Source organism: Mastigoproctus giganteus, chromosome 1 (genome assembly GCF_048544385.1).
Source record: "Mastigoproctus giganteus isolate SK-2022 chromosome 1, ASM4854438v1, whole genome shotgun sequence".
Taxonomy (NCBI): Eukaryota; Metazoa; Arthropoda; class Arachnida; order Uropygi; family Thelyphonidae; genus Mastigoproctus; species Mastigoproctus giganteus.
Genome location: NC_143575.1, coordinates 50,054,981 through 50,199,159, shown reverse-complemented (window position 1 = coordinate 50,199,159; position 144,179 = coordinate 50,054,981). Strand labels below are relative to the sequence as shown.

The following is a 144,179-nucleotide window of genomic DNA, read 5'->3' as shown; positions in this document are numbered from 1 at the left end:
TTATCTAAAATGCATAGGTTACTGGTTACTGTTTTTTATTATCTAAAATGCATAGGTTACTGGTTACTGTTTTTTATTATCTAAAATGCATAGGTTACTGGTTACTGTTTTTTATTATCTAAAATGCATAGGTTACTGGTTACTGTTTTTTATTATCTAAAATAATTTTATTATCTAACATTATTATCTATAGCTCTAACAGGTGGTAGATGACTCTCTTCAACCGGTGCAATAACACCACTTTGCTTATTGGAGGCTTGAAGTGGTGGTACCCATGTTTAAGTCCCAAGAGCAAAGTTCCGGTCAACCCTCCCCCATCTCTTCCATCATGCAGTATGAGTGATGTCCTTTGAAGTTATGATGAACACCATGACGAGATCCAAACTTCCTTACATTTCGAAGGTACAGCTCTAAAACGGTGTTAGTTAGTCCACCGGATCGAACCTATTGGTAACTCTCTAGGAGGCTTCCGGATCAGTTAGTGTATAATCTTGATGCCTCTACTCTGCCAGATAGTGATTGGAGGGAGTACGAGTAGTGTGTATGCGGGGGCATTGTCGAGGCCACGTTATGTTAAGGATCTGGGTATATTCTTACCATGTGTACGCCATATCCAAAAATTTCATTACTTCATACAGCATGTCGCCCCTACTTTTTTTTACAACTGACTGCCCATGAATTGTCAAACTAATAGAGCAAACTTATCTGCGAAAAGATCTAAACCTCCTAAACACTTTCGAGTTCATTTCACAAATACACGCGGTCTCAGTTCTAATCTCAACGATGTCCATTTTCACTTGCAGTCTGCCAAACCCCATGTACTTTTTCTGACAGAATCTCAGTTATCGGTTGATTCAACCACTGCTCATCTCAGTTGCCCAGATTTTTTGCTGTATAATTTATTTCGCCTCAAAGGTGGTACTTTTGCATGTCCATTCCGATATACCCTGTCAGAGACTTGGTAATTTGGAATCTCCTCTTTTCGATATTCTCTGGCTTAAAATCTCTCTACCTCATTCTGTCAAATTCATCTGTTGTCTCTACCGTTCTCCCAACTCCACTAATCACTCGGAACTCTTTGACTTCCTCCCTTTGCAACTTGACTTTCTCCAGTCCAACTTTCTTAACAGTGAGATAATTTTCCTTGGTGATTTTAATGTTCACAATTCCAGCTGGCTTCCGTTTTCTAGTCACACAGACTCAGCTGGTTGTGATGCCCTGAGGCTTTTGCAATTATTAATGACCCTGTTCATTTACCTACCAGAATACCGGACAGTCCTAACCATACAGCCAACACCCTTGATCTTTTTCTCACAAACGACCCTTCTAAGTATACTGTCGAAGTGAGTGATCCTTTAGGCACCTCAGATCACAACTTGATGATTGTCTCTTCTCCAATGAAGCCTTTATCTCATGGCTATTCCTAACCTCGTGTTGTTTGCCATTACAAGAATGTAAAATGGGATGACCTGCGAGATTTTTTTTCTTCTTTTCCTTGGTCGGATTACTGTTTCAAAACTCCTAAGGTCAACGTTTGCTCAGTTCGTGTCAGTGAAATTATTCTTGCAGGAATGGAATCCTTTATTCCGCACTCCACCTAAAAATCTCGTCCTTTAACTAAACCTTGGTTTTACAACAAATGTGCTGAAGCTGTTCAAGAAAAGAATGTTGCATATCCTAATTGGCTTGTTTCCAATTCTTCAGTTTCATTTTCTATCTACACCAGAGCTCGCAACAATTGTAAAGGCAGTTAATAATCAGTCCAAACTAGAGTTTGAACAGGCTAAGAGTAGAAAACTTGCTTCTTTCCCTAATGATAGCCGTGCATTCTGGTCTCTTGCCAAAGCTATTGGCCGCAACTTTTGCCCATCTCTGCTCCCACCTCTGTCCAAACCAGATGGTTCTGTTGTCACTTCAGCCGAGGATAAAGCTGACCTGCTAACATCCCATTTTTCTTCCAACTCATGTATTAATAATCTTGATAAAACACCTCCCATTCCCAATACGCTCCATTCAATGCCTTCTATGGTCTTCTCTCAAAAGGATGTCAGAAGGATTTTGACGAATCTTGATGCTAAGAAAGCTCCAGGTCCCGATGGTATTTTTCCACCTGTTCTCAAAACCTGTGCTCCTGAACTTACTTCTATTCTTTTCCGCCTTTTTTCGCTTTCTTATTCCAAAGGTGTTTTTCCTTCTGCTTGGAAATTTGCTTATATCCAGCCAGTTCCTAAAAAGGATGACAAATCCTTTCCATCCAATTATCGTCCCATTGCAATTACTTCTACTCTTTCTAAAGTAATGGAGAAATCAATTAACCGCCAACTCTTAAAACTATCTAGAAACCTTCCGTCTGATCAAAGATCGCCAGTATGGATTCCGTCAATGTCGATCCACTGGTGATATTCTGGCTTATGTTGCCCATTTATGGACAAATTCAATGAAAAAGTTCGGTGAAACACAAGCAGTTGCTCTTAACAAACATCTCAAAGGCTTTCGATCGTGTTTAGCATGAAGGTCTTCTAAACAAGATCCATCTTATGGTATTTCCAACTGTTTTTTGTAATTGGTTATCCAGTTTTATCTCTGACCGCTCACTGTGGGTGAAGGTAGATGGCTCTCTATATCTTCTAACTTCTCCACTAATGTTGGTGTCCCCCACTCTTTTCCTCTTGTATATTAATGACTTTTTCCATTGACCGGAAATGTTATCCATAGTTTTGCTGATGTTAGCGCATTGCATTCCACTTTCCAGTTTGAGAAACTGGGCCCTGCTAAATCAACTTCAACTTCTCGAATATCCGCTACCAATTTCTTAAATGCCGCTCTCCAGGTAATTCTCCAGTGGGGCAAAGACAACTTAGTCGATTTCAATCCTTCTAAAACTCAGTTTTGTGTTATATCTCTCAAAAAAGGATTCTTCTGCTCCTATGCTTATCCTTGGTGACACTCCGATTTCTAGGCAAGTTGATATATCTCTTTTGGGAATTACCCTGTCTTCTAATCTCTCTTGGCACAAGCACATTGCAAATATTGCTTCCTCTGTATCTAAAAAAACTTGGTTTTCTCTTTCGCTCTCGGCGTCACTTTTCTTCCAAACAGCTGTTCACTCTGTTAAAATCACAAATCCTCCCTACCATGGAATATTGTTCCCACAACTGGGGCGGTGCCCCCAAAACCTCTCTGAGGCTTCTAGATTCCATTCAGAAGAGGGCAGTTAGTTTAATTAATGACTCATCTCTAACAGAGTCAATCCACTCTCTTCACTCCGTGGCTGAGTTAGTCGGTCTAAGCCGTAGATAGCAAAGGTTTTTCCCCAGAAACTGGGGATTTTTCGTCCAGCAAAACAGGCAAATCGACCAGAGAACACACGCAATTTACAGACAAAATAAATATACGAGTAGATGTATTCAATTACGGGAGACCCTAATATCATAAATTTTTTTTTTTAATCCACTCTCTGTCTCATAGACGTTCTGTTTCTGCTGCATGCTTTTCTACAAATACTTCGACGGGTACTGTTCTTCTGAATTGGCTTCTATAATTCCCGCTCTCTCTCTTTCAAAACAGTCCGAACAAGTGCTGCCACCAGCCAACATCCATTTACTGTCCAACTTCAAACTCACAGAACTAACTTTTTATCTTCCTTTATTCATTCAACTGCCGTTTTCTGGAACAACCTTCCTTCATACGTATTTCCTGAAAATTAGTCTACGGAAGTTCAAGTCTAATGTCAATAAATATCTTCTTTCGTCTTCTCAACCTCCAACCCATGCAGGGTACTAAGTACTATAGGTTCTAATACCTCTCGTGTTTGGGATTTTCATTAAAAAAAAAAAAAAAAAAACAATAAAAAAGACATTTCTTATTCGCATGTACCATTTGTTATAAGACTCACTGCACATCGAAAGGGTAAAGGCTTATCCGCCTACACCCTTTCGGGTAGCACGATTGATTAATCACCGCCCTTCCCATACCGGGCGGAAAATACCTGAGTTTGAATGACGCAAGAAATTTTTATTGACCTTTTTCACATTGTGGCTGAGTTAGGTGCCTCAGAAGAGGGTAGCAAGGTTTTTGAATCCCGGAAACTATGGTTTTTCATCCATAAACAGGCAATCAATCAGAGAATATATGCAATTTACAGACATAATATAAATGGCGCCATACGGTCTAAATTGCTGATGCACCTCAACAACAATAACAAAAAAAAAAAAAAAAAAAAAAAAAATTGACCCGCCTCTACTTTCTCCAACAGAAACTGCCAATATAGTGATCTTGCTTCTCAGTCACTAAGTGGCCATATGAACAACACAAACCACAGACTAACAAAACCAACACTCATCTGACTCTTCAGTCTTGCATCTTCCCAGTGTAACCAATTGTGGTTTTGTGGGAACCACTGGCACAACCCAAAAAATCACACTATGTCCAAATACTTTATGTCGATATAATTGCCTCATCTCATTCTGAATTTCTGACCGTTTCCCAATATATTCTGTATGTGAAGCGCAACACTTCATACAAAACAAGCTAAATGATTTGATGAGAGATTTGAGTCAGCTCTTTAAAGCCCTCGTGGGTAGCACACTTCGTATAATTATCGTCCTCCTCACAAACGATGGAAAAAGACCCGAGTTTGTATTCCCGTCGGTGACTCGAGGAATATTTATAGGTATTTTTTACAACATAGTTGAGTTATTCGGTCTCAGGCGAGGACAGCAAGGTTCCCCCTCCGGGAAACTTGGGTTTTTCGTCCAGCAAACAGCAAATCGGCCACAGAACGCACTCAATTTACAGATATTCTATACCGCGGAATATGGCGTAAGTTGTTTCTGATGCGCCGAAACCCCAACAATATTCAGAAAACCTCTTTAAAAATAATTTGTATAGGTACTCCTGGGATTAAGACCTAGCGAGAATGATTTCATTCTATACTCTCTCTCTCTCTCTCTCTCTCTCTCTCTCTCTCTCTCTCTCTCTCTCTCTCTCTCTCTTTTCGTTTGGTCAGCAATCAGGTTACCCTAAAATGTTATGTTTTATATGTGAATGAGACAGCAGAGCAAGAAGTTAGCAAATGGAAAGAAATGATGACAACGCAGGCAACCCTGAATCGGATTGAAATACACTGAACACGAAAGACTGGTGGATCTAATGCTCTATTACTTTTTTCCTTTCTTAGGACACTTTCAAAAAGGTCGATGTCTTTTTTTTTTTTAGGTGCTGTTTTCATACTTCAAAACCGTATTCCGATTCCAGTCTTACAGTTGCCTTCTGCAGTGGGATGATGTTCCCCTTATCTCTACAAGCATATGATCGATAAATAAACGATAGGACATCAAGGGCCTGTCTCTTGTCTATACTGCTAGTCAATGGCGTAGCAGATAGATTCTCATGCAGGGAATCCCGTATATCGTGGGGCTCCTTGATACTTTCATAAATATCATCAGCTTTGCTATAATAGGTTTTGTGGGGACTGGTATATTCAATTTCTTTTTGCAGCAGATTGTGAAGAACAGTTATTTTTTAATTCCAAGGTAAAAAGCATGTATTTCGGATAGCCCAGTAGTTACAATCACTGTTCTTCCACACTGTGTGGAAAAGCTTGGATTCAAATTCCGTCAAAACGGGAGGAATTTTTCTTCATACTATGGTCAAATTAATCGGTCTCGGTTACACAGTCTTTTTCCACTTCAGAAACTTAAGTTTTTCATCTAGCAGAACAGACTTTTTTTAAGACTTTTTCTTAAAGAAATCATAAAATTGTGACAAAGCTTTTCCTCCTAACGATTTAAGGTCATTCATACGTGAATGACCTTAAATCAAAATTAGTGTTACATCAAGCTGTCTTTAGGAAATCAATAGATAAATAAAAAAATCCGACTAATGCATTATATAAAATTTCTCGCATATTATCAAAGTATTAAAAACCTTTTAGTGATATTAAACGGTAAAAGGAACAATGATAACTGCCGCTGAATTTCTTTTTTTATAACAAACTGAAATCCATTCATCAGTTAAAAACATCAGTGCTCACATCAAAAAATTAGAGCCAGAGGAGTGAAAACGCTTATTTTCAAATGTTTGGAATCATTGATAATTTAATGATTGATATACAAGTAAAAATATGTGAATTATATTGGAATTAGATAAATCACATAGACTGAGTGGCCACTTTATTGGGTACTCCTATTTGAGGTCTCTTTAACCTTCAGAATAGCCTGGATTCGTTCTGGCATTGACTTAACGGGGAGTCGAAAGCGTGCCATAGGATGTTGCGGATGTCCACTCTGAAGAACTCGTTCCATTTCATCTCACATGTGCTGAATTGGCTTGAGATCTGGTAACTAGGGAAGCTACCGCAGCAGGCTGAATTCACTCTCGTATTCCTGGAACCGGTTCTGTACAAATGTGACATGGAACATTATCCACTTGGAAGCCATTCGCAGATGGATACACTGCAGCCAGGAAAGATGCGCCTGGTCGGAAACAATTTACAGATAATCTATGGCATTCATATATTGCTCCACTGGTATCAAGGGGGCCGATATGTAAAGTGCAAAGTGTTCATTGTCTAACGGCCCCAGAGGTTTCCCCCATCTCCGTGTTGTGTACTCTGTTTGTGAAACACAGAACACTGTGAAGGCCAGAGATTTTAAAAAGTGTAAGGTACATGTTTATAAATAAAATAATAAATTTTCTGTTTATACTCCGGGACGACCAAACGGTCAGAGGAGTTCGCATGATAGATTGAACACAAGAAACAGTACCGTATTCAGTAGTCACGGGCTTGAACCCCGGTCGTGTACTCAGGCACCCGCGCGCCTGACCACTAGGCTACGGCGGCCTATAAAAGTTTTGTTTATACTCCGGCACGACAACCATGTCAGTAGATTTTACAATAAATCGTCAACACAAATATTTATCGTATTTAGTAGTCACGGGCTTGAACCCCGGTCCACTCAAGGAACGCGTGCTATGCACTCTCGCTCCTGACCACTATGTTGTGTTGTTCTTCTGACCTTTTAGCCTTTGTGCCCCTAGTGTAACCCCTCCCCGTTGCCCACACATAGCCCCGAGGAGGCAGGTCAGGCATAGAGGGATCGCATTAGAAGTAAGTACTCTGGCAGGCCCTGCCACCTAATTTCCTAATATTTCAGTGGTGGGGACTGGCGCCACCAGGAGAAAAATGAGGTGGCAGGGAGGGGGAGGAGACAGAAACCCGTCCCCTCCCTCTCTCTACCAGGAGAGGGGGGCTTAAAGTGAACCGAGTTAGGATACCCGGTTCAGAATGCTAGTTGGCCAAGAAAAGCAGTTGACATCTAGTGGCACGCCAGTGGCGTTGTCAGTCTTCATCTAGGAGATTGTCTTATTGGTCACATCCGTGAGAGTCAAGTCTAGTAGTATACGAACCTTTTGTCTTTCGTAGATTGTCTTAATTTGTGGATTGTCTCTATTCAAAGGTTCTTCACTTGGTAGTTATCTTTGGTGGATGACATCTTTGGAGAATGTATGGTAGTTCACACCAATGATGGTAATGCTGATCAAGTTTTGCTGCCTTGTTCCAGTACCATCAGGGTCCCTGGGTTCATTTAGGATTATCACGTTGCTGCGATTAGTTGTCTTCTCCCCAAGAAAAGCCGTTGTGAGAGCTTGATATCCTTAGTATCCAGTAGGTGGTTTTCTTTGCCTTTTGGTATATAAGTCAGCTTTGTGATAAGCTGGCAGTGGAGGTCATCGTAGAGGGGGCACTCGTGCATGAGGTGATCCCAGTCCTCATTTCCTCCACATGAGCACGTTGGGTGTTAGTTTTGCCTTTATTGCACCATGGCCAGTAAGCAAATACGTGGTGTACAGGCCTGAAGAAAACCATGTTGGGGATTTTAGATAGACTTTGCTAATATCTGGGATGAATCTCCTGGTGATTTCCCCCTTGGTTGAATTTGTCCAGCGGTCCTGCCACACCCGATATGTACCAAGAAAACTTCATACGGTTACACCAATCACCAGTCTGCATTGTTGATACCCATCAGGATGGATTCGTGATTTGTGCTGTTTTCGCCATATTCTGATTCTCCTACCAGCGTGAAATAGGGGAAAGCGAGATTCGTCAGACTGGCAACGTTTTTTCAAACCTCCACTGTCCGGCGTAGGTATTCCTGCACCCACTGTAATCGTACCTTGTCTGCGCGGGTAGCAGAGTGGTATTGTCACCGTCCTCCCCACACCGGGTGGAAAAGGCCTGGGTTCGAATCCCGTCGATGACGCGAGGATCTTCAGTGGGCTTTTTTCACTCTGTGGCTTAGTTAGTCAGTCTCAGGAGTAGATAGCAAGCTTTTTCCCCCGGCAACTCGGGTTTTTCGTCCAGCAAACAGGCAAATCGACCATAGAACACACGCAATTTACAGACAAATAAATATGTGGGTAGATGTAATCATTTACGGGGGACCCTAACATCATAATTTTTGTAACCTTCTTGTTTTTTGCTTATAGGAGTGGAACCTGGTTATTTAGTCAGGTGCGACACCACGGGGTAAGAGAGTTGTGTCGTCTGAAATTTTTCTTTTGGTTACCGCTTTTTTTTTTTTTTTTTTTCATATTCAGTTGTTATTTGGTTGACTATAGCCATTTTGCTATTCTGCACAAGTCTTGTCAGCCTCCGTTAGAATCAACAAGCTGTTTCCGACCACAGGATTGCTCGTTCGCTGGATATTATTTGGTTATTGAACCAATCTCGATACATCCAACACACGTTCATATATGAAACCCAGCAGGGGTGCAGTTTCCGAGATACTCATAACAGCGCGTCTGGTGCCGATTACCAATGCTGCTTTCAAAATCTCTTAAATCTTTCGTATTGGCCATTCTCTCACTGAACTGCGCACATACAGCATCCTTAGTATCTGCACATCAGCTTTATATCGCATGGTAAGAACACGTGATCATATTACGGAAGGAGTGCCCCATTTCATGAAAAATGTAGGTATATCTAATAAAGTGGCTATTCAGTGTATGTATGTTCTGTAAGCATTTTTAATTGTCTAAAAGAGGTACGATACATAATTTTCCGTTTTATTAGAAGTTAAATGAAATGAAAAGACGCTGTTACATCACATGAGAATTTGTTTTAAGATGTTTATTGACGTGCTATCTCATCAACTAGACTTAATGCAGGTTGGCTACGTTTTAAGGTTCTGCTGAACCAGGCCTTTAGGGTGCTAACAGATATGGGCTGCTGGGACTGGAACTAACAACCTTTTCCAGTACTAGCAGCTCATATTTGTTTAGCAGCCTGAAGATGGGATTCAGCAGAACCCAGAAACGGAGCCAACCGATAGCAAGTGTAGATTGATGTAATATTTCAGTGAGCATTTTAAAACAAATTCTCACTCTGGTATAATAATGCTTTTTTTATTTTATTTTCGCTTCTAATAGTAAAAAAAAAAAATTTTTATTATAACTTTCGTAATTAAAATTTTAATTTTTTGTATTGGGATTTGTATCATAATATTAAAATTAAAACAGGGGAACTGTCCTAGTCTTTGTAGCTATGCTGGTTTTTTTTTTTAATTCGTCAAACACAAAAATAAATTTATTATCAAAATAAAGAGCTATCTTAAAGTTTTTTATAATTCGAAAGAGTCACATAAATGTCATCTTTACCGGGTAGCCAAAATGCAAGTCAGCACTGATCATACCCTTAACCAAGAGGCTTTGGTGAAGGATACAATATTGTATATTAAAATTTCAATAAATAATTAGTTTCAATAAAATTTCAATAAATAACTACCTCCATAAGATCCTCTTCTACCGGATAGCATAGAGAAGTCGTGGATGCCAAAATGGAAATACCGTATGTTGTTGCACGCTCATGTTAGGTGGCTGAGTCAAATCAAAACACTGGAGAGGTTCTTCGACCTTTTGAAAAAAAATTAAAGAAACCCCTCAGTAATTAAGATTCTAAGAGGAACTGGATAATGACAAGTGGTACGCCGTTTATGTGTTCTTGACAGATATCACTGTTAAGCTAGATTGTTAAGCTATATCACTAATATTGCTATAGCTTAATGTTTATGTTCCCAAGATATTTGTGGCATGGCTTCCTTCCATACACTGAAATTCTAAATAGGGTTTTTATGTTGGAGTAAGGTAAAATAAAGCGCGTGAATTACTTAAAAGTAATTCTCTGGTTTATTAGTGTATCTTCGTATTAACGATATTTCTAAATTAGTTTAATTTAGAACTGTAGGACAAAAATCGCAAAATCTCCAACACAACGAGTTTAATGATTTTTTCAAAGACTTGCTGATATTATGGATCACGTATTTGACCAAATTGTCTTTGTCATATTTCCCTTACCCTGAATTGATGGCGGAAAGTACTAGTGCAGGTACATCTGATGATTGTTCTTTCTTTCTCTAAATACCCTCAACACCTTTTGAGAGAATTAAAGGATATCAATCAATTTTTTGCTACTCAACCTGTGATGACAATTACATCTAATTCATTCATTTCAAATGCGAGAGATGTTCGTAAAATCACTGGTTCAATTGGAACAAAATAATTTTCCAAGTTAAAGTGCTCGAATTAGAAATTATAAATATCCAAGATGTTACAATTTGAAATAGTGTTTTTAAAAATAACTAACCAAATTGTGAAAACTTGTAGAAAAAAAAACTATTAGTATTTGATTCTGAGAAGTGTAACTAACTAAAAGCAACTCTTTCTTCGAATTAATTCACAAGTATTTATGCGAAGCACTTTTCTCGGCGATTAAACATTTGAAATTTAAGAAACAAATAAGAAATATAAGATAGATATTTTGCCGATAGAAGAAATATACGATACGTATTTTGCCGATAGAAGAAATATAATATACGTAATTTGTATTTATTAGAAGTTAAATGAAATGAAAAGATGCTGTTACACCACGTGAGAATTTGTTTTAAGATGGTTATTGACGTGTTACCTCATTAATCCAGGCTTATTTCAGGCTGACTAAACCTGCATTAAGCCTAGATTGAAGGCAATTTTCTTGAAGCCAATTTAGAATTTAGAATTAGAATATAGCATTTTGAACTCACTCAACTTGTTGATGACATGTAATGTTAGCTTTCTCATTGACAGAACATTTATAACAACTCGACTCCCAGTGGTAGAATTTTCATGAAACATATTTGGACCTGTTAAAAAGATTTGTCGAGCTAGACGTTTCAGTAAAATCTAAAATTAAACCAACAGAAATCAAGCAATCATTCTTTTTTTATTATTTCGTCCTCGTGTAATACTCAACACGCAGTAGATGGTTTTTCACTTGGTGATGGTCTCTTCTCCAATGGAGCCTTTCTCTCATGGTCATTCAAAATGAGAAAAGAAATCTGTGAGATTTCTTTTCGCCTTTTCCTTGATCAGATTACTGTTTAAAATCTTCTAATGTCAATGTTTGCTCAGTGTCCGTGAAATTATTCTTTATTCTACACTCCACCTTATAATCTCGTCCTTTTGTTTTCCAATAAATGTGCTAAGCCTGTTCAAGATAAGAATGTTTTATATCGAAATTGGCTTGTATCCAAATCTCCAGCTTCATTTTCTGCCTACACCAAAGCTCGCAACAATTGTAAAGCAGTTATCAACCAGTCCAAACTAGATTTCGAGCAGGGTAAGCGTAGAAAACTTGCTTCTTTTCCAAATAGTAGTCGAGCATTCTGGTCTCTTGCCAAAGCTATTGGCCGCAACGTTTGCAGATCTCTGCTCCCACCTCTGCCAAAACCAGAAGGCTCTATTGCCCCTTCACCGAAAGATAAAGCTGACCTGCTAGCATTCTATTTTTCTTCTAACTCACGTATTGGTGATATTGGTAAATCACCTCCTACCATTGCCAGTACACTATATTCAATGCCTCCTGTAGTCTTCTGTCAAAAAGATGTCAAAAGAATTTTGAACAGTCTCGATGCCAAGAAAGTGCGAGCTCTTGATGGTATTTCTCCACTTGTTCTGAAAACCTGTGCTCCTGAGCTTACTTTTGTTCGATGTCCCCTCTTTACACTTTCTTATTCCGCCGGTGTTTTCCCTTTTTCTTCTTGGAAATTTGCTCATATCTAGCCATTCCTTAAAAAGATGAGAAATCCCTCCCATAGAATTATCGTCCCATTGGACTTACTTCTACTTTTTCTAAAGTAATGGACAAATCAGTAAACCGCCAACTCTTAAACTACCCAAAAACCTTTCGTCTGATCAATGATCGCTAGTATGGATTCCATCAGTGTCGATCCACTGGTGATAATCTAGCTTATATTACCCATCTACGGACAAATTCAACAGAAAAGTCTGGTGAAACTCAAGCAATTGCTCTTGACGTTTCAACGCGTTTCGCATAAAGGTCTTCTAAATAAGTTTCCATCTTACGGCTTGCCAACTGTTTTTGTAATTGGGTATCCAGTTTTCTCTCTAACCACTCACTGCGGGTAATGATAGATAGTTCTCTGTCTTCTAACTTAAAACCATTAATGCTGGCGTTCCCCGAAGTTCAGTTCTTCCTCCCACTCTTTTCCTCTTATATATTAATGACCTTCTTCTTTTGACTAGAAATCCTATCCATAATTTTGCTGATGATAGCAGATTGCATCTGCCTTCCAGTTTGAGAAACCTTGCCCTGCACAAACAGCTTCAAGTTCTCGAATATTACCTACCAATGCTTTAAATGCTGATCTTCTGGTAATTCTCCAGTGGGACAAAGATAACTTAGTTGATTTTAAACTTTCTAAAACTCAGTCCTGTCTTATGTCTCGCAAAAAGGATTCTTCTGCTCCTAATCTTCGATGACACTCTGATTTCTAGGTAAGTTCATATATCGCTATTTGGGATTACCCTGACTTGTAATCTCTCTTTTGGCATAAGCACAAATATTGCTTCCTCTGCATTTAAAAAACTGAGTTTTCTCTTTCGCTCTGGGCGTTACTTTTCTTACAAACAGCTGTTCACTCTGTACAAATCGTAAATCTGCCCCACCATGGAATATTGTTCCCACATCTAGGGTAGTGCCCCCAAAACGTCCTCTCAGGCTTCTAGATTCCATTCAAAAGAGAGCAGTTAGGTTAATTAATGACTCATCTCTAACAAAGTCTCTCCACCCTCTTTCTCATAGACGTTCTGTCTTTGCTGCATGCCTTTTCTATACACGCTTCCATGGACACTGTCCTCAGTTGTTTTCTGTAATTCCAGCTCTCTCTTCCAAACCAGTCCGAACACGTGCCGCAACCAGTCAACATCCTTTTACAGTCCAACTTCAAACTCACAGAACTAACTTTTCTTCTTCCTCATTTATTCATTCAACTTCCATTTTCTGGAACAGCTTCCCTTCATACGTATCTCCCGAAAATTACAATCTACAGAAATTCAAGTCTAATGTTAAAAAGTATCTTCATTCACGTTCTCAACCTTCAACCCACGCACGGTCGTAAGTACGCCGTAGCCGAGTGGTCAGCGCGCGGCTGCAAGAGTACGTGCTTTGAGTGAGCGGGGTTTAACTCCGTGACTGCTAAATACGGTGTTGCTTCTTGTATTCTGTCTATCTTGTGAACTCCTCTGACTGTTTGGTCGTCCCGGAGTATAAACAGAAAATTTATTTTTATTTTTACTATAGATTATAATACCTTTCGTGCTCGAGGTTCACATAAAAAAAACAAAAAAACCTAACTTGTGGTAAGTTAATTTGGTTGTGTTATCTTTCGCCATTATCCAGAGTTTTAACAAATTTTTAAACAATATTGTCAATATTATTTACAAGCAACAGTCTAAAAATTTTAAACATTCAACAAATGGCAAACATGTTTAGTAAATGGTTTTCTCAATCTAATACGCCATATACGAATCTCAGAAAACTAATAAAATTAATAATATATCGCTTTTGACCAATCCGAGATTGGTCATAACCGAATGGACTGATTCGTGGGAGGTTTGTCGCCCATTATCATAAACATAGCCGGAAAATGGGTGGTGCCGGATAATGGATAGTCGGGTTTGGGAGGTTCGCCTGTATACTGAGAAGTAGTTGAAATACAAAGTTGCACTGCAAAGAATATGTTATTTACATTTGCCCTTGCAATAGATACTTATAATATAAGAGAGAGCGATACAGGGTGCGAAAGAAAGAAAGGGAGAGAGATAGTGAAAAAAAAAAAAAAAAAAAAAAAGAGGAAAAGGAGAGAAAGAGATGAGACAGAGTACAACAAACAAACAAACAAAAAAAAAATATATATATAAAAAATAACCAGGACGGAATATTGCTGTATAGCTAACAATCCCGGCGCCTTCATCAAATGTCAATCTCCCGAAATTGCAATCCCCCGAAATTGCAGGAAGTCGCAGTAACAGCAACATCGTGTGTCTATTTCTGATGTAAAATTCGTGCCAATAAGGCTATATAAAACTCTCCTCTGACTAGAAATAATTAAATTACGCAGTGTAACGCGTGTGTATGTGTGTTAACAGGCTGATTTGCAAGTTCTGTGGACTGAAAAGCCGAAATAACTGACAGAACCATACCTTCTCACCTGAAATCAGCTAAGTGCAGCCCTAGTTGGAAAAAAAAAAAAAAAAACCCTTTAGAAATTATTCAGTACATGAAAGGACTCGAATCCAGACTTATTCAAGCATGTGGCAAGCGAATAGATCACTACTGTCATAAAGGATGGTGACTTATTCTGTTTTATGTTTTATAGAAACCATCGGAAAAGCATTATTTCAACAATCTGAGGTGTAAATATTGAATTTTTCTATAATTACTCTTTTCACTATAGTTTTCCTACGTTTTTCTCTTCTTATACTGTTCCTATATTTTGACTCTTTCTCTCTTAAAACCGATAAGGTGTTTTATTAGGTGTTTAGGAAAATGATGCTATATTCAACGCAGAAAACTAAATGCCAAGGATTTTATCTGACTTAAATCATTCTTGAAATTTTCTCTAAGAGGCACCCCATCACCCAACAGAGCCCCCCCCCTCCAATTCCTTTACAAAATTTTTCAATCTGCCTTTGTATGTCCTTGACGAAGTTAGTGGAAGTGTGCACAAGATTTAGTCTAGCGTCAAAACATATCCCATTAGCTGAAGATGACACAAACGTCCATTAGATGTCACAAGAGGCCTCGTAGAAGAATAAAGGATCACGACTCTGTTGTTCTCCAGACGCATCAGTCTTATTTGTTGAGTTTAATTTGCATGCTCAGTATGACCTTGAATTCAGTGACACTTCGATGTTGGCGATTACTCCAATTTCGATTAATCTCAGAGGAATGGATCATGGCCCGCTTTAGTCAAAGCAAGCCGTAGCTTCTGTCACGAAAACATAAACATACACCCTAAAGGCGTCCTTTTAAGAATCGAACTGTCACTACTGACGACAGGGGAATAGTTGAATAGAGATGAACTGATCACGCTATGCGAAAATCATGAGACGAATTACCAATTACGATATCATGGGGTCAAAGTTAGTTTGCCATACTTTGCCAGAGGTTTAGTGAGTAATGTTTATCTTGAACACAAGGACACAAAAACTTTGGAGTGTGTAAATATCCTGAACAATTATGCTCTTGGGTGTAGACCAAGTCACTAGCGTTTATCTGATTGCAACAACCAGAAAGTGTATGGACTCAATTTCATTCTCTACAGAGGTAAGCGATAGTACTGAGTGCTGTAACAATATCAAGTGATCGTTTCGTTGGTTGAAACATTTCTGTTTCAAAATCTATCCGTTTTATTGTATAAAATAAATAAGGCGATATTTAGAATCCAAAGGATCAGATTATCCAAATATCTAAAGGATCAGATTTCTCTTAAGTCTGTGCACATTTTGATCTTTTTGAATACATGATTTTCGCAACGGTAAAACGGTTTTAAAGGTCAAATGAACTAAAAATCACTCCAAATTAATGAAATGCTATCTGTATATTGCCAAATTTATAATTTTAGTGTCAATATATGCCACTATCCTTTCTCGCGTTTGTAATGATTAATAAACGCATTTTCAATGCAATCGGCGGTGAAAAGTAATATTTTATGAATAAAATACACGTAGTTAATATTAATAAACCATTCAAGCCAACTAATCGGACATGAAGATTATTTTTATTATATTTTAATACTTACAAGCTAAAACATCGAAGTTCGATCAATAATGACGACTTATGATGAATATTGCTAACATCATGATAATGTCCATATCATAACGTGACTGACCACATTTTGGATGAGTGCGCATTATAAATAACTCTCAACGCCACATCGTGCTATGATAAATGAAATTGATGCTTATTACGAAATTTCCAGAAACCTTCATTTTGAAATTTTAAAATTCCATTTCTATTTTTACATTTTTATCCCCCTGCAGCTGCTTTACCTAAATTTGTGAAAATGATTCGATCATTTTCTGTTGACTTTAATGAAGGTCTCTGAGCAAAGATTTATCTATAATGGCGGATATCGGCTTAATCTTTTACCCAGAAGAGCGTCGATGCCTCCTATTGATTTTTCAGGTTAGGGGATACTACAAACCTACTGACCTCTGAAGGTGCATGGCGTCGCGTTGCTTGTATGAATAGCCGGAATGGTCCATCACTGCATGTGATACATAGCGAAGGGAGGGAGGGGGTCGTTGCATTTGGGCAGTGGTGATTTTAGATGTATTTTTAGCAAAACTTGTAAATATCGTGCCAGGATGCACGTTTGACGGGGGAAAAAAAAACACCATAAAAATTATTTTAATATTTTCGAAAATTATTTCGAATGTTAAATATTGTAGAATATTTAGAATATTTAACATTATGCAAACAATTGGACTAACATCTTCGGCTCAACCTAATTTTGAGAGCAAACTTACCTACCTGGACCGAATCTATTTTCCTATATTAACATCTAATATAATATTATTTAGTATACACCTCATTGTTTGCAGCAATTTTCACTCTTTTTAATTAGGATACGCTGTTTTCACTCATTTGAAGTCTTCGTTGACATATCAGTATTTCTCATTCCGATTATATTAACATGATTTTTAAAAACTGTTCCACTCCTAATAGGGTACATTGTATTATTCGCAACATATACTATCATTGAAGAGAAATAGATTCACAGAAACTGCTGATCTATATCAAGATATTAAAGCCTCCCCTTAGTTCCGAGTTTGGATAAGATCTGTATATTTACTTAACATATTGATTTCCTTAATTCTGACATAAGAAATATAATCTTTCAGTATAACTTCTGAGAACTCGTTTTCAGAAAGTAGTTCATAGTTTCTTTCCTTTTTTTTTTTTTTTTTTTTTGTTATTAGTATAACTTTCCTTGACCAACTATAGTTTACAAATTATAAATTGGAACTGTGGAACTGTCAGCTACTTGATAACAATCTAACATGACATTGTATATAAAGTATACAGTACCTAAGCATAGGGGTATGTAATTTCATTTTTTTTTTTCATTTCATCCTAGATATAGTCTCTTCCCCCCCCACACCTGTCCAATAACAGAAAAATACTGATATTTTCAAAGAAAATATGAAGTTAACAACAAGGATATACAATCAGTATACAATACAGCAGATAAGTGAGCTACATGAAAATCAATATTTTTCTTATTCAAATCATTCTTCTCGTATTTTGTCATAAGTTATGTGTTATTATAACCAACTGGCAGAGAATTATACTGCAGAGACCTGTTCCATTTTGGTGCGACTCGATAAAAGGCAATTACGGTTCTGATTTGTCCATTTGCCTGATTGAGAACTTCGCGGGGTCCATAATTTGTAGTTCCGCCTCTCTTTTAGCAAAACTGTTTAGCAAAGAAAAACAACATTCATAGGGTAATTAGCATTAACAGAGGCATATGATGCAAGAAAGCAAGTTATACAGCGTCAGCCAAAAAAAAACAAAACAAAAAAACTTCCCATTTCATTAAGCTTTCAACTTCCACAGCGACAGATGGAAGTTTTCCAAGGAATCAACTACCCACCGACTAAAGGCAAATTTCAGCACATCTATTCTACAGCTGTTTTTTCTCAATTTGAGTTTATGTCCCCTCAGGTTTGTAATTCTGGCGAAGAGGAAGAATCCCATCAACATTGAGCCTGCTCAAACCATTCAAGGCCTACCTTATACACCTCAATCAGATCACCTCGCAGGTGCATAATCTCCAGACGCTGTAATTTGCAGAACTTAAAGCCTTTCTTGGTAAGAGCATCCGTTTGTTCCCCTCACCAGTCTTGTTGCCCTTCTATGTACTCGTTTTAGCAACTCTACATCCTTCTTAAAATGAGACCTCCAGACCTATTCGCAGTACTCAATTCCCCTAATGAAATCCCTCTTGGCAGCACACTGGTTATAATCACCGGCCTCCTACAGTGGGTGAAAAAAAGGCATGAGTTTGAATCCCTTTAATGATGCACCGATTTAGGGTTTGATATTTCTTGTTTATACTCCTGACCAGGTCAGTGGAGTTTATAATAAATCAATCAATACAAATTGTTAATCGTATTTAGCAGTCACGGGCTTGAACCCTGGTCCACTCAAAGAGCGTGTGCTACTGCACTCGGCTACGTCAGTTTGTTCGTCTAGCAAACAACAAGCCAACCGAAAAATACACGCTGCAGTTACAGACAAAATACCCATGAGCTTTAGTTGCTTTGTCACCGTCGGCCTAAACTTTTTTTTTTTTTAATAAATTACTTATTTATTACGAATAAAAACTAAAGTACGCGAGATTAGGAACTGCAAACTGTGTTTTGTTCTGGCACAGCTTAGCTATCCTTTGGCTTGAAAAGGAGTTATTTATTTATTAGTGTTACTGAGCCTAAATAAGACTAGCACAAGTTGCCTTTAATTGCTTTAAACGCAACTATGGGAGGCACATTGTAGACAATTGTTTACTTATTTCCAGTACATACAGTATGGTGCATGGTGTGACTTAAGTGCACTGCATCGTGTTTTCACCAGACATTTCGAGCCACATACCTCTTACTTCGGAAATTTCGAATTTCGAGAAATCTCTCGAAATGTATTCTGTAAACGTCATAATCATGACGTTTACAGAATACATTTCCTTTAATGGGACGAAATACATACAAGTACCGATGTATCACCACGTCTTCCTTTTCGTACTTTTTAGAAATACTGTATACTCCGGAGAACTGTTTTTCATTTTTCATTAATATTATCAGAAAACAGGTAGATAACCTTGCTGGAATTATTTAAAATGTATAAAAACGCTCGTCTTGAATCATGACAAGCAACCCATTCTGTGAAATATAAAAATTTTTTTTAAGAGTAAGCATTTGATCTATAAGGCAGCGTGCCGACCGGGCTAGCCGTGTGGGTAAAGTGCCTTCCTAGCAACCCAAAAGTCGCGGGTTCGAATCCCGCCTCGGGCTTGGATCAAAGTACAGTACTGCAAAAACCTTGGAAGGTGCATTATGGCCACAGAAGCCGATGCACCAACAGCTACCAAAAAAAAAAAGTAAGACAGCGTTTTGTTCGCGCTAGCATTGTCTCGCAAACTTTTTGAACAATACATAGCAAATTTTATTTCTGTTTCTCGGGAAAAAAAGTTCTTGATAATTATAAGTAACGAAAATTAATTATGTATCCGGATTCTGATTTCATAAATAAGGTGATTCTGTAATGATAGTTCCTGTTTCAATTCCTCTCTCTCCTTCTTTGCACTGCCTGACACGGGGGTGACTCTGGTATACGAGATAGCCAATCATAGACCATGCGTTGGATGTACAATCTCAGAACGCCTGATAGCGACGAAAGATTCGATACAGTAATGATGAATCAGAGTCACGTGCACTTCGTATCCCTACCCAAGTGCTTTTTTCTAGGTTATCACGTTGTAGTCGACCATTTATTCCCATCTTGCTGGCCGACAGAATTCATCACGTGTTTTATGTTTCTTCTTTATGCACCCCCACAACGCTATCAGCACCACACCGAACATAGCATCAACCTGGATCTCACCATTTTAAGCACACTTTTCAGTCATTTACAGCCTTGGTACAGGGGGAAGAATCCAGCATTATATGATGAATCATCAAAATAAAAAAGGTTTAAAGTGCACTGTGGTTAGGTTTCGCAATCACGTTCTGTTCAATAACAGCAGCTACCCTGTGTGGAAGCTTTCTCGTTCCCCTGGTCTAATGAACATTAGCGTCGTCAGTGTCCTACACTCCTATGTAAATTTTTCATTTTGAGTCAGATTTAGCTTTAGCTGTGGTAATCTTATACAATGCATCGTGCCAAACAAGGAGAAATTAACGAAAGTGATAATTTACATACTCGAAAACGCAGTGGTTTTCGACCTTTTTAACGGCATTCCCTAAGTAATTTATTTTATTTTGTGGCACCCCTACTCAATTTTCTGCCTGTTAAATCCGATTCTTTCTTTCTCTCTCTCTCTCTCTCTCTCTCTCTATATATATATATATATATATATATATATATATATATATATATATACATACATATATATATATATATATATATATATATTCATTTATTGCAAATACAGCAAGCCCAATATAGATATTAACAATGCCTAGGAATTTTAGTTATGAATTTAAAAATTGCAGAACAGTTATGAATTTAAAAAAAATTGCAGAACAGGACATTTGGCTTTCAGTTGCAATTACTGGGTTGGATTATTTTTCTTCATATATATATATATATATATATATATATATATAGATAGATATATATAATTTTATTCTTTATATAGAGGTACTAAATAGACATAAATTATAGATCACCACAAAATTAAAAAGTACCGTACACATTTTTATAATGAAATAAATATATAAATTTAAAAATAATAATAAGTTTAAGTAACTTAAACCCCAATTACAAGGCACCCACCCCGGTTGAAACCACTGCTCTAACGCATTAGGCAAACTGAGAACTGTTGAATACATGTAAGACGAAATCTTTTTTTTTTTTTTTTTTTTGTTTTGTTTTGAGTATGCGTTGTAATAGATATACAGGGTGGTATGTGCGCCATTTTGGCTGCAAGTAGGCGGAAAACTATGACTTGCCCAGACATGAAATTTGAAAAGAACAATGTCTGCGCAACCAAAGGCACGAAAAAAAAAAAAAAAGTTCCAAAAACTGACAACGCGGCAAATAAAAATTCGTGTTTTGTTGGTAAAGTTCTTTTACTAAAATAGCAGCAATGCTTTGGCTGCACTTTTCAGAACCATCGTTTAAAAAATTTAAGAAGAAAACCAATTTCCCAAAATGGATTGAATAAAATTATGAAGAAATTAAAAGAAACAAGTCTGTAGCTCCAAGCAGATTCTGCCAAACTGCGAGGGCTGTTTTTGACGAAATCGCTGTTTCCGTACAAGACTATGTGCTGCTCGAGTTAGTTCCACATAAACCCCTCAACAACACATCGCCTTTGCTGTACGGTTTTTGGTTAGGATGGAGGTGGATGTCATGTGGCCTTGGAACGTCTTATGGGTCGATAAGGCTCATTTACAGCTAAGTGTCGGTGGGAATGCTTACAACGTCGAGTATGGGGAATATCGACTCCACGTGTCTCCTTTCCAATGCTCGCATGTTATGGTGTGGGTTCATTCACAGGAAACTTTAAATTGGACCATTCTTCGAGAAGATTTGAGCACGTGGTTCCGAAGTGTGCCGTTAAGGTACACTTTTCGGGACCACGATAAAGTTCACCCGTTAAGGGTGAAGCGTATTTCGGGGCTCACAATAACGTTTACCCGTTAAGGGTGAAACTTATTGTGAACTTCTCCAACATAACGCACGATTCCTGCCCTTCAAGAGATAGCGAGAGTATGTTCGGGCACGACTGTTTTTATGCAGGATGGGATTTGTGAGGGGATATATTTGAGAATCCTTATTATATCTATTTATATACTTATTTTTATACCTTTGTATAAACATGCAATTCTTTTTTTACTCACACTTTACCTTTGTACTGTATTACTGTATGTAATGTGTACGATACTTTTTTTATTGTTTTTTACAAATACCCCTAGAACAGCATGCAAGCTAGAAGGGTACAAAAAAGGAACCAACATAAAATAATTACAATAAAAAAAAATACAATATTGATCTGTAGAAATAGGTACAATTAATATTTGACATTTACATAAATATAAGGAATTGGACAAACTGGACTTTAGATAGGAGAGTTCACTGATTCCTCGGATCAAGGGAAAAAACACAGTTGGTTCTTTCATACTAGACATCTCCAAGGGGTTAAGGCGTGGCTCATACTGGAAATATATTGTTCAGGAAGGAACCTTAGTATTGTTCATTGACCACTGTCTATCTTTGAGACAACAGCTCACCTCAAAATACTCTGGCCCACACTGAAACCTAACTGCTATATTAATTCTCATTATGATCAGGAGATCCAAGTTCTGAGGGTTATTTTCTTTACAAATATGTATATTGAGCAGAACTGTGTATACCGCACGAGCAATTGAGGTGAGGCTGGCACACAAAATAGAATTAAAAAAAATTATACTTATTACACAAGACTATTTACACTTATACATACATATGTCGCGATAAGGTTCTCCCTTAACGTGGCAAATCTATATACAGTTATAGGGATTGGATTCCAACGAATCCTATCCCTATAAATGTATAACAGAAAATTTGAATAATATAAAATGCTCTAATCGTACTCTCTAATAGAATGTCTTATAAACAAATGCAAATAAATTCATACTACACTTTTTAAATTAATTCTTCTTTCATTTAAGTTCTTACTACACCATATGAAACCATACCTGTTATTCATAAATCTGATATTCACAATACCTAACTTACATAATACTTATTAATCATAAACCTGTCATTCACAAATACTTATCTTAGGAAATAACTACCATTCATAAACATATCATTCATAATACTTATCATGTGTAATGCCTGTAATTACGAATAATTATATATAGACAAATTTTGAGAATGGCACATCTGACATTAAATTCAATTTCACCTCCTTTACTCAATCTTAATAATGAAATTACTTTCCAATTATTCTTGCCTACGTTTATTTTCAACTTATCTTATTTGATAATTATTCTAAATATTTATTTAACTTCATTCATTACCTATTACTTCGTTTAGCCTTTCGCTTTAGTTATCAAACGTATATTTTCCATGTTGACTGCAGTATAAAAGATGCTGCCAACCAATAAATGATGCAATTTACATTAATATTCACTTTCAGATACCTTAATAAACATTAATTATACATTAATATATTTTCTCCTATAATTTTATCACTTCTTTCGAAATGATAAACTCTGTATGATAAACTTCTTTCGAAATGATGAACTCAGAATGTCATTTACAGACTACTCACTCTGTAAATGACATTCTGAGGAATTACATTTTTTTCACTTCGTTTTTCTCTCTGCTGATCCCTTTTCCATGTAATGCAGGAAGGTTGTTTTATCTAGGCGCTCCAGAAGTCTAGTCTAATTGCAGGAATGATTGTATTATCTAAACAATTTTAAAGACGATTTTTTTAACAAGCTAATTTCTGAGTTTAGCACAAGATCCCCCCCACCCCACCTGCTATCGTATGCTCTTGACTGTAATAATATCATTTTTTGATTCTGGAGCATATATCTATACCCACTTCCAGAATGTCACTTCCATTCCTGTTTATGAAGTAGTTTCTGAGAAAGCATCGCCTTGCTGCAATATGACTTCTGAGAGAAAGTGACTGACAAAGCGCACATCTCAGCATGGTATTAGGTGTGCTGAAGTGCCTTAAGCAATGATCAGAGGTGTATGGTTTTTTTTAGGTGATAGCTCCCATATTATCAGTTTCGTTGTCAATACAGTATATCACTGACTATGCAGGTATACGACATTTCTGCCCAGCGCGTCTCCAGATGTGAATAGGTCTGTCGTTAGGTTTCTTCTAAGATAATCGAGACTCATCACCGAAGACCATTCCACGTCATTCCAATCGGTTTTTTCCCTGAAATTGCTGCAAATGCTGAATTCGATAGTATGAGGAATCTATTAATCTGTTAATGGTGCTTGTTGACAGAACGTGCCAGGCCTGGTAAGTAGTCATGGATCTGTGCCTGTAGCCAATCGGTCGTTTCGTGTTGACGTCCGTCTCTGAGTGGTCAAGCGAAAGGTTGCATGAGTGCATGTGCTTTGAGTGGTCGGGGTTAAAACTCGTGGCTGCTAAATATGGTGTTGTTTCTTGTATTCTCTTTATATTGTGAACTCCTCTGGTCGTCCCGGAGTATAAACAGAAAATTGATTTATTTTTTATTTTAATAAAATCTGAGGAAAAGTGTGGTCAGCAATGTTTCTCCAACTTGGGTAATCACTTTCAGAACCAGCGCCTCCTAAATGAGAACTCTGCTTCTGATGCGGTCACAAATATGCATCGAGGTGTACGTACGACGGGCCTGTTTCAGCATCCTTTGATGAAGTCCAGCATTTTTGACCAACTGGAAGACCACTTAATTGCTTCAGTGCGTGTGCACCCTAACTAGCACGAATATTAGGTTTGAAGGTTTGAAACGCGCGAATGCTCAAACATCTGCAAGGGAAATATAATATAATAAGCGGCTGTCATGAAATGCTGATCGTTTATATATTTATACCTGAACAACTTTCAGGCAAATTTTCAAACAGATCGGCCTACTTCTTCTGGGTGAGTTAATTTCAATGAGAAGTACTCTTCACTAAAAGAATGGACAATCTAAATCTGGAAGCAGTCGTATCTGACTCGCGCATCATGGAAGGATCTTATTCCGATTCTCACCTACCACTACGATTTAATCCGTACTGGCGGATTAAAGAACATGTTTTCAGCTAATGCTACAAGTATTTTTAACCCCCTAACGACTGACACAGAGAGATTCAGTAACGAAAAAAGTGTATAGAGCTAAAACGGAAGGACACTTATTTATATACAGGATCCAGCTATTGACCACTAAGCATAAAAACCGCATTACCAGAGGGAACTGAAGTACTGTTATAGCCTTTACAACTACCAACCACTGACCTTCTCTGCAACTGGTCACACATGAAACCTAACTCACCAATAAATCACCAGATGGAGGACAATAACCTGTGTATGTAAACTGGTGTATTTCTCTTATCTCTATAAAAAAAAAAAAAAAAAAAAATTAAAAACCCGCAAACTACTTGTTTTAATACAGTCTTTCCTCCTAAGTCAGCCTAGCACGAGGACGAAGCCCAAGTTTCTGTTTTCGAACCATTTATAAATTAACATCGATTTAAACCTGTTCTGCATTCTGTCAAACATGTTCTAAATAATCTGTCAGCTGTAAACAACGAAGATCTCAAGGCGAGAAGAGGAAGACTGAAATCACCTTTTTGGACAACGAAGTCCCATGCTCCATTGCCTAAGAATACTGACCTCAATTTTTCATAAATACCAATTCAGGACACTCTTATATTTGGATTCTTTCCATTTAGGTTGAAATAAACTAACTACTTTCAGCATCATTATGAAATAATATCTTTCCTTTCAGGAAATATAATTCATAATGATGCCACCTATGTATACAGTTCAGTTTATTTGCTTTAGCTCAATCAGGAATGTATATTTAAAATTATGTAATGTATCCCAATTTGTATCTTTCTCAAGTAGAAACACCTCCTAGCAGATATTTATATAGCGAGGTGAAGTTGTATTTGCCTTAAAAAGGAAATGAATGAATGAATAAATAATAAATATATGGGTTGTTCAATTGAAACGTAAAACTTACGAACACACACACACACACACACACACACACTGTGAGATGCACACGATGAATTTATCCAAATGCGGAATGTAATACTCTGACCTTTCTTTACTAGGATTTTTTAACTCACTGAGTTTCTAGCACCAAATTAAAAACTGAATACAGTAGGTACTAAAAAAATGCTTCCGACGATAAAATGCGTGGGGTGTTCAAACAAAGTTCCTACAGCTCATATCTTTCTCCTTTTTATTACCATATCTTTGGTTCCTTGAACGCATTATAAAACAATTATGTAAACATTGCTATAAAGGTAATTAAAAGAGTAATTGTATGAGTTGTATGAGAGGACCGTCGGTGATTTTGTATAATCTTTTGTAACGCAAAGTAAAATACAGGGTCTGCCATATTAACTTGACGTATTTGAAATCCGAATATCTCCGTAATAGTAGAAGCGAGGTTAACCTCGTCCTCTTCGTTATAGTGAGCTTTTGAGAAACATTTATAATTATGTATCGTTAGCCTGCGGAGCACTGTACCTTTGTTGAAGTGTACTTCAAAAATAACAGATTTTCGGCATCTTAAGCTTTTGCTAACTCTTTTATGGTCAAATAACAGATCTATAATTAATGACATTTAGACGTCATTTTGATATTAATTGTAAGAGACCTGTGCCATCTTGTAACACCATAGACACCTGGGTTTGGAACTTCTAAGAAGAAACCGATGTCTATCAATGAGACAAGTAAATGATCAATCAATTTTTATCCCAACAAATTAGGCAAAAAAAGAAAAAAAAGTTTTAAGCTGTCCATTTGTAAAGTACGTTTTAGTTTTAGTTTCAAAATTCATTTACTTGAAGCATGAAACAGATTTCAAAATAGAAATTACTCGCTCTCAGCCTGCAGAGACTGAGTATGAGCTTTAGAAGTGAAAAGTTAGTACAGTGACTTGTCTTGGATATTAGAGAACCAAGATTCCTAATCCATTTGAAAGAGTACTTTTGTGTTTGTTAAGGAATGTAGAAGGCTCTCGAAACGACATATTACTATTAGCATAGACAAAATGGTGCAAGAAAGCCAGGTTTGGGTAGCATCGGGCTTAAAAAAAACCAAAAATTTCAAACTATACGTCCCTGCCTTCTGATTCCACATATTTTATATTGTTATTTTGATTTTTAGGAGCATTAGCAACTAAGGCCATATTGCTCCGAGAATATGCGGTGGTCATTCCCTGACCTTTCCGCATCCTCCGTATTTGGTGGTGACAGGGCTCGAACGCCGGTCTAATCAAGAAGCGTGTGCTACGCACTGCTGCTCCTTCCCACCTGGATACGGAGGCGCCATATTTTATATAGATATCTGCCTAATCCGTCATTAATTTTACATAAAGAAATGTTCTGTTTACACGCTGGCACGACACACCAATCAGAGAACTTTACAATTAATCGTTTTTTTAATGAAACAATGGTTAACCCTCTAGTTCCATAAGATTAAGTAGTAGTTTGTACCAAACTGGCTACCCTAACTAAAAGAAAAATTCCTCATATATATCTGGTTATTGTTGGTTTTTTTTTTGTTAGTTGTTGGCGCATCGGCTTCTGTGGCCATAATGCATCTCCCAAAGTTTTGCATTTTACTCTAATCCAAGCCCGAGGAGGGATGCGAACCCGCGACCTTTGGGTTGCCAGGCAGGCACTTTACCCACCTGGCTAGACCGGTCGGCGGTTATTGTTGTTGATGGGTTTTAGGAGCATCGGCGACTAATGCCATTTTCTGTAAATTGCGTGTGCTTTGAGGTCGATTTTCTGTTTTCCGAACGGAAAATCCAAGTTTCCGGGAGAAAGAAGAAAAAAAAAAAAAAAAAAACTATGCTACCCTCGCCTGAGACCGACTAACTCATCCACGTTGTGAAAAATACCCATAAAAATTCTTCTCGTCAATGATGGGATTCGAATTCAGGTCTTTTCCACATGTGTGGGAAGGACGGTAATCCTACCAACTGTGCTACCCATGAGGGATAGCACAGTTATACACCTGGTCTGCAACTACCATTTCTTCTTAATTTCAATACATTCCCTTGTATTTTTTTTTTTTTTTTTTTAGAGCGTGGCCGAGTTAGTCAGTTCTGGAAACTGGTTTTTAATACAGTAAAACAAACAAACCGACCGATGAAACAACGCAATTTACAAACCTTATAACCTTAGTTGCTTTGATTCAAAAACAAATAAATAAACACATACTCGCTTCTCTGAAAAAAGGAGATTACATTTAGAGTAACCTCTCGTACAATAACCCCTTGCTAAGTATTTTAAGTATTTTATATTTAATGCTTTCTCAAAGTGTTAATCTAAGTCTTTTCGAAGTATGTACAGTGTATACTCTGATTGCTATTGTTAACTGACCGTTGCCAAACTTGATATCATACTTTCCATCAGCACTGATAATAAATATTATAAACATTAAGGAACCCAGTAGTGAACCTCGTGGGACTCCACTCTTGATCAAGGTCTACCCAGAGCAAAAGTCGTTTGTAACTGGCCTTTTGTTCTCTATCATTTAATGATCCTTTTATCCACTGGAGCAACTTCTCGTGAATGAGGCATTTTGTCAATTTTTAGCAAAGCTGTTAGCGTGTAACAGTCAAGAAGCATTGCTAAAGTTTAAATACACATTTGTAGACTAAGTAAAAAATTATTGTTTGCATCCAGTTGTTTTATAGCAACTTCATAGTCAGGGCTGCGCTAACGTGGAAACCTAGGAGCAGCAGCAGCATCTATACTCCAGTTCTCAGGACGACAAAACGAACATAGCCATGTCATGCTCGAAGGGGCGAAAAAATTAACAGGGAGCTTTGGAGACTCTTCCATGTTTGGAGGGAAGGGCTGCATTTTTCTTGTTTGCATCCCGGTACTCAAAAAGTCTTGACACGACCCTACTTACAGCTTATCAGGTTAGTTATATATGATTTCCTTTTAACCAACTAATGGTGTGTTTCCCGTATAATTCTTTTCCTGTCCAGTTGCTCCTGGACAGGAAAAGAATTATACGGGAAACACACCATTAATCATGTACTAATTAATTAATCCTTAATCATGTACTATATAATTGTTTCTCGCACAGAGTTAACCTTACAAATCTGAAATTATCCAATCTCATCCTTTGTAATTTCGCTTTCTGTAAATTAGGACACCTTTGTAAATTGGAAAGATGTTTGCATATATCCGAGCTTCGCCTCAGTCCAGGAATGTTCTCACCAAAATATATGCGCCTCCGTAGCCAGGTGGGAAGGAGCAGCAGTGCGTAGCACACGCTTCTTGATTAGACCGGGGTTCGAGCCCGTCACCACCAAATATGGAGGATGCGGAAAGGTCAGGGAATGACCACCGCATATCCCGGAGCAATATGGCCTTAGTTGCTAATGCTCCTAAAAACCAAATAACAAACAAACAAACAACCAAAATATATAGAGGTTTAGTGATCTGTCCAGCTTTTCCGTTAGTACGACATGGTGAAGGAACGGCATAACAAATAACGAATCCTCTGTCATAGGGTTATGCTAGTTAGAAATCAAAGTTAGTAATGCTTTCTGTTAGTAGATTCATTATATTCTTACAGTGGCGCGGTAATATTTTCATTCTGAGGTCTGATTAGGAATGCAGAAATGTAAGCCACGCTGCTCTGTAATGAATATCCGTGTAGTTATATACTACACGCACAGTATAGTTCCTGTGTTATTTAAGAAGCAGGGAAAAGGAGGAAGGGAAGGAAGTTGGCAGAAATCACGTGACGCTGTTTCTGAGACACATCCTCATCCAGGCACCAAACAGGATTCGTGCGTTCGGAAGGAGTTCCATTTCCTGATTAAAAGTGTGCCGACTTCCCTTTCAGGCTACTGCTGGACAAGGTCATCGCCGTACGCCGCCTCATTTCCTTACACACGCACGCACGTACAATAAATCTTAAAACTTCGATTGCATCTGTATCCACGGTGTGGGGTCAGTCGAAACAGTACACGGCAAATGACAGACTTATGTGGATCGTCATGTGCCAATTACACCCGAACATTATTTGCGTCATTACCATTCGCCTTTTGTGTGGTGAAGTCGGCAAGGCACAAGTAACTTCGCCGCCCTCGTGTTTAGCGGCAGTGGTACGCTCCCGTTAGCGAGCGGCAGCAGCGCTCCCTCACTTGGGCGGTCATCGACCTTGAACCACTTCACGGCGGCAGACAGCACGTGTCTACTACCAGCCGAGAGACGCGCTGTTGTAAACATCAGCGCAGGACGCGCTCCCTTCCCCACCCCAAGACGCAGTAGCTGTGGCACGGAACACTATCGATTTGACCGGTCTGCAGACGGTATGGAAGGCACATCTTGGCCGGGAACGTTCAACCGCCGCAGTCGGGTGTTTGTAATTTCATTTTTACATGCCTTTCCAATGAGCGCAAGACAGACGCGTGCTTCTTTTTATTTTTGAGGGGGAGTGAAGCGGGTGGTGAACTGGCGCCAGACAATTGACTCTTGGTGACTTTTAGTCTAGTAGCAGACACGAGACTTTAAGCCACATCACAAACGTAATGTAACAAGTTGACGTTATCTCCAACACTTAACTCCTTATCGGGACCAGTAAACAAATCTCTAACGTCTCAATGTAAATGTTTCTTCTAAGAGGTTATAGCAGCTCATCCGGTTTAACCGCATTATGTATACAGTACGTATCCATACTTCTAGACGAAAGAAAAAAAAAAGCTGATTCAGAAACGGGCAATTTTAGAGTACTGTATACACAATGTTTCGACAGCACTACTTGTTTGAAGACTCTTCGGATACGAGATTGCCCAGCATTCTTATATCTGATATATGGTTCTGTGATGTAATCCTCTGACCCTATGTGGAAATCACGGAGTATAAACATAAAGATTTATGTATTTAATGCATATTTGTGCAACGCTTCATGCTGGCGCTACTGCATCACCACTGCCACTGACTGATTTGGTATTCATTCATTGGAGGAACCGATGTGCTATCAGATGAGCTGGTAACAGCAGATGAAACATCTGGATCCTATTGGATGAAGGAAAAAAAAAAAAAAAAAAACGTTTGTTTGGGAGAAAAGGAAGTGAGCCGTGATAGCTCACTGAGGAAGTTCAGAGATGGTAATTCAGTACGAGCAAACTTTATTTTGCTTTATGATCTTATCCATCAGTGTCTGTGGAGTATTGGTTAGCATACCCGTTTGCTGTGAACTGGCTATGATCGAAGCCTTTGATTCTTATCTACCCATTGTCGTTACATTTTCGGATTCAAATTGTAAACATTTCCAGTATACATGCACTAATATTATTAGGCTGCTGATTCCGTGGCGTAACCACGACGGCGTGGTTTTGCCACACGCGACAGGTTTTCCAACTTGCTCAAGGAACCGTATCATGGCGAATCTAATCATGGGGTATTACTAAACTGATACTTTGCAGGCTAAGAGAAGGCAGTTCTTGTCAGGAGGACATCATTTGATTCCCGTTCACTGAATCTGCAATTACGAATTCTTTTCAGTTGAGTGTTTTCAAAATTGATTTTTTTTTTAAATTTAATTTAACTGACCATAGTCCGTGCCCTAACTAACCAATCGAACAATTGGTTTATTTCCAAGAATATACACATTGGCTTATCCTGATACAGTCAATCTGATGGCAAGAACCATCAGCTTGGGATTAAGAAAAAAATATATATATATATAGAACAGAGAATAATTGAGATATATAGTATAATTAATAAAAAAATAAACAAGGTACCATACTAACAAGCAATTTATAAGCAACTTTACAAAACGTCCGGGTTGACAGAAACGGAATTTTGGACCCTTCTGTAAAAACAAATGTTAAAATCGTAAGTTTTTAACGTAAAATCCTAAGCGTTAATTAAGATTGGCTTTTTGAATTAGAAGTTTCTGATTTTTTAAAAGCTGGGTAGAATATTTATCTAGGATATTTATAAGTATTTTATCACCTAGAGTACTGTACTTTATGTCTTTTAACAACCTAAAGGGGGAGTGTAAAGGGGGATTGGTGGTCAACTGTTCACAGTCTATTGCCTAGAGCAGCGGTTCCCAAACTGGGGCACGCGGACCCTTGGGGGTACGTAGACCAGTTCCAGGGGGTCAGCGTAAGGACCATCTGGAACTGGTCAAATTATTCATTCTATGTATATAGCAAATTTATGATAAATAAAGTTATTATTATATATTTATGTAAAAATGAGAAAAGGTTTTGTTTTAAACATAAAACTTTGAATTTTCTTTTCAGTAAACCCAGTGTTCATACATATATATACACACACACAGAAACATATGCATATATATAAGGGGTGTCCGCGAACACCCCCCTATGCATAGGCATATATAGTGTCCGCGAACTTTTTTTCATTTTTGAAGAGTCCGTATATCTCAGTAGTTTGGGAACCACTGGCCTAGAGGGATGAGTGTTGGCTTGAGTTTGTAGGACGTAGAGATCTGCCAACCAATGATTGCCCACAAATAAATGCGGTCTAATACAAAGTCAAAAAGTTTGCAGAATTGTTTGTTTCGGGATTTATTAGGCGCATCGGCAACTATGGCCATAGTGCGCCAGTTTGCAGAATAAGACTAAATTATTTTTAATGCATTGATAGAAGACTATATTTAAGGCTATATTATAAAAGGTCCAGCGAAGGAACCAATATTCAAGTGAAGCTACATGTTTGAAATTGGAATTGGAGATCCAGACTAAATTGGGGGCGCATAGAGTATATTGGGTTTTATGGATTTGCTGAAATATCTAGTGATGATGCTAGTCGAAAGAACGTGTTGAAGCTGTTCTTTAAAACCCAGGTTGCTTTGGTAAATTTGTATCACTGAAAAAAATTAGCCATAGTCTATTCCAGTGTTTCTCAGCCGGGGGTACGCATATCCTTAAGGATAAGCTATAAAAGTCTGGGGTACATCAACATAATTGAATGAAATTTTGAAAAAATTGAATTTTTGTTTTTAGTTTTACAGCGGGTAATTTTTGTACTTCTAAAACACTCATACGATTCATAGGTGGAAATTAGCGAAAAATTTCCTTAGAATTGTGGTAAGTTTTCGGTGTTTAAACTGCATATTACAATACTATCAAGCAAGCAGAAATTTCAGAAAGCAACTTTTTGAACTTCCGACTGATAATGTACTGAAGATGCAAGGCATGGAACCGGCGACGTTTTCGTGTTCTGCCAGAAAACTTGAATAAAAAAAAAAACTGAGTAACATGGCCCTCGCAGAAACCGAAACACCCTACATATTTATATGGAAAAGTTTTTCGACTATGAAGGAATCAAAAGTTAAAAAAATTTTTTTTTTTTAAAATAAAGAAATCGTATTTTTTCAGAAAATGATTTAATGTGATTGCGGTCCTAGGTTTGAAATTTTGAGCTTCATTCAAAGAAGCGAAAATTTCGCATTCAATTTATTATAATTTTTCTTGTAATTTTATTGTTCACTGTTCATTGATGTTTGTATAAAAATATGCACATGTAAACATAAATAAAAAACTTATTTTATGTCCATCTAATAATCATAAGTACGATTGGCAAGTTTGTTGCCTATAGGCAATTCTTTTCAACAAATCAGTTACGATTAAGTTGTGTAAAGTTTAAAAACAAAAAAAAAAAAAAAAAAAGAAAAGAGTAAAGAGATAATATTTATAATATATTTTTTTGAAAAGGGGGTGCTTTACATAAAAAAAAAAAGAAACATTGGTCTATCCAACATATTCAATCTTGTTATCCACAAACAATAAAGTCATATGTAAATATCTCAGGTCGAGCACACATGTACTCTTATACATTGTACATGTGGTTCCTTGCACCTCAGTCTGAAAATTCCACATCCTCCCGGCATATTGCCGTACCGAGGTGACCCACGGTTCCTTGGGTCACCTCGGTACGGTCACCTCGATTAATAATAATAATAATAATAATAATAATAATAATAATAATAATAATAGCAACAGAAGACAGCGATAGTTAACGTGAAGGATTTCTTCCAGAAACACACAGCAGCACTCCATCAGGCCATAAGCATAAGGAAGCTACAAAAGCGGTATACCCCAATCAACCTAAGCGAGGAGTCCCCCCACAACCAGGAGGTACAAACGAAGCTAGAAAGATGGTCAGAGAAGACACTCCATGGCAGACACTACAATGATCTCCATCTGGGTCACATAGATAAAATGGCTTCCAATGCATGGCTCACAAGCAGGACGCTCTTCCCCGAGACTGAAGGATTCATGCTCGCCATCCAAGACCAGGTAATCAACACCAGGAACTATAGAAAATACATCGCCAAAGAGCCCGGAGTATTATATGACATATGACGATGCCACCTGGCCTCAGAAACGATCCAACACATCACCGCGGGATGCAAGGTGATCACCCAGACTGAGTACACTCATAGACACGACCAGGTAGCCAGGATAATACATCAGAAGCTAGCAAGGAAATACCAGTTGATCGAAGAAAGTGTACCGTACTACAAGTAAGAACTCCAGGCAGTACTAGAGATCCCAACCCACAAGCTGTACTGGGACCGCGCAGTAATAACGGATAGGACAATCCCGCACAAGAAACCGGACATAACCCTTGTGGACAAGAAGGAAAAGGTTACCTATCTGATTGACATAGCGGTACCCAACACTGACAACCTGCAGAAAACCCATGGGGAAAAAATTAGGAAGTACATGAACCTAAGACAGGAGATCAAAGAGATGTGGCATATGGAACAAGTAACGACCATCCCGATCATTGTGTCAACCACAGGTTTTTTTTTTTTTTTTGGGTAGTTGTTGGCGCATCGGCTTCTGTGACCATAATGCACCTCCCAAGGTTTTTGCAGTACTTTGATCCAAGCCCGAGGCGGGATTCGAACCCGCGACCTTTGGGTTGCCAGGCAGGCACTTTGCCCACCCGGCTAGCCCGGTCGGCCAACCACAGGTATGGTGCCAAAGACCCTACATAACAGCCTAGCAGCAATAGGTCTCCCACTGAACACCTACAAGGAACTCCAGAAAGTCGCAATCCTGAACACCTGTAGGATTGTCAGAGAGTTCCTCGACCAACAGTAACATCAGACATAACAACAACCACCTTGTGTACTTGGTAGCAATACCCGTCACGAGGTGGAACCCCCAATCAGGGAGAAATAATATAAGAGCAGCAATAATAATAATAGTATATCATTATTGGTTGTTTCAAGGATTATTTGCCGCTTAGGTTAAGTGATATGTGTGCAACTAAGAATTAATAATCTGTAAATATTATTAATGACAAATACTAGAAAAATTATGTCTAAAATGTAATTCTTTTCTAATACAATATCTCAGGCCACAAGTGGAGAAAAACTATGTACTGTACATGTATACATAATTATTCTATACATAAGCGATGTATAGAATAATTATTGTATACATAATAGAAAATAAAAGGTAGTTCGAAACTGAGATGTAGACCTTACAAACAACTGCAAAATATAGATAAAAGTTAAAGTGAGATTTATTGAAGACATAAGTGAAAATAACACTGAGCCTTCAAATCCATGCACCATACTACGTACTATAGGTTCTACTACCTTTAGTGTTTGGGATTTTCATACACAAACAGAAAAAAACATAGAAGAACACACGCAAAAAATAATGAAGCGCATTATGTTAAAATATATTACGCTGATCAACAATGAACCTCCAGAAAGGATACTTCAAGGCTTCTTCAGAATAAATGAGCTTCGCACTGCCACAAATATACAGCACTTTTTCATAATACTGTATTTTAGCAACTTCGGCGACTATATGTATTTTTTTCGAGTTTAACGGACAATTGGATTTAGTGGAAAGCCTTCCTCCCACAGATTCCGTTAAAGCGAGTGTTTACCGCATTTAAAGTTCTTGGGGCCATCATGTGCTTCATGTATTGTACCCCCAAAGATGTTTTGGAGGAAAGGTCATAGTGTTGAGTTGTTTCTTGTGGTTTGGACTCAAAAGTTGGTTGTAATGCCAAACACCACCAATGCCTAGTCGTACACTGAAATCTTGTATAATACTCTGTAAATTCTTTGGGAATGGTCCGTTTATATTTCAGAATGATAATGCTCCATCCCACGAGCTAGAAGTAACAATCAGTCTTTCTGGCTCAGAATTTAGAACGGAATCCGAACGAACACATTTGAAATGAGCTGAAACGACAGATCAAGACTCAGCCAACAAGCATCTTTTCTACAGCTAAACTGGCGAATGCTTTGAAGAAGGATTGAACAAAAATTCCTACCTGGTACTAGAAACTGATCGAAGTGTTTCTCGACAGAGCGATGCTGTCATTTGGGATAAAGATGGAGCTCTGCCACATTAATTTGCTCTTTAAAATTTGTGTTTTTCGAAATTATGGTACCCGAATAGGTAAAGTAGTGTGTATTGGAATTTTAATTATTTTTTGCTAAATGATTTATTGCGTTTTTTTTAAATTCTATGCAATTTAATTCCTGAAAAAACTGTCTGTGCAATCTTTTCAAGTGATTACTAGATAATCAATCGAAAAGATGCAACCTAAGATAAAGTATCTGGTCGTCTTCTATCAATTTCTTCAACTTCCTAGCTACCTTCAAGAATTTTGAGCAGCGGGCGAGAGACCTTTCGAGGCTCTTTTTGCATTCAGTATAGTTGACTAAAGGAACAAAATAATGCCAGATCAAAGAACCTGTTTTTGATACTGATGCGAATCCCCTGATCTTCATTTGCTGTTCTCTGTCATATTATGTATGTAAGCTGTCGTGTGCGGACAATTTATGTCCACCATTTCCTTTCTGTTCGAGATGTGCTAAGTAACCCAGCGCTGTTTTCTCTCAGCGTTGAGCGCCATTTCGGTATTTACGTGGATGACGCTAATATATTCTCCACCATCTCCCATCATTTCTCTTATCTGTTGCGGTTTCGTGAGTTCCGTAGACATAAATCAGTCCGAAGACCGTAAAGATGACTGGGAGACGAATCGGTGTACAGTACTCTCAAATGTGATTACAGAATATATAAGGATTGGGGGTTGCTTCAAGATGGAAACAGCTGCGTGGAGAAAGAGATAATCTGTTTAGATTATAGCTTTTATTATTATTTTTTTCCATTGTTGTAGCTACAATTTGAATAGCTTTCATAAGATTACTCGGAATAGTAAAAAGGTAATTTCAAACTGAGACATTACAAAGATATTTCCAGGCGCGCGCGCACACACACACACACACACACACACACACACACACACACACACACACACACACACACACACACACACACACACACACACACACACACACACACACACGCGCGCGCGCGCACACACACACACACACACACACACACACACACACACACACACACACACACACACACGCACGCGCGCACGCACACACACACACACACACACACAATTGGTGTTAGTATATACGTATTACTTCTTCTGCAATGATTCCTAACCTGTTCAGACATGCTAACCACTAGGGTTACCATTTCATTGGAAGTTAATTCCGGGAGATTTATCTAGATTAAAAAAAATAACTTTATTGTTACAATATTGTAAAAATAATAATATACGTGCGCATGCGGTCAAGTGCGGTGGCGGTGCAAGAATTTGCTCGTGTTAAGTCCTTAGGTTTTTATGGTTAAGTATGAGTAACCCAAAACATGTTATACTCTTGGATTGCCAGAAGGGAGCCCTTTTCAATTGTGATGTCCGTTTCATTTCGCTCTTTCAGGTAAAGCACCTTTTTACATCTTTAGTATTGCATATTTCCTGCCTTTGGCTCGTTGCATATAGCATTTTTTTTTCTTTTTTTTTTTATGAAATCCCCAAACACGAAAGGTATCAAAACCTATAGTACTTAGTACCGTGCATGGATTGAGGGAGAAGTATGGGGGGAGGGGGATGCCGGAAACTTTGCTCTAGAGATTAAACATGTGTTTCACCACTTTAAGCCTCCAATAAGCAAAGTGGTGGTATTGCACCGGTTGATGAGAGTCATCTACCAACTTGAACCACCACTGGTGGCTCAAGTGCTATATAATTCCCGTACAAGGCTAAGGATAGTCCAGGGCAACAGAAAACGCTTTTGTAAATAAAGCAATAATCGACGTCTGTTGCTGTTTACAACTCACCTCCAACAGAGTTAACTAAAGGTGAGCATTGTTTCCTTCTCCCTCATAGTGACAATGCTGAAGCTAGCAGCGCGCCCATTGAAAAAATATGCAGCGTATATATATCTAAAAACTGAGATTCTTACAATTAAATGTATTATTTGCGACCAGTTTTTTGGAGGCTGCTGCACCTCCTTGAATATTAAAAAGCTTAGTAAAGCAAAGAAACAAAATTCTATTTGCCGTTCGTGTGCAAAACAACAAGACAGCTCGAAAGAATCAACTGTTCCGATAAACGCGGTTGAAGCCATTGAAACTACAGAGCAAATTTTTTCTGAAGTAACGGAAATTCCCCTCTCTTTCCGCAAGGTTGCGGACCAAAACAACTCCCTCATACTCAAAGACTCAATTCAAGACATTCGTGGTTGTGATGCTTTCCCAGAAAATTGCGGGCATGGAATACTGACATTTCCCACAAGGCAGCAAGCTGAAACATAATATCACCTCTAGTTACAGTTGCTAAAAATAGGCTTACAAAGATGCTCAGCGAGTCCATGGGACCTATCTTACAGCAATTTAGTGCTGAGATCTCTGCAAACTTCTCTGACCAACTATTTTCCGTCTATAAACTCATATTCGTCCTGCAAGAAGAAGAAGACAACCTGCTTAAAGAGCAAAATCTCAAAATCCTACACAGTGTAAAGCGACTGGTGGAGAAGATGGGTAGCCTGGAAAATCACACCCGCATGAAGAATAAGGACTACAGGTCCCCTTCTTCCCCTCAGTCATCCAGTGATCAACCGGGTGTGAAGATTAGCAAAGCAGTCGATTGCTCTCTGCATCGTGAGGTCAACTACACTCCCGCCATTCATAACAAAGCCAGTTGTGAGCCCAGCGGTTTGGCAAATGCGAGTGCCTCTCTGAATACACAGAAAGATGGAGCGGACAACTGTCAGAACTCTGCTACCTTTGAGGCTCCATCCCTCTCATGTCCGGAGATTCCTCATGTCCTATTATCATAACCTCCTCAACCAGCAGGTTGAGGAGGATATTTATTTCAATTGACTAGCGACCCTGCCGGCCAGTCCCGAAAATTCAGTAGCAACGAGGACTGTCTCATTGGGCACGTGACAATAAATGAGGCGTAAGCAGGATGCCTCGTTTTTAATTGTTTAACTTCAGATAAGTGATTTATTTCAATCACTGCTGAGCAAATCATCAGCGAAAACTTAAGAGAGAAAAACGAGATAGCAGAAGTATCCCACAGCCTACAGGATCCCAGTTCCAATAGTATTTCGCATTCGCCTTTGCCAGAAACAAGTGGCAACACCTCGAATGGGACCCACACTACTGGTAATAATGTCTGGCAGTGTACAGCACCTTGCTTTTCTAATCGCAAGGGTCCTGGTACTGACGTTTGTAGCACAACCAACCGAGATTTGAATAGGTCGGCCAAATATAATATTACAGCCGTTCCTACAAAAGTGAAGATCTTTATCTCCAGATTAGGCCCTGCGACACAGCCCAGTAACATCAAAGGCATGTGTAAAACTGAGTTTGGATTTACGTAGAAGTTAAATAATTAAAAACGAGGCATCCTGCTTACTCCTCATTTGTTGTCACGTGCCCAATGGGGCAGTCCTTGTTGCTACTGAATATTCGGGACTGGCCGGCAGGTTCGCTGGTTAAACCATACAGGGATAGATGGATGATAAAATCAAGATCAAACAGCCCTTCTGAAACATCACAGTAGCAACCAAATCCTCCCCCCTTCTCTGAGACAGGGGATTGGCAGCGTGCGGTGTTTTTTCCAGAACGTTCGAAGCATTTCCAACAAGCTTCCCGCGCTACAAACCTGCATGATGATGGCTGACTTTGACTACATTTACCTTGTTGAAACGTGGTTACGCAATAACAGACAACTAAACATTCTCGCTAATCCACTTAGATACAAATGTGTTGGCACTGGCAGAACTGAACAATGGGGTGGAGGAACCATGATCCTGTATAAAGATGAATATCAGTCTACAAAGGAACACCTCTCCAAATCAGATAATTTTGAAGCCACCTGTGCTGACCACAATCCCATGGCTGTAGAAATTTTCCCTTTTTCAATGGGAAAATAAAATTACAAATCTGTCTTATATACCTGCCCCCCCCCCTGAGCACACCAGGGATTCAAGAAATGAACTCTTTGCATTAATTACCATTAACCTCAGTCCAGCTGTAGATACGATCCTGTTAGGAGACGTTAACATGCCAATTCCAAAAAAAAAACCGACGCAAAAAGAAATCTTGACTCTCTTGCACAACTTAATCTGAAACAGCTGGTTACTCCAGCTGTTTCAGATTAAGAGGGAATCGACAGTTAGATGTCTATTACAATACACTTAGCATTAGATTAGCAGACAACTTGTTTCGCTTTAAGTCAGACCACAATCCCATAGCTGTAGAAACCACGCTCAATGTCTGGAACCAATCAGAGGGACGACGGAAATTTTAACGGCATGCACAGGACGACGTTTTCTTTAAAATATATCAAGCCAAACATCATCCTCAAAGAACTTCGAGAATACAAATGGCAAGAACTAAACACGAAGCCCGCAGATGAAGCTCTTCAGCTACTGGCCCTAAAGCTCACAAAAATTGCCTATGAAGGAGCATCGAGGATAAGGATAACCGAGAAATCTAAAAACTGGTTTAATCCACAGATAAAATATGTCTTTCGTAAAAAGTAAAGACTTTACAGGAAGTGGCTGAAGACAGGACATCCTAATGACTACATTCTGTACAAAAAAGAGAGTGCTCATTTCATAAGCCTGAAAAGACAAGCACATTACGCAGCTGTATTATCAAAGCTCAAACAGGAAAAAAGGATCGTTGGTAATAACAGAAAAAAGGGTCTCATGACTGCCGAGGTCTTTACCAAATGGTCCAAGAAGACATTTGGACAACCTCCCGCGCCCAACCAATTAGCAACCGAAGAAAACAGAAAGAGAATAACTGACCTCCTTCACCGAATCGCAGAAAAAGAAGAATCTATCTCAAACTTGCTAAGAAAGACACCTTTAACAATCATCCCAATTACCAAAGAAAACCTCATGAAAGCCATAAGTGAACTTCCTAATAAAGCAACTGTTGGTCCTGATAACTTCCCTCTTTTCATGGCAAAAATCAGCAGACTTACATTATTGAGGTGTTGCACCACACCTTCAATGAAATCATTCAAAAAGGTACTCTCCCCGGTATATGGAACAGCTACATAGTCCATAGTCAGGCCCATTCCCAAAATAAAGAAACAAAAAAAACAAAAAAAAAAAAAAAAAACAAAAAACGCCAAAGACTATAGACCCATAGCCATAAGTTGCACTATATTGAAAATTTTTGAGAAGACCCTTCTCTCAGCTCTCACCCAACACTGCTTCGGGCATCGTCCTCTGCACCTACACTCCGTCTTATATGGAAGATCAACTGTCACAAATCTCCTTGAGACCCTTTTCCGGATGCAGAAAGCTCTCAACAATAAGGAACAGCTCGATATTATCTTCCTAGACATATCTGCAGCTTTTGACAATATCTCGATAACGGCTCTGGAATAAATTTTATCTTTCTACTTCAAAATACAAGGCAATCTCCTAAAGAATTACGTAACATTGTGAAGAAAAGATGCCTCGTAATCTCTCATGATGATTTTATTGCCCATTACTCCATTTCGCTGGGAGTGCCACAGGGAGGCGTTCTCTCTTTACTTTTATTTGCTGCAGCTGAACCATTTTTTGCATCCCATAAAGACAACTTTATTACATATGTTGATGACCTGAAAATTTTCGTCAAATCTAAAGATCTACAACAAGTTAACCAAACAAATCAACAAGCCAATAACACAATAAATGAACTGGAGCATTGCCCCGACTGTATTGGACTACATTTAAACCCAAGCAAATCTACCCAGATGACAATTACAAAGAAAAAGAGCAGGAACAATATCTCTATGCTGGTAAGCGGATGCGAAGTTCGCACGTAGACCTTGACCTAAAATGGGATGATGGACTAACATTCTCCGAGTACTTTGGTTACATCAAAGCAAAAACACATGCAGCGCTCTGGGCCGCCAAACAGGAGTTAACTTGCATTAGAAACCCAGATCTCGTTAAAAAGTATATCTTGAAATGTATACTTCCCGTCCCACCGTATGCCTCACAGATTTGGCCCTCTGCCCCACCGAGCAACCTGAAAGCTTTCCTACGTATTGAATACTGGCTCTTGAAATGGCTGCACAGGATCTCGAATCACCCATTTACTATCTCTAGAGCCATCCTACTTTCCAATCTCAGCATTCCTCCCTGGAAACACAATTAACACAAGAAACATTTTCACATTAGCCCAACTGCTAACAGGAAGGTTAGACGCTCCCAGTATTGACGGCTTGTTTCACTCTCGTCGAGAAGTCACCAGGATTGCTGAAACAAGACATCCTCTTCAAAGCAACTTAAAAAACCTGGACAGCCTAAGTCGCTTTTTTCCAGCAAACACAATAGAACTCTTCAATCAACTAAGAATTGAACCGAAAAAGCTCTGTAACGAAAAAGCCTACAGATTGAAAGTCTTTGCCGACTCCAATCGTCATGTGCAACTGTAGCGCACAGCCACTTGGCTCAAAAACTGCATTTAATTTTGATTCCTTTTAACTATATACTGTATTCTCATTATTATAGAAGATTTTAAATATTCTATGATGTTCAAAGATGCCAAAAATTTAAATATTCTATTATAAAATCATAATTATTCATGTATTTCAAAATTCTGTATTCAACCTTTCAGGGTGAACGACCCATGGACTTTGTAACCTTTTGTTCATGGGGTCCGCTTTACACCTTAGAATGTAACTCACGCCCTCCTAGCCAATGGTTGTCCCAGGGGCGTCTCTTCAACAGAGAAATAAATTGATAATAATAATAATAACACAAAATAATAAAAATAACAAAATATTCCGAGTAATATTAAAAAAACCCAAAAAAAAAAAACAAAAAAAACCCCGTTAATATTTAACATATTAGCATTCAACTTATTTATACGAGACTCATTCTAAAAGTTGTCCACTTCGATAATAAAGAAACAACGTAGCCTAAGAAGTTTTTGTTCTTTATTTGAAAAAGTCATTTGCAGCTTCCTTGAGATCATCACCGCTTGAAAATCGATCTCAATGCAGGTGTTTCTTCAGATTTATGAACTGTAAATAATCACTGGGGGAGTCAGGTCTGGACTGCAGAGTGGGTGGTTTAACTTATGGAATCTGCACTCTCTCAGAGCAGAAATTGCTTTATGGGACTTGCGTACCGGCGCATTGTCGTGAAGAAACAGATAACCTCGTGTTAATTTTCCTCTTCTCTCTTTCTTTGTGGCCCTTCTTAAATTTTTGAGAACAACATAGGCATTTCCAGTGATTGGTTTATTTTACGATGCCAATCACTATTAAAAGAATTAAAAAAAAATAAAAATAAAAATACGACCTCCTGTCCAAAACGCATTTCCATCACCCTAGGGCAGAGTGGGTTGACGTTTTCTCAATTGGTAGTATCTGATTCGGTTCTAACGTAATACCTTTGCTTCATCAAACCCGCCATTTTCGAAACCAATTCTGTTTCAATTTTAGGGCAGCATGGCCATGTGATGTGGCAAAAAAAAAAAAAAAAAAAAAAAAAAGAATTACGTGTAAAAATCGCTAAATAATAATAACTGGTTGGTTAAACTGCCTATCTACTATGTGAAAGACATTACGTGGATGTCTCAAAATACTCAAAAATTTATTAAAATTTAGACACTTGACTAAATTTTGAAATTTTGAAATGAAAAGGGTACAATTGAAATGGTTTATTGAATCTCCGAATTAAAAATTAAATAAAAAAAATTGAAGCTATTTCCAATCAACTCGTAATATGCTGTACTAAATAATATTGCATTCTTGTTGACTTGCGGATAGAATTTTGTGTATCCGTTACCAAGACAAAGTTGCGTATGTAACAGGTCTCAAACGAAAGAAGAAAACTTAGAGGACCTGTTATCTGCTCAACTTTGTCCCAATAAGGATTACTCAAATCGGACCCGAAACATCGACAAGAATGCAATATTATTTAATAATCAGGGGGGTACCATTTGGTAGGAAATAGGGTTAAGTTTTGTTTTTTTATTATTTTATTTCTACTTCAGGGACTCAATAAATAATTTAAAATTACATAGGTAGCATGGAAACAAGTGTCTAAATTTTTAATACATTTTGACTAACCTTCGTATCGTTTATCTTGTAGATCTCATCTGCAAAGAATCCCACATGGCAAAGTTGCAAATGATGTAAATAAATAAACTATCACTTCACTCAGAACGCCAGCTAGGAATAGAAAACTTCCATTAGAAAACAACCACAATGGCCGGAAACAGAATTCATATTCAGTTTGCTGCAAACAGCGTCGTAAAGAGATGGTCTTGTTTTCTACTCTAGAAGGAAATTTAGAAACAGAAAACCAACCATAAATCAAGTAAACGAAAAAGCTGTTTTTTTTTATTTTATCAGTTCTTTCAAGCATGCAAAATTTTTCGAGTATTATTAAATCATTCATATTAAAGTTCAAATAATACATTTACAAGTCGAATATACAAGTCTAAACCTGAATTTCAGGCATCGTGAAAGCCATTACATTGTTCATTCATCTTAATTTTAGATTCGAGATCGGGACCTTTATTGATTTTACTTTATTAAGTTCCTTAAGAAGTGAATTTCAAGCTCTTTTGCCTGTTGGGAGTATTGCTTACAATTATATGAGAAGTTCTGTTTCTAAGCGGAACTAATTTAATTCCCTGTATTAAGTGATTATTCTGCATCACTTCAGAGCTGAGCAACAAAGTCGAAGGTAGTTTAACCTAAGTAAACGTCGGCAAAATATCTAAAATTTAATAATCTTAATTCCCACTGAGCTTCCTTCGTAAAGAGCTGGTCTGTTCTTTCTTTGGTGCAATGAGAACAAGTTGAGGTAAATTTAACTTTTGTAAGCTAGTCGGCAGATTCTATTGAAAGGATGCGCAAGTAACAGTTTCATGAAAGTGAAGAGAATTTGTCACAGCATGACCGGGCTGTTGACACTAATTTAGAATCGGTATCAATATTAAAATATTTACTGCTCAGTAGTATTCCAGATAATCCATCCTATACTTTGTAACCTAGAGGAATAATAAATAAACTAGAAAGGAAAGCGTAAATCGTGATGGAGTGTGTGCAAAACTTTCTTCTTTCATATTTAAAGATAATATTTCTATATCCTATTTAAAAATTATGCAACAGGCTAGCATTAATGCAATCGTATGACAACCAAAAATATAGAGATAACATTTCTATATCCTATTTAAAAATTATGCAACAGGCTAGCATTAATGCAATCGTATGACAACCAAAAATATAGAGATAACTTATATCTATTTTCTTAATTTTAGCTCCTCTCTATCTATTAGATATATCAATCTAAAAATCGAAAATATGCAAAATATTTTAAATTTTTAGACTCACTTTTTACTCATACCACAATACATAGTTTGCTTTACACTATTATGATATTATATATACTCAGTGATCATTCAAATACGACCACCTACCCAGTGATCTAGCGGAATATCCCGCAGGTCCGCACTGTGGAGTCTCGTATATAGAAGGGGCCCCGCTAGTAGTTTCAGTAAATATCATAGAAAATAAATCATATCAAAAATGCGATGTAACTGAACTGAGTAAGTAGGTTCCATTTATTTACTACTGCACCTACCTAATAACGTATTGAGAATTCTCCTGCAGGTGGATTAAGGGTTAAACACGCAGTAGAATGGAGATTATAAAACACATTTGGAAATACGGACCACCATGCTGTTTGCAGAGCAACTCATGATTGTATCGTGGTCTGTGGTAGATCTACACGTTGCGCAGTCCAATTAAAACCTCAGCCCACAGGCCGTGTAATGTTTAGATCTGAGACTTGGACTGTTCTTTAGAATGTTCTGCAAACCTTATCTACACAGGTCTGACCTGAAAACATGGTGAATTGTCTTGTTAAAATATGCCATCGCCATTCAGCAAAAAAAAAAAAAAAAAAAACAGGGTTTTCTCTAAGAAATTTTTAGTATATTTAGTATATGTAATGAGACCATTTTGGAAATTTTTTTTTTTTTTTGAACTGCGAAAAAAAATCAATAAATAAAAATAAATAAATAAAAAGAAAAAAATATATGAAAAACACAAACACTGATAGGCACACTTGATCCGCAATCATTTTCAGATTATCCACTGCTATCAGATACTTTTTTTTTTTTTTTTTTCACACGTAGCAGTTTACCCGACTACAATGCGTGAGAAAATTGATATAAATACTAATATATGTGAACAAAAATATATAAACTAGTATAGAAATGAAATATATACTGAGTGATCACTGAATTATGACCACCTCTATGAAAACTGAATGCGACTCGTTGACCACGTGAGGTACGAAAGTGCAGAGTTAGTCGACCTACATAGCATAGATAAGGTGTCAGTAGTTAGTAAAATTCCTAGCGTGATGGGTAAAAGGAAGGATTTATCGGACTTTGATAAAGGACAGATTGTGGGTGCTCGACGAGCTGGTACCTCGATTTCCCAAAGCATCACCATAGTTAGGCGCATTAAGGCCTTGCCACCCTTGCGCCATAAACAAACAAACAAACATTTCCCAAACGGCTGAACTGGTGGGATGTTCGAGAGCCGCCGTAGTTAAAGTGTACCAGGACTGGCGTCAAAATGGTCAAACAACGACCTGACGGCAAAACTGCAAACGTCAGTGAAAGGTTGATGCTAGAGGTAAGCGCCGAGTCTGACGACTCGTACTAGCGAACAGGCGCAGCACTGTTGAACAGTTGACTACCAATACAACATAGGCCAACCCGGAACAATATCTGGCATGACCATGCGGCGCACGCTCGCACGTATGGGCTATACCAGCAGACGACACCTATGGCACCCTCTCCTAACCAAGGTTCATCGGCGTAAAAGACTCACCAGCATGCAAATTGGACGTTAGAAAACTGGAAGAAGGTGTGCTGGTCGGATCAGTCACGTTATTTACTCCACACCGTGGATAGTCGTGTACCGATTTGGCGTTAACAATATGAAGCTCTTGATCCATCATGCGTGGTATCAAAAGTGCAAGCCGGTGGAGGTGGTTGTATGGTGTGGGGCATGTTTCACTAACAGGAACTTGGACCCCTGGTGCATGTGGAATAACGTATCAGTGGTCTCCGCTATCTTCAACTGCTTGCTGACTGTGTATGTCCCGCTATGTTACACTTTTCCCCGAATGGCGATGGTATCTTCCAAGATGACAATGCGCCGAGTCATCGGGCACTTGTGCAGGAATGGTTTGAGGAACACAGTTCTGACTTCCAGCATATCGATTGGCCTCCGAACTCCCCCGATATCAATCCCATAGAGCACTTGTGGAACACTATGGAAAGGCATATCAGGCGTCTGGATACACCAATCACCCCCACACCTGCATTGCTGACCACATTACACATAGTTTGGTTGGCCATACCTCCCGAACTCTTCTGTCATCTTATTGAATCAATGCCACGTCGGATAGCTGCTGTACTGAGGGCAAAGGGAGGACCTACGAAGTATTAGGTAGGTGGTCATAATTCAGTGCTCACTCGGTGTAAATACACAATACATTAAGATATATCCAATAACTTTACAAAATATAGGTATTTAAGATTTATAAACTAGCTGATTAAAACTGGAATTTAAACCAACAACTGGTTAAATATTAAATAATATTACTGTTATTGAATCGCAGGTAACTGTGAATGATTAGATTATACACAAGACCGATAAAATTATCATAAATTAACAAAAATTGAGATCTATATAAGTCCAGTGGAAATGGATTTGAAACAAAGTCAAAGTATTTTATTATTTTTTGGCGGGCTCCAGGGTTTCCCCTATTCGCCGCTGAAAGTAATCTATTCATTGTGTACAATTTATAATTATTAATTATATATGAAAAGTACAATGATTAATTATACATGAAAAGTAGAATGATTAATTATACATAAAAAGACTATATACAATGATGGTACATAAAAAGAATATATACAATGATGGTACATAAATAAATGCTGGGCTTCGGAGTCCAGCAGACTGATGAATACATCAGGTAAGAATAATCCAAAGAAACAGTCTAGCATTTTACTGAACCTCAGGAGCAAGAATTCTTTTCCTCCGTTTAAACAATTTCTCTGCATAAGTGGAGAAGGCAGTATAATATTCAGAACAGTTAACCAATCTTGGCAGTTCAGAGCAGTCAAATACATTTGTGAGAAGTTGAAAGTTCAGTCTTAAATCATCGTACAGGGGACAATGAAAGACGAGGTGCTCAACAGTTTCTTGAGCACCACAACTACAGAGAGAAGTGTTACTTAATCCTAGTGAGAACAATTTAAAGTTAAAACTTCCATGACCGGTATATAAAAACGTAACGTATAAACCAGGATTGAACCAGCCCATTTTCTTGTCGTAATCAACAACCTCGGGAAAAAACTTAAAGGTTTCCCTACCCAAGGTAGAGGTAGACCAGGTATTTTGCCACGCTCTACAACATTCATTTCTCATTCTTTTAATGTCTACCTTTTCTTGCAAGTCAGTATTATATGTTATACCATTTACAATCGCAGGAACATTTTTTCTTCTACAATATAAAAGATAATGTAACATTACTTCATATTGGATTGGCAGTCGATCACTGAGGACCTGGAGAGCAGCTGTAGAGACAGTTCGACAAGCTCTACTTACAGCGAGAAGAAAGAATCTTTGTGCTTGGTAAGATATTTTTGAACAAGGGAGTTACCGATTCTGTATCCCCAGGCCCCAGCCGCATAACACACAATTGGTATAAATATACAACTGTAGTATAATTTAATGGAAGATTTCTTTACACCAATTTGAAACAAAAGACTTAAATGCTCCCATCACAATGTTCCAATGTCCACGATACCTGCACCACTCTATGTTGTTTGAACCATACACGTTTTTCGCCATACGTGGATACCCACCGTCTGCATAATGCAAAAGAAACTGTGCTTCATCGTATTGCCACTTTAATCCTGCCATCATCTATTCAATTGCGACATTCTTCAAGTTATATGCGTTTCAGTTGTCAGTGATGTGGGATTAGCCGGGGGTGCCTACCCTTATGTCTGCTGTTATAATACCTCAGGCAGTGAAGGATAGCTGCGTTATTCTACAGGAAATACTTTTTGTATGCTTGGAGTCATATCTAAGGTGAATTTTTCCACTAACTTTGCCCTATTGGTACACGATAAATGTTCCAGTCTACTATAACACCATACATTCTACATTCACGGTTAGCAGCTATCATTGTTGCTTTTCCACACCAAGTGGAAAAGACCTGGTTCCTGATTTGGAAGGGAGGAACTTTTATAAGTTTTTTTCCACGTCACGGCTGAGATGTTTCTTTCTGGGATTGCTTGATTTTTCACCACATAATCTCATGTCTGATTATATTCGTATATACAATGCACTGATGCGATATGCTTACACCGCAGAGCTTTAACTGCCGTAGAGCTTAATCTAAATAATGAAAAAAACCACATCGCTTGTGATGATTGCTTACCTTGCTTTCAGTTTTCTAGTCAAGTATAATTTGTCAACAATAACATTGGAGTGGCCTAGTGAGTCGGTCTCAGGCGAGGATTTCAGGTCATTAAAATTGGCATGTCGAAAAATAGAATACAAGCAATATATAGGCACAATTATAACTGCCTCATTAGCTGCTTTGGTACAAAAGCAGTGGTCCTAATTGGCAGCACAGTTGGTAGAATCGCCATCCTCCACACACCGGGTGGAAAAGACCAGAGTTCGATTCCCGTCGATGACTTGAGGAATTTTTATGGACACTTTTCACAATGTGGCTGAGTTAGACAGTCTCAGGCGAGGGTAGCATGGTTTTTTCCACCAGAAACTCGGGTTTTTCGTCCAACAAACAGAAAATTTCAATAAATACAATAATTTCAATTTCCTCAACAACAAAAACAGTGCTTGGAACAACCTGCTACACATGATGTTTTGAAAACGTCTACTCTCTTAGCATTCTCTTTCAAACTTCGACAGATCGCAGCGTTTTCGCGTGCTTTGTATTAACAGTTCATAAATGGTCCATAAATTTATGCACAAATAAATGGTGTATAAATAGTGCATATAGCGAACAGCGAACACTAAGTACTGGTACTCAGTTCGTCTGTTATTACATTGGAACAGTTTACACTACACCATTGTGTATATGTGGAAGAGAGACGTATTTTAATGGCCATTAACTCTAGACTATAACACATTTAATACATTTGCACTTTAATATTAAATCATTTCATATTCCATAAAAAATTGCAGAGGGTTCCACGAACTACCCTGTAATTACCCAAAGGTATTTTACCATATTTCTGTTCATTCGAACCTAGTTAGTCCGTCTAATTTACTTTAAGAAGCTTGGTTTTGTGCAAATAAAATATGTTTGCATACACCTTCAAGGGGGGGGGGGGAAACAAAACCCTGGAATGAAAACAATATATTGGTGCCACATAGTCTTACTTAACTCAGACCTTACTTTACATGATTCCTCGTTTTCTCTCATTGTTTGCTTGTTTGTTAGAATACACTAGGCCAGTGGTTTCCAAACTTTATGTTACTACGCCCCCCTTTTAAAAAATCTAATCTTGGCGCCTCCCCCCCTTTATTTCATAAAATAATACAGACACATTTTTAAATGGTAAAAAATGTATTACAAAATATTTAAAAAAAAAAACGTAATTGACAGAATAATAACAAGGTTTTACTATATATATATATATATATATATATATATATATATAGTAGTATATATGTATACTACTAAACGGGCTCGATATTTGGATTTCATTGCAGCCAATGCAGAAAATTCCGTTTCGCATAAATATGATGTTACGAATGGCAGCAATACTTGCATCGCTTTGCTTGACCAAGTATTATATTTTTCACTTCGATTCAACCAAAATTGAACTAGGGTTCCACTCTGAAATTTTTGTTTCAATGAAGTATCGCATGACAATTCTATCAATTTTTCCTTTTCAATAGTTGTCAATCCAAATTCATCATCTTGTTCATGGACAAATGGATTCTGTATCCACGCGAACTTTGTAAAATCGAAATCTTCGAAATAATGTGAAAAGTGCATTAGCAAACAATCCAAGTGTTCAGTAAATAGATTTTTGTTTGCTTCAATATTAACTCTGGCGCAGAAATTATTTAAAAGTGGAAACATGTCGAACTTATTTTTTTGTAAGTTTGATTTCCACAGCTCCAATTTTTTTATGAATGCTTTCACTTTGTCTTTTTGAATCAGTGAATGCATTTGTGGTCCTTGCATTGATTTATTCAAAACACTCAATTTTCCAAAAAATTTCAACCAAATAGGCAAATTTAACAATAAAGTTATCATTCCTAAATAAATTTGCCTCTTCATTATGATTTTCATGGAGAAAAATTGCAATCTCTTCTTTGAGTTCAAACACCCTTTGAATCACTTTTGCACGAGATAGCCAGCGCACTTCACAATAGTATAGAAGTGAGGTATAATTAGCTTCCATATCTTCACACAGCTTTGCAAACAACCTAACTTTTAAAGGACTGTTTTTTATGTAGTTTATAACTTTCGTAACTTTTGTAAAAATGTTAAGTTCCTCGCTCATATTTTTTGACACAAGAGCTCCTCTGTGAAGCATGCAGTGCGGCCAGATAACTTCGGGTGCTTTCTTTTTAAGTAATGCTTGAAGACCTGCCTTGTGTCCTGACATTGACTGTGCTCCGTCGGTACAGAGTCCAATGCAGTTATTCCACTTTATGTCGTGCTCATCAAAAAAAGTGTCAATTATATTAAAAATTTCATTAGATGTGGCTTTTCCAGGAATGGGGTTGCAAAATAATATATCTTCCATTATATTAGTTTCTACAACATATCGAATATATGCAATTAAATGAGCATTTTTAGCTACACCAGTTGCCTCATCTACTTGTATGGCGAATTTCGAAGTACGCAGTCGAGAAACTAACTGATCGCAAAGATCTTCAGATATATCATCGATTCTTCTGCCAACTGTATTATTAGCAAGCGGTATTTGTCGCAACTGTTTCGCATATGATTCGCCGAACATTATTTTAACCATATTAATAGCTGCTGGCAAAATTAGAGTTTCTCCTATTGTGTGTGGTTTTTTACATTTCGCGATTCTGTAAGAAACTTGGTACGACGCTAGAATTGCATTTGATGGAACAGAAACTATTTTTTTGAACGTTTGCTTTTGTTCATTTAACTCATCGACTCTTCTTTGAAAAAATTCTATGGGCTTACCAACGTATTCAGAATGCATAGTTTTAAGGTGCCGTTTTAATTTGCCTGGTCTCATACTATCTGCAGCCAAAACTTTCGTACAAAACAAACACATTGGTTTTTCCAAGCCATCTATAATAACACTTGTGAATCCTAATGATAAATAGGATGAATCGTATTTTCTTGTCTTGGGAGTTCTACCTCCTTGTTCCCTGTTGCTTGTATTCCCACTACCTTTACTTGTATCAACATCAGTATCTTCATTATTAGTGGATTTTCTCTTGTAACCAGTCAAAAATTTATTCATTCGTCTAAAAATATTAGAATTAACTTTATATTCTTAAAAAATACAACTTCTAAATTACTAACGATTATTATCAGTAAGTAATCACGCCAAAAACAATAAAAAACACAATCGCACACCGCTGAAACCGTATTTTCAACCATGCAACTAATGCTATACTCTGCAATCTACCTATATATGTCATACATAGTACGCACTAAATTAGTTAGAGTGAGATAGGTGGCGGTAAACTAACCGAAGTTAGAGTGAGATAGGTGGCGGTAAATGCTTTAAAAAATAGGTTATAAAATTTAATGTTATGTTATGAAAGTTTATTTATATGTATATATTTTTTTATTTATATATGTCATGATATGAAAATTACATTTCTGTTAAACTTTTCGCGCCAACTTTTGCACTAGTCCGCGCCTCCCCAGGGAGGCGCGCCTCCCAGTTTGGAAATCGCTGCACTAGGCAATGAATCGTATTTATCACTGTAGGAATTATACACTACGTCCCCAAAAGAAAAACTGGAAAAAAAATCGCTTTGAGAGACAGGCGGGTATATATTCAAAGGTATGAAAATTATTAGAGCTCAGATTTATTGCCAGGTGGAGAACAGGTTTGTTTTTATTTCTTTCACGAAATATCGATTCGTTCATGTATGAGACGTGACATGATGTACCCAGCACCATCGTACACAGGTAACTTCAGTTATAATCGCTAAAACTGCAGACGTATCTTAGTCATCGCAAAACGAAAAGACGAGATGTCTGCCGCCAATTCCCCTCCATTTTAATGATCACAGACGGCAGGTGAAAAGAACCCAGCAACAGTTTCACCTATTAGGCGCCTCTTGAAGAATGAGACTGAAGGGGCGAGTACATTCTAAGTTATATTTTGCATGACCTTCAAAGATCAGGTTCTTACTCCTAGATCGAAATTAACTACAAAACTAACATCGGAGAAGCGTCTGGTATCAATTCCACTATTGATGCTGATAGATTTATATTTATTGCTGCATAAGCCATACAGTTGGATAATATATATTTGGTTTCCTCAACATTTGTAAACAAATTTTCCGATTAGACTCGAAGCATAGCTTTAGCGTAAACATCAAGTTTCTACCTTAATCCAATAATAGTAAGGTCATTTTATGCTGACAGCAGTGATTTTCTTCTTTTTTTATTTTATTTAGAACAATATCTTTCTATACATTAAAATAATTTTCCTCCTAATGATATTTATTCAGCCAATGGGAGAAGAGAGCTGCGTGTTACGTGTAATACGTAACAAATACAAACATACGTAACAGAAATTTGTTTTACTGTGGTAAAACAAGCTTCTCTGGTCACGCGCTACATTTATCTAACACGACAACACGATACCATTCTTGATTTCCATATGAAACGTATTTATTTAAATAAACTAAATGCAACAAGGCATAATATTTCAAGAGTCTATATCCATATAATATCGGTGTAGATACGCCATAGCCAACTCTTAAAGAAAAACTACGATCGTAGTGTGAAATGCACCCACCAATGAAAAGCCAACTAGTGAAACGGTCCGTCTGGGTGGTGGCGCCCACCGAGAATAAATAACAATAGTCTTCTCTATTAGTGAAAGTATTTATTTAAATAAACTAAATGCAACAAGGCATAATATTTTAAAATTCTATATCTATATAATATCGGTGTAGATACACCATAGCCAACTCTTAAAGAAAAACTACGATCGTAGTGTGAAATGCACCCACCAATGAAAAGCCAACTAGCCTTGAAACGGTCCGTCTGGGTGGTGGCGCCCACCGAGAATAAATAACAATAGTCTTCTCTATTAGTGAAGCGTTACTTATTTGGGGTAGTGCAATCCTTGGTAACTCGTTGTGAAGGATGAGCACAATATGAGATACAGATGAAATGATGCCTTTCACACTACGATCGCAGTTTTTCTTTGAGTTGTCTATGGTGTATCTACACCGATAGACAACTCAAACGTAACGTATTTATGTATTCATAGCTGAGGAAGAGACACACACACAGTCTCGAAAGCTTCTGTATTTTATTTTATCAAAAGAAGCCAGGGCAGCGAGCAGGAGGCGAAGCCCCCTAGTTATTATTACCAAAATACAAAGGGTACTAGGAAAGTTTTGCAATACAGCTTTGTTTATTTAATTTTTTCAAAGTAATTTCCTGTACATTCAATACACCTCTCCATCCTCCGAAACCAATCTTTAAATCAGTTCTGCCAAGTTTCACTAGGGAGTAAAGCACACTCGTTGTCCCAAGCCCGTAGAAGGTCCTCATCACTGGAAAACCGCCTCCCTTTTAGCTTCATTTCCACATGCGGGAACAGTGCAAAGTCGCAGGGAGCAAGGTCTGGTCTGTAGGGAGGGTGCTCGAGAAGTTTCAGTCCTGTCGTGGTCAAATATTCAGTGCAGGCTTTGGCGCGGTGAGCTGGAGCATTTTCGTGATGGAGGTACCAGGTGTCCATTCTTGACTTTGGCCGCAGGTTCTTCATAGATCCAATGACTTTAGGCAGGCACTGTTCAGTATACCACTTAGCTGTGACTGTCTTCTGCATGTCCAAAAGACACGTTCCACAATTCCACTCGATTTGAAAAATACAGCTATCATTTTCTTCTTTACAGATCGGGATTTTCTGACAATTACGGGTGTGTCGTCATCATCAAAGACCCAAACTTTGTTTTGAGCCTTGGTCGACAGATCGTAATAGTACAGCCAAGTCTCGTCACCTGTCACGATGTTGTTCACATACCGAGATTATCCCTTATCAAACTTTTTTAACATCTCCCGGCACCAAGTCACACGTCGTGTCATCTGCTCTTCAGTCAGTTGATGCGGCACCCAGAGAGAACAAAGTTTCTTCACGTGCAAATGATCTTGCAGAATCGAACGAATTGCTGGTGCATTTAGGCCCAAAGTATCCTCTATCTGTTGGTAGGTCACTCGCCTGTTTTCGTCAAGCATTTTCCTCACAGCAGTAACGTTTTCCTCCGTAACTGACGTTCGTGGCCTTCCCGGCCTCTCAGAATCCTCCAGAGTGAAATTTCCCCTTTGGAATTCTCTATACCACCTGAATATCGTTGTACGATGTGGACAATCATAATCTAGTGCAAGAGTCATTTCTTCTGAGCATTGGTCTATGGTTAAACCACGCACGAAATTATACCGCAAAACTGTCCTTATCTCATTTCGTGACCACGATGCCATCGCAAGCACTTTACACTCTCACTACTAATGAATAACTGCGCCCATCGACTTGGCGCGGCGGCTACTATGCACGTATGAACATGTCTCAACATGCAGCAACAAGCAGCTTCCTGTGATTCATTGTTGCGTCATATTGCAAAACTTTCCTAGTACCCTTTGTATATAGTTTGCTAAGGTAGAAATTATAAATAGCTTCATAACTGTAAAAACCTGAAGCTGGCTTAGGCACGATAACTAGGCTATTTAAATAATTTTATTCAATTCTAAATTCAACTGAATTCAATTTCATACACGATTTGGCATCACTCATCTGTCTTGTGAGTTAAACTGGCCTTGGGTTGTCATCGGGTACGGGATTAATGGGTTTCTTTCCCACTGATAAGGCAAAATACCGAAATAAAGAAGAAAAAAAAAATAATAATAAAAATAAAAATAACAGAAATAGCAGAAAATTAAACATATTAACAGCCATTTGAAAGAGAATGGTGCTAATTATAAACAAATTGTCTTTTTAAAACTCATTTTATAATTTCTATGTTACTAAAACCGAACAATAAAATAATATGTATGTTGAAAAGTATACTATCCTACGAAAAGTATTCGGACACTTATCCCAATGCAGTGCATAATATAAACGAGATACTTATGCAAAGTAGCAACAGATTTTAAAGTATGCAGACAATAGCAGATATCAAAAACAAGCAGAATGAGGCAAACCGCTTATGGTATTACAAAGAGAGTTAAGAGGGTTAATCGTCGGATATTAGCAATTTGTTACTGAGTGCGATAGCCGCATCTAGGAGCCGCTCAAAGTCAACCGTAGACGATTTAGTGAAATATACTCTTCTGCTACAGCTGAACTGACAACGGCACTGAAGGAGGAATGGACTTAAATTCATGCTACCTATCGCAATATAGGGAATTGGTCGAAGATGTTCCACGACGGATAGATACTGTCATTTGGGTCAAAGGTCTTATTAATTTGTTCACGAAACGTGGTATTTTTCTATACGAGTTGGTCTTCTACTTGATATGTTTTTAACGACATCATGTGGAAACTGGTACAGGACAGTTATCTGACGGTGAGAATTAATTGTTGTACTACTTGTGATTCTTGTAACGTCAGTGTTTTTAATTTATTTGCGTACAATGTAGGTCGACTTTGTTAAAGTTAAATATAGATGGTAATCGGCGCTTCATCAGGTGCCATTTAGATGCCTGCAATTTATACACAAAGTGATCGAAAAAATAATAATAAATAAACAATATCAAAAATTATATAAATGAAACTGGCATTTATTATTGTTTGGATATACACTGAGTGGTTACTATATTATGAACACCCACCCTTTTCGTGAAATAGATTGCTCCTGCAGTAACAGCATCAAGTTTTCGTACCATAATAGCAGATGAACAGATACGTAGGAATATTCATATTAGGCATAAATCTACGCGCACGATCGTTGTAAACTGGGTGTGTTTTCTGGTCGGGTTTTTTTATTATTTTATTTTATTTTTTTAATGAAAATCCCTAACACGAGAGGTATTAGAACATATAGTACTTAGTACCGTGCTTGGGTTGGAGGTTGAGAAGACGAAAGAAGATATTTGTTGACATTAGACTTGAACTTTTGTAGACTGAAATTTTCAGGAAATACCTATGAAGGAAGGTTGTTCCAGAAAACGGCAGTTGAATTAATAAACGAGGAAGATGAAAAGTTGGTTCTGTGAGTTTGAAGTTGAACAGTAAACGGATGTTGGCTGGTGGTGGCACGTGTTCGGACTGTTTTGAAAGAGACAGTGGGAATTATAGAAGCCAATTCAGAAGAACAGTGCCCATGGAAGTATCTGTAGAAAGGGCATGCAGCAGAAACAGTACGTCTATGAGACAGCGAGTAGAGAGATTCTGTTAAGAGTGGAGTCATTAATTAACCTAACTGCCCTCTTCTGAATGGAATCTAGAAGCCTGAGAGAGGTTTTGGGGGCACCGCCCCAGATGTGGGAACAATATTCCCTGGTAGGGCGGATTTACGATTTGTATAGAGTGAATAGCTGTTTGAAAGAAAAGTGACGCCGAGAGCGAAAGAGAAAACCAAGTTTTTTAGATGCAGAGGAAGCAATATTTGTAATTTGCTTGTGCCAAGAGAGATTGGAAGTCAGCGTAATCCCCAAAAGAGATATATCAACTTGCCTAGAAATCGGAGTGTCACCAAAGATAAGATAGGAGCAGAAGAATCCTTTTTTTTAGAGATATAAGACAAGACTGAGTTTTAGAAGGATCGAAATCAACTAAGTTGTCTTTTCCCCACTGGAGATCGGCATTTAAGGAATTGGTAGCGAATATTCGAGAAGTTGAAGCTGATTGAGCAGGGAAAGATTTCTCAAAATGGAAAGTGGAATGCAATGTGCTATCATCGGCAAAACTATGGATAGGATTTCCAGTCAATGGAAAAAGGTCATTAATATACAAGAGGAAAAGAGTGGAGGAAAGAACTGAACCTTTGGGGACACCATCAGTATTAGTGGAGAAGTTAGAAGACAGAGAGCCATCTACCATCACCCTCAACGAGCGATCAGAGAGAAAACTGGATAACCAATTACAAAAAAACAGTTACAAACTATAAGATGCTAGTTTGTTTAGAAGACCTTGATGCCAAACACGATCGAAAGCCTTTGAGATGTCAAGAGCAACTACTTGTGTTTCACCGAACTTTTCCATTGAATTTGTCCATAAATGGGTAACATAAGCCAGAATATCACCAGTGGATCGACACTGACGGAATCCATACTGGCGATCGTTGATCAGACGGAAGGTTTCTGGGTAGTTTAAGAGTTGGCAGTTAATTTATTTCTCCATTACTTTAGAAAGAGTAGAAGTAATTGCAATGGGACGATAATTGGATGGGAAGGATTTGTCATCCTTTTTAGGAACTGGCTGGATATGAGCAAATTTCCAAGCAGAAGGAAAAACACATTTGGAATAAGAAAGTGAAAAAGTCGACAAAGAACAGGAGTAAGTTCAGGAGCACAGGTTTTGAGAACAAGTGGAGAAATACCATCAAGATTCGTCAAAATCCTTCTGACATCCTTTTGACGGAAGACCACACGAGGCATTGAATGGAGCATGTTGGGAATGGTGGGAGGTGTTTTACCAAGATCATTAATAAATACATGAGGTGGAAGAAAAATGGGATGGTAGCAAGTCAGCTTTATCCTTGACTGAAGTGACAACAGAACCATCTGGTTTTGACAGAGGTGGGCAAAAGTTGCGGCCAATAGCTTTGGCAAGGGACCAGAATGTTCTCTTTTAGACAAGAAAAATAAGGTCTCTCCACCTCGCCCCAGAAACTCAGGTTTTTCGTTGAGCAAAACAGGCAAACCATCGGGTAGCCCTAATATGACAATTTTTTTTTTTTTGAAAAAGGAGTAATTCAGTTGACATACACCAGCATTTCACTGTAGCATGCTTTCGACCCCTCGTTGAATTCATACAAATGTGAATCCAGGCTGTTCTTACGACGAAAGGGGACCTACTTGCTATTAGATAGGTGTGCCTAATGAAGTATGCCACTCAGCGCATACAGACGTACAAAAAAAAAAAAAAAAACATGAACATTTCATAAGGTTCATACAGCCTCTCAATATGAGCCCCATGGCATAAGTCGATTCGATAGCCATTTCTTCTCAGACTTTTATGTTTATGGTGATTGATGCTATTGTCTCAGTGATCCAATTCAGGAATGTCTGTTGGCAATGGTAGTACAAATATAGCATCTTTTACGCAGCTTCTCAAAAAGGATGTTTCATAGTGTAAGGTCCAGAAACCTGGGGAGCTAGAAGTACCACATATCTTCTTCTTCTTCTTCTTTGGTACCTCGTCTCATCCATCGCCGAAGTAGTGTGTTACGGAGATATTTCGCACGTTCATGGGAACATCCACAAGATAGTTATTCAAAATGTCCAGGTAAAATCATAAAATTTCCCCAAAAAAAAAGAAAGGACTATAAATTTTTTGTTGTTAAAATGGAACAAAAACGTTTATTTTGTGGAAGTCTCGTTCATACTGGATGAATTGGTGAAGATTTGTGCCCATATTCAAAAGTTATGGCAGTTGACTTTCTCTCACTGAAATGAAAAGTGGTTATGTTACTGAAAACGAGATGTGCTCTCGTGTCAACCTCTTCCACTTTCGGTTGAAAACTAGGCAAATCTGGTATCGCTTGCATTTGTCGTTTAATTTTAATGCCTGTATCTTCTGTAACTCGTAAGCTTTTAAAAGTACTTTTTCCTGTAGAGAAGCCATTTTAACACGTTCCCCCTGGTGGACGTAACGGAAATTACATTTATAGCTAAGGGTAAAAAAAAAAAATAAATTATCTATCGTTTGCTATTTGAGAATTTACCGTCATATAAATGATCGACCGTGTTTCGTGAACATCTGAGTTTGCATTTTTATAAATAAATAAATAAATAATGTATGAATCGCAAATCATTTTCTGCGACGTATCCAAAAGTTTTTCTCAATAATCAAAGTAGAATGTTCTGAGATCAGCAGCAAATAATTGTCAATTAAAGCAACCAGAAAAGAAGTATCCATGTATATCGATGTCCAAAATAACAAATCCAAATTCTTTATAGGAAATGGCTTATTCCAGATGTCATAAATGCTTCGCCAGTCATAATATACAATATGCAATAAAATTAGTGCTGTCGTTTTTGTACTGTGTCTGTAATTTCAGTTTTATATTTTCCTACATTGTCATCCATGTAAATGTCCCAAACAGCGAGACAAACTGTTCAATCATTGTTTATATTCATCGTAATTAGCTCTTCAAACTAAAATTAAAACGATATCTTAGTGAGACTTTCTATATGTAGAAATTTTTTGTCTGTGAAGGTAATCCTCTGTATAGCCACCAGGGCAAAAAAAAAAAAAAAAAAAAACAATTTGCCTTTATTCAGAATCACGGACCTTGATTAATATTAAGCGGAATTAATCAAAGCAAGTAGCCACTTTCTTTCCTTAAAAAAAAAAAAAATCGCGTTAACTTTCGGTACTGCTCATATTAATTTAAATGGCTAATGACTAACGTTTCGTTTTGATTAATGATTTATTAATTAAGATAAATAATTAATTCAACTCTGAGTCGCATATTTTCATATTATTGGTATAGAAAGGTTATGGAGGTTTTTTTTTTTTTTTTTAGTTTACCACAAAACTAATGATAACCCCCCCCCCCCAAAAAAAAAAAAAACAACTTGTAATTCTGTGTATTTTTAACAAATTTGGTGATTTGGCGTACCTTTAAAAAATCTTGTGGCTCAACGTGCCACAAAAATAAATTGGGATGATTTGTTCCCCTCCAGTAAATTGGGATTCTGAAAATAATAAAATTAATTCCTTTGATAATTTTTATTATTAGGCGAAGAGAAGGTACCCTGCTTAAAAGTGTCAGGCAAATTGCAACCTAGAAAGGAAAAGACTCGGACCAGAAAAAATAATAATAATTATAATAAATAAAAACAGAACTTAAGCATTGTTTGTTTATTAGAAAAGCATTAAGGGATACGAATTGCATGTTGCCTTTTTATTTTTATGAGAAATTTGTTTGTTTATTATTTACCATGAAAAATTTTGTATGAGAATTAAATTGGGGGTGGGATAATAGATATGAAGCGAGGAAAAGGAGGGCTAAGGATAGGGAGATATGGAGAAGTAGTTGAGTCTACGTGGATCTGCCCTTAGCAGAACACTGATAAAAAATAATATACTTGTTAATTTTGACAATACATTTCAGGCGCAAAGGTGTAATATTTTATTGAAAAATAAATATATATATATAATGCTTTGTTTATACTCTGGCAGAGGCACACAAGTCAGAGGAAGTTTATTATTTGACAAGAATATTATCATTAACCGTATTTGGCGGTCACGTGCAATCGAATTACAACCAATTCAAACAACTCTACTTTTATTGACCACTCGGTTACATAGGACCTATATAGTATAATATTATACTAATATTTATTTAATCTACAGTATTACGAAATAATGGAAAAATCTATTATGAAATGGCAGTAAAAGGAAGAGTGGAAAATGCATATCAGATCAGATTAATGTGCCATAAAATTATCGATTAAACATTACACCAGTCTGTAATCTAATTACTACTGTAAGGGTGTATATGTACAATATAAGTGCTCAAAAAGTGAGTCGACAGACCCAAAAGAGCAGATGTATGATACAGAGCGAGCCAGTGACTCAAGGTTTCTTGGGAAATAAACTGATTTTAATAATTAATTAGGCAAAAAGAACCGATAAAGACTAAGATAACCTGTGCTGGTTTATTTCGTTATACCCTATAAATAACCGTATAATTAGCAATAAAATAATAAAAAATAAAATAATGATTATGAAGCTAATTATTGATAATAGGATACCTTGAACGGTACGTTTTCGAGGGCTGGCACCAATCAATAATGAGCAAGCTACCTGTTTCCGTTTGTTATCTGCCTGTTTAACTAGATCAAAATTATCAAAATTATAGGCATTAAGGCAATCTATATTTAAATTTTAATTTAACAGCAAACAGGCAAAATAACAGCTAGCCCGACAGACAGCTTTGAAACAAATAATACAGAAAATGAGAGCCAACAATAAATATCATTTGAGTTGTGTATTTATTATATTCATGTGCAAAAGAAAGCTTATGCTGATATAAGCTTATGCTTACCTCCTTTTCCCCTTATGTCAGCATAAGCTTTCTTTCAAACATAAATATAATAAATACACCACAACTCAAATGATATTTATTGTTAGTTCTCATTTTCTGTATTATGTTTCAAAGCTATCTGTCGGGCTAGCTGTTATTTTGCCTGTTTGCTGTTAAATTTAAATATTGATTGCCTCAATGCCTATAATTTTGATAATTTGGACCTAGTTGAACAGGCAGATAACAAACAGAAACAGGCAGCCTTGTTAATTATTGATTGGATATATTGATTGGTGCTAGCCCTCGAAAACGTACCATTCAAGGTATCCTATTATCAATGATTAGCCTCATAATCGTTTTATTCTATTTTTTATTATTTTATTGCTAATTATACGTTTATTTATAAGGTATAACGAAGTAAACCAGCACAGGCTATCTTAGTCTTTATAGTTTCTTTTTGCAGGGAAGGTATGGAGAAATTCTTCCAAAAAACTCGAACCTTGACTTACATTTACTTTCACAAGTACACGTTCCGCAACTACTAGAATCAGTACAACGGACTTCTTTATTGGCTAACTGACGGTTAAAGTAATACGCAGATATTTAGCAATATCATGAAAAGGTTCTCCAGACAGCTTCATTACTAAATGAATTGGAGACCATGCGTAAGGTCATCTCTGCGTAGCAAGTGATATCCGATAGGTCATTGTACCGTAATGCGAGAAGGCAACTGTCGCGCTGCATAGCGTTTCCAGTTGCAAACGAGGACGCTGGTGTTTTTATTTGTTTACTTAATTATTATCTCTTCAAAAAATTGAGTTGTGGCGTTTTGACTACTCCATGAAAAAGGGACTCGTTTATTTGGAGCATTGCAAACCTCTAGTGACCTTTCTGCCCTTGGTGACGGACACACGGTGATTTGTGCTTCCAGTAATTAATCATGACACACACACACACACACACACAAGTGAGAACAGAGGCGAGTGATTATTTGGCCGTCTCAGATTAGCGTTAAAATAATCAACTATTTGGATTCTGAAAATATTATTCATCTTCCATTAACCTTAATGAAAGTATGCTCTTCCAAATCTACAGAAGTACGTAATCTACTTTTAATAAAATAGGGAAAATGAATTTACATACTTCCATTTTTTGAATTAGATAAAGACAATTTAACAATTAAAAGGAGGTTATGGGTTCAGTTCCAGTTCCTTCTATTTTTGCTTCAGATTGTAATGTGCTTTTCTTTTTGAGTTACAGCATCGTGCTTAACGATCAGAGCAAGATGCTTTGTTATGAAAGGTGATTTGTTTCTCGCCTTATCCGATGGTACCAATTTGTTCTTAAGTGAGCTTAGAAATCAAATTCTACACCTCTTAGATAACGTCTTTAATCTACAAAACCTTTTACGCGTAAGTGTTTTTGCTATTAGGGTGAACGAAAATAAGCCTGCGAATACTGTAGGAAGGGGTCTATCATCGCTCCTGCCTACTCAGTAGGAGTTCTAGGCAAGAGATCAGAAAGCAAGATTGATCTGTATGATGCTATCAGCTGCTCAAAGCCCACATGGGGTAGTGATGAACCGCACGTTCCCTGCAAAGCAGTCTGAGAAATTTCACTTGTGTCACCGTTTGAAAATGCTACTTTTCACTAAAATGATTGCAGTTAACAGAAATCGCCGGTTCTAAAAACACATCAGATGACATAATGGGATACTTTGCGGCAAATAGGAGGAAGCAAAGTAAAAATTCAAAAAGGATCGTTTATTTTTGGTTTCTTACGTTTTATATTAGTACTGCTAATGATTGACCATATTCCCTTACTGCATCATTAGCATGCTCTTCACTTTGTATTTCTGTTGGATAAAGGACGTACATCTCATTTTAAGAGCAAAATACAAAGTCGCTTTTCATTATAGGAAATGTTCTTTATTTTTCGTAATACCATTAAATTGAGCTTTTTTTTTTCTTTTCTTTCTTTCTAGATAGTATGCTGCTAATGTCTTTGTTTGTCCAATAACAAATAATCCACGGAGGGATGGAGGTATAATGTCAACTATCCCGCAGTGCTCCAAAGCGAGAGGAACCTCAAAAAGGGAAGTGTTTAACCGATCGACTACTGATATTGCAAACTTCATAAAAAGCAAGAAAGGTAAGATAGACACTATCACTTTATGATCTATCGGTTTTAGAATTTTTGTTCTCTTCATCATTCAGAAAAGATTATAAGAACACATCTTCCAAATATATTTTATTCGTGAGTTGGAGAAATATACAAACTATGGACAATAATCATGAAAATGAACATAAAAGCTGAGATAAGACAAAAAGTCTTATCATTAATCTCTTATAGTATAAGGCTATTACATTTCTATTGATGCACTACGAATAAATAGTGCAACACCGAGGAAACTCCATTCGGAGATACACACAAGACTTATGCCCCAACACTGCTATTAACAGTACTTAACTCATAATTGAATCGTTATATTTCCCTAATCATGACCAGAATATCCAGACAAGTAAGAACCCATGTACATAAATATAAGAGAACTTATCTTTAAAGGATAGGACAGGATAGGTTTTCTTGATCTCTCTCGTTGGCCAATCAGAGGTCAATTACTGTACTCTCTTATGACGTAGTAGTAGTAGTAGTAGTAGCAGTAGCAGTGGCATGTGATGCAAGAAAGCAAGTGTATGAGCTTATGCAGCATCAGCCAAAAAAAAAAAAAAAAAAAAATCACACCATTCCCTCCAAATGCCTGTCCAGTTCTTCCTTAAATTTATTCAACCTATCAACTTCCACAACGAACGACAGATGGAAGTTTGTTCCAGCAATTAACCACCCGCTGGCTAAAGGCAAATTTCCGCACATCTATTCTACATCTGTCTTTTCTTAATTTGAATTTATGCCTCCTTAGGTTCGTAATCTGAACAAGTGGAAGGATCCCATCAGAATTCAGCGTGCTCAACCCATTCAAGGCCTTATACACCTCAATCAGATCACCGCGCAGGTGCCTAGTCTCCAGCCACTGCAATTTGCAGAACTTAAGCCTCTCTTGGTAAGAGGATCCCTTCATTCTCCTCACCAATCTTGTTGCCCTTCTCTGTACACGCTCAAGTAAATCTACATCCTCCTTAAAATGAGGCCTCCAGACCTGTACGCAGTACTCAAGGCGTGGCCTGACCATTGCCTTATACAGAGGGATAATCACCTCCTTTTCCCTGCTAGCAAAATTCCTATATATCATTGACAAAAACCTGCCCTGGCAGCCTATCTGCATTGCTCAGAAAACTTCATATCTGCCTGCACAATTACTCCCAGGTCTTTTTCATTTTCTACCACCTTAAGTGTAGTACCACACAGTTGGTACATTTCTCTGGGGTTACTTCTACCCATATGCAGTACTTTGCATTTGTCAAGGTTAAACTTCAGTTGCCACTTCTTAGCCCATCTGCCCAAATTATCTAGATCCTGTTGCAGTAGTACACTGCCATTACTGTCATTAACAACCCTGCCAACCTTTGTATCATCTGCAAACTTCGACATTAAGCCTGATATACCTTCATCAATATCATTGATAAATATACAAAAGAACAGTGGACCCAACACCGAACCCTGTGGGACTCCACTAATAACATTAGTCCACAAAGAGCAGCACCCATTGATTACCACCTTTAGTCTTCTCCCACTTAACCATCCTTTTATCCATTGTAGCAACTTACCCTTAATACCATTCTGCTCCAATTTGTACAATAGTCTTTCATGCTCAACAATGTCAACGTCTTCTCCCTTTTCTCACTTGCCTGGATATATTGACCACCGAGAGGAGTCTTGCATGTGATCAAGGGATCGGTATGGATCCTGAAACATGAAGCTCTTTATACAGGTAAATATCACTGAGTAACACTGTTTTTTAATTGTATTTATAGCTTAAAGAATCGTTATCTATTCTAAGAATAGCTACGCCTAATTTACTGGAATATGACTTATTCTGTTACGCCACTATATTACCCGCTTCCCAACCAAAATATTACAACAACAAAATATAAACAAGAGTTTCGTTCATCCTAAAGGAGCTCTCAGCGGGGAACCCAATGTCAAGTTGCCAATTAAGCCTTTGTTCGGAAGTCGGCATTACGAAAAACCACTTGTTCTGATGGTTCTAATGAGGTTAGAAGGTAAGAATCACCTTAATCAAAACAAACGCTGGAGAGAAGCCAAAAAAGAAAACATGTTATGACGCTGCTGGCTAAAGAGAGAGAAGAGGAGGGGGGGGTAAGAATTGCTATAAATGGATGCCAGAAATTTCTGAGCAAGTACACATGGGGAGATGTAAAACGTAGTTGTAATTAAGACTACTTCCTATAGTAAAGCAGGCAGGACGCGATGTTGTCACTCTCAAATAAACGAAGAGGGATACAATGTTTAAAATAATATTATAATCAATAGAAATGTTTTCAAAAGTTTTGGAATAAAGATGTGAGACAACGAGTGTCGCTCAACGTATGTGAGCGTTCAGGTAAGTTTACACGTAAAAATAATCAAGTGAAGAAACTGCTTATTGCGTATGACCCTCATTGCTTAGAAACGTTACGAAAATATTGATTTTATATTTGTCAGCGTGAAAACCAGAAAGATAGGATAATTGATAATTATCCTATACTTCCTGTCCTACCGAAAAATACAAACCTACGCATATTTGAAGATGTGAATATACAGGGTTATCCAATTAAAACGCAATCGAGTTTGCAGTATCACAGTACTTAATTAAAACTGTTACAAAATGCACTGGAAGCGTGTCGACCTTGCTGGCGTGGACATGCGTTCACTCCTTTTAGTGTGCTTGATGCAGCTTTATGAAGAATATACAGTATATTCATCAATATCGCGCATGCAATTCTCAATATTTTGCTTTAGATCACATAGCGTATGTCGCTTCTTTGCAATAAGTTTATTCTTGGGTGCATCCCACAGATAAAATTTCAGAGGTGAAAAAATAAACACACATTCTTCTCCGGAAAAATCCATAATTTGCAATGCACTAATAAATGCTGGGCTGAACCTCAAATACCATTGCTGTCACAATCCACTGGACTTATCATAAAGCGTACAATCTTAGTGTTAAGAAAATGAACACTTCTTTTTGCGTAAGAACAATTTTTTATTTGATTTCTTAGGAAATACAGTATATAATATACGCCTGAATTAGTTCTGAGTTAGTCTATAAGCGAATGTAGAGGTGGCAAGAAGACACTGAAGCAGTGGAAGATAATCGTACCACGAATCGTATGTTCTGTATATATTTCTTAGGAAATAAAATACAAATTTATTCTAACGTAGGAAGAATAAATGGGTTATCAAAGGTTAAAAATATCACACTTCATATCTGATGACATCATATATTGTTGCCATGGTCACTTTAGTACACACCGTGGTTTGAGCGATAAATAGAGAACTTTGTATAACGATATAATACAAAAGGATGTGTTATATTTAATTAAGGCCTTAGTATTGACCGAAAATACAAGATGACGATATGTATAATAGTGTTTTTGATCGCTGTATTTCTGTACTGTAGAAAAGGTCTGGCTTCGAATCTCGGAGAATTTTTTTTTTCTTTTTTCATACCATGATCGAATTAAATCAGTCTCTAGCGAGGACTGCTGCGCCTCTTCCCCTGAAAACTCACGTTTTCATTAGACAAAACATGCAAACTGACCAAAGAATGCACTGATGCCTTCTTTAAGAAAAAGAAACACTGATGCCTTCTTTAAGAAAGAAAAACACCTATCTAGTATGCAACTTTTCATAGTCCAAAGAGGTGGGTTAGGGAAGGATTACTAGAAGGATTTATTAACAAGCGCCTATTTATTTACTCTCACTTACACTTATTTACTCTGACCTGCACTTACACTTATTTACTCTGACCTGCACTTGCACTTATTTACTGAAGAGTAAAATTACTGCCTCGCATACTTATTTATTAAAAGAATACTAAACTTTTAATCATACTGTTAATCTTAACACTTACTAAATTGCATTCTAAAATATTCGAAGGTCTTCTGAACCACACAGCTTTGTTGACACATATGTTAGCTGTTCATCACAATAATTATGAAAATACTCCAAGTTCAACAGCAGCAGCCGCTGCATTCCACTCTGTTCTTTAGCTTCAGATTATATTTGTAAGTTTGTTGTAAGTTTGCAGTTGTACGTTTGGAGGAAAAAGAAGCTGGGAATACAGTATTTCTTAGAAACATCCTTTTGTGGCTTTCCCTTCCTTCTCCTATTCCATCACCCTTGTTGTGAGTACGGTGAAGTTACACGTGATTTTAACAATACCTGAATTTGAAGGAATATCCTACGCCTAAGTATACATCTCATTAGTGACATAAATTTGATTTAATTAATAATTAAATAAGTAATTAGCATATAATGATGAACTCCGTCAGACAAGACGGTAGCTCTGTTTATCAGACCTGTTTATAAGGCACCTGTGGATGTATACTGAAAGGAGAGAATTCCTGGGCAACGCATACAGTCACCCTTCTCTCTAGTGGTCGAACCCACCGCTTGCAGGTATATAAGTACACTGCATCACTGCATTCTATCGCGGAGTGGTACAGAAATTGCACTATCCTCGTTCGACAATATCAAGAGTGTATCGGGAATACGCCATTTCCGGAATAGCATCTCATCGTGGACAGCGCTGTGAGCGGAAAGAGGTGGTGGATGAACGTGGTCGTCGACATCTGTCTCGCATTGTTTCAGCCAACCGGAGAGCGACAGTGGCACAGATCACCGCCGACTACAACGTGGGAGGTGCCAGAAACGTCTCCACCAAGATCATCAGGCAATCATTAGCCACAATAGGTTATGGGAGCCGCTGACCCACCGGAGTCCCATTGCGAACACCACGACACAGGACTCTACGTCTCAACTGGGCGAAAGAACATCGGCACTGGACTTTGGATGACTGGAGACGGGTTTCCTAGTCCGATGAGTCCCGTTTCCAGTTATTTCGAGAGGACGGAAGGGTGCGTATCTGAGGTAAATCGCACGAAGCTATGCACCCATTATGTCAACAAGGAACTGTTCAGGCAGGTGGACGGTCGGTAATGGTCTGGGGCGTGTTCAACTGGCACACGTTGGGACTTCCGGTACGTCTAGATGCATTTCTGGACAGTCTAGGTTACGTGTCTATCCTTGCAGACCATCTGCATCCCTTCATGGTCATCGCATACCCACGGGGCAATGGACTCTTCCATCAGGACAATGCGCCTCCCCACAGGGCCATGGTGACTAGAACATGGTTCGAAAAGCATTACGCAGATTTTACCACCATGGAATGACCTTCCCGTTCAACGGACGTGAACCCTGTGGAGCATCTGTGGGATGCTGTGGAACGGTCTGTTCGAGCTTTGGATCGCGACGAAATTATGAACAGCGGTGCAGCAAGCATGGATGGAAATACCTGTGGAGCACTTTCACGAACTAGTGTACCCAATGCCTCGCCGTCTGACTGCCCTTATCCGGGCGAAAGGTGGCCCTACCCGTTACTAAGTAGGTATCCCATGATTTCTGTCCACTCATTGTAAATGCTTTTTGTTCCTCACCATCATCTTATGTTTATCTGCTTATAAGGGTAATTCGAAATCATTTCTGTACTAAGCAACGAGCATTGCCTACGTACATAAATTTGCCATACATAATTATTTGATAGTATAAAACAGAGCTAAAATACTCAATACGTTCTACATTGTATTTCAATATTTGTAGAAGAATAAGAGAAAATAAAATCAGTTAAAAATTTTTAATTAAAAAATTCAAAAAAGTTTAATGTAAAATTTGCAAAAACGACTTTTCTTCCTTGCAGATTTTACGTTAAACTTTTTTGAATTTTTTAATTGATTTTATTACTGTAATCATTTCGCGTTAATTATATATTCGTTTTAATTTTTGGAGAGTGTCACGGAAGTGTTCTACGTCCAATATTGAGGCAAATTTCTATTATTCTTCTACATACATAATTATGTACGTACTACATACATAACTTTTGACAACCCAATGTTTTATAGCTCTCATATGTTTGAAGCTTTTGCTCTAAATTTATTTGCGTGAATAGACTTGAAGAAAATGTTCATGAAATATTTATTGACTCAGGATCGTGTCAAGGCTTTTAAGGGCCCCGGATGAAAAAAAAAAAAAAAAATTCCGTCTTCCCGACTAACTGAAAAGGTCTGAGAAATACAGTATCCATTGTGTTGCCGTCCCACTTTATGAAAAGGTCCCATTAATACTATTTATTTTGCTATCCCTGCGAGCTGGTGCCTTGATGAGGTCTCCTCGAAGCTTCCATCTTATCACGGTCCTGTATTTACCCAGTGGCGTAAATAGGATAGGCGAGTGTGACCCTGGCCATATGGGCCGAATGGAGCTAAAGAAAACTCTAAAATAACTGAATTTATAACTCATTTTAAAAACATGAATGCAATTGTTATTATCTAAATCAACTGTAATAAGATCTGATTTTATATAACAGCTACAGGCCTTCATTTCAACCCGCATTCGCTGAGTGGCGGATCTAGTGCATAGTAGTTTTGCCACTTGCTAAACCGACACTAGCAGAAAACTGCGAATATCTTCTAGTCAGTGGAAGATGGGAGAGATGGGTATTGATATAGCAGTGAAAATGCGTTGGCGAAAGAAAGGAATCTAAGATGTTTCAACACAGTTTTAAAAGTTTAAGACGGAAAACCATTTATCACCACATATAGAGAATAAATTTCCAGAGAGGAACCAGTTTATCGCATTTTTGGAATTTCCTTAGAAGGTCTTTCTGCCAAGCCCAATAAAATGTCTTGGAAATACTGTATCTGGACCAATGGCTTGAAGTTATCCAAACTATTCCATGGAATTTTCAATGAGTAACTTATACACTAGGTTGTATAGAGCTGAAGGAGACTCTTGTGTTTTGTTTGAGCAAGATTAGCATGCGATGTAGGCAGGCGGCCCGAAAGGTGCACAGTATCTTAGCAATTATTTACCATAACTTTGTCGAGAAGGACCTTATACAAGTCAATAGTAAGACCGTATTTGGAATACTGTGTTTTGGCTTAGAGGCCGCTTTTAAACAAGGGCAGTGAGCTTCTTGAAGGGTCCGAAGACAGGCGACTCGTTTGGTTAGTAGCAAAGAGGTGTCCATATGAGGAGAAGCCACAAAAGGTGTGGGTACAGAAGTTACAAACTAGACCAGTGGTCTCCAAACTGTTTTGGTCGCGCACCCTTATTTTACTTAAAAGGACTAGCGCGCACTCCAGAATAAAAAATTAAATATATAAGTTTAATATTTTTTTAAAATTTATTTATCATTTACATGGAAGGCATTATATCTAAAATCACATATAATTTTAAAAGATCACAAATAAAAAAATACAAGACAAAATTAAATTGAAGTTCAAGTACAAAATGCACGTACTTGAACATTCATGATCGATGGCATGATCAAATAAAGCCGTGCGATCAAACAAATCCGCATACTGAAGTATTAAAAAAACATTTATTTATAATTTTTATTTTCAATTACGTTTCGAAAAACTAAAGTTTTCATAATTAATAAATATTGATTTATTACGGATTATTTCGCGCACCCCAGTTTGGAGACCACTGAACTAGACATATCATATCATGGAATATCTGATGGTGTTGTGGAAAGCACTGATGAGGGGGAGGGAAAGCAAATCTGATGATAGCGGAATTGTTCACATTGAAATGGAAAACAAAAGTCAGGAAGCATAAATATAAACTACTTGAAAAAATAATAGACTGGACCGCAGAAAGTTTACGTTTGGTTGCATTTTTGTTGACTACTGGAATAAACTGCTTTCCTGGGTGCCTGAGTAGACACCTGGTGAGATGTAAGGGACACTGGATCGGTATCTTCTAGAGGTGGAATGAACATGATAAGAGGGATACAGTTTTTACAGTTTTTTTTTTTTTTTTTTTTTTTTTTTTTGGCTGACGCAGCAAAAGCCAGCTTTCTTGCACCTTCTGGCATTTATAGCCGAGTGGTCAGACGAGGATCAGTACACTTGCTTTGAGTAACTGCGGTTCAAATCCATGACTGCTAAATGCGGTGCTGTTTCTTGTATTCTCTCTCTCTCTCTCTCTCTCTCTCTCTCTCTCTCTCTCTCTTGTGAACATTTTTGACCGTGTGGTAGTCCCAGAGTATAAACAGAAAATTTATTTATTTTTATGCTACTAACAATAATAGATCTTTATGCTACTAACAATAATAGATTTTTATGAACTAACAATAATAGATTTTTATGCACTGAATGGTCATGGTCACTATAGTGCCGCTTTAGCCTTCATAACTGCCTGGATTTATCGTGGCAAAGACTCTCTCCTTTTTACTACTACTGTATTTTCATCCCTTTCTTCAAAAATTATGATAACTTATAATTTATAGATATCTTCTGTGCCACTTAATCTTCCTCAAAGAAACAGGCAGCCGAAGATTGCAGCCTTGTAAACAATCTGTTATCCCATTTTGTAAACTACTGTACTTGAAATTCTCTGAGATGTCATTAACCCAAACAAACCACTTCTAACTAACTATTCTGCTCATGTAGCACAGTGGTATCGTCACCGTCTTCCCCACACCGGGTGGAAAAAGGCCCGGGTTCGAATCCTGTCGATGAGGCGAGGAACTTTAATGGGCTTTTTTTCACTCCCTGGCTGAGTTAGTAGGTCTCAGGCGGAGATAGCAAGGTTCCCCCCCCCCAGAAACGGTGTTTTTTTTCGTTCAACAAAACAGGCAAATCGACCAGAGAACACACGCAATTTACAAACACAGGCTAATGTAATCAATTATGTGCAAGGGCAAGTAGCCCTTGCACCAATAAATCCAACAACAATGAATTACGGGTAATCCTAATATAATAATAAAAAAAAAAAAAAACACTTCTAACTTAACTTCTCTTTATCGAACGCGCTTTTTACTTTTCAAATTGTCATCAATAATGTTTTGTTAATCACCAAAGCAGACACCAAATTCTTAGAGGTCATCTTGGACTCAAAACTCACATTTCAGTCTCATTTAAAAATTTATACAATAAAACGTTAAGAATTTTTGGCTACTTCGTCACTAATTTGCCAATAACCTTCTCATTTCAGTCCGCTACTTTCTTTAGTTTTTATCGTTACAGTATTGTTTTATTATAAATAAGTTTTTTTTACTTTAAGTTTCGCTCAGTTATGTACACCCTATTTCGCCAAGAGGGTGTACATAACGTAATATCACAAAGAGATATAATAATGTATAAAACATTGTTATTGCATAATATATAAATCTAAACATCATAAATCAATTTCAGTTATCTTAACATAGAATTGAGGCAACCATACCTGGTCAGTTGTTTTCTGGAAAATTCCAAAAAAACGCATTGCTTTCAGTCCTTGTCTCTTTGCTGAAACAACAAAATAGAAAAAAAATATATCGCTTTTTTCTACATTCTTCTTTGTTCTTACTTTACTATTCTTAAATTTTAGAGTTTAAATTCAAAAACTACATTTTTGTAACAATATTTATCTGGAGTTTTTCATCCCTGTTTTTCATTCCTGCCTTGACTGTCCCAGGATAAATATATTTATAGATAGCACTTTTTTTTTTTTTTTTTTTTTAATCTAACTAATATTTGAAAATAAAGGATTTTTATTAATTATCTCTTTCTTCTCCTTATGTGTTTTTTTCCATCTCGCGACTGGTATTGGTAACAGGTGCGTGGGGTGGTTATGTCCGGTTACTATTATTTGTCGAGGAACTCTGATCTGATTATTCTACAGGTGTTTAGGATTGCGGCTTCCAAGTAAGTGGTAAGGAATTTCATGTAAGTGTTTTTCAGAGGCCTATTGCTGCCAGATTCTTATGGTGGCTCTTTGGTACCATGCCGGTGATTTTCACAGTGATCGAGATGGTCATTACTTGTTCTATATGCCACATTTCTTTGACTTTCTGTTTTAGGCCTGTGTACTTCCTGATCTTTTTCCTCATAGATTTTCTGGAGGTTGGTGGGATATGATACCGCTATGTCAATCAGGTAGGTAGCCTTTTCCTTTTTGTCGATGAGGGTTATGTCTGGTCTGTTGTGTGGGATCGTCTTGTCCATTATTATGGCACAGTCCCAATATAGTTTGTGAGTAGGGGCATCTAGTACAGCCTGAGGTTCGTACTTGTAATACGGTACACCTTCTTTGATCAACTGATGTTTTTGCCCTAGCTTCTGATGTATTATCCTGGCAACCTGGTCATATCTATGAATGTACTCCGTCTAGGTGATTACCTTGCATCACGCGATGATGTGCTAGATTGTTTCTGCGACCAGGTGGCATAGTCGGCATGTGCCATCTGTCACTCAGGGGTCCTTGGAGATGTATTTCGTGGTGTCTGTGCGGTAGCACAGCGGTATCGTCACATTCTTCCCTACACCTAGTGGAAAAGGCCCGGGTTCGAATCCCGTCGATGACGCGAGGAACTTTAATGGGCTTTTTTCACTCCGTGGCTGAGTTAGTCGGTTTCAGGAATAGATAGCATGGTTCCCTCCAGAAACTGTGATTTTTCGTCCAGCAAAACATGCAAATCGACCATAGCACATACGCAATTAACACACAAAATAAATATATGGGTAGATGTAATCATTTACGGGTGACCCTAATATCATAATTTTTGGTTCGAATCCTGGTAAATATATGGATAGATGTAATCATTTACGGGTGAACCTAATATCTTAATTTTTCTCACCACACCGGATGGAAAAAGAGCCGGTTCGAATCCCGTCGATGACGCGAGGAACTTTAATGGGCTTTTTTTTCTGCGTGGCTCAGTTAGTCGGTCTCAGGCGTAGATAGCAAGATTCCCCCCCCCCAATAAACGGGGGGTTTTCGTCCAACAAAACAGGCAAATCGACCAGAGAACACCCGCAATTTACAGACACAACACACATGGATATATGTAAGATTTACCGGATGACCTTAATATAATAGTTTAGTTTTTGTAGTTTCTGGTGTTGATTACCTGGTCTTGGGTGACGAGCATGAATCTTTCGGTCTCGGGGAAGAGCCTCTCGCTCGTGAGCCACGCGTTGTAAGCCATCTTATCTATCTAGTCTTGATGGAGATCATTGTAGTGTTTGCCGCCATGGAGTACCTTCTCCGCTCATCTTTCTGTTTTTGTTTCTGCTGTCTGTGTGAGTGAGGGTCTCCTTGTTAAGGTTGAGCGTGTGTGTCGTTTGTCTGCCTTTCTTATGGCTTGACAGATTGGTGCTGTGTTTTCCTGGAAGCAATCCCGCAAATTTTTAATCGCCTTCTTCTTTTGTTCTATAAGGTCAGTCAAACTCCTCCCTCCTTTCCGGGCTATGGTCAGTCTTGCGATGTCCGACTTCGGGTAATGTTGGCGGCTCTTGGTGATCGTTATCCTAGTCGATCTCATCAATCTTCTCCAGCTCGGTGTTGGTTCAATCTACGATCCCGAAGGAGTACGTTAGTACTGGGACTGCGTAAGTGTTTAGGGCTGTGACCATGTTCCCGACATTCAGTTTTGACTAGCAAGCTTCTCAGGCTCTGATGGTATTTTTTAGTCAGGCGGGCCTTGATCTCCTTGTGTTCTACCTGTTGAGTCTGCATTATCCTCAAATATTTGTAGGTCTCTCCCTCTGTTATAACTTCAATATCTTCACTGGTATTCAGCTGGTAGTTTCTACCGACTGGATTTCCTTGATGTAGTCCATGGGTCTTGCATTTTTTTAGGCCAAATTGCATCCCTATGTCAGTGCCGAGCTCTTCGGTGATCCGGAGTAGCTGCTGGAGTTGATTCTCGGTTGCGACATAGAGTTTGATGTAATCGATGTACATCAGGTGAGAGAGAGTGTACTGGTTCTTCCTCGTTTCTTTTAGGGCAGTGGTTTTCAATCGGGGTGCCGCGGCACCTTAGGATGCCGCAACAACATTCCAGGGGTGCTACGTAATTTGGGCTTAAGTTACTTAAATTTATTATTATTTTTTAATTTATATGTTTATTTCATTATACAGAAAGGTGCACAGAAAGGTGTAGAAAGGTGTACAGTACCTTTTTCATTTTGTGGTGATCTGTAATTGATGTTTACTTAGTACCTCTATATAAAGAATAAAATTATATACTGTATATATATAATTTGTATTATGAAATGTAATTTTTATAATTATATATATATATATACACGGATATATACAGAGAGAGAGAAGATATAACAGGCAGAAAATTAAGTAGGCATGCCGCAAATAGATTACTTAGGAGTGCCGTTATTAAAAAAAGGTTGAAAACCACTATTTTAAGGTATATCCATACTTGCTGTTGTTAAGCACGGTGGACAATGGGTTCGGTGCTAGACAGAACCACAGTGGGCTCATGGCATCTCCCTAGAGGATTCCTGTTCTGATGGAGATCGGTCTGATCGTGATGTTCTTGACCTTGATGGTGCTCCACTTTGCCATGGTTGCTTCTAGGAGTGTGTCAGTGTTGTGTTGACTTTGTAGATATTCAGTGTCTCTAACAGCCAACTATAGGGAATGAAGTCTACATCGGCCTTGCAGTAGCCGATGTAGGCTGCGTACAGGTCGCGATGCTTCTTGTAAGTTTGCTTCATAACTGCTGTGTCAATGGTCAATTGCTACTTGCACCCTTTGCTCATCTGCTTACGTCGCTTCTGCCATTCAGCCATGGTGATCTGACTCTCCAAGTGGTCTTATATCGCCTTGGTTAAGCAGCTGATTAGGATCTTATACATTGTTGTGAGACAGGTGATCGGTCTGTACTTCGCCAGGTTTGTGATGTCTTTGTTTTTAGCCTTCAGGTAAGTGATTCTTTGAGTCGGAGAATCTCGGATTTTGCCAGAGCACCGTGTCATCTGGGTAAACTGCTCTGCTAACCTTCTTTTACTAGTAATTATGGATGTTATCTATTTCTGGGGTTTGCCAGTTGTGGGACTTCCTGATGGACTGTTGTACCCCTTCCTCCTGAATCTTCCAATCTGTCATCTCTTGTATGTCCTTGGTTTTCTTTCATTCTAGTATATCCGGAGGGTATGGCAAAATTCGCTGCTCCACAGGTTACTGCAGAACTCCTTGAATGCCTTCTGGTCAGAAGATCCGTTGCCCTCCTTCTCCTCTTGTTCACGGTTTCTGTAGAAAGCTCTCTGATTTTCATCAAATATCCGGTTGTCTAGTTTCCTCTAGGCACTCTCCCGATATCGGCGAATTCTCTTATTGATTGCAAGGAGGTTCTGCTTGAGGGTGTCCAAGTATCCTTCGATCTCTGATTATACAGTAGGTCTCGTGTTTGCTGTAGATATCTTCCTTGAGGATGGTCTTCACTTTTCTGATCAGCTTCATACTTCTGCAATCCCGTTCGTACTGGGTCAGTTGGCCCATATTTATTCTTAGCTCTTCTATCTTCTACCGTAGCTTTCTCTTTCAGGCTGGTGGTGCCTTGTTTCTGCCCTTTTTTACCCTGTTGGTCACTGATTTCTCTTCCGTTGATCCTGGTGTGGCTGCTACAGCGGCACAGTAAATGACTGTGCAGATAGTATCTAGTATTACTTCGTTGTTGTTGTTGAGGTAACTCGGTATTATTCGTCGATTGTGGTGGTCTGTGACTTGCCACAGGATTCTATTGGGTCTCTGTTTCGGTATAGTGTGGGTCTTTGTGGAGTTCATTCCCTCGAATTCTGCTAGAGATTTCTCCCATTCTTCCTCTATACTGGATATCATGACCTCATCTGTTTCCACTTCGGAGCAGCCGAAGTGGAAACACACCTTGTAGTTCTTGTATTTGCTGTTCCTCTTCCTCCTCCCGTTCTGAATTCGGTTGCGCCCATATTCCTTGTTCTTTGTAGTTGGTCGCTCACGTACTGCTTGATTTTTTCCAAGACTGCAGGAGCTATTTGGTTCTTCATGACGAGGGTCCATCTTTGGTCTGCTATTCGCTGACCTGAACAGTCGGGAACCGTTCCAACCGATTGGTGTGTAGTTTCGTCCTATCGATTGGTTACTTGGTTACTAGCTTGGTTACTTCGTAGTATGCTCGCATGATGAACGTTTTATTTTAATGCTCCACCTCATGCGTTGGCTTTTTCTTTCTTTCTGGGTGGTCACTAGCGCAGGTGCGCAGGACCTGGTTGAGCTTCCACTACTTCCACTTGGTTGAGCTTGATGGCCTTGCCTTTCCGTTCTGGAAGCCATACGGGTGACAGCGCCCCTTGCTCCACTGTCTTCCTCTGGAGACTGTCTCCGACTTTTCGAACCGACCTCTCTGCCTAATGCCTGAACGCGACTGATTTTATCATGCGCCACACTCGATGCAGTATTTTCATTATTTCTACTTCTCATCTTCATCTAGCTATGGAAGTGGACCCGTTTAGTTTTGTCTTTAGCATTATTATTATAAAACTATTTCTCTTTTTTATGTGATTTTTTTTCCACCCCGTGATGGGTATTGGTATCAAATATATGGGATGGTTGGTTGTGTCTGGTTACTATTATTATTATTGTTACTGTTGGTCCAGAAACTCTCTTACTGTCCTACAGGTATTCAGGATCGCGGCTTTCTGGAGTTCCATGTAAGTGTTCATGTTTATTTATTATTATTATTATTATTATTATTGGGATAATTTAAACTCCTGTCTGAACTCTGGTGTTAGAGTCAGTCTCATATAAGTTAATGATTTAAAGAGGAATTTTGAGAGTTTTACAGAGTATTATAAAGGAGACTAATAAATAATATGTTCCACGAATATGACAGCTCGCTGAGTAACCTTAGAAATATGGCGGTATATATTGGGAAGGAAGGAACATCTTGGATAGAGACTTAGTTCATGTAATGAACCAAGGTTGAATTCTTGAAAGCATGCCAAAATAATGAACCGATAATTCAAATTTTGACAATGCATAACATGATTAGAGACTCCTATGGGCTGGTGAATATTTAATAGAATATATTATAACTGCCATGTAATTCTGGTCTTTAGGTCTTATGTTGTGGGTTCAGAGAGATAAAAGTTGAAATAGAAGGGTCAGAAAACAGTGGGCGAGCGGAAAGTTGAGCAATGAGTCTGGCGAACAGTTTCTTCAGATTTGTGTTATATGCGGTAGCTTTCTACAGGGTCAAAAAAGCAATTGGAAGGAAGAAATCATAAATAGAAAGTGGATCTTATTAATAAGTAAACTAGAGTGGTGGACTAGTGAAAGAAAAAATACAGTATGTGAAGATAATCCTTCACTGTGCTAACTTAGTGAAACTATTTTCGGACTTCTGTTATTACACGGTCGCTAAAGAGCACATCGAGAGCCGTTCGAAAATATCGCAAGAGTGGTAGGTCCCGAAATTTGTAGTTTCGTTTCTGGTTCCTTTTTTTATATGTCCTCTCATGTAGCACAGTAGATACGAATTTTGGGAGTTTTTCACAACGTGGCTGAGTCAGTCGCTCTCAGCGAGGTTTGCATTCTTTTATCTCCTAGAAGCTTGAGTTTTCATCCAGTGACAGGAAAATCGATCACAGAATATATGCAGTTTATAGACACATTATATAAACTCCTCCTAGCCTCAGTTGCTTTGGCGCTTGACACATATTCGGCGTTTATTTCTCTTTATATTCTCGTATAATAATATTTGTAATCACACGACCAATATGACTCGATGCTTTGGCGGAAACAAACATTTTTATACTTTCCAATAACCTTTAGAAGAAGAAGAGGAAGAGGGGTGGAAAACAAGTTCAGAAATCTTTAAAAAACAATATTCACGCTTAAATGAGGCACATCATTAGACTGATATCAACAGATGTTGATATATCAATTGTCGATGCTGATGATAACATAAAGATCGGACGATGAATAATGCAAGATGACCTCTCTCTGAAACTGTTTTGTGAATGTCTGATTACATGTGGTTTTTATGAACTTGGGATGAACACAGAAAGGATCAATATAACTAGTGAAAAGCTTAATTACTTGAGATTTTCTGGCGACATAGTATTGATTAGTGATAATGCCTGTGAACTACAACAGATGACTCTATAATTTGCGTTGAAAGCAACGAAGCAAGATTACCACGAGTACGAAGAAAAACTAAAGTGATGCTTAATTATTTTGCCCGTAATTGCTATAGTAATTGTGAAGAAAAGAGATAAAACATGCTCTCTGAGAGAATTGATAGCAAACAGCACAGCTCGAAGAATGTAATGAACGGAGTGGGTAAGGAGGCATTCTTGAATACTATGCAAGGTGTACGCCTTGATATTATGTTAGCTGCTCATCTTATGTTTTAGAATAGAATAAATGCTTGCAGTAAGCCTTATATATATATATATATATATATATATATTAAAAAACATAACTATGAATAGAACACAGTGGATATTTTCTTGAACTTATTCCTTGAATTCTATAAGGGCATTATTGTTCGTTGCACAAAACATGGAACACGCAGCGCTGATCATAGACTATTGCAACATGCAAATATAGTCATTCCGTAGATTGAGAAATATAAACCGAGAACTGTTGTAGAATTGCTTCATTTCAGTCTTCTGCGAGCCAGCTGGATGCACGTGGGGTTCCATCAGTTGTAAACACCCACGTGCATGTACTGTTGATTGACATAACAAGAAACTTTTCTTATTCAACATATGATCGCTATAATTTATGACAAACAGACTGTAAACGTTATATTAAGCAGCAGTCTGCAGAAAACAGAATGTATTAATAATGGCAACTTTGTCCTTGCGCAATGATATGGAGATAAAGGAAACGGTGGAAGAAACCAAGAAGTATAAAAAAGTGCAATCCTTTAAATTATAGAGTTAATATTAATAGTAGTTCTTTACTGGTATTAAAATGTCATAACGATGCAAGGAAGTAAAGCTTATGTAGCATCTGTCGTCAAAACAAATATTGAAATAATAATAAAAAATAAATAAAATGCAGCTCTAGTTTTAAAATTTACCTACTCCTTGCAGACATTTATCTAATCCCTCTTTAAATGTAAATATGCTCTGCACTCTACAAAATCAGATAGTAACTTGTTCCAATAATTGACCCTTTAACTAAAGGCAAAAGTTCTTATCCTACAGTTATCTTTACTTTGAATCTATTTCCTTTTTTGTGTCATCCTAGAAAGAGAAAATAATGCCCATAATTAAATTTCTCAACCCATTTAAAGCCTTAAACAGCTCTGAGATCTCAATGCAGATGCCTAGTTTCGAAATTTTCTAGCATGTAGAATTAGAGTCTCTTCCTGTAATAATATATCTCTTTGTATCTACAACTAATCTCGTTGCATTGTTTTTTACGATTTCAAGCAAGTCGACGTCTTTGTTGAAATGAGGCCTCCAGACCTGTATACAGAATTCAGGATATAGTTTGATCATAGATTTGTATACAGTGGGATAATTAACTCTTTATCTCTACTAGCGAAATCCCTGTATTTATCACTCACAGTACTTCGTGTACTATTCTGGTAACGTTGCTACACTCTTGAGAGAACTTCCTACTGAACAGTATTACCACTCCTAAGCCAATGATGGCAAACTAATGGCACGTGTGCCATGAGGAATACGCATAGTAAAATATACCGTCTTGTAGATGAAGCTAGATGAAGTGTAAAATGTAATTGTACGCAATATTATTCAGCAAGAAAGTTCTCATTAGAAACTTTCAACTATTGTTACCATTTTATTCGCCATCGCTATCCTAGGCCCTTTTCACCTTCCAAAGTTGAAGATGTAAACGACTCAGAACAGTAATGGCGAGTTGATAATTTATCTTTAAACTGACAATCCATTCGTGAAATTATTGTAACCAGACATATTTACTAACATTAAAGCTCATTTTTATAATAATTGCATAATTCATCTGCGTTGTTGTAGCAACATTCCCTGGTTCTCATTGTAAATAATTCTGTCTACTTTAGCATCAGGCGCCTCCGTAGCCAGGTGGGAAGGAGCAGCAGTGCGTAGCACACGCTTCTTGATTAGACCGGGGTTCGAGCCCGTCACCACCAAATATGGAGGATGCGGAAAGGTCAGGGAATGACCACCGCATATCCCGGAGCAATATGGCCTTAGTTGCTAATGCTCCTAAAAACCAAACAACAAACAAACTTTAGCATCGCAGCTAATTTTGAGATGAAATTTTAAAGTTCTGTTTATACTTCGCACGACCACAGAAGTCAGAGAAGTTTACAACTAATTATTTTAACACGAATACAACCATTAACAACATTCAGTAGTCACGCGAGCTTGAACCAGTCGACTGAAATGCGTATGCGGCTGCACTCCAGCATTTGATCTATCGGCTACATCAGGCCGCTATAATGCCATCATTAATAAAAAATTAGAAACAACAGGGGCTCTGACACACACAAACTTGAGGAAGGGGCTACTTGTCACTCTTTTTCTTTCACCACTTAACCATCCCTTTATTTATTGTACATCCTATCGCCAATGCTACACCTCCAACTTACGCACAGGATGCTCAAGTAGCACCGTGTCAAAAGTTTTGATAAATTAAATTAATTAAATCTAATTAAAGTATACCTTAAATTATTAAGGTATTATGACTACCTCATAATACCTTACCAGATTGGTAAAGCTAGTTCTTCCCTAAATAACAACAGAATAATAATAATAACACATACAACAGGAACTTGTATCTACTATCCATACAATCATTTAATCGGTGGGTGTCAGTATAAGGATGATGTTCAAACAAAATCAACCAACTGAACAGGATAATGCGATGTGGTTTAGATTATTACCTTGAAAAGAATTCATAGCAACAAAATATATATTTTTTATTTTTTGTGCTCAATAGTTTATTGCTGTTATTATTTTAAATACCACAAATCCTCTTGTTTTTCTTCCACAAGCAAACAACACATTCGTAGTACGATGTGGTCAAAAATAAAGGAAGGGAGGCTGTTATAGTGCATATAAATGATAAACTGAAGGTAGTTAATAGCAGGTTGGAGATGTGGGCTATACTTATTCCACTGAAAAAGCTATTGTGGGTTCACGTTTGGAAGAGGTAATTGCAGGTAATCATAACAACAGACCCATTCCGTAAATGGATACCAGGTTTTCGTTTGAAAATTTAAAGGCGGTAGAAGCGTGAGACAACTATATCTCTCTCTTTGACCTCTTTTCCTTGACTAAGTCAAGGGAATAATGCTTCTTAATCGTGCTTTCTTCGATGTGTAATTGTAACTGCATTCCCGTAAAAATTCCTTGAGATGATATTAATTAATGTAAGGAATAACTGTTACATTTTTTTATAAGATGCTGAAAACAGAGAGAGAGAGAGAGAGAGAGAGAGAGAGAAATATTTCACAGAAAACGGGCACTGAGAGGTTTCTTCCACCCGAGGTGTCTTGATGCTTTAGTTAGCGTTTTCCCCTTCACTTTGCGATTACTGGCCAGTCAGTAATAACTTACAAGTCTGGAACAGCTTAATGACGAAGCAAAATTATACTATTTAAAACATCTTCAAAGTTTGCTGTTTTGAGGCAATATAATTTTGCAGTTATTTTGTTAGGTTTGATATTGATTTGCTTGAGTCAATCATCAATCCTTTCAGTAAATCATAAACTATGCAATTTAAGATTCTATCTAATCTGAAATTACGTAGGTTTATAATATTTGTAAATCACTGTTAAAGTTGTGTGTGAGCAATAACCCTGCATTAATTGTCGTAAACCTGCTGTTTCTGAAATTCGGTATTACATAACCCGTTTCAATTATGCTTTCTATTTAAACAGCCAAATTTCACAGAAGGTGACCAGTCTTACAATCTGCCTAGTTTCTCCGAACTTCGTGATGACCTTAATTATATTTTAATGGCTTCGAGGAAACACCAGTAATAAGGGGGCCTCTTTGGAATCGACCTTTATTAGAAGGGAAAGTAAATGTCAGCTTCAAGTTCGTAACTTTTGCTTTCGTTCCATCGTGATGATGATAATCGATCATCAGTTAGGTTAACTTAATCTGCTAAAAAGATTTTAAAAAAAAGATCGGTTTGAGAATCTATTTATGATAAGATTCATTATAATTAAACCATTTGTTTGTGAACGAGAAACTGTGAAACCCTTAGCAATAGCGTGTAGAGATTTCTGAAGGTAGGTAGATCAGGAGGGAGATACCTTTATTATTTTTTTAATATCAATTTATTTCTTCCTTGAGGAGACACCCTTAGAGCCACTGTTTGGAATGGCGTGGGTTACGTGCATAGGTGTGAAGCAGACTTCAAGAGCAAGAGCTCTAACACTGGGCAACAAAATTTAAGCTTTTCATTTTTGTTCCTCTTGAAATATCATTCAGCTCATCAAAATACATCTCATGGATTTTAATTACCTGAATCGAAATTCTTAATCAGATATTGTATAGCATCACAGAGTTAGAAAGGAATGTAGGCTATGCTTAATTTAAAACTTTTAAAGGAATTTTAACAAGTATTACGATAAACAGAGTTAGAACAGTCAGTTATTATTTTTTTCGTTTGCTTTTGCTTTTGCAATGATTAAGAGCCTCTCAATGCAATGCCCATCAATAGTCTGCCAGTAAGCATACTGGGTTTCCACCTTCTTTGATAACGATTTTCCATAGAAGCAATATCTTTATAAAAATGTTCATCACTGATGTGTTCATGGTTAGTTGAAATGAGAATGGAGGAATTGCACTTTTTGGAAACATATCGCAGAAGACATTTTGGCAGGTTAGTAATAAATTCTCAATGAAGATTTTAATAGTTGTCTTCTTTGTTGTTATCCAGAAATGTCCAAAAATAACTTTATGTGAAAACTGTGATAAAAATATGTTTTTTCAATTAACTGGTTGCTTATAGATGACATTTTTCTCTCCAAGCACTAGATTCATGCGAGGGGGGCCAGATTTCAATTTCATAATGAGTGGTTTTAGTTTGATTATCCCACTCGCACAAAAAGCAACTATATTTTGTATAGCCAGATTGCAGACCTAAAGGATCCCAATAACTGAAATATCTTTCGACAAGTTGCTTGTAAACTTGTATTTATCATATAATGTGTGTTCTTAAGACGTTTCATGTTTCATAGAATTCTTTCGTTAGGAACCTGATAGATTGGTATAGAACAGGAGTGGCGAACTTTTTTAAGGGTGCATGTCAAACCTGGCTAAACCTTTTAAACGGCTATTCTCGCCTGACACTCGGAAGGCGATATTCAAAACATTTAATCACAGAATTCCTTACCAACAACAGCCTCACAGTTCTTAACCAACCAAACAATCAACTCACCTTCTCAAGCTCTCTCTCTCTCTCTCTCTCTAGGAAGCCACCATCGATGTCAGTCTGGCCACTCGCCATTGCCAACCACCTATCCTCCTGGGTGGTCAGAGAAGATTGGACCATCTCAGACCACAGAGTTATCACCTTACAGTTACATCGTGCTCTCACCCATCAACCTATACCTAGGCTCACCCTGTACAGATTTGCAGTGAAAACAGTCAACTGGGACCTTCTCAGAGAAAAGCTGACTGAGGCTGCCCGGACATTTGACCATGCAGGTTTCACACCGGACCAAGAACAAAGACCCATAACAACAATTATTACAGAAGCTGCAACCGCAGCGATCAGACAAAAGAGACCATCCCCTGGAGCCGTTCCATGGTAGTGCCCGGAACTCCAAAGACTCAGACGCGAAGTCAATGCACGCCGCTCCTGGCCGGCAGCTGAAGTGGAAGCCCTAAGACAGTGTTATCATGAGGTCAGGAACGAATATACTGCTCTAATAAGAACAAGGAAGAAACAGTCTTGGGAGAGCCTGGTCTCCACTGTTGGAAATACCGATCCCTTGGGAGTTGTATACAAAATAACAACCAATAAACTACCCAGAGGGGAGGTGATAACAGTCATCAAATCACCCATGGGCACCTACACCAAGACGTGGCATGAATCAATAAATGAAATTCTGGATGTTGCCTTTCTTCCACAAATGGATCCTAACCCCCCAGAACAGAACTTATCTTTCACCCCACATCTTGCATATCTGCAGAAAAAAATTAAAAGGTACTCAGCATTTATTGCCAGAGTTACTCGGAAGAACTGGGGCCTAAAGAAGAGGACACGCCCTCTTCTATAAATACATATTTATCCCAGCCCGCTCATATTCCGCGGGTGTCTGGTTTAAAAAAGCCACCACGGCAGTCAACAGGAAAAAATTAGAAATTATACAGCACTCCATCCTACTAACCATCTCAAGGGCATGCTGTGCTGTGAGCTCGCACGCACTCCAGGTCCTGGTAGACTGTCTCCCCCTAGACCTGGAAATCATCCGTTGCAGCCTACTCTACCACCTTTCAAAGGAAAGAACAGTGACTTGTATTGGTTTCACCACCAACCCAATCAATAACACTGTAACAGAGAAGAAACGCCTTACAACCTTCCTTGGACAAATCTGCCAATGATGGACGGACTCAACAGAGGACGCCTTGACCCGGAAATTTATCCCGGACGTCCTGCAAGTCTACCCACGCCAACCTCCCTGGTTTTCACCTGGCCACTACACCACTTTTCTGCTCACAGGGCACGGATCTTTCAATGCAAAATTGACTGCCTTCGGTATTGTAGAATCGCCACTATGCCACTGCGGTGAGGAGCAAACCTAAAGCATTTAATGCACGATTGCCCCCTTTACGAAGACCTCCGTTGCATTCTCATTGCAAATATCCACTTAAACACAAAGGATCGGGAGCACTTCATACTGTTGGAGGAGGACCATTACCGGGCTCTCTCACAATTTGCCCAAGAGATGTTTACCAGACTAAGGACCCTACCACGACCACCATAGAGCTACTGTTTAATCCTGATAAAGCAAACAGACACAAGATAAACCACTAATTACCCACTAGTGAATTTCGAACACCAACTCGCAGGACTGAAAACATCGCACGTGACCACGCTCACTAATGACTATAAAAGTAACTAAAAAGAAGACACCTACATCAAGAACAAGAAGAGCTGGACTAGAAGACAACAACCGAAACTTAGACCTGCATCTCAAGTGACAAAATACCGGACTTGATCATGAATGACAGTGCAGCTACGCTGCCCAATGCCACTATTGGCGATCTGAAACGGACTCTCTTGCCTGGTTCCCCTTTCAACTCCCCTTCCCTTGGCGGGGAGGCGGGCCCCCGTCTCCTCCTTTCGGCTGGTGAGGCATGGGCCTGCTTCACTGACTCTCTGGGGTCGCCTTCTCTATCGTTCCCATATTTCTACCTCTTACCCCCAGCCTTCAGTCTCCCCACCACTTTATCTATATGCCAGCGAGCGCCCTACACGTCCAAATTTAACTATACCCAAATTGCTTCGCCCATAAAACTTTCGGCCCTTCAAATTCTAGCACTATCCCTGTCGCGATCACTCCACGTGTGTGTGCGCGCTTTTTTTTTTTTTTTTTTTTTTTTTAATGTCCTAGCCACTGAAATCGCAGGAAATTAGGTGACAGGACCTACCAGAGTAATCTTAAACTACTGGTGTGCCTGGTCTGCCTCCACGGGGCAAAGTGTGGGGACCGTTGGGCCTCAGCAGGGGTCTGGCGGCTAAATGGCCAGAGGAACAACGGTACACAACACTACACGTAAACAATACCCATATACTTTCAGATCTCTGGCCTTCACAGTGTTCTGTATCGCAAGACAGTGTATACCACGGAGGGGGGGGGGAACCCCTGGTGTCGTTTTACCCTAAACACACTTTACATTTAATCACACAATTTTGTCACAGTTTCGTCAGTACGTATTACCACTCCGACTTCAAACAAATCACTGCATGAATACAGCTATTTACTGAATGGTGTGACATCACTACATAGCAGAGAGAACGGACGCGCGCAGGTCACGACTCAAGGAAGATTCCTGGACTGATGTTGTTTCGAAATTTGAAATTTTTTTGGGACGCTTTGAATTCCGTGTGCCCAAGAAATTTGCACACGTGCCATTGTGGGCACGCGTGCCATGGGTTCGCCACCCCTGGTATAGAACAGCACAGCGTTTAGATTTAATTTCGAAGAATCGATTAAAAGCCTGCATTCTTCTGGTTTATGTTTTCTTCCAAGAGTATTAAGTAGTCTATCGACTTCATTACAATAGCAAATGAATCTGTCAAAGCAAAATATGAAGAAATCTTTTTTTTTTTTGCCGTTTACGAAATACAGATATAACTGTATATCTTTTTGTAGTAAATTTCATTCCTTCAGCCTAGATTACAAAAGCCCTGCATGTGCCGTAGATAGATTTAAATCACGCACAAGATCGTTTAATTCACTTTGTTATAAATGAGGCTTGTTTGTGTCTTGACATTCGTATTCTGATTCAGATTCAGCGCTCGTATGCGCTGTCTCCATTGGATGATCTGTGTCTTCCTCTTCTAATGACTGTTTCTAAAGAAACAGGAAAATGCAGTTCGTCATTGTGACTAACTGGTCTAATTGCTGGTGGAATATTTACTCTGTTTTTCCCCTCTTTCCCTTTCCGTTCTTCAATTCGAATTATGCCAAAATAGCAGTCGTTCAAATTATTGGTGTTGGCTCCCTCAACACAGTGGAATAGCGAATGGCAGTAATACTTTAGTTTATTTTTCAGCCAGTCTCTGAGACGCGCAGCACAATTAAAGTAACATATATGAAGGGCCCATTTTATGTCCCGATCACATAATTTGCAGCCAAAATAAAGTTCTTATGCTTTCCTTAATAGGGGCGTTATAAACTGACTGTCTTTCTGATTGAGGGTTATGTTTTACTACATAACCCGTTTCAATTATGCTTGGACTGTGAGATTTAATTGTGTAATAACGCACACAAAATTAAAGCTATCGAGTGAATTAATGACGCGACATTTTCCAAGAACCTTCAACTGTATCTGACACCAAATCCTATGAAAACAGAACGCGATTACTAATACAGTATGTAACTACGATAACTCACACTTATAACTACAACATTCAAGTCTGAAAGGTTTGCTTATGTATCCATATGACATGCAAGGAGCAGGTGGGGATAGAGTTGTCTAGAAACTGCTGTAAATTTACCACTACAACAAGGTCTAGGAAACATCTGACTCCAGAACTTTTCCAACTAATACTAACAGATAGATAAAAATCCAATACAAGAAAACTAAAATATGAAGTATCTTGTGAATTGAGGGTGCTAGGAAAAAGGGGCTGCACATTCGACATCGGCATATCCACTGCATTTCTTTTGAAAAAAAAAAAAAATTTAATTTTTGTTTAATGTAATTTTTGAATTGTTTTAAAAGTGAATCATTGTGTGTGTGTGTGTGTGTGCATTAAGTGACAATGCAACTAAGGCTTCTTCGGTCGGCTTACTGTTTTCTGGGCGAAAAATCCGAATTACTTGGATGAAAAACCATGCCACACTCGTCTGACGTTAGCCCATCTACCTGACCCACCACGATGGGAAAATAGGCCCCATAAAAATTCCTCGCGTGATCCACAGGATTCGAACTCAGAGCTTTTCCGTGCAGCATGGGCGGGTGGTGATTACTGTATAACCACTGTGCTACCGCGAGGTATGTCACGCAGGGCCGATTCCAAAAATTTTGGAACCCTGTTCAAGAATTACTTGCGGGTTCTGAGGTCCTGTGCAAAACTTATACGGGGTGTTTTTGTAATAATGCTTTTTTAAATTTTTTATTTTTTTAAATTTTACAGTAACTAAGAAATAATTAAATAATTTTATATTCTACTGAACAAAAATTTTAAATACGAATAATATTTAATACAATAATCAACAATATTGTTTAACAACTGCAGTCATCTCATAAAAATAGAAACATGAATAAATAATAATAGGAACCAATAATCACACACACCACACAAACAATACAGATATTAGTGAAAGTGAGCACAACATAAAGTTACATTTTTAAATAACGTCCAATATTCGATATCAAACAATGAAGTACACGCATACTTCTAGCAATTAATAGCAATTATGCAACTTCTAGCAATTATGCTGTATAAGCTTGCTTTCTTGCATCATATGCCTCTACTAATGCTAATGCTAAATTCAGAAATTTTTTTTTTCGGCTGGTGCAGCATAAGCCTCAGGCTTCCTTGCACCGTATAACAATATGACTAATAACAATAATAATAATAATTTTCAAGTCGATTCATGCAAGCGCTTTTGGAGTGACGGTAATGTGGCGATAAGCTCATTGATAGAATGGGGAAAAGACGCGGATGATATTATTTAGACCATTTGAGCGCGGGGCCCTGTTCGACCGAACCGGTTGAACATGCTTGTGGCCGGCCCTGGGTTGTGTCCTACTTAATGCTAGAACTGTATGGTCCTCTTTAAAATTTGCAAACGAGTGGAAATTCTTTCAATGACACATAGGATCTTCTTCTAAAACTGTTGTATTTCACGAGTTTTGTTGCACTGTTCCCTAACCCACCTAGCGAAGACATATATTCTTCTTGGATAGGTAGCAACATTTCCATATAGAGCAAGGGTTCCTGAAAATTAGGATTTAACTTTGTATTCTTAATGGCCTTTGAATGGACTACCTCTCCACCACACTCAAATTCAATGCAAGGAGAAGTGATGAGGCTCAGTTCGAAAGTCTTCATGTTCCTGACTCCCCAGCAGAGAACCTCTATTGCCATCAGGCTGGAGTTGAGCCTAATGGCTTAAACAAAATTTGATGCAAATTCGCTGCTCAGTAAAATCATTCATTTAAAAATGCAACTAAACGCATAAAACACCTATTCAACAAGCGTTAATTCAGAATGACTGCAGTGGTGATTTATGCGTTACTGTGTTTAAATGCATCACCGAAATGTTGCGACGTCTCAACTCAATACCGCATTTTCAAAATGCAAAGTCAGTCCCCGAACCCCACACCTGAGTTCGAATCTGGTCAATGACGCGAGCAATTGTTATGGGCCTTTTTCAGAACGTTGCTGAGTTAGTCGGTCTCAGGCAAGAGTAGCAAGGTTTTTTCTCCAGAAAACTAGAGTTTTTCGTCCAGCAAACAGCAAATCGACCACAGAATACATGCAATTTACAGACATATATTTGGCGCAATGTGGCTTAAGTTGCTGATGCGCCTAACCAACCAACTAACCATCCAATTAAGTCTTGTTGTCACGACAAAAAGTAATTATTTTCTATGTATGGTGATGTTCGCCTCAGAACTATACACTGTATGCAATAGACGATGCTGAATACATCCTCAAAAGCTCTTGAAGTTATCAACAGATTGCATTTAATTTTGAGAAACTATTTCTTTGACATTACTCCACACAGTAGTATCGCACTTGGTCAGATCTCACTTCTTAATATACTAAGCAACCTCGTGAGGTTGCTTTGTTTAGCAAGAAGTCTTCTGATCCAGCTATTAGTTTTCCTGTTGTGTATAATTTCTTGAAACAAAATAAAATAAAATGTTCAGCTAAAGTGAATGGTTGCACTTTTTGCAGATGAAAGGAGTAAAATTCTGCCGTCGAATTATTCCCCGAATAGATGTATGGAGAAACCGTAGAGGGGCACCAGTTTATCAAGCACTTATCCGTAGACCTTATATGTCAAGATTTTCGTCTTCAATGTTTTGATAGTAAGCTTGCGATCGCTCTGTCAATCTTACAGCATGAAAATTTATAGCTCTTTCCCTTCAAGTGCCCATTAAAAATTGACGGCCATAAATGACCGACAATTTGGTTAGGAAGATTTCCATGGTAAATTGTTTTGGTTCAAGAGAATTTCTCCCAACGCGACATAAAATGCATATCTGTATACCCGATGTTAGAAAAAGTCATTTCTATGAAATTAGACGATATCAGTGACAAGTCCTAGCGAACGACTAATATTATACTGGAAGGCACAAGCATCAGAATGAGTTGGCTCTTAGAGAAGGGATAAAGGGAGAATGCAGGGATTGCCCCTTCATTTTGAAATTGAATTCTTTTGAACAAAGCAACTTTTTCAGTTTCTTTTACTACTTTTTTTTTTACTTTTTTTAATGTGTTAAAACTACTAGTTTTTTTTTTCTTTTTTCTTATTCTGGAGCCTAAAATACGTCCCATATTTTTTTTTTTCACATTCTGATACTAAATTTACTAGGAAATTTTATTTTAAAACTACACTGTGGGATCTAAAATTACAAGAATTTTAGATCCCACAGTGTAGTTATACATAAGAATTCTCCTATGATGGGATCTAAAATTACAAGAATTTTAGATCCCATCATAGGAGAACAAAATTGGCCTCTACAAAATAGCAGAACATATAAAGACTGAATACTTGTACCTTATATTAAAAATCTTAATTGCGAAACGGAAATAACTTATATTGGAAATTCATTTGGCCTTTATTGATTTAATAAAAGTTTTGGAAGGGATGAATAGCAGCAGGTTCTTATAGGTTTTTCAATAAGATAACACATTCCATTAATCGATTCGAACAATATATAGTATTGTTAAGAATCAAGATAAGAAAGGAACATCAGGTTGGAAATCAATAAACAGAGGGTTTCACCAAGACTTTACACTGCTGTTTGTTATAAATTGTGTACGTCAGTAATAACATTAGAAGTGAAAACAGCCACACAGTAGAAAATCCAAGGAAATATTAAGATTATGGTTGTGCAGTACTGTTTTCAAATGATCAGGTACTCCGAACTGAATTAGAACATGACGTCCAGTGGTCTGTCTATAACCTCGATTCTAACTGCAAAAGACCTTGCTATGGAAATACATCTTGATAAAATAAAAATAACGACTTTTGTTGAGAAAAGAAATAATAAAAGAAATCAGATATAGATCGAAGATAAAAGTCGTAACAAATTACAGCATTCAAATATTTGGGTCATAATCCCGATTATATTAAGAGAGAGAAAAAACGAATACAGCATTGCGAATTACAGAAAAGTAGGTAACGTTGTTAGATTAATTGAATTTGTGACTAACAGTATTATGCATTTTTCACAATAAATACGTAACGATGTTATAAATGATAACTTTAAAATATTAGTGATATTAGGGCAGACTATATTAAATATAAATACAGTGGACGCTATTATATGGAGGCTTATTATCTGTGTTGTGGATTGATCGGGGTCTCTCCGGCCCACGAAGTCTAAGATGGATAACAAAAAAGAAATACGTGGAATTTGTTATAGGCTTGTATACATTTTATAACGTTTCTTTCTTAACGTATTATTAATTTTCTCTTCGCTGAGTTTTCTTTTAATTTGCATCCCTGTGCCGTCCATCATGTTAAAACAGAAAAGGATTATTCTGTCTATTGAACAAACTTCAGTTCATTAAAAAATATGGAAAAGGTGGTGAGTTAGCTTCAGTGAGTATCTACTCAATTACACGGAAAACAAGGAGATGCCGCTCTCGCTGACAAGACGATTTTTCTAAATTTACGCAGTACCATTCGCGCGAAGTAAAACAAAAGAAAATGCGAACATTGTTTTCTTTTTTCAAAAAAAATTAAAAGAAATGCATTGGTATCAAATTTCAAACTTGCTCATACTGTAGTATACTTTTATAAATATGAATGCAGTACTCAGGGACGTTCCTAGGGTGTGGCGTACGGGTGCCAATCGCAGTTTGGCGCCCCCTTTAAAATTTTCTTCATATGTGTATGTAAGTTTCAGGTTTTCAGACGCCCCTTAAACGTTGGCGCCCGAGAGCAGTGCACCCCCTTCCACCCTGTGGAGATAGGGGAAACTCTGGTGCCGTTTGACACTAAACACGCTCTACACCCCTTTCACCCTCCGGACGGCCCGCCCCTGGCAGTACTTATATAAATAATTTGACGTTTTTGTCACGTATACGAGTGTTTAATTTTTGCTGATTATCCGGGCGAATTTATTTTCCAACCACCCTGGATAATCGGAAGTCTACCCTAATATGATGATGGGTGAATAAATAAATAAAATTTCAGCATAGCATTAAAACAGTTTATTTCAGAGAGAGAGAGAGAGAGTCTCGATAAATGGAGTATGTACAGGGTATTTATAATTGAACGACGCCATTTTAGGCACTTGTCCAATGGGCGACCAAAGCGACATTCTAGAGTTGACATTTGGAGCAGAGAGTATTCAAATCAAGCAGAAACAAAAGAACGTGCAAAAAGTTTCAAAAAGTGAAACCAGGATGCGTTTCATGCTGCATGAAGCCACACAGCATATTTATTTGATTAAGTTACAGTGTGAAGAAGCTACAGGTTCTGAAGATAAAATTGCTCCATGTGATAGCCATTTATATTGCAAATGTGCGCAAAGTATATATAGTACGGCGTTCCACGTGTCAAAGAGAACGCTTACAAAATGTTTTGATAAACCTGTCCTGAACATATCCCCTAATCAGAGCTGGCTTGAGATGGTGCTTAGAGGGCAATAGCCCAGGGAACAACTATCTGAAGGGAAGCCAAGTGCTCAAAGAAACAGAAAAAAAAGCAGCAATGGTATACGGCGCTAAATGTAGACCTCACCCTTGGGGGAGCCATTGTACTTCGAGTTGGGGCTGTTCCTAAGCAAAAGTCGCAAGGATTAAGGTCCAAAGAAGAATTGATCTCAGCGACGAAACTGAATCCCAACTTCTCTAGAAGGGCAGAACGAAACTGCATGCTAGAACCTCTTCGAAGAATAGTCCAATTATGAACCCACACCAAACAATAACATATTGGCATTGGAGAAAAACTTTGTCGATAACATGTGGAGGGAATGCTACTCACAACAGACAATTCTAGATAATCACAACGTAGTAGCCGAGTGGTCAAGCGCGCGGGTGCATAAGTACACGTGCCTTGATTGACCGGGGTTCAAGCCTGTGACTGCTAAATACGGTGCTGTTTCTTGTATTCTGTTTACCTTATGAACTCCTCTGACCATTTGGTCGTCCCGGAGTATAAACAAAATTTATTTTAGTGTCGCTCATCCGAAAATGAGTCTCACTGGCCCATAGGATGTTCCAAGAATTTGTAGAATGAAATTGGAGTGTTACTACTAATCACATGGAGCTAACTGCTGCAACACAAGGATCTTATAAGCAAACCATTTCAGGAGACGCAGAACATTTTGTAGACTGTTGTCGATAGAATATCTAGTTGTCGCGATATTGTTCTGACACTAGCGGATGAGTGTGCATTTCGTGTGTCACCATCGGCCACAAAGTAATTTTGCAAACAACAGCTGCTGAAATTATGCGGTGTCCTCTTCTGGGAACTACGAAGCACCTATTTTTCAAATTATCCCATCATTTTGAAATCTTTCTATACATTAAAATTATTTTCCTCCTAGCGATATTTATTCAGCTAATGGGAGAAGAGAGATGTGGGTTACGTGGTAATATGCAACAGAAGCTTGTTTTACTGTGGTAAAACAAGCAGTGGCGCGTCATACCTTCATGGGGCTCAAGGCAAAATGGAATTGGGGGGCCCCATCTAACCTTCATAGGGCCCAAATCAAAATGGAATTTGGGGGCCCCATCTAAATTAAAAACTAATAAAGAACATTTTCAATTTCATTGTATTGTGACAACCAAACAAATTATATGACATAATAACTAAATATAAAATTTCAAAATCAGTAAAACTATTTTTGGAAAAACGTAATTGTCAAATTAATCTTCAAGTAAAGTTCATTGACCTTGATAGGTAGAAAGTTCAGTTTCCGATAAAAATCACTTAAAAATATTAGTAAAAATCAGCAATGAGTTTTTGAAACAGTGATTTTGGGACCCCTAGGCAAATGTCTTTTTTGCCTATAGGATAACGCGCAACTGAAAATAAGCTTCTGTTTAAGCGTGGTCACGCGCTATGTTTACTTAACATGACCACATGGTACCATGCTTGATTTCCATATGTAACGTATTTACGTATTCATAGCAAAGGAAGAAGAGAAACACACAGTGTCGAAAGCTTCTGTAAGTATTTTATTTTACTTTATCAAAAGAAGCGAGCGCAGAGAGCAGGGGACAAAGCCCCCTAGCTATTATTATTTTATTTTATTAATGCGAACTGCCAAAGCCCAGTCAGGGCTTCGGGGGGTATTGTTCTTTTGGTAAAAAAACTTTACCAACAAATAACAATCTTTCATTTTGAATACCTTTTTAACTTTTAGTATTTGCAGTATTAAATTAATATTGAAAACTATTTTCAGTTTCAGTACTGTATTAGTATTAGTCCCAGTACATTAAAATGCCTTAATGATGCTAACATTTATTCTGTATTTACAAAAAAAAAAGCCCACCCTCTCTCATATTATTCCCTAAGTCAACAAGTGCTATCCCGTTCTTCCTTGAATTTAGCCAAATTCTCCACCTCAGTAACATTTGTAGGCAGCTTATTTCAACGTTCCGCCAACACGCTGCCCGAAGGTAAACTTCATAAGCTCTAATCTACCGATTTTCACTACGATTTTATAGTTATGCCCTCTGGTTGTTCTCTTACTCACTAGCGAGAATATTCCTCCCTCATTCATTACAGTAAGCCCCTTCTTCTAAGCTGCTCGTCATAGGGATAATGCTTAGTGGCCTTCACCAGTCTAGTTGTCCTTCTTTCCACTTTCTCTAGAAATTCTATATCCTTTTTATAGACGCGGTAGCAATATTGTATTTTAGAGAGGGACAATACTCTCCCCCTCTACTTTCAAAATTCCGATAAAGCATCGACAGAATACCATGTACTCTTCTTTCCAACTGCTTTCACTGCATGTCGAATTGCATGTCTTTCTGTATAGTAATCCTCAAGCCCTTCTCACCTTGAACATCCTTACTCTTGAGTTTCTTTTCTCCAAGTGAATTTTCAACCCCAAGTCCATTTGCTACCATTAAGATTTAGCTGCTAATTTATCAGACTATACTTGCAGTTGGTTTAAATCGTTTTGAATCAATATGACCTCATTCTGATCGTTAACTGTCCTCTCAAAATTTAAGTCATCAGAAAACTTTGACATGGTCGACTATATTCCCTCATTAAAATCATTTAGGAAGGTCAGAAACAAAAGAAGCCTAAGCACTGATCCCTGAGGGATCCCATTTTCCACTCCAATCCACTCTGAAGATTACCCATTTATGACCACCCTCTATCTTCTCTAATCCACTGATGGAGCTTCCCATTTTATCCTGACCTGCTCTAATTGATACAATAACCTCTCAGGAGGAACTGTATTAAAAGCCTAAATAAATTCCAGTTATATATTTCAAAATTGTTTCTTGAATCAAACTGCTTTATAACCTTGTATTTGTAGTTTACCGTCATTGTAAATAGTCAGAAAAGATCTTCACTAATCCATGCTGAGCCCGTTTAGGTTGCCATTCCTGTCGAGATGGTTCTGCATTACGTCTTTAATCAGAGATTACACAATCTTGCCAACTGCAGAACTCAAACTCACTGAAAACCCGTGGTCTATAATTGGTTATCAGTTCTTTGGCTTTTCCTTTATGGATTAGGGAAACATTCATTGGCAATACTCCAACACAAAGGAATAACCCCGAATCTAATGATGACTTCATTTACATTACTAATGGTAGGATGCGCTCATCTGTCGCCTTTTTTTTTGGTGTATCTTCATAAATAGAAGTATGTCACCTACTGCTGGGTCTTTATACCATCTCAGCCGCAATAACTTTTCAGATAGGCGCTTCTCTGGTGTGTTGGTAGCATGGCATGAAATTTACTTTGCCTACTGGCTGCATGCAACGTAAAGCACACCCTGGTGTCACTTTTCGGAATAAATTTTTTGCTTGCCTTTTGTTTAGGCATGGCACTATTTTATAGCAAATTTGATGCTCAGGCAATTCATGACCTACATACGGCCAAAGAGATGCACGTTAACGTTGATCGTTCATTTGTAAAGAAGAGACTTTTCTCCTTTTTTTTGTAATATAATCTGATATCACCCGTTTTGGCAAAATGCCGCACACACGTCAATCATCTGTTATAAAAGTCGTATTTAAGATTTTGTCGCTAACATGTACCGAATTAAGAAGTGCCAATACAATAACATGTACTATAATCAAATCAAAGAGTCAACTTGCACAAAAATAATCAAATAATTTGCTGATTATTTCGAGTCAGACTTCTGGGCAGTTCCTTAGCTATAACTAATTATGTTCGCTTAACTGAGCATAGTGTCATATATAAAACTATTGACGAATCCAATTTAACTTTCAATAAAACACCTTAAAAACGATTACGTCAAAGGACTAGACAAAATTTTCTACAGATTTTCCAGAAGGGTTCTCTTAATTAGTTATCGGTTCCTTTATTACATATTTTTATTACAAAGGTTGATTAGTTAATGCAGAACGACAGAGCCACCGTAGAACCACTGAAGATTCGAAGAACTGCTGGTAGATGCAAGAGAGTGTATATCCAAGAAGGCATCAAGGCAGTTGCAAGTTTGACATGTAATCTAGTAGTTGCAAATTTGCCTTAAGTTACGCTGTATATGGAAGATTGGAAGACCGAGCAAAGTATGTTTTCCCTATTGTGTTCAACGTGGTATGAGTGCTACAGAGACTGTGAAAGAAATGCTAGATGATTACGAAGTGAAGAGTTTGAAAACAGCAATTTTCAAGTGGCACGGGCATATTGAGAATCTGTCACTGAAGACTCACAGCATGAACAGCTGAGGACTTCCACCACTACAGTACAAAAGGTCCAGGAGAATCACATTCCGTCAGCTAAGCAGCAGAATGTTAATCTCATAGGGTAGTGCACACGCCATTATTACATGTCGCGAATCTATGCTCGACATATTCCATACCATTTGACATCTGGTCAAAAGTAAAACTGCGTGAAAGTGTGTGGTTTCACAGTCTCTGTAGCACTCATAACACGTCGAACGTAATAGCGCATAATAAACCGTTACTGTCTCCAAATCATCTATTATGAAGCTCACAAAACGGTTCACACTTACAATTCGAAACTTGAGGCAACCTTGCGTCTACTAGATTACATGTTAGAACTTGCAATGGGTCAGCGTATTCTTCAGCATACTATCTTACAATACACTGCAGTTTGCCGATTTTTGAGTGGTTGTACGGTGGCGCTGCCACTTCAAAAAAAGTTTCAAAACAAGTTCCTTAAAAATTTAAAGGATTTTTTAAGTAAAAATAAAATAAATGGATTTCCTGAAGGATATTTTTTGAAAATAAATATGATTATCTAAAATTTACTGTTCAGTTCGCCAAATAAGCCTATAGAGATAGAAAAGATAAACTAAATAAAGTTTCAATCGCTTAAAGCACAAAGATTGGAAAAGAAACACGCCACTTATATTAAATTTAAGTGGTTAAAAAAAGTATGTTCTGTTCTGTCCTCGCTGAACCCCATTCGAAAAGATTTAGCTAATCATTTCAAATGCCTTTTTTTATTATTATTATAAAAATGGCACTAAAAACATGATAAAAAATATGTTTCAGTAAACAGATCCGATGCGATATTTGTGTGAAAAGTGCTACATGTATGAGAAGATATATTGAAGCAGTGGAATGTATACAGACACGTGGAGAATTTTCCAAACAAAAAACATTATGTTTTTCGGTTCCTAGATCGTCGGCCTTTGCCTAGGCCGGTTCTTATCCGTCTGACGATTGCTGCGATATCTTGACTGTGAATGATGGGATTTCCATTCATCTCAAATTCCAGGAATCTTTCAAACAACGTGCCGTCTCACACGAAGCACTAGATGTCGCTCGTTTTGCTTTAAGTCGATCGAAACTTCATTGCTTTTATTTTGATAGGAAGTGCGCAGTTTGGATTGATAACGTGCGACAATGAAGTTTCCATTGTTTATTTACAATAAACAATGGAAATAACATACAGACGATGATAAGTCACGGGCTTCAATAATGCAGACCATAAATTATCATAATGTGGTGTAAAGGATAATCAAAACTATCTTTTCAAGTTGGTTGGATGCTGGTGTAAGTGGAGCCGCTACTGTTGCCATTTCTTTCTTGTTTTCGCTTCCGCCTGTTGAGCGAAAAGCGCGCACGTTCTGTGCACTGTTTTTACGGGCACCAGCGGTAGCTGCGCAACGTCACTGAAAACGAGGCTGCAAGCTACACTAAGATGGCGGGCTGAGTCAACGCACATGTCTTCCCGGAGCTTTAAACAAAGGGATTTAACGCTGCCAGGTAGGAATATATATTTTTAAAGCTAACGAAGAATGCATATGTTATCCAGTATTACTCTAGGGGTGTGACATCAGACTGTAATTAATCCCAAGTGCTTTTAAAATGCATTTGCGACTTTGACATTTCAAAGCGTGCGCATGTAGTTCCTTTGTCACTTGATCTGCAATATGGCGTTGGGATCATTTGCCTCGATCCAGAGGTAAATGAATCAAATGTACCGCCGGCAGTGCCTTGATTGCGATATTACCATGTGGAAGATATTAACCACGACGAGTTTATCCAAATCGTTTATTATGTGGGTAAATTTCTAACCGTGTTGTTCAGTCATATGTTACAGAAACACCTCGTTCGCCTCAGCAAATCGAGTTTTGTCCACGTATTTGTGTCTACTTATAATCAGCTGTGAGACAGGGAAGCACCACGTTTGTTCGTGACATACAGTTTTTCGTTGATTTATGTTTACTTCGATGTGAGATGCATTGAAATGTCAAGTAGGTTATTATTATTTATTTATTTATTTTTTGTTTTGCGTATTGTGTGGTTTTATGTGTATAGGAGTGTGCCAGTCTTGTTAAGTTGGTATAGCTTTAAAAAATTAATTACTCCTAAATATTTTAAACAATTTGATCATTTTGCGGATATTTATTACTACGCATAGGCTGGATGTAATTTTCCAAAGAAATATGTACCGGCTATAGGTTGTTATGCTTGTGAGAGAGTGAATAGCTTGATTAGAATTGTGACTGTTTGAAAGTTCTTTAGTGCTGTGGAGTTTACTGTTAGTGATGTCTTCTTTTTTGCTGTTTGAAAAAAAAAAAAAAAAAACATGCCATTCTTACCTGTGTTTGTAAAACAATCACCTTGTGCTATTTGCAACCAAGTAAAATGCGCGATCCTTGTTCCTTTTGGAACAAAGTTATGTTCCATACAGAACAAATGTTTGGAAAAGTAACTGTTCCAAACAGATCTGTATTCTTTAACGGATATTACTGTTAAAAGAATACAGATTCGGAATTGGCTTTGTTTATTGTAGTTCAGTCACAGGATGTGTGAACGTATTTTACCGCGTACTAACCGGTTACTGCATAAAAAGTTTTGTAATGTGCTTTCAATTCGTGAAATTTTAAATTTTGATTTAAAACTTTAAGTTAACGGCCAAGATAACGATTTATTTTGTGACATTTTTTAAGACTCTTTATTTTCAGTTTAAAAAAATCCCCTGAGACGTACTAATAAATTATTTTTATTAACAAACGATTGACAAATGAAGATACTACGATATTTATCACATGCATTTTGAGTGCTCTCCCGCTCTGTCTCTATACAAAGTGCAAAGGTTTGATTATCTTTTTGATGTATATATACTACGCAGTTCTCTATGACAGTGCTGTAGGTTCAGTGTCCCTTGAGATTAATCTTTGCTAACTTGAACTTTGTGTTGTTTTTGGGGATGACAGGGGAATTAAAAATTCGGATCTAGAACTGAAATGACTACTCCATAAGCAATGCTTCTCAATCGTAATTTAGCATTTCCTTATATTGTCATTTTTTTTTCCCGCCCAGTAAACAATTGCGTAATTTCACTGAAAAAATGACTATACAAAATAATTTATTAATGTGAAATTAGTTTAGTTTAATAAATCAAAAAAAATTTAATATGCAACTATTAAAAAGGGAGCTAAGTTAAATTTTAAAAATTGCCTAGAAATTCTACCTCTTTATTTTCCTTTATGCATTTGGTTCGGTTGGTCTGTGAAGCTCAGATTGAATCCATGGCCTGTATATGGAAAGAAAATATTTTCAGTGACATTATAACAAAAAAAAAAAAAAAAATCAGTAGATATGCCTACTTAAACAACATAATGATATAATTATTAAAAAAATTGCGACCTTAAGAGTTTCTATTTCAATTTTTTTTTAACTGGTGTCACAAGTGTGGTAGCTAAAAAGATCTTGAAACTGATCATCAGTGCTGAGCATAATTGGTTGGCAGACTGTACCACATAGGTCAGTGGGTAGTTTGCTACCAGAGTTTGGCTTACCCTCTAAATAAATGCTGAACAAAGCTGAATTATTTCATTTAGAATATTTATAAGATTGGTAAATAAAATATGAAGGTTGTTATACTCTCTAACATAATAAATGAAAAAAAAAATAGATATTAATTTATAGGATGAATTCCCTATAATACAGTGGTCATGACTACTAAAAAAAAAAGTACTGGCTTTATTCTTATTATGACAAGGAAAACAGTTACAGATTTTTAGAGATTGGGGAAGATAGTCCTTAGGAAATGGTTAGATTTTTCTTTCAAAACAGGCAAATATAGAGATGGCTTATCTCTATATTTGTAGAATAGAGATAGCCTTAGCATCCAGGATTTTGGGAGGGTCAAATCAGCTCTGAGTTCCAGAGCTGATTTGACCTAGAGAAAATTATGCTTTTTTTTTTTTTTTGGCTGCAGCCATCCAAAGAGAAACGGCATCCCCAAATGCACGGATGTACCAATTCACTTATTTCAGAACCCAGTGATGTTCTTTTTAAAGTGTCACAATGAACTTTGTATAACATTTCTTCTGCAATTAATAATAACAAAATGATGCAAGGAAATTTATATTGCATCAGCAATAAATAAAAAAACTATCCATTTCCATAATACTAGGCAGAAGTTTATTCCAACATTCAGTTGGCCTCTGGCTGAAAGCAAATTTTCTCATATCTGCCCTCACAGCCATCTTTTTCAAATTTAAAATTGTCCCTTTGTGTGTATCATTCAAGAAAGAGTAAGGATGCCATCAGCATTTTAGTTTACTTAACCAATGGGTATCAGACTCTTTTTGGCTGGGGGTCATGGGCCACAATACCATTCCTTGCCACTAATTATGCATTTTTTGAATTAGAATTTAATTTTTTAATCTATATTCATATTTATAGGTTTTTTAAATTTAATAATTAAATACAATAATCCACCAATGATTACGTAATGTTAGTGACTATTCCTATTATATGGTAATAGTAACAGCTATATGGTGCAAGGAAGCTACAAGCTTTTGCTGCACTGGTCAGAGGGAAAAAAATGTAGATAAGAAAATACAGTTGACTATTGAATTTAAAATTCTACCCTCATTCATTTTACTAACTGCTCTCAGAATCTTATAAACCTCAATCAGGTCACCCATGAGGTGCATGGTTGCCAAGCTCTGCAGCTCACATATAATCTTTCCTCATATGGTCGCCCTTTTGCCGATCTTGCCATGCAAGCACTTGTGTTTGGGCCCTTTCAAGAAGCTGAAATGTCTTTTTTTCAGATGAAGTCTCTACTTGAACACAGTATGCAAAATGTGGTTTTACAATTGTCTTATATAGTAGGACTATAACTTCCATATCTCTACAGGATAAAGTTTGATAAATCATCAATAGGACATCATGAGCTTTCCTAGCTGCCTATTTACACTGCTCAGAAAACTTCATATCTGCCCGTATTATAACTCCCAGATCCCTTTTTTCCTCCACTGATTTTAATTCAACCCCACTAAGTGCATAATTTATTTTGGGGTTGTTATTCCCCAATTGTAAGATCCTGCATTTTGCTGCTGCATTAAAACAAAGCTGCCACTTTTCTGACCAATCTTACAGCCTGTTCAAGTTATCCTGAAGGAGCACTTCTTGGTACTGATCATTAACTACTCTACCAATCTCCATGTCATCTGCAAATTTTGACAAGCTTTCTATCCAGATGTTTATGTTGTTTATGAAAATCAGAAACAACAGTGGTCTAAGATCTGATCCTTGGGGGACCCCACTTCTGACTTTACACCAATCTCAAGAATATCCATTAATCACAATCCTCTGCCTTCTGTCCTTCAGCCACCCAGCAATCCATCTTAGAATTTTTCTAGTAATCCAAACATGTTCCAGCTTATACAATAACCTCTCATGAGGGACTGAGTCAGATGCCTTGCTAAAATCCAAATAAACTATGTTGAAATTGTTCCTTACATCCAGCTCACAAGTAACTGTGTCAAAATAGCTTATGTTAGTTAAACATGATTTTCCCTTAAAACCATGTTGTGTGTTATTCAGAATGCCATATCTATCTAAATGTCTCTGGATTGTGCTCTTAATCATTGCTTCTAAGATTGTACTCATAACGTAAATGGGAGAAAACAATATAGAAAAATTAAATATTATTAAAAATGGATATATTCAACATCAGCATGAAACTATTTTGTGACATATTAATTTTAAACTTGTGGGATACATAATACTCGAAGACTGCCTACATGGCTGTAGGTTGAACATCCCTGACTTAACCTTTAAAGCATTAAACATTTCAATCAGGTCTCCTTGTTGGTGCCTAGTTAATTGTGGCACTGCCTGACAGAACTCAGAACTCAGCCTTTCTTGGTAAGTGGGTATCCTTTTGTGCCCTTGCCTAATCTTGTTACTCTTTTGTACCCCCATTCCAAGAGCTCCATAACCTTCCTAAAATGAGGCTTCCTGTGTACCTATAGTACCTGTATGCAGTACTCAAGGTACAGCCAAGCCGCTGCCTTATACAATGGGATAATCACCCTGTCCTTGCTGGCAAAATTCCTGTATATCACTGAGAGAATCCCATGAGCTGGCCCAACATCCTATCTGTGTTGCTCAGAGAACTTTATGCCGGACTGTACAATTGCCCCTAGTATGCCACTACCCAGTATATAAATGTCGTGTTACTGCTAGCCAATTGCAGTACCTTGCATTTACCATTGTTAACCCTCAAATGCCACTTTTCAGCCTGTCTGCTTAATTTAATCAAGTTTTGTTGGAGTAGCATACACTGATTGCTATCATTAACTACCTTACCAAATCTTTGCTATCAGCAAACTTAAAGACTTTAAACTTGATATGCCTTCATCAGTATCATTAATAAAGGTTGTAAATAGTAAAGGCCTGGCAGAGAACCCTAAGAGAGAGTCCACTAATAACACTGGTCTGTGAAGAACTCTGCCTCCTGCTATTCAACCATCCCTTTATCTATTAGCAGTACCTTGGCCCTAATTCTATGCCACTTCAGTTTGTACAGCTGCCATTCATGTGGAACAGTATCAAAATCTTTATTGAAATCAAAGTATATCATGTCAAATCCATTTTGCATTCAGTTCCTTTTGAACTATCTCATAGTAGCTAATCAATCACTCTAATGACCAGTCTAATCACTTCAAGCTCCCTGTAATTTAATGAAAGTGCTGTAGTTACGGTCCAAGTTCTAAAAGATGAAAATATATCATATCTCAAGATTTGAAGAAGCCCCGATTTCATGGGGATTCTTTAAATCTTCAATTAAAATTATTTTCATTTATAATTAAAATCAAAAATTCAAATTAGTAAAGCAAAAGAAGTTCAATTTGAACGTTTCATAAGTGAAAATCTGAAATGGAATTCAAGAAATCGTGTTAGAATCTCCATACAAATGAAAGTCATCATATACAGATTTTTTTCTTATTGTTGGATGCCTTTTCCACTGAAAATTTTTTACATAGAGGATATTGAATGCACAATTTTCCTAAATGAAATCGATAATCCATCTATAAAGAAGCAAACTGTGAATATAAAACCCTGACCTGTGTATTCAACTGAAAAATATGAAACAAAAAAATCAGCTATAATTAATCATGAATGAGAATTGGAAAAGCACTTAAAAATTATTGCATTATTTAGAACTGTTTATGTTTAAAAAATAAAAGTGTAATGTGACAAGTTGGTCACATATCCCATCTAGGTAAGATTAAAATTACTGCCCTGCATATGTATAGTAATAAAATAATATTGAATTTTTAGACATTTGACTTTTGTATGTGGAGCACTTGTCAGTTTTGGTTGCGGAGTGTGTTTGGTCTTACCAATATGTAAACCTGCTCTACATGTTTAAATCAGGTTATTGCAATATTTTGTGGTAAAAAAATAAAGGATTTTTATATATAACCATAATACTGAATACTAATATTTATTACCATATATTCTAAAATATCTTTATAACTTTTAAAAAATATATTTTATTATTAAAATAAAGATATGGATGATTATTATTGTCAATAAAAGAAAATGATTTAATTTTTGAAAAGATTAATTATTTCAACAACAGTAAAACCTCAATGATTCAAATCCTCTTTAATTCACTCAAACTGCATTTTATTTATGCAGAATGCAGATTTTTTCTAAACAAGAATTTAATAATACAAGTCTATAATTTTTTCGGTATAGTTTCACAGTCATGTCATAAAAGAAGTAAAATAACTAAAATGGAAAAAATCAAATCCAAATGCTTAAGACATTGTTAGATAATGAACCTGCATGTCTTGTAATGAAAGTTTATCAAGAAACAGCAATATCAGTTTTATGACAAGCGGAGTTGGGCAGTGGCCAGTATTAAAAATGATAATAAAAATGGGCTATTTGCAACTGGGCTGCAGTATTAAATCAAGTAAAGTGAAGTGCAGTAATACGTGCATAGAAAACAATATTAAATTATGATGATCTTGTTTATTTAAAAGGAATCACAGATAGCATGTTAAATACATTACATAATGGAGGTAAGAAGGATAATAATTTGAATGCTATAAAAACATAGCTAAAAGATGAAATAGAAATTCAAGGAGAAAAATGTGTAGGTGAAGTGGAAAGTGACAATAAAGGGCAAATATAGTTAAAATATATGAAGGTAGAATTGGTCTCAATGCACTTATTAAATTCAATTTTGACAAAGAATTCAAAAAATTGTCCTAAGAGAAATGAAGAATGGTATTATGAAATGGCAACTTAACAGAACCTTTACTCAATTGAATATTTCCAGTTTCTTCAATAAAGATGTCACTGGGGAGAAAACTGTATATCTGATTAAATTCACAGTTATTAACATTTAAGTTCATTGTTTAAAAAAATCATTATTTGTGTTCAATATGATTCAAGCACTTTTGCTTATACTGTATTTATGTTTAAAATGTCAATATTTAAAACATTTTCATAAAATTTTCCTTTTCTTTTTGTCACATCTGTGTCAGCTATGGTTTGTGCATACATACATGCATGAGCAAATGTGCTAAGCACCGAAACAGCTAAGGCTATAAAGTAACAGTATAGTGTCTTTTAATTGTGTGTATTTTTGGTCAGTTTTCTCTGTCTTGCTAGATAAAAAAAACTTGAATTGCTAAGATAAAAACCATATAACTCTTGCCTGAGCCCAACTAACTTAGCCACCTCTTTTCCACCCATTGTGGGAGGATGGTGATTATAATCACTGTGCTACCTACTAGGGCCATATATGTGGAGTGCCATCAAAATTAACATAAATTATGTTGCTGGACTGAATAAATTTGCTCATTTTTATGAAACTACTACTTGAAAATACTTAGTATAATTATATTCTGTAATTCAGACTAGCCCTTCCTCCTTTAGTCTAATTAGTGAAGTTGTACTGAATTAAGATTGAAAGACTGAGCATGCAATTTGTAATTGCCATTATTGTTGTTGGTTTTATGATGCATCAGCACCTTAGGTCATATTGTGCAAGTGTATTATGTCTGTACAAGTATGTGTTCACAGAGGATTTCCACATTGTGCAGGCTGAAAATTGTGGAATAATTCAATGGGGACTTTGCTCGCTTAAATCAAGCTGTGATAAATATAGCCCCAGTTGAAGAAGCCCTTAAGAATTCCTCTTATCTTGGAACAGGATTGAAACCAGAATTTTCCAGACAAGTAATGAGGCTACTAGCATTAGCATTAGTAGAGGCACATGATACAAGAAAGCAAGCTTATACAGCACAGCCAAAAAAAAAAACTTCCCATTTCACCCATCTATTCGCTCCAGAAGTTTATCCATTTCTTCCTTGAATTTATTTAAGCTATCAACTTACAACGACGGATGGAAGCTTGTTCTAGCAATCAACTACCTACTGGCTAAGGACAAATTTCCGCACATCTGTTCGACAACTGTTTTTCCTCGATTTCAGTTTATGCCCCCCTCAGGTTTGTAATCTGAGTAACAGGAAGGATCCCATCAGCATTGAGCCTGCTCAATCCATTCAAAGCCTTATACACCTCAGTCAGATCACCTCGCATGTACCTAGTCTCCAGATGCTGCAATTTGCAGAATTTAAGCCTTTCTTTGTAAGAGCACTCCTTCGTTCCCCTCACCAGTCTTGCCCTTCTGTACTCATTCTAGCAACTTCACATCCTTCCTACAATGAGGCTTCCAGACCTGTATGCAGTACTCAAGGTGTGGCCTAACCATTGCCTTATACAAGGGGATAATTGCCTCCTTATCCCTGCTAGCAAAATTCCTGTATATCATTGACAAGACCCCATGACCTACTCCGGCAGCCTGTCTGCACTGCTCAGAAAACTTCATATCTGACTGCACAATTACCCCCAGGCCTCTTTTGTTCTCCACTACCCTGAGTGTAATGCCACCCAGTTGGTACATTTCTCTGGGGTTACTGCTACCTATATGCAGTACTTTGCATTTGTCAATGTTAAACTTCAGTTGCCACTTCTCAGCCCATCTGCTCAACTTTTCCAGATCCTGTTGCAGCAGCATACTCTCATTACTGTTATTAACAACTCTGCCAATTTGAAAACTGAGAACTAAAATTCAAGTATTGTCCTAAGCATAAGAATGAACTAATAAAAGCTAATATAGACATTTCTTAGTGAAAATTTGAATTTACCTTGCCATGTATTGTATCAGTTAAAAATTTAATCCATTTCTTGAAATTCTAGAAAATGCAACAAATCTGCTGAATTTTGAGCAAACAGCATATTCCATCATTTGTATCATCTGCAAACTTTGACATTAAGCTTGATAAATATACAAAACAACAATGGGCCCAACACCGAACCTTGGGGGACACCACTAATAACATTAGTCCATGAAGAGCAGTGTCCATTGATTACCATTCTCCGTCTTCTCCCACTCAACCATCCTTTTATCCATTGTAGCAACTTGCCCTTAATGCCATACTGCTCCAATTTGTACAGTAGTCTTCCATGTGCAACAGTATCAAAAGCTTTCCTGAAATCCAAGTATATGATATCAAAAATAATTTTTTGCATCCAGTTCCTTTGTGACCACGTCATAGTAACCAATCAAATTAGTCAGACAAGCCTTCCCCTTAATGCTGTGACTGAATTAGTACTGCAGATTTGTCTAGTTGATTCTGCAATGCTTCTTTAACCAGTGACTCCATTATTTTCCCTGGAACAGAAGTCAAACTAACAGGTCTGTATTTACTTGTGTTACCCTTTGATCCCCCTTTGTGAATTGGAGATACTTTTGCACATCTCCAGTCCATGGGGACTTCTCCTGAGTCCAGCGATGCTCTCATAATTATGGCTAAGGGCTTGCTTACTTTGCCACCTCCTTTAATATAACTGGTTATATTCCATCCCACCCCACCTTCCTTTCTTATGTTTAACTACAACACTTTCTCCTCCACTTTGCCTCTCAGTTATTACAAAATCATTTAACTCCTTGTTAGAGTTTGATAAACATCTGGCCTTTTCCTGTTGAATAACTCCTCATGTTTGAATGTAGTTGCAAAATACTCATTTAGTTTTCCAGCTATCTGAGAATGGTAATCTACAGCCAACCCATTGATATCAAGTGGACCAATCTGATTCATCCCTTTCCTTTTAGATTTTATATAAGCAAAGGAGCCTTTGCTTAACTAACAGCATAATCCCTCCTCCCTTCCTATCCTGTCTATCCAATGCCAATTCAGAATAGTGCCTGCGGAAATATTTATTGAAAAGTTATGCAAACTGAATGTTTGTGGGACAAAGAGAGTTTAAAGGCAACATAAGAGGAGGGTCATTAATTAACCTGACTCTACTCTTTTGAATAGTCTGTGCTTGAGAGAGATTCTTGGAGCAAAAGATATTCATGGGAAAAAAATTTTAAAGTATGCTTTATCTAGCTATGAACCAGATTTAGGAACAATATTCCATGGTAGGGTAGATTTAGGATTTGTGCAGAGTCGGTAGTTTTAGAAGAAAGGTAACACTGAAAGCAAAAAATAAAACCTTTCTTCTTTCTTTTTTTTATGCAGCAGAAGTAATATTTGTGATGTATTTGCCAAGAGTTTAGAAGTGTCATCGAAGGTAAGCATTGGGGCAGTAGACATTTTTTGTGAGAAATAAGGCAGGACTAACACCAAATTTAACTGTTTCCTTTGTCCCATTGGAAAATTATTTGGAGATTGGAATTTAAAGAATTGGTGAAGTTGAGGCTGTTTGTGAAGGACAAGGTTCTCAAACTGAAAGTGGAATGTAGTGTACTATCATCAGAAAAACTATGGATAGGATTTCCAGTCAGTAGAAGAAGGTCATTAATATACAAGAGGAAAAGGGAGCATCTACCATCACTCTCAGTGAGAGGTCAGAGACAAAACTGTCTACCCAGTTGCAAAAAAACAGTGCAGTCTACAAGGTGGGAGCTTGTTTAGAAGATCTGTATTGACAAACTCAATCAAAAGTTTTATTAAAATCAAGAGCAACTGTTTGAGTTTCACCATACTTTTCCATAAAATTTGTCCAACAATGAGTAAGACAGGCCAGTGTATCATCAGTAGCTCGACACTGACAAAATCCATATTGGCAATCATTAATCAGATGAAAGGTTCAGAGACAGTTGGAAGTTAATGAATTTCTTCATTATTTTGGAAAGAATATAGGTAACTACAATAGGGTGATAAGTGGCAGGGAGGGATTTGTCATCAATTTTAGGTCAATGGAATAAACAAGTATAGAGGCAGTACAAAACATCAAGAGCAGGCTCAGGGGCACAGGTTTCGAGGATGATTCCTGTTGCTGGTGAAGGGTATTTCCAGTTAGAAACAAAAGGAATCTTTGTGACTTACTGCTCTCTTCTTTTGCTCTGCAGATGCACAGCCAAAGAGTCACACAGAGATCTTATGTCATTTTTCACTTCTATATATATATTTTTTTTTTTTTATGAAAATCCCAAACACGAAAGGTATCAAAACCTATAGTACTTAGTACCGTGCATGGGTTGAAGGAGAAGTATGGGGGGAGGGGAGTGCTGGAAACTTTGCTCTAGAGACTAAACATGGGTTTCACCACTTCAAGCCTCCAATAAGCAAAGTGGTGGTATTTCACCGGTTGATGAAAGTCATCTACCACCTACGAATATATAAAATATATATGCATAGGGTGATGATATACACAGTAATTAGTTTAGATGGTTCCTTCCACACACACATCACTGCAATGAATTTGAAAGAATATTTTATAAAGCACTTAAAAGTACAAAATGCCTGCTAATGCTTTCAAAAAATATGAAATACAGTAAAATAAAATAAGAATTATATGAAGGGTTTCATCTGCCAGAACATAGCATGTGTTCCTTATGTATATTATTTGTTACTTCAGCAGATTAAGTATAAACTGCAAACTTCTGTGTTCTGAAACAACACAGAAACTGGCTGCCATTAGACTTGTCAAATGTGCAATAGTTCCAAGACTTCTCTTTTTTCCCTCAGTCTAAGTAGTATAGTGTTTCCAAAGCTAAAGTATAATGCATATTATGTCATAGAACTGTGATAGATCTCTCTCTCTCTCTCTCTCTCTCTCTCTCTCTCTCTATCTCTATCTCTACAAGTTAGCTTAGGCTTTAAGTATATTTCCAGTAAACCAAGAAAACATCAAATGACTTTTTTGGTTAATTAAGTAAACATCAACAAAAATGATTTTGTAGTTAACGTTGTTTGACACTAAAACCTTATATCAAGAATAACATTATATTTCAGTTTCAATTCCAGTTGATAAACTTTCTCCTTATGTATATTATTTACATCACTTCCTTCAGTTTTTTGTCAAAAGAAGGATTATAAAAAAGAAACAAAACAGTCAGTATCCACAACTGGATTTGATCACATGTACCATGAAACAGCTGAGCTGCACAAAACTCATTTCCATATCATGCCACACTGTTACTTCTTCCTAAATTGCTTATAATACTTCTATTGGGATACCATCATTCCACAGTAACGAGCAGTAGAATTATTCAATTACTGTACAATAATTCCTTAAAAAATTAACCTGTTTAATTTTAGTTACTATCATAAAGTCGGTTCCTTGTCAAGGCCTCTTGAATAATGAATGATGCCTTTGTAGATGCAAATCTCAAGGATGCAATCACAGAGAAATTTACATTCAAGAACAACTTTATGTATAACACACTAGTCAATATCTATATAAACATCTGATGTATACCTCTCTGACAGTTTAATGGTTTTTGCTGTTTGTCATTCATCTGGAGAGGTTTCAGTTCAAATTCTGTCAATGACTGGCGGAATTTATAAAGAACTCTTCAATCAAGGCTGTAGTTAGGCAATTTCAGGCAGCGGGTGTACGGATTTTTCCCATTAGTATTCCAGGTTTTTCAGCCTACACAATATGTAGATTGGCCCACAAAAACACACTTGTACAGACATAATAAGCAACACAGCAATATGGCCTAAGTTTTTAATGCAACAGCTGATATGTCATTTTCCTGTATGGAGGGGGGGGGATGAATAGGTTCATAAATATCATAGAAAATAAAATATTTAAAAAAAAATCAAGAGATTGTACTTAAATATAATAGTAGGCTCTGCTTAAAGTAACAATATGCTATATTTTCTGCACCATAAGATGCACCCAGGTTTCAGAATGCAAGCTTTGGGAAAAAAATTATTTTATTGTATATACGTGTATATACAATAAAATTGTGTGTGTGTGTATATAAATATAAGCAAAAGTCTCTTCTTATTTATCACTCAAATGAATATGTTCAAAGTAATGCTGATTTGATAATGATGTTAACTGATCAGTGCATGGTCTTGATGTAATCTAATGAAAAATTAGGCCTTAGTACAGGCAAGATAAATCAAAGAAATAAGGCCTATATAGTATCAGCCTCCCCTTCCACAATTTAACTTCATGGCAAAAAAAAAATTAAAGTATGCTTTATCTAGCTATGAACCTGATAAAATTAAATCAGCTTTTAATTATATTTTGAATGCATAATTCATAAATGAATTGATACTATAGGGCACAAATAAAATAATGTAATCTATAAAAATCATAACCAAAATTTATTTATGAATGTGATTAACAAGTCTTTTGTTTACATTCTAATGATATTTAAACTCATTTCTAATTATTTACTTTGGTTGAAATGAATGCTTCCTCAAAACATTCCTGGATACTCCAGACTTGGAATTGATACCTTTTTTAAGAGTGCATTTTTTTTTTTTTTTTTTTGAAACAAAAGAAAACACAATCTGCCAATAAAGAATACCCAGGCTTGTCTCCTGACCTGTTGGTCAGGAGACAAGTGTTATTGGAGATGTGCCAGATTAAAAGAAAGACACATACACAATGTATAGAATAAGTGAATGTCAAGGTTATTTTTATTATAGAGTGAGATTTGCCAAAATACACTAATCAGAAGTGTAAATAACAAATATATAAATATTTATGTAGGAAAGGATAGCAATGTGGGCTACTACTTAAAAGGCAAAACAGTGCTTTATGATACTGAAAGTTAAAGTACTGTAGTAGTTACAAACTCATAAAATGTTTAGAAGAGAATACCATAGCCAGTTTATCTTGAAAATGGTTGATCTGAATGCTAGTCCTTAAAAGATACAGTATATTGTAAGAAAACATATTCACATTTTTTTTTTAAATAAAACTGAATTACAGGTCATCACATCAGTTTGTATGCTTCTTGGTACAATAGTGTCAAACATATATGTGTAAATAATTTATCAACAGTTGGGAAAAGTGTGCTAGTGAGCTATGTTTTTCTGTATTTCTTTTCCTAAAATTATGGAGCTTCAGGATAAAATCAGATGGTGGAAAGGAAGACGACACGACTTGATCAAAATATAGTTGATACCTTTGGAGAAATGAAGGAACAGTCAGAAAAGTTTGCACAGTACTTGCCTTAAGCAACAATTTGCTGGATTTAATTATTATGGAGAGTTGAATTATATATACGAGCTAGATATGCCTTAGGATTGGCATATCTAGCTTTCAAGGTTTTTGAAAATGCTAAAAACTTTGCATAGGCTTCATTAAAATTTGGTGGGGGGAAATTGAAGTGCTGAATTTACTGCAATGTAGGGTTTCATCTGTCAGTAGTAAATTTTTAAAATCAAAATATCTATATGTAGAAGCTGCCTACTATTATTTTACCCAAACATTTACACAAAAGTAAATAAAGGTATTGAAATTCTTTAAGAATTGCCACTTGAGGCAAGAAAATAAAATCCACTGGAAGGAGAAAGTTGTCCCTTCAAATTAACCCCATGGCATAGTCCTTATAATTCTGTATGAATACATGGGCATTTTTCCTAAATGGGGAGCAAGGCAAAAACAAAAATTTTAAGTAACAATTAATACCTTTTGAAATTTGGAACATTTTTCTCTTTCTAAAAATTTTTATACAGTATTACATTATAGACAGATGTACTTTCATCCATTTGTTCTAAATGAGCTTTAGCAAACTGAAATAATTAAAACAGCTCCATACTCACAGAATGTTAGTATATGTATTAGTAACAAAACTTTCAATTATTTCTTAAAAATAGAGTTGAAACTAATCAATCTTTTTTAAGCTGTTGCTTATCCTGAAGCTTAAAGAATAATCTGCCAAAAATTGATCATGTAATAACTGTTATACAGGTAGCACAATAGTCATTAGTATGTTTTAGTAGATATCGTCATGGACAATGTTAATCAGTTCCGTGATACCTGGTGTACAACCTATTCAAATAACGTATACTGTTATTTGAAATTAAAATGCAAAAAAAAAAAAAAAAAGAGTTTGTAAGTACAAAAAATCTTTGCTTCTGTGTGTACTCACTGGAATTACCATAGGCATTCATATTTTTTTTTTTTTTTTTGTTGTTGAATTCAATAGTATTATAATATCATCATTCTCTTTTTGGTGATTCCCTTCTACTTCTCTCTCTATCTCAGGGTAATTCAGAATTTTTTTTTGGCTGGTGCAGCATAAGCCTCAGGCTTCCTTGCACCATATGGCTAATAATAATTAATAATAATAATAATACAAGTTAGAAACTCCATTTGTCATATTACATGTCAAAGTCTAAATGTGTTTATTTGAGGATTTTTTTTTTTTTTTTTCATGTTTTTGTTTTGGTAATTTTAACTTCATTTCAACCAGTGCTCTACAGGGAAAAATGTTCTAACCCATAGTAAGGATGTAATATAGAATCATTTTTGCAAGAATGGAATTATAGGGATATAACAGTATGATTTTGTTAAGTGGAGATCATGTCTGTCCAGTGTGATTAGCTACTTTGTGGTTGTCATAAAAAGACCTAGATTTAAAAAATAATTTTGATATTTATTTAAACTTTAACAGAGATTTTGTTACATTTCTGCACTAACAACTCTTATATAAATGAAAACAATGTGACATTAATGGCAAGTTCCTACTTTGAATAAAGGGGTGGGTTTGAGTAATAAGAGAGAGTAGTTATAAATGGCCACTACTCTTCACAGACTTGTTATGAGTACGGTCAAATAGTGTTTTGTGCTTGGTCCCTTAATATTTCTAATATTTATGAATGATGTTCATGTAGGTATTTCAAGTTTAATGTCTGAGTTTGCTGATGATACAAAGGGGGTTGGGTAGATAGCAACAAAATATGCTACTCTGATAAGATCTAAATAAATTATTCAGAATAGCTGAAAAAAAAAAGGCATGTGAGGTACAACATTGGTTTTGTATTTGGGCAGCAGTAATCCTAAGGTAACGTGCCACTTGGGTAGCAACAAACTCAGGGCAGGGGTGAGTTGAGTAATAAGAGAGAATAGTTATATATTCTTATTTAAAATTCTTCAAGCAGTGTAATCAGGCCACCAGACAACTCTTAAGGTTCTTTGAATGATATACAGAAACTTCACCAGTAGAGACAAACAGATAATTATTCCACTGTTTAGAAAAATTTAGTATACTTCGTGTATATTGCAAACAAGTTTCTGTACAGTTGTAAGAACAAACAAAATATTGGAAAAAAAAAAAAAAATTTCTCCACTGATACTTGGTTATGCACAATACCTATTGTAGTGGGTTTCCATTGGCAGCAGGCTCTGTGGGGGGCAGTCTCTTTGTGCAATTTTGGGAGCTTCGTAAAAATGAACATTTTGTACATAAATGTTTTTAAATATTAATTTGTTTGTATTTTATCTTGACTGCAACATTAGAGTGAAATTATTCTCAAAAATCAAATTGGAATTTTAAAAAAGCTGACAAAAATAGAGGGAAAAAAATTAAAGCACATTTTTACTTTTTGGATGTAGCAACACCGTCTACATCTATTTATGTATTGCCTGATTCGATTTCAGTGGCTTTTAGATCAGAAAATCCAGAGATTTTATTCAATATTGAAAGCCCAAATTGAACAACTGAGGCCAGAGCCTTTCTTCTGAATTTCAAAACTATTTTGTGACTGCTATTTATTATAAACTCTGCCTGCAGTTTCTTGGCAACTTATCATATATGGCAGCAGCTACTCAAAATTTGTATATAATGGACATATTATTTGGAAAGAACTTCAAAAAATATATATACAAGTGTACTCAACAGTGCTCACTCATGATAAAAGGATATATATATACACTTACATGAAACTTCAGAAAGGTTTCCAAAATATTAAGGTGGTGACTGTCAATTTGAGTGCATTTGTAATTACTTGTGGCATTCAAATATCAAAAACAATGAGAGCTGATGTGTAAGTATACAATGGATAAACTTTTGACATAATCTTGTTTTTGCTGACAACCATTTGCATTTCTGTTGTTAAAATTTTATAGTTTAAACACTGTTTATAGATCTAAATGGGTATTCTTATAAAGAGAGACTTTAGAGTTTTCTGAGTTAATGTTTGGAAATCGGGTATCTGCATAGTTATTTGATTGGGATATTTGAGGTTTAAAAAGGTTGAGGAAACTAAAATACATATGGAATTTTTACTCCTTAATTAACATAGATTTAAATCCAAAGTGGAGAGTTTATCTAATTTAAAAAGGAATTGGGTGATGTTTCTACATAAGCTTGCATCACTTTGCTACGACTATCTTAATCTAAAAGTCCTTACTTGTAGGGAAATTGTATTGTGGCATCAAATTGCTTATGATATTTGCATATAGGATTCTCTTTGTGAGATTACTGTATTACTGCAGCAATAATTCAGACACAGCATGGGTTTGTTAAGGGAGAGTCTTGTCTGACAAATTTGATAGGATGTTATGATGTGGTTACAAAGGAACTGGATTTCAAAAAAATAATTTTGATATCATATACTTGGATTTCAGGAAAGCTTTTGATACTGTTGCACATAGAAGGCTATTGTACAAATTGGAGAGGTATGGCATTAAGGGTAAGTTTCTACAATGGATAAAAGGATGGTTGAGTGGGAGAAGACAGAGGGTGGTAATTAATGGGTGCCACTCTTCGTGGACTAATGTTATTAGTGGAGTCCCACAGGGTTCGGTGTTGAGTCCTCTGTTGTTTTGTATATTTATCAATGATATTGATGAAGGTATATCAGGCTTAGTGTTGAAGTTTGCAGTTGATACAAAGGTTGGCAGGGTTGTTAATGACAGTAATGGCAGTGTGCTACTGCAACAGGATCTAGATAATTTTGGCAGATGGGCTAAGAAGTGGCAACTTTAACCTTGACAAATGCAAAGTACTGCATATGGGTAGAAGTAACCCCAAAGAAACGTACCAACTGTGTGGTACTACACTCAAGGTGGTAGAAAATGAAAAAGACCTGGGAGTAATTGTGCAGTCAGATATGAAGTTTTCTGAGCAATGTAGACAGGCTGCCAGGGCAGGTCATGGGGTTTTGTCAATGATATATAGGAATTTTGCTAGCAGGGAAAAGGAGGTGATTGTCCCTCTGTATAAGGCAATGGTCAGGCCACGCCTTGAGTACTGCGTACATGTCTGGAGGCCTCATTTTAGGAAGGATGTAGATTTGCTTGAGCGTGTACAGAGAAGGGCAACAATATTGGTGAGGGGAATGAAGGGATCCTCTTACCAAGAGAGGCTTAAGTTCTGCAAATTGCAGTGGCTGGAGACTAGGCACCTGCGTGGTGATCTGATTGAGGTGTATAAAGCCTTGAATGGGTTGAGCATGCTGAATTCTGATTGGACCCTTCCACTTGTTCAGATTATGAACCTAAGAATTTTTTTAGCATAAATTCAAATTAAGAAAAGACAGATGTAGAATAGATATGCGGAAATTTGCCTTTAGCCAGTGGGTGGTTAATTGCTGGAATAAACTTCCATCTGTCGTTGTGGAAGTTGATAGGTTAAATAAATTTAAGGAGGGACTGGACAGGCATTTGTAGGGAATGGTGTGATATTTTTTTTGGCTGATGCTGCATAAGCTCATACACTTGCTTTCTTGTATCACATGCCACTACTACTACTACTTATAATAGCAATTTAAAAAATTGACTGCCTCTTGTTGAGTTCTACCACTTATAAGAACTGATTATTCTAAAATACATTTGTTACGAGTACAGTTGATTTACTTTTCCTGAGTTGAGAGAGATAGACTGATTTAAGTTTTTAGTTAGTGTTTGGAAATGTTTCTTCAATTAATGGGACAGGTAATGGAGAAACTCAGTTTTTGCATAAACAAAAAAGTAGTTATGAATAACTCCAACAACAAGAAACAGTCACATATAAATGTGATTTCCCAGGAATAAGGACTTGAAATATTTTGAATATTATTCAAACTTTATTACTGTTCACTTTTTAGTATGCCTTTCATAGTTCAGTCTTTTGTACATTTTATAGATTGCAATTTCACTTGAATGTGGCTTGCACTTGCAAACATACAGCACTCATACCAGTGAGTGTTGTATGTTTGCAAGCACATAAGATGCCCATTTTTAAGTATTCAATTAACCATTACCAAGCAAGTCACAATGACACTGATGTACTCATGTTTCAATTTACAATCTGAATCCCATTAAATTTTTGCAAAATCATAGCAATGTGTGATTTCCTTATATATGTGTAAGGAAGCTACATACATCAGTTTACAATTCATTTGAATTTTAGTGCAACACAGATTAATTATTTTCCAGGTAGTGCCTCTCTTGTTTCTTCTAAGCAAGAATGTACAGAAGGTTGAATTAAGCATAGTAAGTAGTAGCATCTTTGATATGCATTATGAAACATGAAGAATAGACCGATTTGGAGTTATGGTTTGGTATTTAATTTGGATATTTGGTGACCTGAGGTTGGGAACAAATGATATAAGTAAAAAGGGAAAGGCTGGTTATTATAAACACTATATGCCATTGACAGAATGGTCAGTGATATTTGTTTTAAAAAAGTTTTGCTGTATGTCTAATATAAGAATTTTTTTTAGCATACCATATCATAAGGTTATAGTATGACATCATATTCTAAGACCAGAAGAATTTCAACTCAGATGATCAACTAGTATCTTATTCGGAGCTAAAAAAAATCTTCTGTTTGACATACAAAACTTTGAGCATCTCAAAAATTGCAGTTATTTATCACAGGACATTTCAGTGGTAATTACTACTTGCATTTTATAGGTAAACAACGTAATAATAAAATTGATAAAAGAACGTTAAAATTTATTTTATTTAAATACAGTAGTTATATACAGCATGACTGGAAAGTTATTCCCTATTTTGAAACTTGTGTTACTTTATTAGTACGTACAGTGGCGCTATCACTGAATGTCTCCTTGCCAGATTGCCAAATGGTGCCAATATGTTCAGCTGGAACACAGTGCATACTAAATGGCATTTAAATTACCTGCCAAATGGTAATTGAATGATGGGTCTTAGTCTGCATTATATGCCCGTCCATTATCAGAGCTTTAAAAGTAGGGAGTAACTTTCCAATTGTCCTCTACATAAATTTTCAAAACATTAGCATTTGCAAAGGCACATGATGTGAGAAAGCAAGCTTATATAGCATCAGCCAAAAAAAAACACACCCTTCTCATTTTACCTATCCACTCGCTCCAAATGTTTGTCTAGTTCTGCCTTGACTCTATTTAAGCTATCAACTTCCATAGCGACAGATGGAAGTTTGTTCCAGCAATCAACCACCTGCTGGCTAAAGGCAAGCTTCTGCACATCTATCCTACAACTGTCTTTCCTCAATTTGAATTTATGCCCTCTCAGGCAATTATTCTGAGCAAGGGGAAGAATCCCATCAGCATTAAACATGCTCAAACCATTCAAGGCTTTATACACCTCTATCAGATCGCCTCGCAGGTGCCCAGTGTCCAGACACTGTAATTTGAAAAACTTAAGCCTTTCTTCATAAGAGCAACTCTTTGTTCCATTCGCTAATCTTGTTGCCTTTCTATGTACTTGTTCCAACATCTCTACATCCTTCTTAAAATGAGGCCTCCAGACCTGTATACAGTAGTCAAGGTGTGGCCTGACCATTGCCTTATGGAATCAAAGATCAAGAGTAACAAAATATGTAGACAACAGTGATGTAAATGATATTAATTTGGGTGATGTGAAAGCACAGAAGATAAAATAGCAATGGCATTTCAAGGGAAAATATCCATAAGTTAATTGGAACGTTAAATTACCCAAAGGCAGAAGTTAGTTGTCTTGATGTTTTTATTAAATTTTCTAATTCTGATGAGAAATTTAAAAAATATATATCTGCACTCTAAGAGGAATGAAAAAGTAGGGTTTTATACTATAAAACCCTACTTTTTCATACCTCATGAACTATTAGAGCAATTCGAGGTACTATTGCTATTCTATATCCTATTTCCGTTCTCCTTCCTTTAGCACATGCTGCCTATTCAACATAGAAAATATAAAAATGTAACCACAGTGGATGGAACTCTTGCTCTATTATTTGCTTTATGCTACTTTGCTATCTGTCGGGCTAATAGTCATCTCGCCCGTAAACTACAAATAAAAATCTGCTTATTTACCAGCATTAGGCCATGATATCTTATCATTTCTAAACGACTTTACTTACTACATTTCGGCTTATTATCAACTTTCGGCCTTCATTTCATAATACTGCTAAATTTCTTTATTCACTATGATACTACTGTATTATTATCGTACTATCTTATTTTTATTATACGGCTAAAATTCTTGATTCAATATGGTATTACTTTATTACCATCATACTATCTTTTACATATATCCTAAACTAGTTGTACGGACGTTGACAACAGAAACAGATAGCTACGTTAATTATGGGCTGATATGTTGAGAGGGTTAGCCCTAGATAAAGTCCCTTTCAATATATCTACTAACCCCATAATTAACACTTTTTATAATTTTGCTTTATTATGTTATTTTTATATATTTTTTGCTCTATCACATTTCTATTTTTATCACTACCACCACTACTTTTTTCACCTTTTGCTTTACCATTTTACTTTACGTTCTATCTCATTTTGTTTTACTCTCACTTTACTTCTAGGTTTTTGCTACTGTGCTGGCGTTGGGACTTTGCACGTTACTTGGGCGTTTTTGACGCACAGGTTTTCTGCAGACTGTACCTAATCTCACTTAACTTGCTACCTCATTGCCAGTCCGATAATTTTTTTATTTTTCTATCATATCTAGAACATATCAACACAGACCGATGTAATGCATAATCTGTCACTTAGATGGCATTAATCAGTGCTGAGTGTGTGTGTGTGTGTGTGTGTGTGTGTGTGTGTGTGTGTGTGTGTGTGTGTGTGTGTGTGTGTGTGTGTGTGTGTGTGTGTGTGTGTGTGTAGCTGAAATATACTGGGTACTCTATATTTTCACACACTACTTGTTGTATATACATACAGTAAACTAAAATTTTGCACAACTTACAAACACAGTATCTGCAATGGCCAGATGTACTGATTCATTGTGTAAACTTTAATTCTCTAGAATGGTCTCTGATATCATTTAACCTAAGAGACCATTCTAATTTTTCTTTCTTGTTCTATTATCTTGAAATTCCTTGTGTATTTCTATGGGATTTGGAGACAAAACGATTATTATTTATATCTGGATAGAATAATTTTAGACCCATCTCCTTGCTTTTTTTATGTTTACAATAATATAACATAATTCTGTGATAATTTTGATGATCTGGTACTGTATATATTGAAATATTATTATCAGTAATATTAACTATCTTTCATTTGATACAAAAAAAAAAGAGAGAGAGAGTAATTTTTGCCTCTTTTTGTTTCAGCTTCCTTTACGGTTGCCAGAAAGTGAAGTTGTGGACTGCAATGGCGTCACCAACTCCATCTCTTCCCGACACTCCGGTCTTTGGAGCATCTCCACTTACCCTTGGAGACCATAGTCCTGTAGATCATCCTCTCAGCACCAAGTGTAGTATATGCCAGGAAACATTTACAGTTCCCAAAGTGTTACAGTGCTTTCATACTTTCTGTCAGCCTTGCCTTGAAAAAATTCAAGAATCTCCAGACAAGTTAAAGTGCCCTCAGTGCCAGCAGGAATGTTTCCTGCCCTCCCAAGGCATCAATGGATTGTTATCAGATTATGCTGTTAGTAATGTACTTGAATCTGCTGCCATGGAAGGTTCTGCTCTTAGCTGCACAGGATGCAAAAGCAAAGATTTGGGAGCAGTTGCTCGGTGCTTTGACTGTGCCAATTTTCTGTGTCCCAACTGTGTAATGGCCCATCAGTTTATGCATTGCTTTGAAGGTCATCGTGTGCTCACCCTTGGTGAACTCCAGAATAATAAGGATGAACTAAAAGTAGAAAAACCAGTAACATGTCCTAGACATAAAAATGAGCTTTTGAAATACTTCTGTAGAACATGTAATATTCCTGTCTGCAAGGAATGTACTGTCCTTGAACATCCAAAAGGTCTTCACGATTATGAATATCTTACGGACATTGGTCAGAAGCAGGTAGAAACAATAAATCACATGATTGATGAAGGTAAAATGAAAACAAATGACCTTCGAAATACACTCAAATCAGTAGAGCATCTAACCACTCGGTTGCAGGTTCAGTATCACAAAGCACAAAATGAAGTTAACGAAACATTTCAGTTTTATTGTTCAATGCTTGAGGAGAGGAAGCAAGAAACATTAAAAGAATTGGATAACATTTATAACACTAAAATAGTATCTTTGGGTGTGTTAAACCAGAAAGTTCAGGATGCTGTTGACAAAGTACATCAGATGTGTGATTTTGTTGATCGCATAATGAAGTTTTCAAATATAACTGAAATACTTATGTTCAAACAACTATTAGATCAAAAGTTTCAGAACATTCTTACTTTTAACCCAGAAGTCAATTTGCAAAACATAGATTTAGAATTTGTTTCCAACTATCAAGCTATCCAAGTTGGTGTCCGTAACACCTTTGGTTACATCCGACATAGTTCTGAAGCTGTACCTGCTGCTACCAAACCTCAGCCGATTGCAAGACCAAATGGAGTTGTTGGATCTGAACGAAATTACCAAAATGGACATGTTTTTGATTCCAATATCATATCAAAGAGATTCAGTTCTGCAAACAGCCTTGGCCCATTTTCTACTAGCCTTACTGATGTTAATCCATATGAGAAATGGTCCAGTGGCAGCAATGATATCTTTCAAAATGGAAATGACTCTTACCCACTTGCAAATGATCCTGTTGTTGATCTGACAACCAAATTCGTTTCTGCAAGCATTTATCCGCTGAAGTCGCAGATCAAACGGCAGAAGATGATTTACCACTGTAAATTTGGTGAATTTGGTGTTATGGAAGGTCAGTTTACTGAACCAAGTGGCGTAGCAGTAAATGCCCAGAATGATATAATTGTTGCAGATACTAATAATCATCGTATTCAGATCTTTGACAAAGAAGGCCGCTTCAAATTTCAATTTGGCGAATGTGGCAAACGAGATGGACAATTGCTCTATCCAAATCGTGTTGCAGTTGTGAAAACCTCAGGAGACATAATAGTTACAGAACGAAGTCCAACTCATCAAATTCAGATTTATAATCAGTATGGTCAGTTTGTAAGAAAGTTTGGGGCAAACATCTTGCAGCATCCTCGCGGGGTAACAGTTGATAATAAAGGACGAATAATTGTTGTAGAATGCAAAGTTATGCGAGTGATAATTTTTGATCAAATGGGTAACGTTCTTCAAAAGTTTGGCTGTTCAAAGCATCTTGAGTTTCCTAATGGTGCTGTAGTTAATGATAAACAAGAAATTTTCATTAGTGACAATAGAGCACACTGCGTGAAGGTGTTTAACTATGATGGAGTCTTTTTGCGTCAGATTGGTGGTGAAGGATTAACCAACTATCCTATTGGAGTGTGCATAAATCAGAATGGAGAAATACTTGTTGCTGATAACCACAACAATTTTAACATCACAGTTTTCACTCAAGATGGACAGTTAGTAAATGCTCTGGAGAGTAAAGTGAAACATGCACAGTGTTTTGATGTGGCACTTATGGATGATGGCTCTGTTGTATTGGCTAGCAAAGATTATAGATTGTATGTTTATCGTTACATGCAGGTTCCAGGTATTGGATTGTGAAGTGAGTGCTGCTGTTGCTATGATTGTGATTCCTTTTTTCATAGTAAGCCATGAGTGATCCTATACTCTGTCATGGTTTTTATAGCACTAAGTAAGTAAGTTAAGAGAAAAAGATAACTTGGAATGTAGTACAAGTTGATCAGAAAGCAGTTACTTATGCTGAATTGCATACTACAGGGCAATTGTTAAATAGGAAGGTGGCAGTTGGAAGCATCTTCTGTATTGTCTTTTGTATGACCACCACATGTAAGAGGTCACAGTAAAGTATTAACATATCTTACCAAGCAGCCAGCCTGCAATGGTTCAGAAACATTACTTAAATATTTTATTATATATCAAGTGTTTAAAATATAGGTGTATACTTAATATTTGTACCTGCTCAGTAATTGGATGTTGATAAAAGTATTGTTTACCTATCCTGTTCATACATCTTTGCTCAGCTGATGTTAAGCTATTATCCCACATCTTAATGTTCCATTTTTTGGTACTTCTTGACATGACCATTGCATGTTGACTGAGATTTTTTCCAAAATATAAAGGAAATGGTGGTCCTAGTCAATAACTGCAGTTGAGCAGCTTCCACTGCTTTTTTCCTTAAAAAGTTAACAGTTTTGTACAACGTTAGATTTTCTGACAGTTTATCTTATTTATTATGAACTAACCTTTTTAACAGCATGCCAAAGAAGCATGGAACACCTGCTGTGATCTTTCATCCATGGGGCCACTTGTTGAAAATAGTTGTTAAACACCCAGCCAGCATCAGTGTCCTGCCTTACACAAGTGGAGTGCAGCTAACTATTCAGTCAAAGCCTGCTCCACAGTGACAGGTCAGATCTTCCATTGTGCAGGTATTAGACCTGTACATTCTTTCAAAGAACTTCCATGTTTTTGGTGAGTTGTGGTTAGGATTTTGTGCCAATTCACTGTTGATTTGAAATGTTTAACAGTTATGTTTGAGTTTATTTATTCATCAACTTGCCTGATTTTTTTTAGCCTCCTTATGGTAACAAGTATTTACAGGTTCAGTAATGTGCCTGAGTGATTTTTTTTGTTAAGAAAAATCATGCTGGAGCTAGTCATGATTTTGACTAATAAAATGAAATATACTATTTATATATCACAAACTTATTTTCAGGTTTAAAATTAGTAGCCTTTGGTTAGTGAAGAATAGATTTTAATAATGGACTTTAAATTTTGAGCTCAGAAATTTTTTTTAGCTTGTGAAACATTTGTTTCAATAGTATATGTATATTGCGGTTAGGTGTTTATTCATAAAATTAAGTTTTGTTTGAAAATTTATAATTTGAGTTTCTGGAAAGCTCACTTTCTGCATTTACTAGTTAATGTTTCACATGATCTGTTTTGAACTTTTTAGTGAGATTTTTTAAACTGTTCAACATGATTTTTGTATGATTTATTTGAAAGTAGCAATAACTGGTCCATTATACTGCAATATAATCAGAATTACTGTCATGGATTAGAATGCTGGGTTAAATATAGCAGCTACTAAAAGAGAAGTTTTACAGTGATTAAAATGTTAATTAATACTCAGAACAACTTATTTTGGTACTTATTAAACAGCTGAGTACCAGTATATACCATTTATTGTTTTTAATTATTTTGTGTAAAGTTGTTACTGTTGTCTTGATTGCTGGCTCACACAATAAGGTGGGACTAAATTGACAAAAAATATATATATTACAGAAGCTTGCTCATGTTATTGTTTTATTCTATTTGTACACAGATTCTGTAGCTACCTCGTTTGGGCTGCAATAGTTAACATTTTATGCAATCATTCCTCTATTTTTTGAGTGGTTGTTTTGTTTCAAGTTTACCACAATTAGTTTGTGTAAAATGTAACCTATAAGTTTTGTGATCTCATTCTCTTATTTAATAACTTGTCATTTATTTTTAATCTTATGTGATGGTTCTTATACATATACCAACTATCATACAATAGTTTCATGTATGCGTAGATTGTGCTTTGTGATTGTATTCTGACTACAATATTCTGAGTGGTGATGTGTGATCTTGAATGTTTCTCATTGATGTTGCATGCATATAATGGTTGTCAGTATTTCTGGCTTGTAGTTGTGTAAAAGCCTGTGTGAATGCAGGGTGAGTTTAGTGTAGGTTTGTTATAATCTACCACTTTGTAGAGCATAACTTCAAGGCCTCCAGCATAGCTTAGTCATTGGGTCTTGGCATTAAACTGTCTCTATTAGCATGTAGTGGTAGTTATACTAGTATGTTGATATAGTGCTCAATATCCAGTGGAACAAGTAATGCCTTGATAACACAGTGTTTGTCAGGTATTTTCTGATGGCACTATTGTGATTTTGTACTATTGTTTACATATGTTGGTCGTGATATGATCCAGCCAATAATTTTGAGGCTACTGCAAAAGATAATAGCATTCTGGTGTTACATAATTTTTCTACAGGCAACTGTTGTTGAAAAAAAAAAAATGAAAAAAAAGCAAAAAGCAAATAAGCTGTTTTCTAAGAAAGCTTGTTTTCCTAAAAACTTTGGTAAAGATTATGCGAATACTTCCTCTGAGTCATGGCAACTCCACATTGTGCCAAGAGTCAATATTGTCCATGTTAGAACAAATAGGCAAGATTGATTTTCTTTCTGTTCTGTGCTAGATAGTTGCCATGATCAGCTGTTTTTTTTATAAGCATAGAAGAGGACGAAAGAACCCACCTATGATTTCTTTAAGCAAGCAAGCAAGTTTTTTTAACCTATAGTATTTAGTCTAGTTATTCTGTTTATTTTTGTTCATTTTAAACTTGCTTTGTAGACAACAAGCTTTCAGAGTGCTATGCCAGTAGCAGGCTTAAATGGGAGCTTTAAACTGTTGAGTTTCCTTTCATTGGTTATTTTTTTAGTTTATATTTAGAATGTTTATTTTTATTTTACTTTTTTATTTTTCACTGTACTTGTGAACCAGCCTTGTTGAAATATTGTTGTTCATTACTATCATAGAACTTGATACATATCTGAGCCTAGCATTATAGTAGTTGTGTTATGAAGGCTGGTAGTGGTGGTGTGTTGTACTATGGTATTGTCTAAATGAGCAGGTGAGCAGTGGAGGATAGTTTTTTTTTATTGTAATAGATGTAGTATTCAGCTTAGAGTTGAATACATTGTTTTTCACTGTTTACATTATGAAAAAATTGGCAGTCAGATTTTAGCAGTGTTGTCTTCAAATCTGTTAGTTTTAGTTCAGAGATCTATTTTCATTAAAATGGTAGCTACAACAAAAGAAGACTTTAAATTTTTACTGTCATCTTCCCCCTAAATTTTTAACTAGCAATGAATTTGTGTCAGTTGGTCTTCCATTGCTCATCAGCTAACTGAGACTTTTGCTGTTGTATACAGACAGGTTTTCTCCACTATGCAACGTTTTACTTCAATTTTCTTACCACCAGTCCCAAGAAGAGTACAAGGAGTATTTTGGCATGGTGGATTTTTGATAATCTTGTTGGAAATAGATCTGTTAACTTCCATGTTGCCCACTATTTTTATGCTACAGCCCAATGTTTTTGTGGAGAAGCCTGTTATATTCCTGTATCCTGTGAAGTGTGGTGGCCTTGTGCAGTGCTGTCACTTGATGTTATTGCCACAAAGTACTGCATGCCTTCAGGTATGAAGTGCCCTACTTCTTACTGTACCCTTATACTATAGCCCTATGGGGTACCATGTTGGTAACTGAACATTGCACTGTTATACATTCCATCTTTTCATCAAACAATCTGTTAACTCCAGTGTTAAATTGCTGGGGAAAAAATAAAAAAAAATCACATTAGTTCTTAGTCCTGTGAATGGTGGGTCTTTAATTTGCTACAAATCGGCTGTATTTTCTTTCATTTTGGCAGTTCTTGGACAATGAAACATCATCTCCTTGGCTTCCAATGTAGCTCATTAATATATGGCAGCTGAGGGTGCTTAAGTGGTTGCAGTTTTTCCTTTGTTTTGGTGCTGATAATGGATTTCAGATATTGGCCACCCCTTTGCTACCCTCTGCTACTGCCTTGTCTTCGACACAAGGCTGTGATCTAGTTTCACTTAATACATCATTATCTTTCTCTCACACACGTATACAGTAGATATGTAGTAGCATGCACTGTTAATTTATTAACAGTGCATGTTAACAACATGCACTGTTAATAGAAACTTTTTTCATTTGGTTGTTGGAGTACTAAAGGTTGTTTCACACGCAGAAGTAGGCTAATAGATGTACACATATTAGTAGCACAAATTAAAAATGTTAATATCAGAATTTCAACCTTTATTTAATAGCACTTGGTGAGTTATAATCATGTATGTTTGTGCTGTTGTCAGTAATATTTCCAGTGTTTCATATCTTTTTTTATGCAGTACTTTATGCATATTGATTGATTGATCAACTTTGCACTTATGCAGTGTTACTATTTTCAGATTTATGAAGAGCTTAACTTGTGCTAGAAATATATTAGAACCTTTAAATACAAATGTATAAAAATATTATTGCCATCAGTTTCTTTTCTTGTAATAATGTAACTGTTGCTATAATTTAAAGATCAACTGTAGTTGTTATGCCTCTTTTTTGTGTATACATTTATAAAATGAAAAGTTTATGTAAATGAACATTAGGTTTTTTTTTTTTAAGTATTGTGTTGTATAAAGAGCTTCTGTTGGCTATTGAAATAACTGCATCAGAACAAAATGTTCAAACTGAGGGATAAGAAAAATGGGAGGAAACTTTCTTGGGATATTCCAGAATCTTTATAACTTTGATTTGTGCTTAAATGAAATATAATTAAAGGTAAGCTTGGGGGGGAAAAAACCTCAAATAATTTTTTAAAATTTTAAATATATACAGGAGTTGTGGGTGGATTTGTTAAGCCCTGCATTATAAATAAGGAATAATCCCTTTAGTTTTGAATCTGTTTCTCATGAGGAGGCCAACTGAGTTCATGTTTATATATAAAATATTTTCATGGTAATATACCTTTGTTGATTATCACAAGATAAAGTATGCATGGGAAATTAAATCAGTTCATCAGAACATAGCCATCACAAGTTTATCGCTGTGTATAATAACTGAACACATTTGTTATAGTGCAAGTCTAATAAATCACCACAAGTAAGCATGTATATTTATATGAAAACTTAGTTAACATTTAGTCAAATTTGTAAGAAGTTCAAAAGAGAAAATAATAATTTTCCATAAAGCTATTTGATGGTTAATTAGACTTGCCATTTTATACATTTAGCATCTGAAATCTACAGTGGTGTTTTGCACCTAAAATTTTTAATGTATATTATATATGACTACACAGTTCTAATTTTATACAATTGTTGCTTTTTCACCTCTTCTCATGCAATTTAATAGAGGTATATTACCAAACTTTCAAAATATTTTATCAGGATACCTCCAAACTGAGAGCTTGGAAAACTTTAAATCCTATTCACAAAACTGGTATACTTAAGAAAATAACATTTAGGGGCCACATCAACCAGCTCCTGTTTTGAAGTATCATACTTTTATTATAATATTATTTTCAGTTATTCAAGCATTCCATTATTTTAAGGCCAAAAGTGCTATATATGTACATATAGTTTCCCTCATTTTTTATATTCTGCAAGTATGAATATTTTATTCTGATTATGTATCATTTTTAATAACACTTTGCTTAATAAATGTAAGTATAGCTTGTCTAAAAACAGGATTGTATATGTGCATTAGGTTGCATAATGTGATAATTTTTTTTTTTTTCCAATAACTAAATTAAATACTGGTATTCCACCATACTTGGACCTTCCCACATATTGGGATTTGAAATCTAGCAATAGAGCTTGTGGACCAACCTTTATTAATCTTGAAAACCAGAATGATCAGCTTGGAAATAATTTTGTTTTGATTTTATAAAGAAAAGTACAGTACCATTCCTTATACTGTTACAGGTGTACTGTAAACATACCAGTAACCCATACAAGGATATTTTTTGTATATGTTATAACAACTAGCCACTTGCTGCAGGGTGATCTTTACTGGGATGTTTGTACAGTCTCGAAGCCTTTGTCGTGCCTAGTCAATGAACTTCAGTTAGTGATATTATAGCAGCCTCCCTCTACTATTGTCATTGAATTTCACTAGGTGAACCTAAGTGTACAGGACACAAACTCGACACAAGCAGAATTGGAAATCACGCCACGTTATCACTGTGAAATGTATGTAGTTTTTTAGATAAAAATAAAATGCTGTGACATAATTTAGTTGTAAGTATGAAATACTACAGAAAGAGCAATAAGCAATATTGCCTATAATCAGTTTTGCAACCAAAGGGAAATTTTTGTTTTACAGGTTTTGAGTGCTAACTGCCAAAGAATGTTGTGTTTACAGTAGTTATCTATGTATGTGTCTAGTTTTTTTATTGTTTAAAATGCAGTACTGCTTATATAAATAACAGAAAATTTATCAATGACATATGTAAATCTATTATAGTTTGTGTAACACAAAAACGAGTTTGAGTCTTTGACACTTGGATCATTACTAGTACAGGCTTACCTGTCCTGGCTATATACTCAATCGCACAACATGGCTTGCCAAAGTCACTGTAGGCCTGGAGTGCATCCACGTCATTTTGTTACTGTTAACGTGCTTAGAGATCTGGAAAAGCTCTCTCACCCTACACGGGCTCCATGTTAACCTAGTTAGTCTTCAGAGATCACTAGGTTGATTTTTCCTACCTGTCATCACTTCCTGATGAGTCGCTTTTATTGGTTCCATAGTTTTAATTTATAACATTTGTGGTAAATGTTTTATCGTCTTTCATATGTTTGTTATCAGACTGTATTAAGACTGCATTCAATAAAGTATTTTTGTTTGTCGTAATTGTCTCTTAGTTCATTATGCTACATTCTGTAAATAAAATAAAATAAATCAAGAATTTTAGTGTCTATAAAACAAACCATCACTTTGGTTGTTTTTAATATAACTGATAAAATTATTTTTAAGTTAATTATATACAAGGTAATTCAAAAGTAATATCACAACTTTCTAAGCCCTATAAACAGTGTATTTTAAAATTTTCATAAAAGTGTACTAAACACCAAATAGAAGTTCTGGTTTTGAATTTTTTATTGGAAACTATAATATTTCAGTGTGATAACCACTGATCAATTGTGTGAAATCTTTTTTGTGCGTGTGCAGACAATGGGAGAAAAAATTCTGTGAATTTACATTCAGAGAAACTCATTCTGGTAAAATACAGTAAAAATTAACTGATAGCACTGTTTACTTGTCTGAGATGAAATTTCACATTTTGCTGACTGCTTTATTCTTGTTTTATTATTTATTACGGATTTCATTCCAAACAATGGTCAAGGATCCTGACACTCTTTGAACATTCAACAGATAACCAAAGAATGTGGTGCTAGAATGGCCACTGTAAACTACAAGTTATATACTTATAAAATTATTGGAAAATGTTATGGTATAACAAGGAAGGTAAACTTTTTTACCACTGAAGAAAGGGTCATTATGGAAGAAAGTGAAAAACTTTTAAAATGATTTTTCTGCTAGTAAGCAGAAATGGATTCTGAGAAAGAGACTGCTATGGAGATAAGGCAAACTTAATTAAATCTGGGACCCTAGTTGATACCTTAACCTTCTGGCAAAGGCTTCTCAAAACGTGCAGAAAAGTATTCAAACATATAAACACTTATGCAATAAAATTGAAACAAATATTTATTATGGGCCAAAAAGTGTAGATATCTAGCAGAGGAAGATTGGGAAAGAATTCATTTCTCCAATGAAGGGCAGAGAGTGTGAAGTAGTGCTGTATATCTGTTGTATAGTTCAGTTAAATATCCAACTAAAAAAAAGTTTTGGGATTGCTTCTGTTTTGAAGGCACTGGTTCTTTAGACCCACCAAATTTAATGTTCATTTCTTGTTCATCCGATCTTTCACTGTTGCCTGACTTTGAAGATATGCTTTCCTGTGACAGGAAGAAACAAAGTCAAATTTGCAAAGCAATCTCTGTGAAAGACAGCCAGTGGTCTGTTTTGGTCTGTTTTTCTCTTCTCATCCCATTGCAAAACCTGTAGAACTCTGTTTCCATATCACTTAAATAAACTTCTTGCACAGGTTGCAATTTAGATTAATGCTGGCCCTGACCTGCATCACAGGAAAAGGCACCTGTGGACAGCATAATACATGGATCCAATACCAGTGGCAAGCATGCATTGTTTGTTGTGATGTCATGTATTTCCACTTTTTATTATGAAATCAGATCAGTATTGGGTACAAAATATTATACTTATATTTTACATCTTGGACTTTTTAAGAATAAAATCACAGCCCATAGAAAGCAACTTATTTGGTACTACAGGCAATTTTTCTATAGGGATTATTCACATATTACAAATTCATTTTTTAAATTTTATTTTAATGCCTTATGATAACAGTATTGCATAAAAAAGCCTTAATGCACTGAACTCTTTATAACTTACATTCATTTTTTTAATTTCATTTAATATGATAAAATTCATTTGTTAGACACTAACAAATTAACACTAGCACCCAAGGTAACATACTGAGAACTGATTACACTACTTTAAACAAATAAGAAAATAGAAATGAATTATTATCATAAAAAGGATAGCACTCTTCCCCCTGTTTTTTTTAGCAGCATTCACCTAAAACAGGCTTTTAGAAGCTGCATGTTGTATTCAACTGTTTTGTTAATATACCAAGACCATTTTATGAAATTTAGACACCTGGGCTAATAATTGGTTACATGATCCAAACCTAAACCCCACTTTTAGTTGAAGTGGGTATCTTCAAGTTTTTATTCATCATCCAGAAAATGATGCTGGTATAATTGCAAAACTGCAATCACAGCAGAATTTACCAGCCCTGTTGACAGCACACTGCATACTTTGGTTCAACAGGCTGCAGTCTGCCACCACTGTTAGGTGTTAATTTTCAACATGATTTGAAAAGAAGCCACCATGTAGACTTAGTTCAGCAGTGGTACAGAAAATTCATGAAGGATGCCTGTGCAGTCATCCTGGTGGAGGGTGAACAAGAGTTAGTGATGGCATAGTGTAACTGGTTTGAGGAAGTTTTATGTAAGGCCTAGAGAAATCTGTATGGCATGACAGTCATGAATTAGCATATGAAGGTCAATGGTGTGTAAAGTGTTACATCACCTGATGATGGAACCCTACAAGTTACAGATTGTACGAAAGCATTCAATCAATGACAAAACCGAAAGGATGTCATTTTGAATACCTTATATCACCTTGAAGTGGTTTCGGGTTTGTATCATGTACCCTATTCAGACAATAATGTTTTAGTTTTGTAACGGTTTGTGGGCATCCTGTATATATATTTATGTATATATTTGCTACTTTTAACTTTGAAATGCACTGAAAAATGAGTAAGTGTGACACCTTTTGTAGTTTTTCGTTATTTATTTATTGTTAATTTTCTTGTTTATGGGGCTAGTGGGTATAAAATTTTAAGGGGTGAAAGCACCCCTTACAATTTTCTCAAAGAATACTGTATCCCTATTTATTTATATTATTTTTTCTAAGAAATTTGTCTCCTAAATACTATTTGTAATATGAATGGCAATTGATGAATTAACCTGAACACAAATTTACCATGCAGATATTTAAAATTTTTGGCTAATTTTCCAATAAAGCTGTTTGCTAGCCTATCTCTTCAGTGATTGTTCACATATGCTGTTAGTCTGATGTCGAAAGTCAGCACGACCCCTCAAGAAAAATAACCTCACATCCCCCCCCCCACACACACACACACTTTATTTTTTATTTTTAAACTTTTCAAGAGCAGCTGCCTGGGCTTCTTACACTGCTAGAGTGACAAAATAACATTGAATAACAAGTATACGTGCCATTGTGCCTGTTCTACACTGGTTTTACTTATGTGAGGTAAAAGCTATATTAGAACAGTATATCAGTCTCGTTTTTTCATGTGATCCAGTCAATTTTGCTATAGGAGCATAATATTTTAAAATGGTTTCACGCACAAAAAAAAAAAAAAATATATATATATACACGCTTTAAAAACAAAATGCAAATCCATTTGTTGCTCATAACTGAAAATGGGGGACAATATTTAGCATTAAATTCTAGGTCATTAAAACCATGACCTTTTTCTTATACAGTATGAACAGAAGCGAAACGGTGAATTCTGTCCATGCCCCTGCAAGATTTACGAATGGCTCCAAGTGACCTTTAACAACCATGCTAAACTAAGGGTTGGGCAGTTCTTGCAGTGGAGGTATGCTAGTCCCAGCACTGAGTATGAACCAAAAGTTAGCCAAAATCATAAATGATTTCATCAAAATGAAAGACACTTAAACCACAGGAATTTGCTGACCCTCTACTTATGCTACTTAAGGCTGCTTCTTAATGCAGTAAAATTCCGCTTAAAATAATGCTGTCCCACTTTTTTGCGCCCTTTTCTTCTGGCCTCATAAACAATCCCTTGAGAAGTGCAGATGCAGCTTATAATGTTTCCCACTTATATTGCTCTTTGTGGCCGGTCCCTTCAAAAGTGCTTATAACAGAAGTTTATTGTATTTTTCTTTTGAGAGTATCTTTTCAATGGCAGGGACTCACATCTGGTGAGTATGGCTTGGCATACCCAGGGTCCTGAGCTGGATATCATCATTCTCCTCTTTCTTGGGGATTCCCTTCTACTTCTGACTTGTTTTTTCTCTCAGGATAACTCAGAAGTTTTTTTTGGCTGGCACAGCATAAGTCTCAGGCTTCCTTGCACTATATGGCTAATAGTAATAATGGCCCTCATACACTATTCAGAGCCTGTGCATATGACAAACCAACAACCAGTGTATTTTATTTATAACAGATTAACACTTAAAATCAATAGGTTGACCTTGATAGATACCATTTATTTTTTGAGCAGGTCATATGGTGGGAAATGTTAGCAGTCCCTGATTTAAAGGTACCAGAGCGAGGCACTCATATATCATCTTTCTTTTTGATTCCTTTCTACTTCTCTCTCAGGGTAACTCAGGAATTCTTTTTTGGCTGGTGCAGCATAACAGGCTTCCTTGCACCATATGGCTAATAATAATACGTATCTTACCCTCTGTGGCAGTAGGCGATACGTCGACGACCTCTTCAGTTGAGGTTGTATTGTAGTTAGCCAATCTTAGTCAGTCCGATTAGAGTTTTTCCCATGAGTTATTCTGGGTTTTCTCAGCCCACACAACATTCAAAACAGCCCATTAACACACCCTTACAAATACATATACGGTTATGAGCGACAAGCTATGGCGGTGGTATATTTATCTGTAGAAGTGTGTTCACAGACAGATCTGCATGTAGGCTGAAAAATCTGAAATAATTCACGGGCAGTGAGCCATTCTCCCTCCGTCTGATACGACAACCTCGACTGAAGAGAACTGGAAATTTCTCCAGTCATCGTCAGAAATCAAAACCAGACTTTACCAAACAAGTGACAAGCCTTAATATATCGTGCGACAAAGCTACTGCAGAAGACAGGACAGAGGGGGAAAATAACAAAAGACACTATTTATTTTCCTGAATATTTATGTTTATCGAGGACCCAGCGACTGCTTTATTGCTTCCACTAAATGTGGCCTTTCTTGCACACATACAAAAACGCTGCCTTAAAAACAACGCAGCGATCAAATGATATAATAGAAATCAATAAGCCTAAATGACATATAATTATATAAAGGAACGCGAATGAAATAAGTTATGCAACTTAAAATTTTTTTAAAGTTATGCAACTTAGAATTTTATTTAAGTAAGACTAAATGCAACTAGGCATATTTTAAGAGTTATAATTATCTATATAACACAAGGTTACTTATTCGAGGTAGTGCAAAACATGGTAACTCGTTGTGAAGGACGAGCACAATATAAGATAGAGTTGAAATGATGCCCTTTACACTACTATCGTAGTTTTTCCATTTAAGAGTTGTCTATGGTGTTATTACACCGATATTATAAAAGAATTTTATGTAAATATGCATCACCAAACTTACCGCTTGAAGGTGACCATTAATCTTGTTAGTGGCCCATTATTTCAGTATAAAATTGTCAAAATATTAAATCTTTAACCCTAAACTTCATGTAGTATTTGTTTACAGCATTTCGCACAATTTTAGGCTTACTAAGCATTAAAGTTATATGCATTCAAATTCAGGTATTAAAAAATGAAAAATCTTTACTATGAAAAACTAGCCTCTTCCTTATATAACAGTCTCGCTGTGGTTATTGTGCGTTACAAGTTATTAATACAGAAATTTCAAGTCCAAATGTTTAGAACATGCTGGTCAGATGTGTATAGACACAGAGTAATCTGTGGGTATAAAACAAATGTTTTTTTTTTTTTTTTTTTTTGTCTGCGGAATTATTTGCAAAGCGCTGCCTTAAAAACACTGAAGAAATCCAATACATTTAAAAACAGTAATATATGTGAGAAATTCGATTAAAAAAAAAAATATATATATATATAAGAAACATTTGCGGAATCCAAGGGTTCCTAGCAACATGAGCAGAAAATCATTGATACAGATCAGCAATTTCCATTTTGTGAAAATTAGTGGTTCCCAAATTTATATATATATATATATATATGGCACTGGTCCAATGATCAGAACCAAAATATGCATAAATGTAGCGGGAAAAGTTGTCGAGAATTCGGTAATGAACTTGGGTTTCGAGTAGGTCTATCACAGAATTCTGCGTACTTTCATTTAAAAAAAATTACTGCATTGCACATCTATTTTTTTGCACAATGTCCCATAATTCTGGAACCATAAAGAACTAACCATTAAAATATATGTTCCATGTCTTTGCATACGTATGTACCGCTCTGTACAATAAATAACCATAACTGAAAAATTATTTATTTTTTTTTGAGGGTTTTAACAAAAACAAAAAAAAAATAAAAGATTAATCTCTGCCAGTAGACAGCCCCCATTCAGAAGCAAACCTCCTGTATGGGGGGAGTAAGGAGATACACACACACAAACACAGTCTTTCAAAAAAGTGTATTTACACAAAGGACTTTACGAAAGAGCTTTTATGTGAATATAAGAAAGTGAATCAGATTAGCCTCTTACCTAATCGAAGTAGATTAAGAGAAAGCTCAAAAGACGGACCAAAACAACTAAGGCTATGAGGTAACAGTATATATTGTCTGCAAATTGCGCATATTGTACACCTGTTCGCTGGAAGAAAATTCCGAGTTTCCGGGAGATAAAACTATACAACCAGCGCCTGAAACCGCTAACTCAGCCCCGTTTTGAATAAGCCATAAAATTTCCTGGTGTCATTGACGGAATTCGAAACCCAGCATTTTCTACCCTGTGTGGAGAGGATGATGATTATATCCACTAGCTACCTGCAAGGGACCCCAATATACGTGGTGAATTAGTTGAATGGGTACTTTCCAATGATTTTTACAGTTGAAAGAACATCTGAAGTATGGGACACAGTTAGTCATAATCATAGTACTCCTCACACAGGATGGGAAATGGAAAATGGCGTAATTCGAATCCCATCAATGACACGGGATTTTTATGGTCTTTTTTTTTTTTTTTTTTTTTTTCCGCTCCATAGCTGAGTTTGTTGGTCTCAGGCATGGTTTTCTCCCCTGGCAACTAGAGTTTTCTGTCCAGCAAACTTGACAAATCGATCTAATAACAAATGCCATTTGTGGTCATGACAAACATCGGCAGATAAGATGGCTCTTGGGCGGCCCTAATATGCCAATTTTTTGTTTTTTGTTTTTTTTTTTATGTGGGACAAGGATTCAGAATTCTGTAAATTATATGATATTAACGATATCTAAGAAAAGTCTCAGAAAAGCTCCAGGATTGGATAATTACATCCTCATACTAAAAAAGGCTGCATGTGAGTGTATCATTAACCTGTTGGGAATGTTAATGCGATCATCATTAGATCTTAGGATGGTCCCCTTGGAATAAAGAGGAAACTAACGTCTCCCCAGTTCACAAAGGAAGTGCAAAGGAGGCAATGACCAACTTTAGACTGGAGAGTTGAACTTCTGAGGTAGTTAGGGATACGATCCTATTACAATTTCGATAAGAATGTTGTCCTTAATAAATCACAACGTGGGTTCATGAAGGGGGGGGGGGAGATCTTGCCTGACCAGTCCAGTCTGATTAATTTGCTATGACGAAAACATAAAATTGACGTGTCAAATGTTAGGCGTGTGTTAAGTGCTAGCCCTAGTGGATAGCACAGTTGGTATTATCACCGTACTCTCCACACCGGGTGGAAATGACATGAGTTTGAATTCGTCAATGACGCAATGAATTTTTATCGGTCTTTTTCACAACTTGACTGAGTTTGTCGGACTCAGGCGAGGGTAGCATGGTTTTTCGTCCAACAAACAGCAACTCGTACACGTGTAATTTACAGACATGATATGTACGGCGCAATATGACTTAAGTTGCTGATGCATCGGAAACCCTACAACAACCAACCAACTATCTAAGTGCCAAAGCAACTATGGCTATTTACTGTGAGTTATCACTATATTGTGATTGTAACTGTTTGCATTATTCGGTCGTTTTGCATTTTCTTTTGACTTTCTTCCTTGGCGATGTAACTGGGGAAGCTACCTAAGTTTGTTGAAGATATGAAGACAGCGTAGTTTTCTTTAAGAACCAGGTCATGTTGCTGATATGGTCTTAAAATTGGCAACTAAAGTTTAATGCTTCTAAATGCAAAGTTTCGCACGCGGGAAACAGAAATACAGGAACTACTTATAAACTGTGGGGGGGAGAGGTTAAAAGTGATTCACGAAGAAGAAGATTTAGTCGTTGTGACACAATCAGATACAAATTTATCATGATGCTTAAACAGGCAGCTAGTAAGCCACATGGTGTCCTGTCTGTGATTTATAGTACCTTTACAGGTAAGTAAAGTCCCTCTGTATAAGATAACGGGGAGACTGTAATTTGAATATTGTATTTATGCCGGAAGGTGCACCTGAAAAAACATAACTTATAGAAGTGATTCAAAGAGGTGCGACCTGATCGATGAGGGCTTGTTAATCGATGTCAATATAAAGAACGGCATTTAGAAAGTGCTAACTGCAAATCTTAGCAAATGGACATCTTTATTATTGGGGGGCTTGATCTACTTGAGATATGAGGTCCTGAGTGGATCAGTAAAACGAATAAGAGGAGTATTTTCACTGGTAAGAATCGTAATAAGTGTGGTAAAGTTCAAAGAGGAAGTGAATAGACATCTTTTTTTGTTGCGATGTTAAAGTATGGGTGAAAGAGTTTGTTTTTTTTTTTTTTTTTTTGCAGATGCATAAAAAGTGAATTTCCTTGTGTCGTTTACCATTTAATACTAATACTAATACAATTACAATTACACAATGACAAAATCAATATGGCATCTTCACAAAAATGTAACAAAGCAATCAGAACATTTTTGCTAGTCCAGGAGAAAAGCTCGAATTATTTGGTGTGATCCCATTGCATGCAGCCAAAATTTGTTCTTTAAGATGCTCGATATTGTGTATTTTCACAACATACACTTTAAGATGGTTCCCACAGATAAAGGTTCAGAGCTATTTCATTGAAATGGCCATTGCCGTGGCCATTTCATTGGTCCCTGCCTTCCTAGCCATTATTGAAGGAACTATTCATGCGACCATTCTTTGGCTGTACAGCTGTAATGAGCAAGCGTATCGTCTTGTTGGAATCATTCCAGATAATCGCCCTACTCATTAAGAATTTTTGAAAAATTTTCATTTTACAGTATATCAAAATACACTTCTCCTGTCACCACGTTTTCTAGAAGAACTGGGTTAATTATTCGAAAAATCATTAAATAAAGTACAGTCTTGTTTAGTACATGGGCTAATTCGGTTAAGGTTACTTTTGGACCAGTGCTTTATTGATTAATCAAACACAACATAAAAATTAGCCTCATTACTGAAAAGCGTAGTTGCTCTGAAACTATGATTTCTTGTTCCGAGTGCAGTGAATTCATAGAATTGCATGTGTAGATCAGAAACATCATCTCAGTGCTTGTAGAAGTTGCAGTTTGTAAGTGTATCCCTGATTTCTTTGCAAGATGCAATAAGTACTGCACTTTGGTACCCCACTTTCCCAAGGTATGCACCCAACGGAGATTTTTTTTTTTTTTTTTCGTCACATTAGAGCAGTGGTCGATATCGACCCCCAGGGGTCGATATAACATTGTTAGAGGTCGATTCGGGATTGGGGGTCGATAGAAAAATATAAGACATCATTGTACGGGTAATATTTAATTCGGTTAACTTTGATTACCTCCATCCTGAATGACAACGCAATTAAGAGTGAATCGTGGGAACAGTGACATGAATAGGACCTGTAAGATGGAGCAAGTTCATGAAAATAGTTACGGAGGCCAATCAAGTAAGCCAAAATGACGTATTTACCAATAAATGGATGGTCCCCCCCCCCCCCCGGCCGGCGCTGCGGGAGCGAGATTGCAACACGTGCGCGGTTGCTTATTTACTTATACTTACACGTATTCGATCCCAGTCTCATTTTTGCGCATCGATACAAGTGAGCGTTAATGTTCTGAAATTCATCAACATATATATTATAATTCAATCGTTATTCATTCACAAACTAAACTTCTCTATGTTGAAGAGTTGAGCAGGGCTGGTAGTTTTGTACATCCTATAGAAATACGTGAGTAGGTATATTATTTAGACTTATTACTTTTGCTTACTGACTTCAATTTTAATTATTTTGTTACAACCCCAGTAACCACAATGGCAGCTTCAGATTCTAAAAAGAAATGCAGTCAATATTCTTTAGAATATTTGAAACTTGGGTTTATTGCAAACGAAACGAGGCCTATGTGTCTTCTTTGTAAAAAAAACTTTTAGTAACGATGCAATGAAACCAGCAAAAATGAAAGATCATCTTCAAAGACTCCATCCCGATAAGAAAGATAAAGATCTTGACTTTTTTTAAAGAACTGAAAGAGAAATACACACATTGACCAACTATAAAATCATTTATGAAAGCACCTGCCGAAGCTGACAATAAACAAGGATTGACAGCCTCCTACAATATTTCTTTTAATATAACAAAAAAACAGGAAAACCATATATAATTGCAGAAGACATTGTTATACCCGCAATCAAAGAAGTAATTGAAACCATAATGAAAAAAGATTCTGGCCCTGTTTTAAAATGCTTAACATTGAGTGCGAATACCGTGAAAAGGCGTATTGGTGAAAATGGCTACTGAAGATGTAGAAAAAACTGTTGTATCAGAACTCAAAAATAGTAAGTTCTCCATCCAACTTGATGAATCTACATTCGATAGTTCTTCTATTCTTATGGCTTATGTAAGATATTATAGTAAAACCAAACATCAAATCATTGACGAATTTTTATTTGCAAAATATCTTGAAAGTGATGGAACGGGATTGACAATTTTTCAGCGATTGGAGAAATATTTAAATAAGTATGATATTCCAATTACTAATATAACAGCAGTAGCCACAGATGGCGATGGTGGGCCGTTAACCTGCAATGGTGGGCCGTTATCGAGGTTTCGCTGCCTTTCTGAAAGAAAAAGTTCAAAGTGTACGTACTATTCACTGTGTGTTGCACCGAAACCATTTGGTGGCAAAAACTCTCAGTGACGAACTGCATGATACTCTAAGAGTGTGTATTAAATCTATTAATCAAATCAGAGCTCATCCTCTTAAATCGCGATTGTTTGCCAAACTTTGTGAAAAAAATGAAGTATCAAACCAATTACTCTTACATACTGAAGTAAGATGGTTGTCTAGAGGTGCAAGTCTACAAAGATTTGTTGAGTTGTTCGACTAGACCCTAGAGTTTCTTACAGATGTTAATGTTTTTGAGTGATGAACTGAAGAGAAATAAGAATCATATTTTCTACTTGGCGGACTTATTTTCAAAATTTAATGACGTACAAACCCGTCTACAAGGTAAAGATGTCACGGTTATTCAAGCTCAGACGATTCTTTTAGGCTTCCAAGCTAAATTAGCCTTATTTAAATCATCATTGTTACGAAAAGATTTTCAGTACTTTTCGAATCTACGGCAATTGGAAGTAAAAGATGAAGACAGAAATAACACAAAACATCTTCAAAATCTGAGCGATGATTTTAAATTGCGCTTTGCAGATTTTGAAAACATGCACATTCCAGATTGGATTATCACGCCATTTTCTGCAGATATTGAAAATATCGAATGTAACTTACGAGATGAACTTATTGAATTATCAGTTGATCTTGAAGCTAAGACGCTTTTTAAAAATAGGATTTTAAGTTACTTTTGGACGAATATAAATGTTGTAGAAAAATATCTGAAACTTTCTGAAGTGGTACTCATCTTTTTTCTTGCATTTCCAAGCTCGTACATGGTTGAAGCTGGTTTCAGCCATGTTAATTCCATTTTAACGAAACAAAGAAATAAGCTAGATATAGAAATCTGTGGCGATTTAAGGCTGAAACTTACTAATTTTGAACCCAACATTACTAATCTTTTCAAGAGTCACGAAGCACACCCTTCACATTGACAACGTTAGTAAATTGTACACCAAGTTAATAAAAGTCTTATTTTCATATATATATATATGGAAGA

At 36.9% G+C, this 144,179-nt stretch overlaps 1 protein-coding gene across 3 annotated transcripts; it reads left to right on the top strand.

Annotated features, from left to right (window-relative positions):
• The first annotated feature begins 67,099 nt into the window (after nt 1-67,099).
• Nucleotides 67,100-125,782, top strand: LOC150090784 (protein brain tumor-like). Of its 3 annotated transcripts, none has more exons than XM_090380101.1 (2): nt 67,100-67,148; nt 123,177-125,782. In XM_090380101.1, exon 2 carries the CDS (start codon nt 123,217-123,219, stop codon nt 125,491-125,493), a length of 2,277 nt encoding a protein of 758 aa, XP_090236227.1. In that variant the 5' UTR covers nt 67,100-67,148; nt 123,177-123,216; the 3' UTR covers nt 125,494-125,782. The 3 variants fall into 3 exon arrangements, with proteins under 3 accessions (XP_090236227.1, XP_090236235.1, XP_090236217.1); XM_090380109.1 differs by lacking the exon at nt 67,100-67,148 and adding an exon at nt 100,802-100,867; XM_090380091.1 differs by lacking the exon at nt 67,100-67,148 and adding an exon at nt 101,290-101,358.
• Nucleotides 125,783-144,179: the final 18,397 nt, after the last annotated feature.

What these genes read in the sequence shown, in the direction of transcription:
- LOC150090784 (XM_090380101.1), top strand. Translation starts at nt 123,217, where the DNA reads ATGGCGTCACCAACTCCATCTCTTCCCGACACTCCGGTCTTTGGAGCA.